Source organism: Pleurodeles waltl, chromosome 2_2, assembly GCF_031143425.1.
Source record: "Pleurodeles waltl isolate 20211129_DDA chromosome 2_2, aPleWal1.hap1.20221129, whole genome shotgun sequence".
In the NCBI taxonomy this organism is placed as follows: domain Eukaryota; kingdom Metazoa; phylum Chordata; class Amphibia; order Caudata; family Salamandridae; genus Pleurodeles; species Pleurodeles waltl.
Window position 1 is genome coordinate 62,211,292 of NC_090439.1, and position 144,179 is coordinate 62,355,470.

A 144,179-nucleotide genomic window follows, 5' to 3' on the forward strand; every position below is an offset into this window, starting at 1 on the left:
TGGCAAGTTAACCCTCTTACCAAGCCTGAACCTTCCCTTATAATATATATATGTCACCCTAAGGTAGACCCTGGACAGCCCCAAGGGCAGGGTGCAGTGCATTTAAAAGTTTTCACATGTACTTTTAAGTTTTACATGTCCAGGTAGTCAAAAATCTTACATTCATTTGTCTCTACTGAAATGCCTATCACTCCCATAGATTAACATTTGGATTGCATTATTACCATTTGGTTGGACCCCCATGGTTGATGTCTCTGGAAACACAATTTAAAATCACAAGTTATGGTGAAGTCAGATTTTAAATTGTAATTCTGAAAATGCCACTTTTAGAAAGTTGGCATTTTCTTACTTTAAATCATTGTAGTATATCTCGTCAAAAGATGAACGGCAGATTGGAGGAGTAGAGGAATGTAGTTTCTTTATTCATGAAAGAAGATCCCATCCAACACCTTCTGGTTATAGCCTCTTCTCTCTCCTTCTGCCTTCTCCTCCTTCATTCTAACTTACCTAACTACATTTGCATTCTATATTACCTGACTATATTCTATCTAATACTGGAAGTGTTCATGCAGCTGGGACTGTACCTGCAGCTAGCAAAAGAAAACAAAGGTAAAATATGTAACAAGTGTAGTTAATTCTTCAAAATAACAATAAATACAAGAACCAAAATTGTAATGTGATATATTTATAAGAATTCCTTTGTTACTTCACAAATTATTTTAGGTAACTAGGCATCCAAATATTTCTGTTGGATTTTCTGGAAGTAACCCTGTTCTCTTCTTCTGGTAATTGCACTTTATGTTTAGATTTCCTTTTCACACCAACCCTCGCAGCTCATCCATTGAGATACTATATTTGTCACTATTAGTATTCAGATACCCCTTGTAAAGTACAACTCTACTGAGGTTCCATTTACAATGATTATGTGTTTTAATTGCATTACCAAAAATGTTCATAACTTGATAAGGTTTGGAGAATTTTCTACAATATTTTTTTCTTACTGGATTTTTGATCATGACACAGTCACCTACTGAAACCTCTATTTTCTTTACAACCATTCTCTTGTCAAAGTATTCTTTCCTTGTCCCTATTTTTTCGTCTCTCAAATACCAGTCCTCCACATCAATTTATTTCTTTACATTGACCCACACAGACTCCATTGCAGTGTTAGGATACCTCCCTCTAAATAACTCTGTAAAGTTCTATTCTCTTCATTTCATATTTCCAATTTAAAGATTTTGATTTAGCTAGTTTTATATTTTCTTTGAGAACTCTATTAAGTCTCTCTACCATTTCATTAGTTTATGGATGATAGAGAGCACACTTCTTGTGTTTCCCTCTTTTTCCAAGAAACTCTTCCATCTCCTTAGAAATCAACTGAACACCATTGTCAGTCAATACATTTTCAGGAAACCGTACTCATCCCATGAGTTCCCCCAAAGATTTTGTGACCTGTTTAGTTTCTATGTCTATTGTGAAATGTATTTCTGGCCACCTGAAAAACATGTCACAACAATTACATATGTTTCCTGCCCATCTTCATGAATTGGCCCCAAAATATCCAAATCTATTTCCTCCATGGACCACCTGGAAGCTCTCAAATAGTTGTGGGTTGCACACTTGGATTTCTGGATTTTTCACCAAGGGCACACAGCAAACAATCCTGTACAACCCTCTCCACCTGCAAATCCATGCAAGGCCATACGAAGTGCGTAATCTTTATTTGTTTTTTTCATATTCCTTGGTGATACTCATGGGCCAAAGCCATTAACTCTTCCCTGAGTTTGGTTGGGGACTAAGTCGTGTTCTTCTAAATAGAAGATCATCACGTTGAGAGTTCATCTGTCACACTCCAATACATCTTACAACCATCAGAGCTCAAGTTGTTGTTATTCTATCCAGTACATATCAATTGTCTTATCTCAGGTGGTATAAGAGCAGATTTTAATTTCTAACATCACTGTCCTTTAGGAATTATCATGCAGTCAGCTTTGCAAACAGTGTTTCTGCTATTTTATTTTCTACCCCAGGGATATACTTGACTTCAAAATCATATTCTTGTAAGGCACTAACTCATTTAGTTATTCTTCCTGAAACTGAATCAGTTCCTTTTTTTCATAAATATTTCATAAAGTGGTTTGTGATCAGTTCTAACTTCAAAGTTACCACCCCACACATTTTTTCTTAGCTTTCTTATGTATGCTTATTGCCCACTACAAAGTGAGGGCTTCCCGTTCAATCACAGAATACCTGGATTCTGGATCCTTTAATCCTCGGGAGATGAAAATAATGGTATCCATTCCATCATGCCCACGTTCCTGTAAGGCAGGGCTAGACCTTTTAGACTGGCATCTGTTATTATAGATTTTTTCATTGGGTTAAAATTCTTTAGTATGGGTACTTGGTTGAGTTTTATCTTTAATCCCTGAATATCTCTTTCACAAGACTCACCCCACATAAATTTGACACCCTTTTTTAACAAATGCCTCATGTTACCACTCACATCTGAGAAGTTCTACACAAATAGTCATCCTTAAAATATCATCAACTCTTCTCTTGAAGTCAGTGAAGTCATACATTGAATGGTGCCAACAAGATCAGATTTAGGGGCAACCCCATCTCCAGTAATGGCGTGACCCAAATAATTTATAGCATCTTCAGCAAATTTGCATGTCTCCAATTTTATCGGGAGATTACATTCACTCAACCTCTTACGAACCTCTCTAACATTTCTATTATGTTCTATTGTGTCTTTACCAAAAGCAAGAATATTGTTCTGGTAAATACACACTTTTCACATCTTTAAGAGCTCTCTTAATAACTTGTTGAAAAACAGATGCCACTGACACCAATCCAAAGGGTAATCGGACATACCTAAATTTCCCAAAGGGTGTAACAAAGGCAGTCAAATCCTAAGACTCCTCCTCCAGTTCTATTTGATGGTAGGCTGAAGTGAGGGCTATATCATTGAGATCTCTAACCCCATCTAACATCATTAGTAACTCTGGAATATTCGGCAGAGGATATTTGTCTACTACGACATTCTTCTTGAATTGCCTCAAATCTTCACACAGTTGCAGTCTCCCATTGGATTGCCTTGCAGCCACCACCAGTGAGAGCCATTCCGTGCCCTCAACTTCTTCAAATTCCCCTAGTTCTCAACTTTTCAATTTCTACTTTCATTTCTTCTCTGATGGCTATGGGAATATTTCTGACCTTGCAACATTCTCGCTGTGCATCTTGGGTCAACCTTATTTTGTGCTTGCAACCCTTCAAGCATCCTAAAGCCTCCCTGAAGAAATCAGGAAAAACTTTCTTTATCTGCTCTAAAAATTCCTTGCCAAGATATTTCATTCAATTCTACTTTATCTTTCAAAACAAAAGGGAGGGTCATTATTGAGATCCCAATCACTCCCAAATCCCCTTGATTAAGCCAACTAATAATGCTGTTTCCCTTCTTTGACACATTAACCTTCACTGCCACCAACCATAGATTATACTCAATAAGGCCACAGAAATAACCATATAACTCATTGGAGTTCACCTCCATAAGCACATGGTTTAATATCAGGTCCAGGCAGGGTAACTTTGTCTTCTAGTTTATCTCAATAGAATTTATTGGAGATAATCATGTTATTGGCACCTGAATCAAACAGTACCTTAGTGCTTTCCTCTTCCATCAAAATTGTTTCTACTGAACTTGATTTGATCTTTTTCCCCCGTGGAAGACAATTTGTCCACATTCAAAATCTGTGCAGTTACCATCCTGTTCACCACTTACAGCCACTTCTCTTTTTTCCCATTGACTTCTTTGTCCTGCATACTACTGCAAAACAACATTTCTACTTACATACCATATAAGTAGCTTTCAAGGCAGGACACATTTTGTCATTGGCAAAATGACCAAGACCATCACATCTATAACACCTTTGTTGCTATGTAACTTTTCTGATCATCTTTGTAACTGGTTTTCAGTAATTTGACATTCACCACATGCCCACTACCATTTTCCTGTCTAATCACCTCCACACATTTTATTGAATGCTCGATTGTTTTTAGCTACTATTAAAACGTACTCAAGGGTGGGATCATCCCTCATCCACAATTCTTCCTTCACTCTTTCAATATTACAACCTAGCATAAATTGATTACAAATTATCTCATCCAATAAATCAGCAGACTTACTTGAAGAAGCAAATGTCCTCACTCTCCTTCCTTCTGGATCATTCTTCCAAAGTGATACCTTTCTAGGAAGATGTTACCTTTGGCAGGTAGTGATCATCTCACTTCTTAATACATACCTAATATTCATTGAGACCCTTAGCGTCAGAAATGTTAGGAAAGATGGTCAAAAACTTCTTGACCTTCTGTTTCTAGACAATGAAAAAGGAGTGCTGTTTCTCTCTCTCTGCACTAAGTGAGGTCCAAAATACTTTTGTGTAACGTTCAAAAACCTTCTTTCACTTTTGCCATTTAATGGGTGGTGAACCTGGTTAGCTCAGAAAGAAGGGAGAAGCAGTAACGTTCTGTAGTTCTAAAGTGGCAATAGAGTAACCATATACCTAAATCTGAACCTAAAAACCCTTAGTCGATGAAATTTACTGGTTACTGAACATTTTCTTATAGAATAAAATGTCACTAAAATACCTTGGATTCAAGAACCTGTTGAAAATGTATCTCAAAGTCTTGCATAACTTCCCACATAACTAGTAGAAATGTACTTTACAGTCCATGTGTTCCACTTACTACCACTGTGTGAAACAAGATTGTAGACAGCTTTAAAGGGTGATCCAGGCTTGGCAGTGACCAATCCTTCTTGTCATGACACACAATTCAGTATTTTAAAACAAGTGTGCATGTCACTGAGGTAGATATTCTTGCCACAAACACAATGTGAAAAGGGTGCGCGTGTCACTGCCTGCGTGCATGAAGAAACTCCAATGATAAACAGCATTTAATAAAGTGTGCGCATCACTAACACGCTTAAGCAATAATATCTAGTGTGTGCATTAAAATGTAGTGTGCGCATCACTGAAATGCACTCCTCAATATGGCAGCACGTCCGAAGCAGGCAAATGGGTAGTTAGCGCGCCATTGAAATGCGCAAAATGATGAAGAGGGAACTCTCCTCCTAAAAATGGTGGCACCTCAACATTCAATATCTGATGTTAGTAAGGAGGTAGTGTGCAAGGCAATGAGCAAAGTACTCTTCCCCCAAGATAGAGGCACGACAACGTCTCCCGTGCAAGGCATCAGTGCTAAGGTCAAGACACTGCATGAAGCATCATGCCAAAGAAGAGAGGCTCGCGCATGGCAGCTTGTGCCTTCAAACTGCTGGTCATTTTGAACTCCCTTGCTAGTTTAAAGTACAACAGACTCCTAAAGATTAATAAAGCTGTTACTCCTGAAGTGTTCTTGGCACATCAAACGGAAGCATGCAGAGTACATAAAAAACAGGACAACAAAAGTCAGAAAAACTTCACTAGTCACACAGGGAAAAGCACAAAAACATATGGTTTTTCTCAATCACACCCAAGAAGCATGGTCTAGATGAAGCTTCCAGTACACTCAACCAGAGGCACACCAGAGGCAAAGTGTTCTAGGGGTGAAGAAAACCCGAATTACATCCTCAAATGTCCAGTCATTGGAGTTCTTCATCTGACACACCAATACAAATCATTCAAGCCTCACAGAGTGTGTTGAGATCATCTTTAGTCGTCATGCCAACTACACCAGTGTAGTACATCTTTTCAAAAGATGCACAGTAGATTGGATGAGTAGAGGAATGTAGATTCTTTATTCATAAAAGAAAATCCCATCCAGCACCTTCTGGCTACATGCTTTTCTCTCTCCTGCCTTCTCCTCTATTCTAACTTACCTCACTACATTTATATTCCATATTATCTCACTACATTCTATCTGATACTGGAAGTGTGCATGCAGCTGGGAGTTTACATGCAGCTACCACAATCATCTTGTATCTTCTGTCTGTCTCTGAATACACATCTGGGTAGATGATAGCTGGGCTCTTGTGCATTCCCTCCAGACAGTCACACACAACCTTTGCTTAGATGTGACCGAGTGGCCATCTGCATGTTGATGGCCCATCCTGGGCAGCATGGGAGGGAGGAGCTGACACTTACACCTGAATGGATGGGTCCTGAGCCCTCAAAAAGGGCTGCATACCCCCAGTAGTGTGTCTGGAGCTAGGGCAGGAAGGACAGGGACTTTGTGCACTTCAAAGGTCACTTTTTGAAGTCTTCTCCACTACAAAGGTACAACTGGTATACGTACTGGACCTCAAACACCACCACTTCAGTACACATTTGACCCTGAGGACATTGTGCCAGCTTGATGTGCCTGCCCTGCTGCCTGTTGTCCTCCTTTCCAGTGAGTGTGAAGAACTGGACCTGCATCTCTACATCTCCAGAACAAAAGTGACTCCAAGGGCTTGCTGGCTTGCCTCCTGTTTTAAAGTCTCAGGGGCAACAAAATACTCAACTCTGCTACAGCTTCTGGACTCTGCCAGCTGTAAGTCCTGCCATGCCAAGTGGTGCCAATCCATTCCTGGGCCTTGGAAGTGGAGTCTGCATGCATTCAAAATCCATGCATCGTCATCACTGTGCCGCTCGTTGCTGCTCCATCTCCCCTCGACACCAAAGCATCGCAGCTGCTGATTTGGACAAAGACATCACTGTACCAATTGCGCAGCTCAGAACCTGTGCATTGTCCTCAGTCCTAACGCATTGCCTTTGCATCACCAGCCACACAGCTGGACAACACATGGCCTTCCCCTAAATGGTTTGACTCCACACCACTGCGCAAGGACATTGATGACTGCACAGCTCAATTACGATGCATCCCTGACTGTGCGGATCAGAACTGATGCTTACCTTTGCATCGTCCACCCACTCCTTGCATCGGATCTTAGATGTCAACTCAACCCTCCAAACAAGGTACTGTTATGGCTGGACAAGGTTGGACCCTGTAGCCAGGCCACGCACCTTTGTGGTTGGCCTGGACTTTGGGATTTACCCCAGTCTAGTGCAACCAGACAGCTCTGGTTGGCACTTTAAGTTTCTAAGCACTGTATTTGAAGATATTCTTTAAAACATCATATCTCAACTTCTATAGAGTGGATTATTTTATTTTGGTCTTGTTTTAATCATCAAACAAAGACCTATTTTTCTAACTTGGTCTGGATTATTTTCATGTGGTGTTTTCACTATTTTCCTGTTTTAAAGAGAGCACAAATACATTACACATTGCCTCCTATGTTAAGCCTGACTGCTCTGTGCAAACAGATGGTGCGCACAAGCTAATTTATTGTTTGCACTGACTTACCAAGACTAGGCTGTGGTTCCTGCTTATACAGGCTGCATATTTCTGCCAACCAGAAATGTAATTTCTAACACCAGGTAAAGTCTGGTTGTCCTGAACTGGAAAACAAATAAACTACACCACGTGATGAGAGAAAATTCTTAGCCATGTCAGGGACATTTGTTTCTTGTTTTTCCGCAACAAACTTCTGATTTAGAAGCTTGTTTTAAAAAAACAATAAACTTTGATTTGCAGGCACATCGAACATGATGCCCAAAACAGCACAGATTCCATGGAACCACGGAGGCTCATTTCAAGGCACACAAATGTCTGCCTGCCTAGCAGACATGTATTCTGGCAGGTCAGCATAGAACATCCCTCTGCTGACCATATGGAATTGAGACCTACCCTCCAAACCCTAAATAATCTCTTTTATGTTTATCACAATTTGACATGTTTTGCTGTTCTGACATTTTCTCTGCCTCCACAGTAGGCCATAGACTAAACAAATTGTATGGGAAAAGACAATTTCAAGTATTTCCTTCTATTGTGTGTCTGTGAGCATTTCTGCTTAGGACACAAATGTCTTGTGCAGTAAATATTTGTAAGTGAGCATACAAATGAGATATTTTCCCTGTTGTCTTCAAGCAGTGCACTGCCTGGCTCAAATCATTTCTGTAAAGACAAGATTTATTTTCCACCAGGGCCAAACTACTGAAGTAGCAAATGCAGTTAAAAGAATAGTCTGGTGAAGCACAAATTCATTGTTGAATAATGGTGCTGGCAGCTCAACTAATTGAGAAGCAATCATTTCTATTCATTCTCCAAAGCCTGTGCTAAATATAACACCTCATAGACATTCTTTTACATAAATCTACTTCAAAGCATATATTAAAACCAAGCTTAAAAGATAACAATATCATCAATCTAGAATAACTGCAGTTTACTGAAGATTATACAATATTAGAAGGATGACCTTTGTTAGAAATGGGATCTCTAGTTGGCAGAGGTATACACCCTGGTCCAAGTAGGGACCACAATCCTAGTCAAGGTAAGTCACACACAATCCAAATTATTCTGTGCCCACTCTCTGGTGGCCTGGCACTGAGCATTCAGGCTTAACTTAAAAGGCAATGTGTAAAGTACTTGTGCAATAAATCATACAATAACACAGTAAAAAAAAAAAAAAAAATACACCACACAGGCTTAGAAAAATATGTGATATTTATCTAGTAAAATTAAGGTAAAAAACGATAATGATTCAATAAGCACAAGTTGAAATTTCACTTTTGTAAGATTAAAAAGAGTCTTAGATCTTAAAAATCAACAGTTGCCTCTTGTGTGCACAAATTACCTGGTTTGCATCAAAATTACATGCACAGAGACTGCAGAGGAGGAGACAAGTGGAAAAGAAAGTGTACGTTGGATTCTCTGATGCGGCAAAGACGATGCGTTGTTTCTCTCCACACTACAAGCAGCTTTGCGTCGATTTCTGGTGCACAGTTTTGTGTACTCACTGCAATGCGGGGTTCTTATGATGCCCAGGGATGATGCGTGGAAATCCTTGGTGTGCGGGACGAAGTCACAGGCATTGAGTAGATCCGGTAGGCGTTGCATCAAATCTTCTGTCGCATGGCAGGTGCTGGGTCGATTCTTTACTCAGGAAGTCTGCCAGCGTCATTCTGGATCAGCTATGCGGGAATTCAGTAGGGCTGTGCGTCGATCCAGTAGGGCTGATCATCAAATTTCCAGTCGCAACGCAGGCGCTGCGTCGATCTTCACACGGGAAGGCGTGCTGCATTGTTCGGCTGTTCGGCATTTCCAACAGGCTGTGCATCTAGTTTCGGCACACAAGGAGTTTCCTTGAAGAGGTGAAGTCTTTTTGGCCCTGAGACTTCAGAAAACAGGAGGCAAGCTCAATCCAAGCCCTTAGAGAGCACTTCTCAGCAAAGTCAGAGACCAGCAAGGCAGCAGGGCAACAACAAGGCAGCAATCTTTCACAGCAAAGCAGTCCATGTGAGTCCTTTGGACAGCCAGGCAGTCCATCTTGACAGGTTGCAGATCCAGGTCCAGAAGTGTCTGAGTTGTTGGGGTCAGAGACCCAGTTTATAAACTCAAAAATACCTTTGAAGTGGGGGGAGACTTCCAAGAGTGGTTTTGAAGTGCAGAAGGTCCCCTTTCAGTACAGGTCTGTCTGTCAGGGTCCCAGTAGGAGGTCTGGCAGTCCATTGTGTGAGGGCAGGCCACTAGCCGTTGAAATTTAAGTGTCAGGCCCTCCACCCTTCCAGGAAGATCCATTCAGTATGCAGATGAGTGCAGGTGTGACTGAGTAGCCTGTGTTTGTTGTTGTCTAGGTGAAATGCACAAGGAAGCTGTCAACTAGCCCAGCCTAGACGTTGATTGGAGACAGGCTGTAAGGCACAGATGGATTTTAGGTGCAGAGAAATGCTCTCTTTCTAAAAGTGACATTTCTAAAATAGTAATATAAAATCCAACCTCTCCAATAAGCAGGATTTTCTATTTTCTATTTTCTTTTACCATTGTGGCCATGCTAAATATGACCTGGTTATCCCTTTCTGAACAGAATCTACCACTCAAACAGTATATGAGGGTAGCTCTAATGCTATCCCATGAAAGTAGCAGGCCTCACAGTAGTGAAAAACAAATTTAGGAGTTTATCACTACCAGGACATATAAAATACACCTGTATATGTCCTGCCTTTTACGTACATAGCACCCTGCTGTATGGGTTACCTAGGGACTACCTTCGGGGTGACATATGTAGGAAAAAGGGAGTTTAGGGCTTGGCAAGTACTTTTAAATGCCAAGTCGAAGTGGCAGTGAAACTGCACACACATGCCTTGCAATGGCATGCCTGAGACATGGTTAAGGGGCTACTTATGTGGATGACACATCCAGTGCCACAGACACTCTAGAATCATTTAATTTATGGGCCCTGGGCACATGTAGTGAACTTTACTATGGACTTGCAAGTAAATCAAATATGCCATTTGGGTATGAGCCAATGTTACCATGTTTTTAGGGAGGGAGCACATGCACGTTAGAACTGGTTAGCAGTGGTAAAGTGACCAGAGTTGTAAAGACAGCAAAAATGAGGTCAGAAAAAGAGGAAGAGGAAGGCAAAATGTTTGGGGGTGACCCTGTAGAGGGGGCATTTCCAACAACCATTTTACTGGATTTACAACGACCTAGTTTCAAACCACCAGGTTTTCAACCCTTTAATATTTCATTGACAATAATAAACAGATCCCAAAGAGCGATCACAATGTATTCTGTGGACACCCAAACCATTCTCTTTCTCGAAAATATTGATTAGACTTAATTTTGTTTGCATTGCAGTGTCTCACAGTGTGAGTGCTGTCTTTGTGTTTGGGATCATGTCTCAGCTATGAAAGGTGTGAGATCCATCTGCTTATTGTGTTGCTCATAATTGTAACTCTCTTAAATTCCTGCCTGAAAACACCCAGGTCCTCACATAGAAGTGGGAGGTAAAGGAAAAACCTCAAGGGCCTCACATAGAAGTGGGTGGTAAAGGAAAAACCCCAGATTTCAAGAGAGGGTGTTAAATATTGGGGAGAATTTACTGATGAAATGGCCTCCATCAAATATTTATTCTGGCAAAGCAATTCTGACAGGGTATTTCCCTCTGGATTTAGTAGTTCCTCCAGAAATAGGGAGATTTTACATTACCACCCAGCTCTGAACCCTCTCCCATATCCCTTATATAAGAGATATTGCTCTGACTACACATTGAATTAGGGTAACTGCTGTATTTTGAGTTCTGAATATTTCTGTTCACAAGGTGTTTGTGTCATTAAATACCCCACACTAAATCCACCTACATGTTGAATTTGTTTCCTCACTACTATTTGAGATTAACATTCGTTTTCTTGAAACTGAAGATAAACTCATAAATCTGTGCCTGTGGTACATTTGTACAGCACCAATATAGGCAAAAATCAAATGCTAGAATATTCCAGAAAGAAAGTCTACCCAAGCATGTGCACAGGTGCTAATCTAGTGAGGGACATGTTGCTAATTTTCATATGTATATAATGACATTCCAACAGTAGTTTAAGGTTTGAAGTCTTGAGGCTGGTTAACAATAAAGGTTCTTTTCTGAAGGTGTTCCCAGAATGGTCAAAGAGGACTTGGTTCTCTGGCATTCAGTTGTAAGGTGTTCTGCACAACTGGTAAAAGCCTCTATATTCCATCCTTTCTGTGACACACTAGTTTGTCATCATTTATGTCTGGGCTTCTATGTTTTGGTTTTCAGGTTTTCCTGTGACACATTCTTCTAGTTGACTGACAGCTTTCCGAAGCAGAATTGGTCCAAATATGTCTTGGGACCAGATACGAAAACCATCTCAGTTCATAAAAAAAGTTGTAAGAGGCCAATGATTTATGAAATGGTAAATATTTCTTTCACAGACTTGTAGCAAACAGATCAGGATTCTTTTTAGCACAGAAGGCTGAAAAGTCTTTCTATGTTTTCTTCTTGCAGGCAGATGATAACTTGGTTACCACTAGAAGTCAATCTAAATCCAATCTCATAATTTTTGTACACTCTAAAATTCCCACATTCACTACACTGTAATATAACTCTTGTTATGCAGTACGTCCAGTGCTATTAAAAAAACTCCTAGCAGCCATTGCTTATATCAAATCAACTTTTCTGAAGACATCTGTGTGAAAATTGCCCCCTCGCCATCCAACATGACTAATATTTTAGTCAGTGCTGCATTGTCACCTTCAAGAGGAAAATTAAAGATCATTCTTCTGTCATTTTTCAAGGGTACCCCATTAGACCGTGAAATCAGAGATGGTAAGCTATACTTTCTATTTAAAGAAGTAAAGATGTTAGGTGGGTGGTCAAATAGTATGTGGAAAACATATAGTTAGACAAAAATATTGTTGCAGTAATATTGTGATCTAAACAAATGGCTATTAATATAAAAGGTAAGTATATTATTTTTAGTATTTTTTTTATATTGTTGTAAAATATATCATTACCTAAAATCTCATTGTATATTATGTCATTTTTACGATATTTTAGTTGAAAAAAGTTATGTTAGTTTTGAAAGTTATTTTATGTGTTTCAAATTATAATAGTTTGATGTTATGTATATTTATTTTAAAAACGAAATTATAATATTTATTGTATTTAAATTTCAAAAGTATGTATTGTAAAATTAAAAAAATCAATATATGCTTGATAGCATTTTTAGTGGTGGACTATCTTTTCAAGTGTGCTTGTCTAAATATATTTTTTATTTAATTTTCTTGATTAGCAATGTTTTTTGTTATTTAAAATTGTAAATATCTATATGTAAAGGTTACAATTGTTTTGTTGCTTTTGATAATGTTTACATTTTTAATTGTATTTAACCCTTTCGCTATCAGACCTTTTTTCCCCTCACGTGCCAAGCTTTTTTTGGCTATTTGTAGTGGTTTGGGCATAGGCCCTCATAATTTTTTCCCACATAAGCTACCCACGCCAAATTTGCATCCTTTATTTCCAACATCCTAGGGGCTCTTGAGGTACCCAGAGTTTGTTAGTTCCCATGGAGGAGACCAAGAAATTTGTCAAAATACGTCTAAAACCTTTTTTTTTTTTTAAAGTGTTGCAGAAGAAAACATGTGGGTTTTTCCCTGAAAATGGCATTAACAAAAGGTTTGTGGTGCTAAAATTACCATCTTCCCAGCTTTCAGGAACAGGCAGAATTGAATCAGAAAACCACATTTTACAACACAATTTTGGCATCTTACTGGGACATACCCCATTTTTACTACTTTTTGTGCTTTCAGCCTCCTTCCAGTTAGTGACTGAAATGGGTGTGAAACCAATGCTGGATCCCAGACAGCTAAATATGTCTGAAAGGTAGACAAAATTCAGAATTCAACAAGGGGTCATTTCTGTAGATCCTTCCAAGTTTTCTTACAAAAAGTAACAGCTAAAACAAAAAGAATATTAAAATTGCGGTGAAAAAAAGAGCCATTTCTGTCCACGTTTTCTTCTATAACTTTTTCCAGCTATGGGAAATTTTGGAAAGCAATATACCATTATGTCTGCTGGACAGTTCTGGTTGTGAGGATATATAGGGCTTGTAGGTTCATCAAGAACCCTAGGTACCAGAGCCAATAAATGTACTGCACCTTGCAATGGGTTTTTATTGTATACCGAGTAGAAATATAAAGAGTGAAAAATAGGTATCAAGGAAACCTCTGTATTTCCAAAATGGGCACAAGATATGGTGTTGAGAAGCAGTGGTTGTTTGCACCCCTCTGAATTCCGTGGTCCCATAATAGCAGGTAAATTACAGGGTATGTCTCAAATAGACCTCTTTTTCACACACTGTCTTACATTTGGAAGGAAACAAATGTAGAGAAATACAAGGGCCAATAACAGTTGTTCTTCTATTCTATGCTCCCCCAAGTCTCCTGAAAAAAATGGTACCTCACTTGTTTGGGTAGGCCTAGTGCCCACGACAGGAAACGCAACTAGGACATGTCACATTTCGACATTGAAATCTGACGTGTTTTTTGGAAAGTGCCTAGCTGTGGATTTTGACCTCTAGCTCACCCAGCACCTACAGAAATCTACCAAACCTGTACATTTTTTTAAACTAGACACCTAGGTGAGTCCAGGATGGCTGTGACATGTGGGGCTAGTACTAGGTTCTGTTACCAAGCATCCTTTACATACCTCAAACTTTGGCAAAAAAAACACTTTTCCCTCATATTTCGGTGCTGCAAAGTTCTGGAATCTGAGAGGAGCCAAATACTTCCTTCCACCCAGTATTCCCCCAAGTCTCCTGATACAAATGGTAGCTCGCATGTGTTGGTAGGCCTAGTCCCGGTGACAGGAAATGCCTCAAAACACAACATGGACACATCAAATGTTTCTTATGAAAACTGACCTGTTTTTTGCAAAGTGCCTAGTTGTGGATTTTGGCCTCCAGCTTATCCGGCACCTCAGAAAACCTAGAAAACCTGGACATTTCTGAAAACTAGACACCTAGGGGAACCCAGGATGGGGGTAACTTGTGTCACTCTCACCAGATTCTGGTACGCATAATCCTTAGCAATCCTCAAAATTTGGTAAAAAAACCCTTTTTCCTCATATTTCGGTGCTGCAAACTTCTGGAATCTGAGGGGAGCCATAAACTTCCTTTTACCCAGCATTCCCCCATATCTCCCTATAAAAATGGTACCTCACTTGTATGGGTAGGCCTAGTGCCCCAACAGGAAATACCCCAAAACACTACCTGGACACATCATAATTATCAATTACAAAACTACCTGTTTCTGCAGGGAGGGGCACTGCGTTTTTGGTTCTGGGCTCAGCAGCCATCTAGGGAAACCTACCAAACCCAGTCATTTCTGAAAACTAGACAACCAAGGGAGTCCAGGAAAGTGTGACTTGCATTGATCACCCAGTGTTGTCTTACCCAGAATCCTCAGCAAAACTCAAATTTGGCTAAAAACACACATTTTCCCCACATTTCTGTGTGGGATCACTGCACCAGCACAAATTTCCTACCACCCAACGTGATAAAAATGATACCTCATTTGTGTAGGTGGGCCAAATGTGAAAAACATGTCAAAATTGAAGGGGAACAAAAGGGCAGTTTGAAAAAAAACGTTTTAGGCTGACAAGTGGGGCAGAATTTTTAACGGTATAGATGTGACAATGCTGGGTGGCAGGAATTTTGTGGATTTCTGCACATTCCAGAAGGTTCCATCACAAATGTGGGGAAAAATGTGTGATTTCACGCAAATTAGGAGGTTTGCAGGGCATTGTGGGTAAGAAAATGGTACGGGTGCATGTGAAGCACACCACCCTGTACTCACCCAGATGTTAGTTTTCAGATGTGTCTAGGTCTCATAGATTTTTCTAAATGGCAGAATCCCAAAGTCCAAAAAGTGCAGCCTTCACCATTCCAAGAGGGATGCTTTTGAGAGTTAGCCAAGCTCTCATGGTCCACATGTAAAACCAAAACCCAAAATAATTAAATGTCCTCTTACTTGCTATTGGGATAAGATCTTGTAGTGTGCAGGGGGAGAGCTGAAAGACCCTCAGTTTGGGTGAAGGCATAAACTTGCCCATACTGGTTTGTAGCCACCACCCCACTATTTATTTATTTTTTTGCCCAAGGGGCTGCCCCTCCAAGCAAAGCACACACACAGACACAAACCAATCCCTGGTGCCTAAGTGGTTTCTGCCCCGCTTGGGGGCAGATGGGCCTAATTAAAATGTCTAGGAATAAAATGCCCCCCTTGTAGACCTCCCCTTGCTCAAGGTGCCGCTAACCTTATTTGTTTAAAAAAGTAAACAAAATACCCTTGTGTCTAGTGGGCATTCCTGCACCCTGATTGCTCTGCAATCAGAAATGCTCAGAAAGACCTTTGATGCCTCTCTGATCTCCCCCACCCCACAATCGGAAGAGAAGTGCAAGCATTTCTCTTCCGATCGTGCTGGAAGATGAGCTTCCAGCATAATGGGGGCAACCTCTGATGAGGTCAGTGCCTGCTGACATCATCAGACATCACTGATGGGGGTCAGGGAGCGGCCAGGGGTGGAAGGGGAAGCGATTCCCCTCCCATCCCTGCCAAGGGAAGGGGGGTGGGAGGCCCACGGGGGAAGCGCTAACGATCTCCCATGGGCTGGGTGCAGGACGAGCTGGTCTCGTGCTTGGTATACGGCAACCGTGGCAGAGGGTGAGACCGGCTCGTCCAAGGCACCCAAGGTCTTAAGCTATAAATATATGTTTTTCATTTTGTCATTTCTACAAATTTTTTAACTGTAGTTAATTTATATTCAGTTTTATGTCTATGTTACATTTTTATGTATATTTTGAGTTTCTGATAAATAAAATGTAAACATTTAAAGCATTTATGTATGTATTATTGTAGTATTTCCTTGATTGATTGTAGAATATAAATACATTTGATAAGTTTCTAAAAAAAATTGAATTAGATTTTCAATAAAACATTTGTATTTATTATATATTTGTGTTAAAATGTTTTATTTGTGTTAAAGTTTTCTTATGAAACAATAATAATAACAATATTTGTATTAGTGGGATGTAGCCTTTATATGGGAATAAGGATGAGGGATTTGTGAAGTATTTTTATATATTACTTACTGTTTTACCTTATAAGTATTTAATTTGTCTTTTCTAAATGTCTACATTTTGAAATATAAGAATTAATATTGATTTTCTTTTCATTTTCAAATTTTAATTATAAATGTAAATATGTGTTAAATAATATTTAATATTTAAATGGATTTTAATGCTTTGTGTACATATGTAGTTATTCTGTGTGGCTATTGTGTTAAATCTATGATAATGTGTTTTTCATTATTCATATCTATATTGTAAATGTCACTTGGTTTGATGTATCAAAAACATAAAGTACAATTGTTAAATTAGTAGTTTGTAATTTGTATAATATTTATATTGTTAGTAAAGGAGTTTCAGAAAATTAAAATGCTGTAGTTTACAAATATTTCACTTCTATTATTATTTATATTTGAGTTATTTAATTTAAATATGTTTTAAATGTTTTTATTTCTTTGTAAATGCTGTTCATGTTTATAGTTCTGTTTCTGCATATATTGTTTCATATGTTGAGTATTTCTGTAAAATGTAAATATGTATTGTAAATTACATTTACTTCCTATTTATTTCTATTTATGAATTATATTATAGAATTACTAAATGTTATCCCTTTAGTGTCCAACAACTTCCCCAAAAAGATTGTTGATTTGAGTGGGAGTTGAAACTCTAACCCCTTTAGAGTCTAACACTTCCTTCAAAATGGTTTAGATTTGTGTGGGAATAGTACATCTAACCCCTTTAGTGTACAACACCTTCCCCAAAATGAAAATGGTTTAGATTCCAGTGGGAATTGTAAATTTAAACCCTTTAGTGTTCAACACCTTCTAAGAAAATAGTTTACATTGGAGTTGGAATAGTAAATCTAATCCCTTTGTTGTCCAATACCTCCAACAAAGTGGTTTAGATTGAAAGAAGAACAGTAAATCTGACCACTCGAGTGAGCAACACCTTCCCCGAAAAGGTTTCGATTTGAACAGGAATAGTACATTTGGGACCTCATTACGAGTTTGGTGGTCGGACAGCCAGACCACCATAATGGTGGCTGCCAAAAGACAACCATGTTGGCGGTCATACAAACCACCCTATTGCAAGTTGCACACCCAGGACCGACAAAAGCCAGCCAAAAATCAACACCGCCAGCACTTCAGACTGTGAAAATTGACAGCCCACCAACCAGCAACGATAGTCCGACAACCAACCACCAAACCCATTAAAAGTACCAAATTGCTTTGGCGGTCACGCTGTGGCAGTCCTTCAATGGCGGTCTGAACCAGAGCTTAGAAGCCACCACAGTAATACACAGTACCACATTGGATGATTTAAAAAAGAACACAGCTGACACACATTCACCTACCCAACACACCTATAAACCACACTATAAACACACCCCTTTACACACCACAATCCTTTGCAACTTAAATGCACAAAAAAACACCATCCAGAGCGGCCGCAAAAAGAAAACTTCCAAAGTAATTGGCATCCATTCATCTCTCACTAAGCAAATATCCAAAATCCCACACCCTCAACACACCCACATCAGACCCATTTTCACCCCTCCACTCCATTTACCACCCATCACCTTCTCATTTCCCAGCACCTAGCCCATCATTGATTTTATTTCAATTTACCAGCATGTCACCCCAGACAAATCCCTGTTTCACCAAAGATGAGTTAAGAGTCATGGTGGATGAAATCATTAGAACAGAGTCACCTCTATTTGGAGACCAAGTCCAGCACACTACTATAGCAAGGAAAATGTAAAAGTGACAAAGGATAGTCGACAGAGTAAATTCTGTAGCCCCACCCAGCGCAAAGGGGACGACATCAGGAACAGGTGAAAGGATCTCAGAGGCAAGGTTGGTTCCATGGCATTAAGGCACCACCTGCATGTCCAGAAGACTGGCGGTTGGCTCCCACCTCCTCCCTTACAACTCACATCATGGGAAGAGAAGGTCTTGGCCATCCTGCATCTGGAGGGCTTAACAGGAATACCTGGGAAGTAAGTCACAACACTACAAATGTCCCAAAATGTATGCATGCTCACTGCTCTCCTTTTGCCACCACTCAACATTCCAGTGTCCACCTGTCCACAGACCCCTGTCTGGCCACCGACATGTGAATTAGACCCACCTGGGGGACCTACATATCTGTACAGTGGGAGAAGTACAGAGATTTTGAGTACTACAAATTCCAGCAGGCACTGTCCCAGCATTACTAAAACCAGAACAGCATAGCATACTCAGAAGTGACATGTATTACAAACTCCACATTGGAGTATACTTACCTGACAGGATGGCATCTGCATAGTCTTTGGCTAAGACAGGCACTGAGAGCAATGCTAAGGCCACAATGCCCCGCTACGCTCACTCCACTCAACCACCTCACTGTCCTCTGTCAGTATGACCCTTCTCCCTCTACCCAACCAGTAAACTGTACTCACCTGAGGGGATGGCATCTGTACAGTCTGTGGGTAGGACAGGCACTGACAGCAATGCTAAAGGCAGGAGGTACTCCTACTCTCACTCTGCTCAACCATCACACTGTCCTCTCCCACTAGTACCCGTCTACCTCCACTCAACCAGTAAACTGAACTCACAGTGAGGAGATGATCCATGTATATTGTGTGCTTAAAGTAACTTGACTGTATATCCAAGAATAACCTGTCCCTGTAACTCCAAGAACCAGGCCAGTCCATATCATAATGGGTATTTGCCTGTGAACTCCCAGATGAAGTTTATCCACCTGGGAGGGACCAAGATACAGATCATGGTATACTCTATGATGTGGTTAACTACCTAGATCCATCTTGAGCCGTTATGTCTAGATGCCAAACATGTGGAAAGGCAGGACAGCTCACACTGTATGAGAAAAACATCAAAGTCAGATCAAAGACATAAAAATGCATCATATGAATAGTATTGGCAGCAGACATATTCCCAAAGCACTGACCACATGATGACAACTATCACATATATAACAAGGTTCTGGAACTGCCTGCACAACAGTCAACTTTGTCTTAAAGTGACCTAAAACAAAACTTGCCTAGCCACTGTTTTCACTGTACTGCTGGCAAGGTAGAAGTCTATGGCCATCCCTCTAAATGCCAATAAACTCAGTCTTCCTAAATCTAGTTGACTGAAATGGAATTGGTTTGTTACCCAAATGTGAGGTTGACACAGTTGACAGCATGTGTGCCTGTCACATAAGTCAAAATGGCAAATCAAATGCATAAATGGCCTTAGTCAGACATCACTTTTCACAATTGGAGGTAAATGTCACAATACAACCTGTAACATAATTTTTCTCACATCAACAGGTCTACCTGCCACTTGGAACACAGAGACCACTCAAGAGACTGCCACTACCCCCATGGATAACGCCCTCTGTGAGGACCTCACTCCTGAATGTGTAGACATTGAGGACGGCTCTGGCCCATCTGGGCAATCTGGTCAGATGGCACCAGTGAGCCTCACCGTGACCACATCGACTCCTCCCAGCCCAGTTGTGTCAACATCTCAGGCAACTAGTCGCCCCCAAACCTTTGTCCCAAGGACAGTGACAGCAATCTTGTGCCCCCCAGTAGAGGATCCTGAGTCATAGCAAGACACCTCTGACAATGATGGTCCTGGAACCAGTAGCAGGGGGCAAGCTCTGCCAAGAGCGCAGGCACATGGGGGTAGGGTGCATGGGAGGGATGGTGTGTGCCAGCGGCATGTGGCTGCTGGGTATGGTTCTGGCCAGGACACCATCACAAAAGTCTTAGGCGCATGCCAACAATCAAAAGGTGTGATGGGCCAGGTACCTGCCAAACTGAGGGAGATCAAGGAGCTACATAGGGAATTCCATCAGGAAATCTGTGAAAAGTGGGAGGTCCACAATACCAACGTGGCCTCCCTAACAGGGGTGCTGATAGACATAAACACCACCCTGTGCAGGGATCATCAACAACACCAGACCCCTTCCATTGGCCGGTCATTTTCAGCCGCTACTATGTCTGTGGCAGCCACTGGAAGAGAGGCCCTGCCAGGGGAAGGACCTGCCTCAGACACACTGGCCTCTGTAGCTAAAGAACCCTCTCCCCCCCCACAAGTGGGTATGTCCACCCAAGCATCCAGGAGGTATGGATGACAAGATGCAAACCGCTGCTAGAAAGTGAGCCCTTCCTGATGAAACTCCTTTCTGTGCCACTGTCTCAATCTGTTGATTGTTCTCCAACCACTTCCCATTTTCCATGCTAGTAGGACACTGGACTTTGGACTCCAAATGTTGTGGTATCTGCACTAATGATTACATCCACCATGAATGATTCCTTCACTGTCAATTTCTTTTTGGAGTATAACCTTATTTTCCTGCGCACATGTAAATAAATACACCTAACACTAAAACAAAGCCTACTAGTATGTTTTCTTCATTTGAGATGTTGAATGTGAAATCCATGTGATGCAAAGAAAGAAAGCATAAGATGGAAATGGATGGAAGGAAATGGCACAGGTAGTGGCACACAAATGACTACTCACAACAATGATTTTATTGCACTGTACAGTACATAGGCTGCCAAAATATCAGGACTGTCCTAGACAAGAATGGCAGAACTATGCCGAGTCAGGCTAGATATCTCAAGGTACCATCCCCAGACCACAGATGAAAGGGCAATGTCAAACCTCATCCAGTAGAATAGGCTAACAAATTTGTGGATGTTGTCACCAGTTTGAGCCTCATCACATACCAAAACCAGGTCTATCAACTTGACATGTGCATGACACAGACAGTGGCAGTACAACAGTCCTTAATCATAGGTCCATCCCATCACAATGAGCAAGCATATGGTGGTATGATACCAACCTATGTCAGTGTTGTAGCATATGCACTGTGGCCTGCAATGAGCAAACACTTTGACAGCTACATACAGGTCATGTAGAATCATTGTCAACATAATGTGAGGGGAGAATGCATGGCTTGAACTGGATGAGAAAATGTATCAAGACCATATGATCATACACATGAGACATTTGGATCAACACACCACATCAAACAAGTATATTGTGTACTTCAGAATTCCTCCCACCCGCTATCCTAGTATCTTTTGGCAAAGGACTCATATACCCCAAATCTGTGAACAACATTACCTGGATCAATCCATGCCCATTTCATCATCATCATTTAACTTTAATTCGGTAGGTAAAAACATACCATAAAAGTACAATGCACATCAAATTTTAAAAGAAAGAAAACACTAAAAATAAAAACAGAATGGAAGAGTTAAGAAAATTGAGGAAAGTTAAGATCCAAACAAAATAAACATGAAATATATGTCTCCAGTAATAAAAAGTTCCACTCAACAAAAGACCAATTCCCAAAGTCCATAAATAATCAATAATATGGTGAGACAATATCTATAATACTACAAATTGACAGCTAAAATCATGCATCGGAATTCAATAAATATACATAAATAAATCTAAAAATTAGCTACCCAGTCTTGTTCTTTAAAATTGCTAATCTAAGGCGCCAAATTGATTCAAGGCATTTTGCCACTGGTAAAACTATCTGGACAGATGAATCAGATTTTAAAATTCTCTCAGCATGTGAGCAGGACCTGACACCTATGTGTTTGCAAAGGGGGGTGATCCAAAGAGCTCTTTGTTTGTGGTATGCATGACAATGAAAAAAAACATGTGAAACATCGGGCAGAACTTAGATCTATTGGTGGAGCTGGACCATTTATATGTTAAGGAGCACAAATGGAGAGACCCTATTCTAAATCTGATAAAAAGGGCGCGTGCGAATGGAGATAGTGCTACATCCATAAAGGGCTCAAATTTGTAATGGCATTTGACTGATAAGTAATTATCAGACATAGACAACGGGACAATCTTAGCAAATTGAACAATCTGGAGATTGTGCCAAAAAGCGTCCTTCAGCGACTGCGCAGCATTTTTTGGAATGGAGGAAGGATCCTGCCAATAGGACCCTAGACCGAGGTGAGTTAAGGACCGTTCAACATGGGCGCACCATTTCATATGTCAGAACAGAAACAGCTACATGCCAGTATCACAAGTCTGAAATGCCCACATATGGATCACATGGTGAAGAGCCCTTTATAAAATACAGTGCATGGAGTTCGGGCAGAAAAAAACCATACATCTGACCATAACCTTACATCAAAGTTCAATAGATCCATACACATTTCCATGAGCCTGACAGAAACAAGGAAAATAATGAGGGTATTAGCTTTTTTCAGTCAGAATTAGCTATTACTCCTTAGCTTTACTCTGCATGGCGTGATATCCCCTAAGTGACTTACCAACCAGCCAGGCCAGGCCTCTCTGAGCACAGTTATGACATCAGCTGTGGAATTGCACTGTTCCGCATGTGTTTTGCTTTCACTAATGACTGAGCTGAAAACAATCTCTGGAATGCACTTCTTAGTTTAAAGAAGACATTTATTGGTACTTCACCACAAGGTTATTGAGAGAGGAGATTAGTAGGTTGGAGACACACGTTTAAAAATAGTCACAGCAATGAAAGGAAAATATATCAAAGTGATTCTCAGTTGCAATGTACACAGCAAATATATGTGATTATATTATAGCATAACTTCAAAGTAAAGAATAAAAGTCAAAATTCATCACCGTAGGTCCTATCACTGCTTGTCATCTTTCTCATGCCTGCAAGTTGATGACTCCTGTTTAACTGCGAGAAAGAGATTTTCCACCCGTATGGGACAGGTCAGGCAGCTGACATCCACTCCTGACTGAAGTCTCAGAAAATTCCCCTCGCTGCTGCCCAGGGACACCTTTTATAGATTGAAAGGCCCTTCCCTCTAATAGTCAAAACATGCTGGCTACTGAAGGTCAGAGTTGGAAGAAAACAAGCCTTGAAAGTTGGCCAAGTTTCCAAGGCTGTCTTTCCCAAGGCCGCACTACAGAAAAACACAAAATATGCGCTTCCTTATCATGCTAGTGTTTGGTGAGAGAATCTACGAAAAACACAGCTTGGTTTACCATGTGGAAAAAAAACAGCTCATCTGGAATGTCTCAACTGCAATGTCTAACGCCACGATGAAGCCAATAGGCAGCTAAACTGAATACAAAATGTGTAAAGCTACGTTAAAGCCAAAAGGCAGCTAAACTGAATACAGAATGTAATGTCTTATGCCACGTTAAAGTCAATAGGCAGCTAAATGAATACAAAATGTAATGTACTACTGGTGAACATTGAACAACTAATATGCACAGTGGTGAAACACAAAGTCAGTGGTCAAACATACTTAATGTCATTACAGCATGATGAAGGCATCTTGGACTGAACCCAGATAATGGGCAGAGACCTGTGAAATGTATAGGTCAGCCAAATAGCCAACTTGGACATTGATGGAATGGAAGTTCTTCCTGTTCTGATAGACTTGTTCATTGCCATGCGGTGGAACCAAGGCAACATGTTTACCATCAATGGCTCCTACAACATGTGGGCCAAACCATAGAAGTCAGCCTTCATATGGGATAAATCCTCATGTTGAGGAAACCGGATGTAGCTGTCCAGGTGTTTCAACATTGCTGAGAGTACATCGTTCAACACAAGACTGAACATAGGCTGGGACATCCCAGCAGATAGGGCTACTGTATTTTGGAAGGGCCCTGTAGCCAGGAAGTGCAACACTGCCATAACTTGTACAATGGATGGTACGCTATTTGGATGAGAAATGTCAGGCAGTAGATCTGGCCCCAAATGATGACAGAGATCCACAATTGTTTGCTTAGTCATACGGTACATCTGGATGATGTGTCTGTCTTCCATGGCCTGAAAGTCTGGTAGTGGGCGGTAGACAGGAGGATGTCTGCTCCTTCCGCTCCCTGGGTTCCTACGTAGGACAAGAAGTGAGTATAGTCATCATCCAATTCATTTCTTGCAACATACATAATGCATGTTATTGACACACTATGACACATCCTACTCGGTATGTAACATAATTTCTCTAATTCAAAATAAAAGGGGGGCCGTCTGTGGCCAAATAAACTTGCCATATGTACCTGGCAATGTAAAAAATGCTGTCAAAGAGAGAAAATAAACATGCAGGACAAGACCAGCACTCGTCAGTTGTTCAGACCATTTTGCAAACTTGTGACACATTTTTTATTTCCAAAATACAACAGAAAATGCTCTTAAAATGGCGGGTGCCTGACCTACCACCCCTGGGCACCAGGAACTCCCCATGTCCGCCGGCAGAAGTCATCATGGTGGTAGGCGGTTGCTACTGCAGTGGACAAGACCATACATTTTTGACAGTGGTGTTCTTGGGACAATGGCTATGTCTGCCAGTGGTGATGGCCGCCGACTTGGCAGACATGACCGGCATGTGCTGAATAATCCCTCACTTGACTTCTGACACTGCTGCCAGCAAAACCTCTATGACCTGAGCTGCTGTGTACCGCCTCTGGGAGCAATCATACTACGTCCAGCCCAGCAGGTGATAAGGCCACTGCCTTCTCCCCAGAGGAGCTGGAGAAGCTGGTGGAGGAGGTCCTACCCCTGTATGAACAGATCTATGGTGTCTTTTTTCCCAGTACTTCACCATTTCCCCTCCTCACAAGCTAGATTGTACCCATGTGTGCCACAATGTATAGTAAAGGGCAAGGAGCTGCAGTCGTTCTGGCTTAGGAAGCCACAGAGTTGTGTTGTGCCCCATACTTTTTGAATTCTCTGTCAGGATGCCAAGGCATAACCCACAAGATGGCAGTTGACCAACCTAGTTAGTGGAGAGCCTGAGAAAGGTGGTGGTTTGGTCTGCAGATTGGGAAATGTTTGTAGTCTTTTCCATGTACTCAGTGACTGGTATGTGCCCCACTTGGCCATTTTGGGCTAAACAGGTGGTTCATTGGAAGGTGTACTGGCATGTATGTGACTAAGCCATTTTATATGAGGTTTTGGGACATAGGCCCTCATTTCAACCTTGAAACCGCCGGGCGGCCGCCAATGCAGCCGCACTCCCTCTGGGCCTATTTGGAGATCACCGCTGGGTTGGCAGGCGGAAACCTGGTTTCCGCCCGCCGGCCCAGCGGGGATCTTGGCTGCAACACAGGAGCCGGCTCCAAATGGAGCCGGTGGTGTTGTGGCTGTGCGACGGGTGCAGTCAGTGAAAAGCTGCATGGGGCCGTGGCAGGGGGCCCCTGCACTGCATATGCCAGAGGCATGGGCAGTGTAGGGGCCCCCAGGGGCCCTGCAACTCCCCTTTCCGCCAGCCTTTTCATGGCAGTTGAAACCGCCATGAAAAGGCTGGCTGGAGGGGGACTCGTAATCCCCTGGGCAGCTGGGGTATTTAAACCGCCGGGACAAAAGTGGAGGGAAACCGCCAGTCCCAGCGGTGCGACCGCGGTGCTTCCGCCTCAGTCGTAATTCCCAAGGAAGCACCGCTGGCGGTGCTTCCGACAAAACAGCCCCCCGTAATTTCCTTTCTTGTGCTTGTGCAACCATGCAGGTCAACACCCATCAAAAGGGATTTGGAGAGCCATCACCAGGAATGTGTGGACCCTGGCGGTCCACTGCCAGAGGAGCACCCACTGTCTTAAGAGGTAGGAGGACCTGAGACATTGGGCCCAGAAGGTGACGGAGGCTCAGCTGAGGCTGTCCTCCCAACATGGGCGGGGTACCTATCTGACCATGACCACCCTAATGACCTGCATTCTTAGGGTGGCCTACCCAGAGCTGGATGGGCATTTGAAGGCAGCACAGCAGGCACAAGGGGGAGAATACTCAGAGTATTCCTGCTTGTCCCATTGCCAGGTGATTGTGTTGGTTACTGACTGGATCTCTGACAATTATGGATGAGCCATGTCTCACTCAGTACTTGGGAGATTGTTTTTATTGACATGTCTTGTGTATAATCTGTGTACCTTGCCTTCTGAACCTGGGACCTAGTTCAAACCTTAGGGGATTTCACAAGCCACTTTCTCTGCAGGTTCCTAAAATGGCTGTGTCCACACATCAGTCATGTACTATTTGTTGTTGTAGTGAGTGTTATTTGTGAGCCAATAATCACTTCCCCTGACTGTCATAGACAAAATTTAATTGTATTATGGATCATTTTCCTGTGCCCTGTGTCTGGGCATATGTACATGTAGACATCTGATGTCCAATAGCAAGTTTTCTTCAGTATATCATTGGTACTGGTACCTCACTGCAGTCCGTGCTGTGTTGGTGCCCATTATATAGGTGACATGGTTTACCTGAATAAATGTTTGCAGATGTAGCAAACCACTTTCCCTTTGTAAGTGGGGAATGCCTATTGACATGAATCATGTCCCATGACTGTTGCAACCCTTCACTGGGCCTACGTGTCAGCATGTGTCCATTTCCCTTTGTGAAACTTTCTTTATCTGAACTTTCATGCATGTCCTAGCCATGTTGATGGTATGATTTCTGTACACCCTCATATAGATGTGCTAGGCAAACTGTTAGTGGAATGGTACTTTTATAATGGTGGTACATTCCATGTTGTGTCACAGAAAGGAGTGTGTTGGCAATTTGTATTGTCTGACAGATACAATCATTAGTCATGGTATGTCATTTGGCATGTAGAACTGCTGTAGCAAGGAGGGATTTCACAGGTGGTCCAAGACTGTGGGACCAATCAGTGTTTATCTACTCACTTGATGTGCCTTCATGTGGAAGAGTTTACTGCACATGTGTATTGATTGAGGAATGTGCCCTTATTATTGTCATGCATCATGGAATGTCTCATTTTGATGTTGGCATCACATGTGTTGGGGTTCATGCATTCATCTATAAATGGCTACCATGCTTCGCGTGTCCAAGATGTGGGTAGCATGATGCTGCTTCTCATTGGACAACAGGTTGTAGTCCTATGTGTGACTGTGAAGTATGTGTCTTTACATCATTCAAGGGAAGGATGTGTTCTACTGACACACTAAGATTTTTTCATTGTCATGGTGGTCAGACATTAGTGGTGACTATCCTGGGGCTTACTGAGTCTTTGTTGCATGTATCCTTAAGACATTAATCTCTGACATACAGGACCTAAGGTCGATGGTGTTCCTTTCATTGACACATGCAAGGCCTCTCTGTGTGACACTGATAGTACCTTCTTGACTCTGTTGTGACAGGTTCACTTGTAGATCTGAACACTGTTCACATGTTTCCATGATGACATTGGTATTTCCATTTCAAATACTCAAGGATATTGCACTTTTGCATCAGAGTCATCTGTTTGTCATTGGTTCATCCCAAAATCTTTGTACATCATGTAGGTGCAAAATTGATCTGTGCACAGACTTGTGTGTGAACAATGAGTGTGTACTTTGCAATAGGATACTTTTGTTGGCTACAAGGTAACTGGAGTCTGCTGCATGTGGCTCAGCATTTGGAATGGAGAGGTCACTTTGTTGTAGTATGGTTGTGGGGTTGGCTAGACTTCATCCATACAATTGTAGTAGTCTGACATCCAGAACTTCTTGTGGGCAACCTTTGGAAATCCAGAAAGTATGCAAGCATATGTTATGGCACATGTATGTGCCACTTAGGTGTATGTTTTTGCTGAGATCTACTTGCCCTGATGGTATTCTTTGTCACTCACTGTAGGATGCTGGCCTGGCTTGTAGTGGGTACCAGAGGTACTTACACCTTGTGCCAGGTACAGTTATCCCTTATTAGTGTAGAAGAGGTGTTTCTAGCAGCTTAGGCTGATAGAAGGTAGCTATAGCAGAGCAGCTTAGGCTGAACTAGGAGACATGCAAAGCTCCTACTATACCACTGGTGTCACATGCATAATATCATAAGAAAACACAATACACAGATATACTAAAAATAAAGGTACTTTATTTTTATGACAATATGCCAAAAGTATCTCAGTGAGTACCCTCAGTATGAGGATGACAAATGTACACAAGATATATGTACACAACACCAAAATTATGCAGTAATAGCAAAAGGAAGTAATGCAAGCAGTGTAAAGTTACAATAGATTGCAATAGGAGCACATAGGTATGGGGCAACACAAACCATATACTCCAAAAGTGGAATGCGAACCACAAATGGACCCCAAACCTATGTGAGCTTGTAGAGGGTCGCTGGGACTGTAAGAAAACAGAGAGGGTTAGAAAAATAGCCTACCCCAAGACCCTGTAAGGTAGGTGTAAAGTGCACCTACAACCCCCAAAAAGCACAGAAGTCGTGATAGGGGGATTCTGCAAGGAAAACCAACACCAGCAATGCAACAACAGTGGATTTCCGGACCTGAGTACCTGTAAGACAAGGGAACCAAGTCCAAGAGTTGCGACAGTGTCGAGAGTGGGCAGGAGCCCAGGAAATGCCAGCTGAGGGTGCAAGGAAGCTACCACCAGATGGAAGAAGCTTGGTGTTTTGCAAGAACGAAGAGGACTAGGAACTTCCCCTTTGGAGGATGGATGTCCCACGTCGCGAAGAAGCTTGCAGAGGTAATCCCACGCATAAAGACCGCAAACAAGCCTTTATAGCTGCAAGGGTCGTGGTTAGGGTTTTTGGATGCTGCTGTGGCCCAGGAGGGACCAGGATGTCGTCACTTGGATGAGGAGACAGAGGGGGCGCCCAGCAAGTCAGGGAGCCCTCACAGAAGCAGGCAATACCCGCAGAAGTACCGGAACAGGCACTTAGAAGAGGAGTGAACCAGAGTCCACCCAAAGTCAGAAAAGGGAGTTCCACTACGCCGGAGGAAAACTCAGAAGGTTGTGCACTGCAGTTTAGAGTGTCAGGGACCCAGGCTTGGCTATGCACGAAGGAAATCCTGAAAGAGTGCACAGGAGCCGGAGCAGCTGCAAATCACATGGTACCCAGCAATGCAGTCTAGCGTGGGGAGGCAAGGACTTACCTCCACCAAACTTGGACTGAAGAGTCACTAGACTGTGGGAGTCACTTGGACAGAGTTGCTGAGTTCCAGGGATCATGCTCGTCGTGCTGAGAGGGGACCCAGAGGACCAGTGATGCAGTCTTTTGTTGCCTGCGGTTGCAGGGAGAAGATTCCGTTGACCCACAGGAGATTTCTTCAGAGCTCCTGGTGCAAGAAGGAGGCAGGCTACCCCCAGAGCATGCACCACCAGGAAACAGTCGAGAAAGCCGTCAGGATGAAGCGATACAAGGTTGCAGTAGTCGTCTTTGCTACTTTGTTGCGGTTTTGCAGGCGTCCTGAGCAGTCAGCGGTCGATCCTTTGGCAGAAGGTGAAGAGGGAGATGCAGACGAACTCTGGTGAGCTCTTGCATTCGGTATCTGAAGAATTCCCCAAAGCAGAGACCCTAAATAGCCAGAAAAGGAGGTTTGGCTACCTAGGAAGGAGGATAGGCTAGTAAGAAAGGTAAGAGCCTATCAGAAGGAGTCTCTGGCGTCACCTGCTGGCACTGGCCACTCAGAGCAGTCCAGTGTGCCAACAACACCTCTGTTTCCAAGATGGCAGAGGTCTGGGCACACTGGAGGAGCTCTGGGCACCTCCCCTGGGAGGTGCAGGTCAGGGGAGTGGTCACTCCCCTTTCCTTTGTCCAGTTTCGCGCCGGAGCAGGGCCGGGGGATCCCTAAACCGGTGTAGACTGGCTTATGCAGAGATGGGCAGCATCTGTGCCCATCAAAGCATTTCCAGAGGCTGGGGGAGGCTACTCCTCCCCAGCCTTCACACCTATTTCCAACGGGAGAGGATGTTACACCCTCTCTCAGAGGAAATCCTTTGTTCTGCCTTCCTGGGCCAGGGCTGCCTGGACCCCAGGAGGGCAGAAACGTGTCTGAGGGGTTGGCAGCAGCAGCAGCTGCAGTGGAGACCCCGGAAAGGCAGTTTGGCAGTACCCGGGTTCTGTGCTAGAGACCCGGGGGATCATGGAATTGTCTCCCCAATGCCAGAATGGCAGTGGGTTGACAATTCCATGATCTTAGACATGTTACATGGCCATGTTCGGAGTTATCATTGTGACGTTATACATAGGTAGTGACCTATGTACAGGGAGTGCAGAATTATTAGGCAAATGAGTATTTTGACCACATCATCCTCTTTATGCATGTTGTCTTACTCCAAGCTGTATAGGCTCGAAAGCCTACTACCAATTAAGCATATTAGGTGATATGCATCTCTGTAATGAGAAGGGGTGTGGTCTAATGACATCAACACCCTATATCAGGTGTGCATAATTATTAGGCAACTTCCTTTCCTTTGGCAAAATGGGTCAAAAGAAGGACTTGACAGGCTCAGAAAAGTCAAAAATAGTGAGATATCTTGCAGAGGGATGCAGCACTCTTAAAATTGCAAAGCTTCTGAAGCGTGATCATCGAACAATCAAGCGTTTCATTCAAAATGGTCAACAGGGTCGCAAGAAGCGTGTGGAAAAACCAAGGCGCAAAATAAATGCCCATGAACTGAGAAAAGTCAAGCGTGCAGCTGCCACGATGCCACTTGCCACCAGTTTGGCCATATTTCAGAGCTGCAACATCACTGGAGTGCCCAAAAGCACAAGGTGTGCAATACTCAGAGACATGGCCAAGGTAAGAAAGGCTGAAAGACGACCACCACTGAACAAGACACACAAGCTGAAACGTCAAGACTGGGCCAAGAAATATCTCAAGACTGATTTTTCTAAGGTTTTATGGACTGATGAAATGAGAGTGAGTCTTGATGGGCCAGATGGATGGGCCCGTGGCTGGATTGGTAAAGGGCAGAGAGCTCCAGTCCGACTCAGACGCCAGCAAGGTGGAGGTGGAGTACTGGTTTGGGCTGGTATCATCAAAGATGAGCTTGTGGGGCCTTTTCGGGTTGAGGATGGAGTCAAGCTCAACTCCCAGTCCTACTGCCAGTTCCTGGAAGACACCTTCTTCAAGCAGTGGTACAGGAAGAAGTCTGCATCCTTCAAGAAAAACATGATTTTCATGCAGGACAATGCTCCATCACACGCGTCCAAGTACTCCACAGCGTGGCTGGCAAGAAAGGGTATAAAAGAAGGAAATCTAATGACATGGCCTCCTTGTTCACCTGATCTGAACCCCATTGAGAACCTGTGGTCCATCATCAAATGTGAGATTTACAAGGAGGGAAAACAGTACACCTCTCTGAACAGTGTCTGGGAGGCTGTGGTTGCTGCTGCACGCAATGTTGATGGTGAACAGATCAAAACACTGACAGAATCCATGGATGGCAGGCTTTTGAGTGTCCTTGCAAAGAAAGGTGGCTATATTGGTCACTGATTTGTTTTTGTTTTGTTTTTGAATGTCAGAAATGTATATTTGTGAATGTTGAGATGTTATATTGGTTTCACTGGTAATGATAAATAATTGAAATGGGTATATATTTTTTTTTGTTAAGTTGCCTAATAATTATGCACAGTGATAGTCACCTGCACACACAGATATCCCCCTAACATAGCTAAAACTAAAAACAAACTAAAAACTACTTCCAAAAATATTCAGTTTTGATATTAATGAGTTTTTTGGGTTCATTGAGAACATGGTTGTTGTTCAATAATAAAATTAATCCTCAAAAATACAACTTGCCTAATAATTCTGCACTCCCTGTATAGTGCACGCGTGTAAAGGTGTCCCTGTAGGAGGCTGGCCTGGTTTGTAGTGGTACCAAGGGGTACTTACACTCTGCACCAGGTCCAGTTATCCCTTATTAGTGTAGAAGAGGTGTCTAGCAGCTTATGCTGATAGAAAAGGTTAGCTTAGCAGAGCAGCTTAGGCTGAACTAGGAGACATGCAAAGCTCCCACTATACCACTGGTGTCATATGCACAATATCATAAGAAAAGACAATACACAGATATACTAAAGATAAAGGTACTTTATTTTTATGACAATATGCCAAAAGTATCTCAGTGAGTACCCTCAGTATGAGGATAGCAAATATACACAAGATATATGTACACAAGACCAAAATTATGCAGTAATAGCAATAGAAAGCAATGCAAGCAATGTACAGTCACAATAGATTGCAATGAGAGCACATAGGTATAGGGGCAACACAAACCATATACTCTAGAAGTGGAATGAGAAGCGCGAATGGACCCCAAACCTATGTGAGCTTGTAGAGGGTCGTTGGGACTGTAAGAAAACAGTGAGGGTTAGAAAAATAGCCCACCCCAAGACCCTGAAAAGTAGGTGTAAAGGGCACCTAAATTCCCCAGAGAGCACAGAAGTCGTGATAGGGGAATTCTGCAAGGAAGACCAACACCAGCAATGCAACAACAATGGATTTCTGGACGAGAGTACCTGTGGAACAAGGGGACCAAGTCCAAGAGTCAAAATCAAGTCAGGAGTGGGCAGATGCCCAGGAAATGCCAGCTGAGGTTGCAAAGAAGCTGCCACCGGGTGGTAGAAGCTATGGATTCTGCAAGAACGAAGAGGACTAGGAACTTCCCCTTTGGAGGATGGATGTCCCACGTCGTGAAGAAGCTTGCAGAGGTGTTCGCACGCAGGAAGACCGCAAACAAGCCTTGCTAGCTGCAAGGGTTGCGGTTAGGCTTTTTGGATGCTGCTGTGGCCCAGGAGGGACCAGGATGTTGCCAATTGCGTGTGGAGACAGAGGGGGCACCCAGCAAGACAAGGAGACCACTCAGAAGCAAGCAGCACCCGCAAAAGTGCCGGAACAGGCACTACGAAGAAGAGTGAACTGGAGCTCACCCGAAGTCACAAAAGAAGGTCCCACGACGCCGGAGGACAACTCAGGAGGTTGTGCATGGCAGGTTAGAGTGTCAGGGACCCAGGCTTGGCTATGCATAAAGGAAATCCTGGAAGAGTGCACAGGAGCCGGAGCAGCTGCAAATCACGCGGTACCCAGCAATGCAGTCTAGCGTGGTGAGGCAAGGACTTACCTCCACCAAACTTTGACTGAAGAGTGACTGGACTGTAGGAGTCACTTGTACAGAGTTGCTGAGTTCCAGGGACCATGCTCGTTGTGCTGAGAGGGGACCCAGAGGACTGGTGATGCAGTCTTTTGGTGCCTGCGGTTGCAGGGGGAAGATTCCGTCGACCCACGGGAGATTTCTTCGGAGCTTCTAGTGCAGAGAGGAGGCAGACTACCCCCACAGCATGCACCACCAGGAAAACAGTCGAGAAGGCGGCCGGATCAGCAATACAAGGTTGCAGTAGTCGTCTTTGCTACTTTGTTGCGGTTTTGCAGGTGTCCAGAGCAGTCAGCGGTCGATTCCTTGGCAGAAGGTGAAGAGAGAGATGCAGAGGAAATCTGATGAGCTTTTGCATTCGTTATCTAAAGAATTCCCCAAAGCAGAGACCCTAAATAGCCAGAAAAGAAGGTTTGGCTACTTAGGAAGGAGGATAGGCTAGCAACACAGGTAAGAGCCTATCAGAAGGAATCTCTGATGTCACCTGCTGGCACTGGCCACTCAGAGCAGTCCAGAGTGCCAGCAGCACCTCTGTTTCCAAGATGGCAGAGGTCTGGAGCACACTGAAGGAGCCCTGGGTACCTCCCAGGGGAGGTGCAGGTTAGGGGAGTGGTCACTCCCCTTTCCTTTGTCCAGTTTCGTGACAGAGCAGGGCTGGGGGATCCCTGAACCGGTGCAGACTGGCTTATGCAGAGATGGGCACCATCTGTGCCCATCAAAGCATTTCCAGAGGCTGGGGGAGGCTACTCCTCCCCAGCCCTGACACCTTTTTCCAAAGGGAGAGGGTGTAACACCCTCTCTCAGAGGAAGTCCTTTGTTCTGCCTTCCTGGGCCAAGCCTGGCGGACCCCATGAGGGCAGAAACCTGTCTGAGGGGTTGGCAGCAGCAGCAGCTGCAGTGAAACCCCGGGAAAGGTAGTTTGGCAGTACCCGGGTCTGTGCTAGAGACTCGGGGGATCATGGAATTGTCTCCCCAATGCCAGTCTTGGAATTGTCTCCCCAATGCCATAATGGCATTGGGGTGACAATTCCATGATCTTAGACATGTTACATGGCCATGTTCGGAGTTACCATTGTGACGCTGTACATAGGTAGTGACCTATGTCCAGTGCACGTGTGTAATGGTGTCCCCGCACTCACAAAGTCCGGGGAATTTGCCCTGAACGATGTGGGGGCACCTTGGCTAGTGCCAGGGTGCCCACACACTAAGTAACCTAGCACCCAACGTTTACCAGGTGAAGGTTAGACATATAGGTGACTTATAAGTTACTTAAGTGCAGTGGTAAATGGCTGTGAAATAACGTGGACGTTATTTCACTCAGGCTGCATTGGCAGGCCTGTGTAAGAATTGTCAGAGCTCCCTATGGGTGGCAAAAGAAATGCTGCAGCCCATAGGGATCTCCTGGAACCCCAATACTCTGGGTACCTCAGTACCATATACTAGGGAATTATAAGGGTGTTCCAGTATGCCAATGTGAATTGGTGAAATTGGTCACTAGCCTGTTAGTGACAATTTGGAAAGCAAAGAGAGAGCATAACCACTGAGGTTCTGGTTAGCAGAGCCTCAGTGAGACAGTTAGTCATCACACAGGGAACACATACAGGGCACACTTATGAGCACTGGGGCCCTGTCTGGCAGGGTCCCAGTGACACATAGACTAAAACAACATAGATACAGTGAAATATGGGGGTAACATGCCAGGCAAGATGGTACTTTCCTACACTCACTGTGGTTGAAATATTATTATGTACATGTTGTGACCCTATTTCTCTTTCTTTTTGCAGCATCAGCACCGGCAAGCAAAGGAGATGGGACACAGTCGAGTGGGGAAGCATCTGGCCACGGGACCTTGGGTCAAGAAACCACTGACACAGCGTGACACAGTGGTCTGGAGGGTGAGGGGAGTGCCACGGGTAAGACCGAACATTCGTCATCATCTTCGAATTTCTCCTCCAGTGGCCACTCCTAGTGGTGGAGAACCCATTGGGGATCCCCCGGAACCATCCTTGCCTGCAACCCCAGTTCTATCATCACCCTTCTTATTGCTTCCCATCCAGTTGTCCATGTCTGCTCACACAAAAGGGTGGGCATCTCTTTTGCCACAGACACCTCCACCCAAGCCCCTGTTAGCCCTTCTGCCCTCAGTGAGGAGGCTATTGACCACCTGAGAAGTATCTCTGTGGGTCAGTCCACCATTGTGAATGCTATCCAGGGATTGGCAGGTCAACTCCAACAGACCAAAGCATTCCTGAAAGGCATTCATGGCGCATAATTTGCCGTAATTAGATATTTTCATGCTGTGGCTTCTACACTAACAGCAGCCAGTCATCCCTTATCTTCCGTCCCCCCTCCACTTCACTCTTCCCAGTCTAAATCCCCTCTTCCCCCACCTACCCAAAGCACACAAACAGATCCTCGGGCATCCACCTCAACAGACAAAAGTAGCGCACAGAAACATAAGTACCACTAGACAAACCACCGGCATGCACACAAACAACATCCACTCGCAGACACAGCAACAGCCACTACCCTCCGTGACACCTCCACCACCCCCAGCATCACACACACATCATGCCTACCCACAGACACAACCACAACAGTTGCAGACACAGCCACTACACCCATCCTAACCACAGACACCACCCCAGCAAACATCTACCCCAAACACCACACCCACAGACACCACAGCTACTGACACACCTATATCCAGCACATCCACCAGACCTGCAGTCAACACTTCAACAGACAACTACCAACCCACAATGGCATCCCTCAGCACCTCCATCCTCCTAACCCCAAGACACATAAACACCCTCACTCACCCATCCAAAAGACACCCACCACACACAAGGATACCTCCCATGAGCACACCCCCAGACATCCACACCTATACAGCAGACAACCACACCCTCAACTTCCAAATCCCGACCTTCTTCTGATAACTGTCCATGTGTGTCCAAAAATCGTTTCCTTTGTGAACTAGACCTTACCCCTGTTCTCCCCTCATACCACACCCAAAAGGTCTGCATCCATCCCCAAGGCCGTCCCATCTACCTCCTTGGCCTTCCCTGCCCCCCTACAGACCCATACTCCCCCCCCCAAAAAAACTCCCTAAAAGGAGCCCCTGTTCCCAAGCTGAAACTCCCAATTCCAAATCTAATCCCCCCTCACACCCGGTAATTCCTGAGGTGCATGCCTGCCCCCTTGATGCCCCTTACTGTGGAGGTTACATGGCAGTAACATGTAACATGGCACAACACTGTCCCATGATGTATTCTATTATTGGACTAGACAATGGCTTTTGTACATAGTTCATGCCATACTTGCATTAAAGCCAAGGAGTTGACTTTGTTGGCTATACCTTTGTCCTTCAATTCCTTTCCTAGTTTAATGTTGTTCCTGAGTGACTTTGGTTGTGAGTGTCCAGTTGTGTATGTTTCTGCCTGCCTGCTGCTGCATGTGCTGTTGTCTGCAATATGTGGTTGTGTGTGATGCTGTTGTCCCCCATGGGTCTGTGTGTGTATGTATGCAATGTTGTTTTCATGGCAGTGTACACTGTTTGGTATGGTAGGTATTTATTTTTGTGATGTGCAATATGGGCATGTATGGTGTTGGACTTGTCCCCCTATGTCTATTGTATACATGTGATGAGGTGTTCTTGAGTTTTGTTAGTGCGGACATGGAGTGTGTCAAGTTGAGCTAGGTTGCTTAGCATTTGGGAATGCCTGTGTCTATTTAGGTGTGTATCCCTTGCAGTTAGTTCGTGTAGAGGTATTTCCCATGGTATTGGAGTTGTATGTACTTTGTTGACTTGTCCTTCCCCATTGTGTGGCCTCGTATTACATTAGGTTTTGGTATTGTTTGTCCCTGGGCCATTTCCTGTGCGTATGTTGTTTGAGGGGCCTGTGCAAAGTTCATGTGTCCCAGTGCAGCCTCCTTCCATGTATGTTCCTGATGGGCACAAACCAACTGTAGAGGCATTGTTGCTATGGTGCACTTTGTCTATTTTATCTATTTGTCTCTCTATCTATTATGTATGCCATTGTGCTTCCATTGTGCTGTGGTGTGTGTGTCCATTGCAGGGTTGCTTCATGGTGGTGTTGTTTGTGTTGCATTCCACATCGATAGGTATGTGTGTTGTATGTGTGAACAGTCCCTGGCCAGTGTCGGACCGCTACTGCCAACATGGCGGTCACAAGACCCCAAAACGCATAATTTGGCCCTTAATCTCTTTTGTGCCTAATACCTTTTCCAAAATGGTTTTTATTGAAGTGAGAATAGTAAATCCTACCCCTTTAATGTCCAACACCATCCCAAAAGTTCTTTGAAATTCTTTGTATTGGAGTGAGAATAGTAAGACTTATCCTTTTAGTCTCAAACACCTTCCCCAAATTGGTTTGTAGTTTGTATTTTTGTATAGTGTGTAGTTTTTTTTTCGAACAATAACAAAGAAATGTTAAGGTTTTCCATGAATGTATTTTTTTTACAATATCAAATTGTATTTGTACATTTTATAATAGATTTTTAGTGTATATATAAATATTAATTAGTACCATTTACTACAGTTATATATTTTGTAGTACTATTTAATTTATACTTTACATATATACTTGTATTTGTTTATTGTATTGGTTAACGTTTTTAAACATGTTTATACATTTTTCCATACACTTTTAACACTTTTTAATAAGTTTTTGTAACATTTCTATGAAAAATTAATCCTTTTTTAATTTGTTATTTAGTTGCCATTTTTTTACCCCTAGTTGTATTTTAAACTCTATTAGTGTCATTTTGTGATGGATTCCTTTTGTGGTTCCCTGTTGCTGTTTGCTTGTAAAGGTTACAGCTTTTTTAGGTATTTATTTAGGGTTTTATGGGTAGGGGATGTGAGTAGTTCTAGGTTGCGTGAGTTATGGTGTTTTATTTGGTGTGCTTTGTGGTAGTTTGTGTTGCATTGCTATGTTTTGTAATAAGGTATCCTTAACTATACTTTAGTAGTATTAGTATGTTATTGTACTTTTAGGGGCTCATTATGAACTCATGGGGATGAGGTGGCCATCAGCCTAGTTGCCTCACCCCCTGCCATTTTGCGATGCTCCAAACAGGCTGACTGGCAAGAACATCGTATTACGATGTTCCCACGGTCAGACCAGAGGGAACATAAGGGAGCCGAGGCCAATATTGTAGCACACCAGCACCCTCAAAATTCACAGTCTGCAAAGCAGGCACTGCACATTCCAAGGGTGCTGGGCAGGGGCCCCACTAGGAACCATGGCCCTAATTTATACTTTTTGACGCAAAACTGCGCTAATGCAATTTTGCGTCAAAAAAATTAGCGTTGACCAGTGCCATTCTTTAACACCACTCAGGTGTCAGATTTATATTTTGACACTGGATGGCGCTAAAAAAAATGTTTAGAGTAATTTTTTTCCACATGAACCATTGCGCCTTGTAGTAAGGCAAAATTACGTTAAAGGAGGAATAATTACTCTAATCCAGTTTACAACATGGAAACACATTGCAAAGCGGAAATGCACCATTTTTGCCCTCAATAGCATCAAAAGGAGACCCAAATGGACTAAACAGTGCAAAGGAGACCCAATATGGTTAGGAGAGACCTCAGGGAGACCCCATTCAACCAGGAACCAGCCAGGAGGACCCAGACAAGGCCCAGGGAAGGGAGAAGAAAAAGAGGGAGTGTCATTTCATCCCATCTCTTTTGACATGTGTCATTGCAGATGAGGTGTGACACTTAGGGCCTATGAAATTTGTTAGTGTGAATGCACAACATGTCTCCTAAATTGGCTGCTTTGTCCTGCAACATTTCAACAATGCAAGGATGCCTCATGTGTGACATGTTACTTGGCAACATTTTCTTGTCCCCTGCGCCAGTTGCACATGTGTAGCTGTGCACCAATGCTACCTACCCTACACCAGGGTACTTGGCTATGTGCCATGTGGAGGTGGATGTATCTGTGCTGTAAGGTACACCACCCTGGACATATGCTATTTGATGGCCAATTGGCTCTTTCTGTGTTTGTAGCCGTGTGCAGCATGTATGTGTGCCACATTCATCTGAGTTCATAGCACCATCTACCATCTATTTGCAAACTTCATACTGCACACCTGCGGTGGTATTTTTTCATTGGCACTTCCTCAGGTCTTAGGGGACAGCAACATGTGAGTCTGGACCTTCATGCTATGTATCTTGTAGTTACAGACATGCAGCGAGAAACATTGCACACCCCTTCCACGCTACATGCAGCATTGGAGAGTGGCCAATTTAGAATTTAGAATGTAGCTTAAAGTAATGTAGAGGTGGTCATCTGCCAAGATGTACATACAGTGCAGGCCATGACTATGGAACTGTGGGCTATTAATTTGTTCCCTTGGTGTTCCAGAGTGGCAGCTAATGTTTGTGTCAGCCAGGAGGTGTCCAAGGGTGTGTATTCCATTGTCACTGGATGATCAACATAACTAGCAGTGTCTCTCCTATCTAACAATACTGTGCATTTCTACTGCCGACACATGCACAGTGCAGGCTATGTGATGTTGCTCAGCTAATTAGCAAATTTGACCCTTGGCACGGAGCATGTGAGGTCAGTGATATCCTGTTGTCTCTTACTGGGTCCCAATATGACATCCAGGATCTGCACTGTCTGACTGCGTCTCTGCCCCAGGTAAGGCCATTTCTTGTATCTGGTACAGACATGATGGTGTTGTGAGTCAGTGGGTTTGCATGTGAAGTTGCACTACAGTGACTGTGGTTCCACTTCTAACACATCTGGCACATGGTATGTGTTGGTGATTGATCTTGTATTCCTATGTGTGTGACAAACTGCATCAGACAGAGGTCTCTGCACACTACAGGTAAGTTAGGTATGTGTTGATGAGATGCAGTAGGTATTGGCGTAAGTTGTGTGGTGTTTGATATTTGTTCTGGCAGTGATTAGCACAACATGACTTGAGACATCTGTGCCTATTTGGAAGTTACATGACATGTGCATGGTGTATGCCCTTTATGTATCTGTGCTATTGTTTGTTTGGTGTAGTGTGTGTGATGTGTACCTAGTGAGCAACCTGAGGCCACTTGTAGTGGTCGGTGTAGTTCTGCTGTTTTCAAAGGGTACATGTCTGCACCTGTCCCTCCTGTGGTGTGCCTGTCAAGTTGTGGGTATGTTACGTACATGTGGGTGTGTGTATTGGTGTTGTGCACTGATTGTGCTGTACTGCAGCATGTTGCATATGTGTTACCCTGGCCATACACTACTGTAGTGTTGTCCGTCTTGTGTGCCCAACAGGGTTGTGGTATTGTGTGTACATTACTAGATTTGTAGGCTTACCCACAAGTAGGCCATTTCCAAACTGTCCATCCTGGAAATGTTCATTGATTGTACTATGCTGGGATGTGTAGGCATCATGGACACTCCCAGGATACTTGCCCAAAATGTTTATGAATAATCTGCAGTGGTCCACTATGCCCTGTACACTAATGGAATGCATGTGCTTGCGATTCCGGTATAAGTGCTTTGTTACTGCAGGTGGTACGAGCCGGACATGGGTGCAGTCCATTGCACGGAGCATATGCGGGAAGTTGTGAATTTGATAGAACCCCTGTTTGTTCTCCTGCTGCTTTTGCTGGGTGTTCAGGAATCTGATGTAGCAGGATGTCAGGGTGATGATGGCATCTAAGACCTTTGGCAGGAATGCAAAGAATGACGGCTTTGAGACACCAGCAACTAGTGCACCCATATTTTGGAATGAGCCACTTGCCAGCATGTGCAGGGCAGCAAGCAGCTTTGTTATAGGTTGTGTGGGGTCTGCAGGCTGGCTGCAGTTTGTGGCTCAATGTGATGCAGCAGGTGTAGTATGGCTTGCCGGTTCAGTCTATTACTCCTAATGATGTCCAGGTCCCTGAGGCCAAGGAGGGTTATCCTGGTTCTGAAGAGCCTCTCCTGCCTTTTGCGTTGCCCTTGTAGGCCATGTTGTGGTGGTGGTGATTGCTAGAGTTGTTGCTGTCCTCTGTGCCATCTAGCAAGCTGTATCAGTATCACCTCCATCTTCTCCTGTGGGTTGTAATGTTGCTTCTGTGTGTTTTCCTTAAGTAGTGGTGTGTTTGCCCCATTTTAACGCCTGCCCTGACCCAGGTGTTAAATTTTGACGCAAATCGGACTTTGAGTCATTTTATAGGTCCTCCACCCACCCATGCGTCTTTTTTGCCCGGGTGGATAAACATGGCGCTAGGGTGTTTGAGTCATTTTTTGGATGGGAACGCCTACCCTGCATCTCATTGACGCCAGGAGGTTTCACACATCCGACAAATGATGTTGACACCATTATTTTGATGCTAGATGGGTCTAGAGTCAAAATATACATATGGAGTTAAGTTTGCGCTGGATTTGTGTAAAAAAAATGATGCATATCCGGTGCAAACAGAGTACAAATATGCCCCCATGTTCCTGGTGGGCAGGACGGTCTCCTGGCGGTCCAGCCGCCAGTGTCATAATGTCGTGGTCAGACCACCTGGAGTCCCTGGACCGGAGGCTCGTAATGAGGTCCATAGTCATGTGTTGTACTGTGTTTGTAGCATTGTAATTTTAAATTTGTGTTGTATTTGGAATGTGTGTTTAGTGAGTGTGTGTATGTTATGTTCCTTTACATTATAGAAATTCAGAATAACATTTTTATTCACTTTAAATGATTTTTTTTTTAAATGGGAATTATTTAGTTTAATTTGAACCAACATTCTTTTTTCAATTTCCTTTGTTTTTTTCGTTTTTTTCTGGAGCAATTTTTACATTAAATTTTTCAGGGTTTCTTTATGGGTTCAAACGTCTGTGGATTACTTCAGTAGATTTGATATGATATGCTATGATAATCTTTATAGCTGGATTAATAAACACCATTGCAATACATTTCATGACAAAACACCCATAATGGAACTGCATAGTTCATGAGAAAATGACTTTAAAATGCATGTAGACGATGGGAGCAAAAGTTAGGTCAAGAAAAATGTAAAACCAAAGTACAATATAGCTGATAATACCCATATAAATGAATTGCAAGAGCAAAAACTCCTTCATATTCTGACATGGTGCAAAACAGTCACTTACACTACCATGAATAATTTTAAAAGTCTGATTTTATAAAAGGATGCAAGCTGTTGGTTTTGGTAATGTCTTGGCCAAACAAGCTTTTAGGAGAGCTAGGGTAGTACGGCGGAGATTTGGACTGGGCAAATTGGGGCCTGAATGTGAATACACGTAGCATGAAAAGTAGAGGCCCCAGAAAATAGAAACCGTTGAATGCTTAAAATCCTTTGCTGCCTCAAATATGGCAAATGTTGCAGCCTGTTAATCTCAAAATACAAAAAGTAAGGACTGAAATAGGTATCCAGCCAAGACCCTCTACTTCCTGGTTACTTCTCCTCAGACAATTGCCGAGAGTGAGCTCAAGCCAACTTCTTGTGAAACAGCTGTAAATATTTCACTCCCCTGCAGCAGTATGGAATTGACTTACCATTTAGTCAACTAATTACTGCCTATCTACAGGAACAAACATTTTGAAAGAGAAAATGCTGTTTTAACAGTTTTCTTTTTTCTTGGCCCAGGGCCAGGCAGGTACAGGGGGGTGTGCAGTAGGGTTTCTAAGTTGTGGCCACATAATATGCAACTTTGATCAAGAAACTGGTTTTTCCACGGGGGCATGCGTCTTTGGTGTCAAACAACTCCATTCGATATAGCAATAACTGATGTTTTGCATGAGCAAAAAAGTGTTCTGATACATATCTGTAATTATATTTGTGTTTTGACCACTGACTCCATATTGCACCACGTTTCACTTAGCTTAGCTGCCCACCGTCATATTAGCGGTCACCAGCTACAGACTCCATTTTGTATTCAGCTTAGCCTTAGCTTCACCGCCTCGTTAAAAGCTGCCAGTATTTTTCCATGCACAATATGTTTTGCAACATGTTTTTACTCTATGTGTCTGCGTGTTCTTTCGTAAGGCATAACAGGGGATATTTAGGCTGATAAGAATGTGCTAGGATGCTGTTTATGGTACGGCAGTGAACAGTTTGGTTTTGGAAAGCGCACCTTGGGAACCGGGCCAGTTCCAATGTGTTCCTTTCAAAACTGACCTGAAGTAGCCAGCATTTTGTGGACAACAACTTGCAGAGCATGACGGGTTTTCTAGAAATCTCCTCTCTGGCTTGTTTAAGGTATATAAGAGACCACAGATTGAAGGTGAAGTGATTCAGAGACCTCTGGAAGGGTTGGGACGCCGATGCCCGTCATCCTTTCCGTGAGGGTAGATCTCTTTCTCTTCACAGTCAATTTGGTGTCAACCACTTTGTGTTTGCGGGAGGAAGATGAAGCAACTGTGCCCCATAAGTGATGAACTTTTAATTCCTATTATCTGCTTTGCATTGTGTATGTTTTATCTTGGTCAGTAGTGAAGCAAAACAATATCCTTGGGGGGACAGTGTTGAATAAGAACTTCCCAGGCATGCAATCTTTTAGCCAAAAAGTCCTTATCTGTTATGAGCTATAACGTGCGGACAGAGATGTTTACATATTTATTGAAAGAAACCTTCTCCATATTGCCCTTCCAGGCTTCTTCCATGCCCACGACTTGGATGACTGATTTAAGTAGTTTCCCCAGGTTCCTTTTCTGTTGCTAATTTGTTGAGCCTTCACTTCCTGCTAGCAGGAGTTGTTAATGGAGGTATTCTCTGTGGCCCATAGCCTCCAAGATGCTTTAAGGAAGTTCCGTAGCGTAGAAAGACTTAGGACCCCATTATGACATTGGTGGTATTTGCTGCCTACCGTCACGGTGACAGCCGCCAACATACATTCGCTTTGGCTACCAGCCGCCAACCGCATTATGAACGTAGATGGAATTCCGCCAGAAGGCTGGTGGAATTCCGTCAACGGTCATTGCGGCAGACGGTGGTAAGGTGGCGCTTCTGCCAGCAGCAGTGCCACGCCAGCAAAACACCGCCTACTGTATCATGTTCCATGATACAGGCTGGCGGTGTTTTGCTGGCAGATGCAGTTGCCAGCAGCAGCGCCACATCCCATCTTCTGCCGGAGGACACCCTGCAAGCAAGTAAGTTGGGTTCTCCGACAGGAGAGGGGGTGGGGGTGTTTTGTGCATGTGTGGGGGTGTTGTGTGTGTAGGGGGTGTGTCTGTTCTTGTATGCATGCATGCAGGTGTGAGTCGCGTGGAATGCATGCGTGAATGACTGAATGTGAGTGTACGTGTATGTTCTGTGTTGTGTATCTGTGTGTGTGACAATGTATGTTAGTTTGTGTTGCGGTGTGTGGGTATGTATGTGTGCATGCATGGGTGGATATGGGTATGCGTGTGTGTATGAGTATGTATGTGTGCGTGTGTGGGTATGTAAATGTGCGAGGGGGTCGGGAGATGGGGGTGGGTGAGGGGGGATTCTGGGAAGGGGGCAGGGGGGTGGATGAGACCCCTATCAGTGCCACGGAAGGAATTCCCTGACATTGATAGTGCCTACCGCCATTGTTTTCATGGCAGTTAGATTGCCACGAAAACCATGGCGGTTGGTGAGGTCATAATACCGAGGTAGGGATTGTGACGGCCGCCTGGCTGGAGACCGAAGTCTCCAGCCCAGCGGCCATTACCACCCTGGCAGACGGAGTAGTACATTGGTGGTTTGGCTTGAGCCAAACCGACACTGTCATAATTTGGGAAAAGGTACCACCAGCCCGTTGGCAGTACCTTTTCCCAAATTACCACCGTCTGCTAGGGTTTTAATGAAGCCCTTAGTTTTTTAGACCAAACTCCAGGCTAACCTGGGCCAGGGATGCACTTTTAGGAATATTGAAAACGGCCCTGTATACTTTAATTTGGCTTATATTTAATGAAAGGATCTCCCGACCCGCAAGACTTCAGCGCTGTGAGAGATGACAGGGAGCAACCGAGCTGACATGACATTAAGAAGGTGGGACAAATTGGGACAATCCAGTTTCTTCTTGAGCAGTTTAAAGTTATACTTTAATTAATAGACTTTTGCATGGATTGCAAGCAACTGGAGCTTCCGGGGTTTAAGATGGACTCCTAGATATTTGTATGACTGCACCACCTCCACTTTTCCCCCCCAAAACCCAAGCAAAGGATTTGCAATTTGCTCCAATCAGCCGCAGCTGTTTTGTTTTAGCCAGATTTATTTCTAGGCCTTGCTGATCCAGAAAGTTTTTTAGCGCTGTCATTCTCTGTTGCAGGCCTAATAGTATATGACTCAATAACAAGATGTCATCGGCATATTGTTGCCACCCAACTATCTCTGGACCTAGAGCCGGAGGATGGCTATTCATTTGTGCTAGCTCACCAGCTAGATCTGCCAAATATAAATTGAACAGGCTTGGAGCCAAGACACAGCCTTGCTTTAAAATGGTCTTTGTGGGTATTTTTGTTAATCTAGTGCCATCTATTTGTACCTGAACCCAGGTATAAGTGTAAAGATCTATGATTGCCCTTTGAAACATTTTTGGGAGTCCCCATTTGGCCAGTTTACACCAAAGGCTTTCCCTGGGGACCCAATTGAAGGCGGACTTGAGGTCTTTAAAGCAAGCATAGAGGCTTGTTTTCCCGTGGATGGCCTTTCCTACGATGAGGGGGAGAGGGCTATTAGGTTTGTTGATGTTCCAATGCCTGCCCTAAACAATGTTTAAAATATCAGGATTAGATTGTTTTCGTCCGCCCAAGATTGGAGATGCTGTAACAGACAGGATGCGTGCAATTTTGCCTCCACATCGATTAACGCAATTAGCATGTAATTTGACAGCAGATGTGGTAAATTGTGTGCACTATACTGCCTCTCCATGATTCTGAGATATATTTGGCACCAGTGATAGCAATAAAGAGTGGTGTGAAGTAATGTGCCCAATATTCTGGATCTTCTTTAAAGATGGCATTTGGGAGGCTGTTTGGACCAGCAGCCCCTTCAGACTTCATTTTCCTAATCAGTCCGGCTATTTGTTCTCATTGTCTGCTCTTTCTGAGGTGGCCGTAAGCTTCCCCTCCACTTGATGCCTTGGGGAAGTCTCGATTCCTGGGGGCGGCTGGACCATAAACAACTGGGCTGTTGATTGAGCTAGCATTTTTCACCTTCTGCTGGTCCATACAAATTGCAAATATGGCTCTATCAGGAGCTTGAATCGATTCCAATGTATGGCATCCGCCTTTGCCAAACGCCAGCTCATTTACCAGTTCCCAGAAGGTCTTGCTGTTTGGCTTTTTACTTGCTGAGAGTAACTTGAACCATAAGTTTTCTTGAAATCTTTTTTTTTTCACTCCAACAATCATTACAATACGTTTTTTCATGGTCCGTAGGGTAAGTTTATCTGAGGCCGGCCCCCAGATGGCCGCTTTTACCAGTTTCCTGGACTGTCAAACTATTTGTATTTTCTGAATGCGCAGGGCCTTGTTGAACCAGGTCTGTCTTCCTCGACCCCTCTTTTTATTGAAAACATCAGGCTGAATTGTTGACTTTGTAATAACCAGGAATTTTGCTAACAGAAATACAATTAACTCAGCCCATTCATCATTCCAGTCACTTTTGAGAGCAGGCTCCTTTTCTGCTTGGCCACTAGGCTTGTTCGCACCTCTAGGGATCCTACCCTGTGATACACTTCATCCATCACAGCTGCTATCCCTTGCTGACACCATTTTATTCTTTTTAGATTAAAAATAGATAGAGGTGTGATTAAGCCACTCAAAATGTGCCACTTTTTAAACCTGTATGCTAATTCGATTGTTTGAGGAAAGTGGTCACTCTCGGCTTTACATTTGATTCATAAGTTACGCACCAGGGGCATCGTGGAATTGTCTATCAGCTCGTAATCGATGATTGAACAAATTTTGCCACTCGCAAATGTTATAAAAGCCGGATTATCCTTCTTGCTGTTACCATTTAGCATTGTTGGGCCTAAATTTTCCAGGTTTTTCCTGTATTTACTTGCATCTCCGTTCTTTGCGTTTCTCCCTCTCATATTCACTAGGTTAAGATTGAAATAACCAGAGACGATAAATATGGTCTAGTTATGCTGTCATTGTAGGACCTTAATTCATTTTCCCAACATTTCCACTTTGCCCCCTTTATATGCTTTTTTAGGTGGATATATACATTTATGAGATTTAAGTCTTTTTGATGCTGTTGTTCCCACCCAGTATGACCTTAGTTGCCTGGATCCAATTAAACCTTGTGTAGACTGTGTCTTTGTTCTCTTTGAGTGCTGTGGATACCATGGTTACCAGGCCCCCTTTTAAGTGTCCTTCCCCCCTGTGTGGCCACACTGGGCTTACCGGATCGCATGTTTCTTGTCAGCTGGTTTGATAAGTGGGAGGTTCACAAGGAAGTTGACGCCTGGGAAGCTGATATGTCCTACTACTTTTTGCTTCCTACTTCCTGGACTTGCTGCTTGCTGCAAGTGGTATTTAGTGGTATTTAGTACTGTACTCAGTGATGTCTGAGGCTGCCTGGTGTTGGCTGATGCAGCCTCATGCCAGGAGCCAAGTGCTTGCTCGCAGTTGCAGGCTGCAGATGAAAAGATGATAGATGCCAGGCTGCATGATGAATTCTGCCGATGGTGATGGATTAGAAGATGCTATTAGTGATGGCAGAACAACAAAGGAGGGATGTTCTGAGGGCCCAGGGTGGATTGTGACCGGATATAGGTGGGAGTTCCACAAGCTGCACCCAGACTTAGCTGGGCTGCTTCCGTGAATACCCCAGGGCTCACACTCTGCAGCAGCTGACTACATCGGCTGCACTCGTCAAGCCCACGTGGTACTCCTCCAAGCTCCTCCGAGCTCTGCTCCCTGGCTATAGACTGGCATTGGCCATGCTGTCCGGCTGCTGGCTCTGCTCTGGGGGCACCAGCTGTCCCTGAGGGCCCTCTTCCTACAGCATGGTGCTGCTACTGTATCTCTTGGTACTCCTTTGCCTGGGGGTGGCAGATGTGAATTAGGGAGCCCCCTGAAACTCTGCAGTTCATATGCCACTCCTGTCCCTTCCAGGCTACCCTACGGAACCTATGCCCCTCCTCTACAATCCCCGCCCACCAGTAGTGCTAACTCTCAGGTCGCGGAGTATAGATCGTGCTTCCAAGTGCTCCAGGTGCTAATACTGCTGACAGGGGGGAGAAAGCAGGAGGAGGAGGCAGGAGGAGGTGAGGGGGGTGTGCGAGCAGGGGGTGCGGGGATATATGGCTCGTACTGATCTGTGTGTGTTGGGATGATATCTGGGGTATGGTGGATGTGGTGCCTGGGTTCCTGTGTGTTGGGGTGGAGTCCGAGGTATGGTGGGAGTGTTGGTTATGTCTGTGTCTATTGGGGTGGTGTCGGAGGGCATGGGGTGAGTGGTGGCTGGGTCTGTGGGTGTTGGGGTAGTATCTGGGGATATGGTGGGAGTGGTGGCTGTAGCAGTTTGTGGTGGGGTGGTGTCTTGGGGATTAGATGATGTAGTGGTGGTTGTGAGTGGGGTGAGTGGCTTTTGAGTGCATGTGTATTTTGTGGTGTTTGTGTTCATGTGTGCTGCTCATGGCTCTTGAGGTGTCGGCATGTGTATGTGTAAGTGTGCTTTGGACATGTATGAGAATATGAAAATTGGATGGGGAAGAAGAAGGTGGTGGTGGTGGTGATTGTTGGGGGAGGAAGGCTGCTGTGAGGGAAGAGACCAGAGCCTGAAAAGATCTCTGTAGGCCAGACATAGCACTATGAATGCCTCCAGATACTGTTGCTTCTCAGGAGGTCAATAGCCTCCTCATTCAGGGCAGCAGGGGTACCAGGGTCAGGGGGTGAGGTGCCTGATGCAAAGGAGACAGCTACCATTTTGGGGGAGCGGACTCATCCAACTCGGTGGAAAGCAACAGGTAGGATGGAGTTGGAACAGGATTGAACAGGAACAGGTCTTGAGTGTTCCACTACCACTAGGGAGTGTCCACTGGAGGTCCATTCTGAAGATGATGATGTGGAGCCGGTATCCTCTATGGCACTCCCCTCATCTTCTGGCCCACTGGGTCCCTCCGTGTCTGTTGTCTTATCTGGTGTTCCAGTGGACAGGTGCTCCCACACTGATGTCGGCCCTGTTTCCTCTGCTTGTCTGGGATGATGCTGAGATCGCAAATACAAATGGGTCATTCTATGTACCTCAACACACTTGAACAACAACTTTGATTATAAAACATTGCCAAATTGTACAGTAGCCCTCAGCCACAAGTTCCTCCAACGTGCCTCCAATATTTGGTACACCACATGTATGCATACTACATGAACTGTAAACATTTGCACACAGGAAAATCAGATTCATGTATAACTTCAATCGCATGAGTGAAGTTGGCCAATCACAGCACCCATGGATCAAGTAGGATACCTTGTCACCTTGAATGCTTTGGCACTTGTAGCACCCCTCACTAACCTGTTTGCACCAACTAATGTAGCAATGCTTACTTCATTCTCACAGATTTAACACACGTTCCTGCAATCAGCATATGTATAGATACACAATACCATATTATGAAGAATTGTTGGGCAAATAATCAAGCCATGTTGCAGTAGGAAGTACAGTAGCAGGAAGAAGGTGACATTGACACACCTACGTCACACTTTAAAAACTCACCAATGGTTACTTCACAATATGTACATGCCTGAATAGTCTCATGGAATGGGTACTAATGTTGCTTTCCTATATGACACTTCTTGCACTAACATGTACAATGGAGACAATCTGATCAAAATGTCTGGGAGATTTGTCCAGAAATATCCACAGCATAGTGAATCAGCTGGTTCTAGGAAAATCACCTGTCTTGCTTGGTACTGCTGAGAACACCATTCTAACATTGCATAGCTAAATGCCAATAGTCCATCGAATGTTGTTGTGGCTCAGGGAATCTCCATCATCTGAAGAGTGCCTTTAGCATGATTCTCAAAAGGAAGGCACATCACTCTACCTTTTTGTCATACAAACATAAATTCCATTGGATTATTGAGTGTACACACTCACATATGATTCCGATATTTCTGCATGTGTCTCCCTGATGAATGTGAACAGTTAGGTAATGAACCTACAGCAATTGGCATATGCCAGGCATGTATGCCAATTGCTGTTCAATGGAATGGAAATGCACATTGTGAGACAGTACTATAGGTCTGCTGTCATGTCCATCATTGCACCTGCAATTGTTCATGAGAAATTAAATGGCGTAACCGCTTGTGGTATATGTGACCCAACCAACAATGTTAACACACTCCTGTCTGGGGTACCACATGAACTATATACCCATAATACACAAATATTTTCCAAGAGATTTTGGCATGCACACGTATGTGATGGAATCAGACATCATCCCATGAAGACAGGTAGAACATGTATGAAACAGTAGTGGAAAAGATACTACAAAAGTGCAAGGTACACATGCTAACATGTCAGCAAAAATACTGTTGCAACAGTGATGTCACCCAAATCATGTCATTGTACATTCACGACTTACCAAGGGAAAGTATTGCTCACTGACTGCACACAAAGAACAATGTCTGCGATGTCACATATATGATGGCCACCATCACATGAGAGACAGTAGTGAGGCACCAACACTCTTGGCACACTGAAAACTAGTGACCTGTTGGGTACAGATGCCAATATGCTCCCTTTAGCAGACACATGGCTAAGTACAATGATCTCTTACCTCATGTTGTTTTTTGTTGGGGCTGGCACACTGAAGACAAGGGGACTGTTGGGTACAATTGACGCCCACAACATGAAACAACATGAGATTATTGAGCACTGTACTTAGCCATGTGCCTGCCCAAGAGACTATACTAATAGTAGACTGTACTCTGTTGTGTACCTGGTCACTAGGACAATAGGCAAGGCACATCAGCATGAACCAACCGCCATACCTACATAAACAACAACTCATCTTGTGTATCACACATGGGCCATCTCCAATACTCATGGGGGGATGGGTGCCTCTAACACATCAACCTGGCAATGTAACAGGCAGGAATCTGCCCAGGACTCACCCCCTTGTAGCTGCTGTGCTTTCCTCAAATGCCCATCAAGCTCAGGGCAGGCCACTGCCAATATGCAGGCCATCAGGGGGTCTAGCCTGCACCACACCCACATTGGGAGGGCAGCTCCAGCTGGACCTCAATGATCTTCCGGCCCCAGCATCACAGGTCCTCCCACCTTTTCAGGTAGTGGACCCTCTGCTGGTAATGGAACCCCAGGGTCCGCATCTTCTAGGTGATGGCTCTATAAATACCTTGCTTCTGATGGGCACTGACCTGAATGGATGCAATAGACAAATTAAGAGGTCACTATTTAATTGTTTTAATGGGTGACTGGTTTTAACACACACCTTGGAAACACCTAGCACAAGCATTTTGTAATTGACAACACACTAAGGCACTCCACCCGCCAAACTCATCCCACCATCTGCCCGCCAAGGGCGGGCAGAAGTCCACTGGCCCTATCACAAGTTCACCACTGGGCCGGTGTGCGGAAACATAATTTTCACCTGCCAGCCCTGTGGTGAACAGAGCCTTCACATTGTAGTAGGCTCATAATTGAGCCAGCAGCAATGCGGCGGTGCGGCGAGTGCAGCAGGACCCATCACACATTCCAGTGCCCGTAAGTCGGGCAGAGGAATGCACAAAGGGTCAGTGAATGGGGGCCCCAGCACTGCCAAGTGCATGGGCAGTGCAGGGGCCCCCAAGTGCACCCTGCTGGTCTCATTCTGCCAGCCTTTCTGGCGGTATGGGGACTCGTAATCCCCAGGGCAGTGCTGCTTGCAGCGCTGCCCTTGTGGATTATAACCTCCGTGACCACCAGGCTGCCGGCTGGCAGCCGCCAGTGGTGTCAGCGGTCCAACCATGGTGGCTCCGCCATGGTCTTAATATGGTGGTCCTCAGCGCCAGCCCATTGGCGGTAGGACACCCACCGTAAGTCTGGCGGTCAGTAGACTGCCAGACTTGTAAGGGGGGATAAATGTGTAAAGCATACATGGTGATATGTACAGGGACACACTTTTGGAGTCATCTGCTGACTATCCACAACCCTGGCCATGGTCTACACCGACTAAGCAAGCCCACTGACATCATGTAGCCCAGGTCCAAGCAACCTGCACTTTGATGCGAGTCACAGTAACACATAGCACAATAACATGACCTTCTTTCTGATGGGTAAACTAATTGTGCATGATTGTATGGACACCTTAATATCCACGCACAATGACTTGCTACATATGGTTTATACAGGCAACTACCTTGTAACTGATAACACCCTAAGACTTAGGTGACAATGAAAGGGCTGGCATGGATGTCACTGAAAGCTTCTTCTCTGTGGATGTGTCGACATTTTGTCTACCAAATGGAATCTCATGTCACTTCAGAGTGTCTTTGTGTGATATCTATGGTATCACAGAAGACATATGTTAGAAATGTGGTCTTTAGTTGGCAAAGGTATACACCCTTGTACAAATAGGGACTACACTCCTAGTCAGGGCAAGTCACACACAATCCAAATAATCCTGTCTCCACCCTCTGGTAGCTTGGTACTGAGCAGTCAGGCTTAACTTAGAAGGGAATGTTGAAAGTATTTGTGCAATTAATCATGCAATAACACAATGAGAGCACTACAAAATGACACCACACAGATTTAGAAAATTGTAAGATATTTATATGATTAAATTAAGGGCAAAACAATCAAGATTTGATAATCACAAGTTGAAATATCACTTTTGTAATGATAAGAAGACTTTTTAGTTCTTAAAAGCAACAACTGTCTGTTGCAAGCACAAAGTACCTGGTTTGCATTAAAATTACATGCACAAGGACTGCAGAGGAGGCGATTCATGAAAAAAGGTAGGTGTGCGTCAGATTTCCTGCTGCACACATTTCTGCGTCAATTCTTTTCCATGCGCCAAGGGCTTTGCGTCGAATTCTACCATGCAGGATTGAATCCTCTTTGCAATGTGGGGTTCTTTTGACACCCAGGGATGATGCGTGGAAATCCTAGGCGTGCGGGATGAAGGCAGAGCTGTTGCGTCAATCCGGTGGGTAATGCAGTGGGATTTCTGCCACACGCCTGGCGCTGCGTAGATTCCTCTCGCAGGAAGTTGGGCTGCAGTGATTTTCTCACTGCTGGAAAGGCTGTGCAACAATTCCAGCAGGCTGTGTGTCGATTTTCGTCGCACAAGGAGTTTTTTTTGCAGACATGTAGTCTTTTTGGCCGTGAGACTTCAGAAACAGGAAGCAACGTCAATCCAAGCCCTTAGAGAGCACTTCTCAACAGAGTTAGAGGCCATCAAGCAGACGTCCTCCACAGCAAAGCAGTCCAAGTGAGTCCTTTAGGCAGCCAGGCAGCTTCTCTTGGCAGGTTGCAGATTCTGGAGCAGAGTGTCTGTCCCAAGAAGTGTCTGAGTTGGTAGGGTCAGGGACCCAGTTTAGATTCCCAAAAGTGCCTTTAAAGTGGGGGAGACTTCAAAGAGTGGTTTTGAAGTGCACAACGCCCCCTTTCAGTACGTCCCTGTCTTCCAGGATCACAGTAGGGGGTTTGGCAGTCCATTGTGTGAGGGCAGTCCACTGTCCTTTGAAATGTAAGTGTGAGGCCCTCCACCCTTCCAGCCCAGGTAGACCCATTCAGTATGCAGAAGAGTGCAGGTGTGACTGAGTATCCCGTGTTTGTGGTTGTCTCACTGAAATGCACAAGGGAGCTGTCAACCAGCCCAGCCCAGACATGGATTGGAGACAGGCTGTAAGGCACAGAAGGATATGAGTGCATGCAATTGCTCACTTTAGTATAGTAGCATTTCTAAAATAGTAATGTAAAATCCAACCTCACCAGTCAGCAGGATTTTGTATTACCATTGTGGCCATACTAAATATGACTTGTTTACCCCTTTCTAATCAGAATCTACCACTCAAACAGTTTATGAAGGTAGCCTTAATGTTAGCCTATGAAAGGAGCAGGCCTCACAGCAGTGGAAAACAAATTAAGGAGTTTTCCACTACCAGAACATATAAAACACAGAGATATATGTCCTGCCTTTTACACACACATCACTCTGCCCTCTGGGTTACCTACGGCTTACCTTAGGGGTGTATTATATGTAGAAGAAGGGGAGTTAAGGATTGGCAAGTATTGTTAAAAGCCAAGTCTAAGTGGCAGTGAAACTGCACACAAGTCTTGCAATGGCAGGGCTGAGACATGGCTAAGGGGCTACTTATGTGGGTGACACAACCAATGCTGCAGGCCACTAGTAGCATTCGATCTACAGGCCCTGGGTACATGTGTTGCACTTTACTAGGTAGTTGCAAGTAGATCAAATTAGCCAATTGGGGATGAACCAATGTTACCATGTTTTAAGGAAAAGAGCTTATGCACTTTAGCACTGGTTAGTGCCAAGAGTCCTAAAACCAGCAAAGACAGTGTCAAAAAGTGGAGGGAGACAGGCAAATAGGTGGGGGTGACCACACTAAGGAGGTCAGGCCTAACAGCCTGCACTTTACAACTATAACTTATGGAAAGGTGACAACAGACCTGTCATAAGTCATTATCACACATCGACAATGAGGTTCAATGAAAATGTGTACCAGGTCAGTTAGTTACCTCAATACCCACTTCTAAAATAGTCAATGTAAAATCATTCAGGCCAAATCTTGCACATAAAGACACACTTTGGCCACATCCAAAAAATCTGAAAGTCTACAGGGAGTGGGCTGGTGCTTTAGTTGCATAGCCACAGTTACTGTGCACCAGCCTGGGCTATGTCCCATACTGTGAAACGACTTTGAAAGGCCTTGTCCTCTGCAAGCTGAGCATATGGAACCTACATGACCATCACATTTGCATCACTTCCTTGCATCACAATACATCCTGTGTCCATCCTATAGGTGAGTTCACTCTGAAGGGCTTCATAAGATGTACTTTGTTGTCATACCACTGTCTGCCAAGGCCAAAGTGGCTAAGTGATCAGTGGGAATTTACACATTGCTACCAACATCCAAAACTGACTCAAACAGTATACATACACAGCTCACGCTGTAATGCCAATGCGTTTATTGTGTCATTAACCATCATCGTCACATATATCATTGTTTTCTGTTATGTTCACTGGCATAGACATATGAAAGCAAAACAAGGAGGATCTAGGACTTATTACACATCACACAGCACAATAGTCATTTGAAATACATAGAATACATGGATCTACACTCCACAACCGGTACATCCTATGTATGGGCCACAGATTGTGACAACAGGGACCCAAATAACTCACTGGGACTCAGGGCACATTGTAAACTGTGAGGAAGGAAAGGCTGGTGTTGAACAGAGTCAAATATGCCAATGAGGTAGTTACCTGCTCCTCTGGTGAGCCATAGAACGGGCCATACAGGGGAAGAACCTCTTCCTCTAGCCTCTCCTGCTCCTCAGGAGAGAAGGCAGGGGAGCTTTCACCTGCTTAGCCTGGTATGAATGCTCCCAGAGGAGGCACACAGCAGCTGACATGGTGGAGGTGTTGATGGCAGCAGTGTCAGGGAGCAAGTGAGTAATTTTCCAAAGCGTGGCGTACAGTTATGCCACATATGTGGTCATCACCATTGAAGCCCACAGCCATTGGCCCGTGACTGTCACAGTCAACAATGTTAGCCTATGGCTGTGACCGCTGTGGTTAAAACTGCCCACCGCACGGTTGACTTCTGCCCACAGAGGGAGGCTCCTAAAGTTCAATAAACAAGGTCAAACATCTATCAGTTTGGCCATTGAAACTACAATTTTGCAGACTGTAAAATGTGTCACAACTTAAATAAATATGCAATTACATCTCAATATATGTCAACATCCTTTGATATGTATATTCTCCCACACAATCATCAGTGTAGTGCATTGCTGGTCACAGATGCCATGTTGCTGTGGAGCACTGTAACCCACCAGTGACTGTATTTGTGGCGGTCAGAACATACTTTACAATATCAACGGTATTATGTGCACATATATGTTGTAGACACATGTCTAGAAAATCATGGGGATTATAGCTGGACCTTGAGTAGCAGACTATTTTGATGTGTAATAGGTGTCATGTATTTTCTGTCAGTAATATTTTGTCACCTTACTTTGTTGTCACTTATCAGATATTTTGGTCTGGGCTCAGGGACTAATGATCCAAATCATTTGATTCCACAATTAGGTACCTTAGGAGAGGAAGGATGTGACAACCTCCAGTCTACCGTCCATTCCCAGACTTCTAGATCATGGAAGAATATGACATAATAAACCGTTCTGTCTGAATAGGCAAACAATCCAAGAGCTATGCAGCCAGATCTCATGCCTCAAAACACTAATCCAACATGTATACCACCCATTGTGAGACTCATGGTAGTATTACACTTGCTGGCCACAGGATCATTTCAATATACAGTGGCTATATCTGGTTTTACGTCACAACCTGTGTTCAGTGGTGTTTTAAAAGACGTACTATCAGCTATGATGAAACACATTGACAGCTATATCAGGTTCCCCAGATATGAGGAATTAGCCAATGTGAAGGTTGACTTCTATGGATTTGGTCGCCTCCCACAAATAGTGGGACCCATTGATGGCATCCATATTGCATTGGTTCTACTGCATGCCAGTGAATAAGTCTATCACAACATGAAGCTCTTCCATTTGATTAACGTGCAAGTGGTCTGCTTGTCAGATCTGTACATTTCAAATGTCTGTGACCAGTTCCCAGATTCAGCCCATGATTCCTTGGTTATGCGGAACAGCACCATACCCCAGCTGATGTCACAAATACAATTGGAGAGGGCCTGGCTTGTTGGTAAGCTACATCTGTTGTGATCTTGTGCATGCATTGCCAGGTATTACAATCAGGAAGTGTGTAACTCATTGTGGCACTTATGTCTCATTAAAAACAGGAGACTCAGCATATCCCAACCATTCTTGGCTGTAAACACAGCAGAGGAATCCAACTACACCAGGGGAAGTCTGCTCCAACAAGGCTCATGGAAGAACATGGCGGATAGTTGAGCGGGCTTGTGGAATCCTAAATGCCAGATTTCTCTGTCTGGACAAGACTGGGGGAGCCCTCCTTTACTCACCCAGGAAGGTGTGTCAGATCACTGTGGCATACTGCTTGCTCCATAACATCGCCTTCCAAAGGAACACACCTTACATCCCAGAGGAGGGGGAGCCAGCGATGCCACCAGGTGAGAACCTAGAAATGCCAAGTGAAGATGATAGTGGTGAGGAGGAAGGAGCTGACTTATGACAAGATCTCATCAACATCTTCTTCTCATGAGCGTAAGTATGCCATGTGATGTCATGACTTTGACTGTACTATGATCTCTTGTTGTGATGAAGTGAGGAGTATATTTGTTGGAAAACTTTTTGAAGCTGTAACTTGCAAAGTGCACCTGACGAGGATGTTTTTGGACACAAACACATTTTGAAGATGTTGCTTTGTTTGTGTGAGATATATGACATGGACTGTGTTCTCCAGATGTGTGTTCTGTGAACTGTGTCATATGTATGGTTTCATAACTCTACTTCTTGTTTTTGCGTTTGTTTAGGTACCTTCACTGTGACATCTTCATTGGGATAGGACTGTGCCAAGTTACAGACTTTGTGTATACAAGACCTTGTCAATGAAGCTGCACAGTGATAGGTGGAAGTTCAGAAGACTCCATTGGACTCGTTGTTTGTCGTCTGGTGGTGTCGTCTGGTGGCCCTGATGCATCATGTGTTTCATCAAATGGTCAGAAATGATGTGGTCCTAGGCTGAATTTATGCTATTCTCCCTTCACATTCGCTAAACATTCTTTTTGTATGAATTATATGTAGCTGTTGATGTGTTTCATCATTATAGCCCAAGTGCCTATGGCACATCACTGACATTTATTTGTGTCATACTACCAGGTGCCGAAGGAATGGATTGTAATGACCCGGTGATCAGAAATTGTTGAACTGCCATCTGTCTGAGTCTTGTATTGTATGATTTTAAATTCCTTTTGTGAGGTAGGCGATATGGCTACAGCTGATTACATCAAACAATTTAATGTTTGCTTATTCTACAGGACAATGTCTTATATGTCCCTTCCTTCCATGGTCTGGAGGGCTGTACCTGTAAATTTGATAATTTATCCAGCATGATTTCATCATGTATGATTTGCTCTGTTTCAGACATATTGGCAGCCTATGAGCTGAACAATGTAATACAATGTAATACAATTAGGGCCTCATTATGACCCTGGCGGGCGGCGGAGGCCGCCCGCCAGGATCCCGCCCTCCAAATTACCGCGCCGCGGTCAAAAGACCGCGGCGGGTATTACGAGTTTTCCCCTGGGCTGGCGGGCGGTTCCAGTTAAACCGCCCGCCAGCCCAGGGGAAAACGACCTTCCCACGAGGATGCCGGCTCGTAATCGAGCCGGCGGAGTGGGAAGGTGCGACGGGTGCTACTGCACCCGTCGCGTATTTCACTGTCTGCAAGGCAGACAGTGAAATACATTTTGGGGCCCTCTTACGGGGGCCCTGCTGTGCCCATGCCATTGGCATGGGCACGGCAGGGGCCCCCAGGGGCCCCGCGACCCCCCCTACCGCCATCCTGTTCATGGCGGCTTTCCCGCCATGAACTGGATGGCGGTAGGGGGGGGGTCAGAATCCTCATGGCTGCGGAGCGCGCTCCGCAGCCATGGAGGATTCCAATGAGCAGCGGAAAGTCAGCGGGAGACCGCTGACTTTCCGCTTCTGACCGCGGCTGAACCGCCGCGGTCAGAATGCTCATTGGAGCACCGCCAGCCTGTTGGCGGTGCTCCCGTGGTCGGTGGCCCTGGGGGCCACCGGCCGCCAGGGTCAGAATGACCCTCTTAGTTATTTGGTAAGACACTTGTGTGTTTGTGTGGAATGGTTGTATCTTGAGATGGACACTGTAAATGCAACATATCCTTGCTTTCACAAGTAGTTCTTCTTTTCATTGTATGGTTCACATGTTCTTACATATCTACATTGCTAAATGTGAAATTTAAGACTGCAGATAATGAGTTTGTGACTGGTGAATTTATTACAGTGCTAGGGGTGAAAACAAATTTGTGATAAAAAAGTAGCATAAATGAAAAGTGAAGGGGTCAGTCATGGTGAATGAAATCACAGGAGTAGATGCCACATTATTGGAAGTCCAAAGTCCAGCATGTTCCTCCGATCAGAAATAGAATGGGCATCAGGATCAGTCCACAGAATGTGTGTGTGACACACAAAGGAGGACATTAAGGATGAGGTTTCTTGCTGGCAGTGGAGGGTGTCTTGTGATACGCACCTCCTGTATTCTTACATGGATGTCATCGCTTGTGAGGGGGTGGGGTTCAGCTGCTGCAGAGGTAGGGGTGTCTGAGGTTGGTTGGTCCTCTGTCAGGGCTGCCCTTCCTATGTCTGCCACAGATGTACTTGGGCTTGATGTAGTTGTCCAACAGTAAAAGGTAGATGTTGGGGAAACGCCTTGCTTAGGGTTGGATGGTTGTCCCTCAGCACCCCTGTTAGGGTGCCCATGGTGGTGTTATGGGCCTCCATATGTTGGTTCATGTCCCTCTGAAGATATTTGATTTCCCGGCGTTCAGTTAACATCTGACCTATCACACTTTGGGACTCATGATAGACGCCCCAAGACTTGGCTGATGGTATCCTGGTCATGAGTGGCCCCAGTGGCCTCACTCTGCCGGCCCACAGAATTCCTCCCATGGACCCTACCCCACAAGCCTGTACCTGGTGCCCTCTCCAACTGGGTCCCAGACCCTCAATTTCAGGAATTTTGGTTTGCACCTCAGGATCCAGGACTGGTGGGCACAATATGGTAGCCACTATGCTAGGTACACAGATTGTGGGGTACGTTGTCTATGATGTTGAAGCAACTGGGGTGGGAGGTGTTGTTGTAGACACAGTGAGACTTGCTTCTGCTGTCTGACCAGGGTGCCCAGATGGGCCAGGACTATCATGCACATCCAGATGTCCAAGAGTGTATTCATCCAGAGGTGTGTTGGGGGTCTGGTCAGTGGGCCATGTCTGGCCAGGTGCAGTGCCAGCTCGACCTGTTGAGAAATAGAGTACATTGTTTTTGTTTGAAGTGTGGAATCTACATCCAAAGGTTTTGTGTGACTGTAGGTAGAGACCGTGGATATTGTTAAGTGGTAGGTTTGCTGATTGTGCGATGTTACTGTGGTATTGAAATTGTTGACAGGACATGTATGAAGCTTGCTATTGGACTCAAACAGCTGATTAGATGTTGTGATCAGTTGCACTTTAGTGGAGGGAATAAACATGACATCTAAGTAACAATTAAGGCAGCACAGTGAAGAGGAGACATGTATTTGACCATTCTAAGGCCTGGCTGTGTGAGATACAGGTGAGCACACAACTTTGTTGGGTATGTAGCTGTAGCAATCATATTAGCAGTGATGAGTCAATGTGTTAACTGCCACTGCCAATCTGATGTAGCAGCTTAATGCCTTAGGAACACTTGATATGCAAACTTGTTAAGGTGTCATTCCTGTCCTCAATTGTCTCATTTAGTGATACCAGGACAAGAGTCAGCTAGAAAGACAGACATGTCTCTGAGTTGAGCATAATATGTAGATTGCTCACTCCCAAGGGAGGGTACATCATTTGAGCCGCACTCTAGTAACATTTACCGTATAATTGTATTATCTGTATTTCTTCTGATCGAAAGGAATACCCTCTCCTTAGGTTATATAACATGGCTTCATTTGACGACAACTGGGACACCTTAGCTGCAGAGCTATTCTCCAGGAAACCCCTAGCTCCACGCACCACAGATCCCACACCTTCCAAGGAAGGACTGAGACAGAAATTCATTAAGCTAGAGAGGCTAAGGAAACAAGAACTAGCCCGCTGGTGGGACATCACCACTCTCAAACGCTATTTGGAACTTAAACAAGTCCCTAGAGGACTGCGAGTGATTATATTCCCATCATTTGAAGACCTTGACCCTGACTTACTTGGGGAATGGGAACACCTTATCTCCTCCACCTCCTTTAGTATGATTAGCATACTGATAGAAAACGCACCAAACTACTTCAGGACATTACATCCCTGGAGGAGGAGATCAAAAATCTCAACCTCCCAGAAGCTACTGACAAAAACTACACTATTATGAGGGAGATACTCACTGGTTATCAATTATACATAAAGGACAAGAAAATGCGAAAACTTGTCAGAGATGACAATGATTACAATAATGGTAGGATTTACACTTTTGCACGAAGGTTTGATCAGGTTAACAAAGACTCTAGCAACAGACCCAGTAACTCCAACACGCCTGCTGGGTCTATCGCGGGTAGTTTATCTGACATCTCTAATGTATCCAGTGATTGCTTAGACTCGTCTATGGAAGGGTCCTCTGTCAGTACACTTCCTCAAAACACAACCCAACAGTCGAATTCTTTTTTAGAGGAACTTGGCCGATACAGGAAGGGACTACGACAGAACTACAACAGGTCAGGCACAAACACAAACCCACCCGCAGGGGGGGCAGGAAACACCACAACAAACACCAGGGAGGGCATGAAAACTCGTTCCACCACAAAAACCCAAAGGTCCTGAGTGATCTCTCCTTACAACAAACCCCCATCACTTCGGAGGAAACAGTACAGGTTATGAATCTTTCCAATTTGAAATTGTCTGTGCATGAAATAAATGTCTTGAAAAAGGGTCTGAGCTTCTGTCCTACTTCTAAACCTGACTACACCACCATACACATAGATCTCTTCAAGTTCATACGCAATCTCAAACTGAAAAAGTTTTTCCATAACAAACCAGATACTAACAAGACTGCTCGTGTGACACTACCGACTTGCAATCAAACCATTAGGGACCTGAAGGATATTCATACGGTTCTCTCCCTTGATAATACATCTTCACCACCACCCAGCATTGATGAACTATTGACTGAACTCAACATTATACCCAGCCTAGAAGTCAACAGTGGGCTCAAACCCAATTCCATGTTTGTCCCCACTTTGCCTCCAGAGAATCACATCAACGTCTTCTACAAAGCCGTTAGTACAGAACTTTACAACTTAGAGGACAAAACTAGCACCTGTACCCATAGACCTACCAATAATCTCAACTCCAATGAACTCCGAGCGTTGCATAAACTCTCTACATGTCCAGACATAGGGGGTCATTCCAACCCTGGCGGTCGGTGTTAAAGCGGCGGCCAACCCGCCAACAGGCAGGCGGTGCAAAAAATGGAATTCTGACCCTGGCGGGAACCGCCAACACAAAACGCCACTTTAACACTCCGACTGCCACGGCGGGACAAACAAACAGCACGGCGGTCACCACCAACAGACAGGCGGCAGACAATGCACCGCCCACCCTATCACAACTCACCAATCCGCCACCTTTTCCGGGGCGGGAGCCCCGCCGAGAAAAAACACGGTGGAAACAGACTACGAACGGGAAAACGCTCACCCTACACACTCCACGAGGAATCTGGACAGCATGGAACCAGAACTACACATCTTACCAGCAATTGTCTACCTGCTCCTCTACCAGGAGCACGAACGCCGGCGCAGAAGACAACGGTGAGTACTGCACCTACGACACAGGGGAGGGGGGAGGAGAAAAGAATACGGGCACACACATACGCGACACCCCCCGCCCAACTACCTACACACCAAGGCAGAGCAACAACTCAGAGTGACACCCCCCAAACCCCCCGGAAGAATGCAAAGACAAAATAATATGTTATTGGAATTCAAATATATTGTAAGGCTAAGTAAATAAGTAAGTCGAACATCCCATAACTATATACACATATGTACATTGTCCCGTCAAAATTGGCTTTCTGTCATTGTACGTGGGCCAATGGTCCTCAACACATGGGCAAAGCCCAAGCATGAGACCCGAATCCATTGGAGAGAACACTGCAGGGGCATCAGATAGGAAAACTACAGGCACCTCAGGGGGAAGGGAAGGGGGGGCACCTCAGCCACATGAGTCCACGACGCCAGATCCACGAGGGGCCTCCATGGCCACTGTTCAATCCTGGGGAGTGCAAAGCCACAGTCTCTCAAGTCCCTACAGTGGGTGGCTTGCCCACTGTGCCATCCTGGGGAGTGCAAAGCCACAGTCTCTCAAGTCCCTACAGTGGGTGGCTTGCCCACTGTGCCATCCTGGGGAGTGCAAAGCCACAGTCTCCCAAGTCCCTACAGTGGGTGGCTTGCCCACTGTGCCATCCTGGGGAGTGCAAAGCCACAGTCTCTCAAGTTCCTACAGTGGGTGGTTTGCCCACTGTGCCATCCTGGGGAGTGCAAAGCCACAGTCTCACAAGTCTTTTCAGTGGGTGGCTTGCCCACTGTGCCATCCTGGGGAGTGCAAAGCCACAGTCTCACAAGTTCCTACAGTGGGTGGCTTGCCCACTGTGCCGTCCTGGTGAGTGCAAAGCCACAGTCTCACAAGTCCCTACAGTGGGTGGTTTGCCCACTGTGCCATCCTGGGGAGTGCAAAGCCACAGTCTCACAAGTCTTTTTAGTGGGTGGCTTGCCCACTGTGCCATCCTGGGGAGTGCAAAGCCACAGTCTCACAAGTGGATGACAGACTCCAGCGGTACTGGAGGAGTCTTGGTGCCCAGAGTGTATCGTGCAGCCCTGTCGGACACGGATCCGGGCCTGCCCTTCTGCCAATGTGTCAACGGTGCTTGAGTTGAAGGGCCCAGCGGAGCGGTGCTTGAGAGGAAGGGCCCAGCGGAGCGGTGCTTGAGAGGAAGGGCCCAGCGGAGCAGTGCTTGAGTTGAAGGGCCCAGCGGAGCGGTGCTTGAGAGGAAGGGCCCAGCGGAGCGGTGCTTGAGAGGAAGGGCCCAGCGGAGCGGTGCTTGAGAGGAAGGACCCAGCGGAGCGGTGCTTGAGTTGAAGGGCCCAGCGGAGCGGTGCTTGAGAGGAAGGGCCCAGCGGAGCGGTGCTTGAGAGGAAAGGCCCAGTGGAGCGGTGCTTGAGTTGAAGGGCCCAGCGGAGCGGTGCTTGAGCGGAAGGGCCCAGCGGAGCGGTGCTTGAGAGGAAGGGCCCAGCGGAGCGGTGCTTGCATTGAAGGGCCCAGCGGAGCGGTGCTTGAGACGGCGGTGCCCATCGGAGCGGTGCTTGAGAGGAAGGGCCCAGCGGAGCGGTGCTTGATTTGAAGGGCCCAGCGGAGCGGTGCTTGAGAGGAAGGGCCCAGCGGAGCGGTGCTTGAGAGGAAGGGCCCAGCGGAGCGGTGCTTGAGTTGAAGGGCCCAGCGGAGCGGTGTAGAGACGGCGGTGCCCAGCGGAGCGGTGCTTGAGAGGAAGGGCCCAGCGGAGCGGTGCAGAGACGGCGGGGCCCAGCGGAGCGGTGCTTGAGTTGAAGGGCCCAGCGGAGCGGTGCTTGAGTTGAAGGGCCCAGCGGAGCGGTGCTTGAGAGGAAGGGCCCAGCGCAGCGGTGCAGAGACGGCGGTGCCCTGTTCAGCGGTGCTTGTCTTGAAGGGCCCTGTTCAGCGGTTCTTGAGACGGCGGTGCCCTGTTCAGCAGTACTTGTCTTGAAGGGCCCTGTTCAGCGGTTCTTGAGACGGCGGTGCCCTGTTCAGCGGTGCTTGTCTTGAAGGGCCCGGTTCAGCAGTGCTTGAGACGGCGGGGACCTGTTCAGCGGTGCTTGTCTTGAAGGGCCCTGTTCAGCGGTGCTTGTCTTGAAGGGCCCTGTTCAGCGGTTCTTGAGACGGCGGTGCCCTGTTCAGCGTTGCTTGTCTTGAAGGGCCCTGTTCAGAGGTTCTTGAGACGGCGGTGCCCTGTTCAGCGGTGCTTGTCTTGAAGGGCCCTGTTCAGCGGTGCTTGAGACGGCGGGGCCCTATTCAGCGGTGCTTGTCTTGAAGGGCCCTGTTCAGCGGTGCTTGAGACGGCGGGGCCCTGTTCAACGGTTCTTCACATGTGTCTCCAGGGCACCAGATCTGGCCAATATATGGTGTTCACTCGCCATCCGACTTCTCGCTTGCGGGGCCCTCCTGTGCTGTTGTCCCGTGCCCGTGGGTGTCCTCCTTCACCCCCGGAATGGGTCTGGTGGGGCCCTCCTGGGCAGCTCGCCTGCTGCCGGACTTGTCGGCCGTGCTGCCCTTGCCATCCTTGCCTGATCCTCTGTGTCCCTTGCCTCCCTTTGGAGATGTGCCACGTGGCACCCCACTTCCTGACGGTGCCAGGGTGGTGCCTGTGGAGGCTGCCGTCTCTGTCCTCTCGCGCCGGCCCTTGCCTTTTTTGGATTTCTTCCCAGGGAGTGGGCTGGCTGTCCCTTTGCTGCTGGCCGATGTAGCTGCCCTTGAAGGTGGTGGACTCCAATATCCCTGGACTATGGTCCTTGTAGGTCCAGGGCTTGTGCTGACTGAGGTGCTGATTGGACTTTTACGAGATGGAGGGGTGGGTCAGGTGATGGAAAGAGGTTAAGTTTGGAGAGGAAAAACTTTTTAGGAGCAATAGGAAGGGTAGGTGCAGTGGGTATGGGAGTGAGGAAGAGGATGTGGTTGTAGGAGAGTCAAGTGTGCTGTCGTTGGGTGCAGGTGCTTGTGACGGAGGCTGTCGTGAGGTGGATGGCTGTTGTGTGGGTGGCTGCCTGCGTTTGTGTGGTTTGGAAGAGGGGGTGACAGACACACTGGGAGAGGACACAGGGGACATGTAAATGGCAGTGGGGGTGGTGACTTCACGTGTGCGGAGTGTTCTGGTGGGTGTGCTGGTGATAGACGTAGTGGCTGATGAAGTGGTGCATGCAAGTGTGAGTGGAGACGTCACAGGGAGGGAGGAGGGAGATGAGGAGGAGGGGGACACAGAGGAGGCAGTGGCTGTTGGTATGTCTGCATGTGGATGTTGCTTGTGTGAATGCTTGTGGGATGTGTGGTGCTTATGTTTGGATGAGGTGACCTTGGGTGTTGAGGTGTGTGCAGGCTGGTCTGTAGGTGTGTCTGGGATAGGCAGAGGGACAGGGGAGTGGGACTGGGTGGACGGAGTTGGAGGAGGGAGGCAGGAGACAGGGACAATGGCTGCCATCAGTGCTGAGGCCAGAGCGTTGAACGATTGCTGATGGGCAGCCTGACCCGAATGAATGCCCTCCAGGTATGCATTGCTCCGATGCACCTCCCTTTCCACCCCCTGGATGGCATTCAAAAGGGTAGACTGCCCAACAATGAGCGTCCAGAGGAGGTCAATGACCTCCTCACTGAGGGCAGCAGGGGTAACTGGGGCAGGGCCTGAGGTGCCTGGGGCGAAGGAGATGCCCGCTTTGGTGTGCGAGCGGGCATGGGGCGAACGCTGAGGGGCTGCTTGGAGGGCGGAGCTGGTGCGCTGGGTGGCGGCTGTACCTGTAGTTGTGGTGGGCACGGATGTTGCCGCCACCACAAGGGAGCTCCCTTCCGAGGACGTGTCGGTGTCGCTGATGTCTCCACGTGTCCCCGTTGTGGAGCCCCCCTCGCCCTCCGTCTCACTGGTGAAATCAGAGTTTGTTGCATGGCCCTCCGGGGCCATGTGAGATGCAGCTCCCTCGTGCTCCAATGCCACTTCTCCTCCGCCAGATGATGCTAATGCACACATGAACAGGAAGAGCAGACAAAAAAAGGGGGGGGGGAAATAAAGACATGTTGAGTGCATGCATTGGCAACACAGTTGGTGGAGAGGACAGACACAGAAGCCCTCTGCACTGCGCCGCGCAGTTGGGGTACACTACTCAATCAGTGAGACTTGGCCTACAAGCCAATGAACGACATCTGCACACATAGGTGACACAAGGCCATGGATAGCTGTACTTGGCACCCTACAGAGCTGGAGGGCGGGGGCACAGGGCCATGCCTTACGGAGGGGACTAGCCTACATAAATCGCCCTGGCCTAGGGATACCCACATCCCTCCTCCCCCACCCAGACACCTCCACTGCGCGCTAAGATAGCAGAATGTGCTTGTACTCACCCCCTTGTGTCTGCTGTGATGTCCTCACGCGCCCATCCAAATCTGTGTAGGCCACCGCCAGGATCCGAGACATCAGGGGGGTCAATAGACGAGTGGCACCCCTCCTACGTTGGTAGGCCATCCCCAGCAGAGCCTCCGCGGTCTTTCTGCTCCCGCGGCGGATGTCCTCCCACCTCTTGCGGCAGTGGGTGCCCCGTCTGTTGTGGACCCCCAGGGTCCGGACGTCCTTGGCGATGGCACGCCAAATGTCGACTTTCTGATGGGCGCTGACCTATGTGACACGTACAGGGAGAGAAAACAAAATATCAACATTTTCTGCATGCTCAATGTGAGTGTCCCCCCATCCCCACCCTTGCCATGTGGCACATGCTCTCATCTGTCGTTTGATGCATGCCTCATACGCTCCCCTCCGCACCTTCGTTCATTCACCCCACTCAACCCAGGCATTGCCCACAAAGCATGGTCCCAGTGTACTAACCTGTTGGTCTGGAGGACCGTAGAGTAGCGCATACTGGGGGAGGACCCTATCCACGAGTTTCTCCAATTCTTCATAAGTGAAGGCAGGGGCCCTTTCCCCAGTCGCAGCAGCCATTGTCTCTTCCAGACCGAGGTCACAACAGCACTTGCAGTATAGGTCCTCTCCTGTGAATGATCAGGTCTCGAGTGATTAAGCTGAGAGAAAATGGCGGTCACACCCGTAGCGGTGCGTACTGCGGCGGTGCGTACCGCTACCGCCGGCGCACTTCGTCATTGGCTCCTGAAACCCATAAGGTTCTATGTTATCCAACGCGGCTTTGCGCCGCGGTCCTCGACCGCCTACCGCCATGGTGTGCCACGCCAACGCATTGACCTCACATCCCATTGTCACACTTCACAGGTCAGACAGCCGCCATTTCAAGGGCCCACATGGCTTAATTTCTACTGGGTCACACAGGCCTAGGCCTTGCATTGCCACACATACAAGCCATTCAATGCATAGCGATTCGTGTACTGTGCAAGCTGTGGGAAAGTACCTGTGGTTTGCTTGACTCTGTGCTCCATGTTGTCCTTCCTAGGCACCGTCCGCTGGGACTTGCGAGGAGATGGAGGAATGTTCCCGTGTACAGACCGCTGGTGGACCTGTCGACAATGGAAGAAAGACATGTCATACTGACATACAGATTTGACCGAGCCACTATACAGGAACTGTGTGCCCAGCTGGAGCCAGACCTGATGTCACCCATTCGCCAACCCACAGGGATTCCCCCTCTGGTGCAGGTTCTGTCAGTACTCCATTTTTTGGCAAGTGGATCATTCCAAACAACAGTGGCCATTTCCTCAGGGATGTCTCAGCCTATGTTTTCTAAGGTTTTGTCCAGAGTGTTGTCTGCCCTGATGAAATACATGCGGAGCTACATCATTTTCCCTGAGGTGGGCGATTTGGCTACAGTGAAGGGTGATTTCAATGCACTTGGACATATTCCCAACATCATTGGTGCCATTGATGGGACCCATGTGGCTTTGGTTCCCCCCAGTGAAAGTGAACAGGTGTACAGGAACAGAAAAAGTTATCATTCTATGAATGTCCAGGTGGTCTGTTTGGCTGACCAGTACATCTCCCATGTAAATGCCAAGTTCCCTGGGTCAGTGCATGATGCGTACATCATGCGAAATAGCAGCATCCCTTATGTGATGGAACAGCTACAGACACACCGTGTGTGGCTAATTGGTGACTCTGGTTACCCCAACCTGTCGTGGCTACTGACCCCAGTGAGGAATCCCCGGACCAGGGCAGAGGAACGGTACAATGAGGCCCATGGGCGGACTAGGAGGGTGATCGAGCAAACCTTCGGCCTCCTGAAGGCCAGGTTTAGGTGCATGCATATGACAGGTGGATCCCTAATGTACTCACCGAAGAAGGTGTGCCAGATCATCGTGGCCTGCTGTATGCTTCACAACCTGGCTTTGCGACGCCAGGTGCCTTTCCTGCAGGAGGTTGGTCCAGAGGTTGGTGTTGTGGCAGCTGTGGAGCCTGTGGAGAGTGAAGAGGAGGAAGATGACGGGGACGACACAGACAACAGGGACACAGTGATACAACAGTATTTTCAATAACACATAGGTACGAATCAACACCGCCATTTTACATGTACTTACAGTCTCCTGCCTCTCTACTGTCTGTGTTTCCCCCCAGTTTATGTTAACTGAGTTGTGACTTTCCCTTCCGTTTTCAAAGATGTGGGCCCCACTGCGTGACCTCTGCTTTGTTTGCCCATGGACTACAGCTGTGTGACTGTGGTATGTTGTCATCACAATATAACTGATCATTTTGGCACCGTTATGTCTTTGTTCAAAATACAAGCAGACTCCAGATAATTTTAGTGCAATAAGTGATTTTATTTAAGTGCTAAATTTAGGGACATGGTTGAAAATCGGTGATGGGTGATGGTGGAGTAATGTCCATGGCAGAGTCCAGCTTTTCAGTCTCACAGGTGCATTGTCCATATGCCTGTGGAAGGATGGAGCAGGGGCAGTTCAAGGTTGGACAGGGTGACAATGTGGGACAGTGGGATGACATCAGGGGGTATCCTTTGCTGGCGGGGGTCTTGGCATCCTACTTTGTCTTCTTCCTAGATCTCAGGTACCGCTTGCGGGGTGGTTCTTCTTCTGCAGGAGGTGGGGTTCTGGTGGCATGTTGTTATGTGGGGGCCTCCTGTCCACTAGCGCCGGCGGAGGTGGTAGGCTGTTCCTGGTCCATGCTAGTGACAGGGGCCCTTTGTGGTGCCACATGGTCCCGCAATGTGGTGACAATCTGGGTAAGAGCCACGACAATGGTCCCCATTGCGGAACTAATGGCTCGGAGTTCTTCCCTGAACCCCATGTACTGTTCCTCCTGCAGTTACTGGATCTCCTGGAACCTGGCCAGTACTGTAGCCATCGTCTCCTGGGAGCAGTGGTATGCTCCCATGATGGAGGAGAGGGCCTCGTGGAGAGTGGGTTCCCTGGGCCTGTCCCCCCCCTGTCACACAGCAGCCCTCCCAGTTCCCCTGTTTCCCTGGGCCTCTGTCCCCTGGACCGTGTGCCCACTACCACTGCCCCCAGGTCCCTGCTGTTGTTGGGGTAGTGGGTCAACCTGGGTGCCCTGTAGTGGTGGACACACCGCTGATTGACGTGTCCTGGAGACAGAGGCATGGGCCCGCTGGGTGGGAGCTGTGCTGGTGTTCCCAGAGGGGGGTAGGTCTGCTGTGGCCTGTGGCTGTGTGAGGGGAACCGACTGTCCCGAGGTCCCAGATGGGCCGGGCTGGTCATCTGGGTCCAGGGAGACAGAGCTGCTGTCATCACTGGGGGCCTCTTCTGGGGATGGGATGGACATTTCTGGACCCTCCTGGGCGGTGTGGTGGAGTTGGGGTCCTGCAGGGGTATAAGAGTATGGTTATTGCTTCTGTGTGTGCCATAGTGTGCAATGGGTGGGTGGCCGTGGACCCCAGTGCTGGCATTCCCTTGTGGGGGCTGTTGTGACGGTGGCTTGTGGGGGAGATGGGTATGTGCAGTGGGCATGCTTTGGTGATAGGTGTCCATGCTTTGTGGACGCATGCAGGGCTGGGTGTTGGGATGGGTGGGTTGTGATGGTGAGCCATTTGCAAGGAGTTGGTGTGATGGGGGTGGGGGTGACGGTGGGGGTATGATTTGGCATGCAGGTGGGGTGGGGGGAATGAAGTAGTGAAGATTTGACTTACCAGAGTCCATTCCTCCAGCTACTCCTGCGAGGCCCTCAGGATGCAGGATGTGCAAGACTTGCTCCTCCCCTGCTGTAAATTCTGGGGGAGTAGGTGGGGGTCTGCCGCCAGTCTTCTGCACCGCAATGTTGTGCCTTGATACCATGGAACGCACGTCCCCCGTAGGTCATTCCACCGCTTCCTGATGTCGTCCCGATTTCATGGATGCTGTCCCACAGCGTTGACCCTGTCCACTATTCTTTGCCATAGCTCTATCTTCCTGGCAATGGTGGTGTGCTGCACCTGTGTCCCGAAGAGCTGGGGCTCTACCCGAACTATTTCCTCCACCATGACCCTGAGTTCTGCGTCCGAAAACCTGGGGTGTCTTTGGGGTGCCATGGGGTGGTGTGGATGAGGTAAGGGGTGGTGTATGTGTTGTAGAGTGTGGTGAGTGTGGTGGTGTATGGTGTTTTGTGCGTGGATATTGTGTGGGCGATGTTGTGATTTGCCTCTGTGTGATGGTGTACTCTATTCTGTGCTGTCTCTCTCTGGCCTTCAGTCGCAATTGTGGTCGTAAGGGTTTGTGGGTGATGTGGGTGTGTGTTTTATATTGTAATGGGTGTGTGGGAGTGGTGTGTGTATGTGTCTCAGGTGTGTGTATTTTGAATTGTCCAATGTGGCTGTGTTTTGTAAAGGTGCGTGCATTTTGAGCGCGGTGGTGTGTACCGCCAATGGAATACCGCGGTTGAAAGACCGCTGCGGGGATTTGTGGGTCGGAATAGCATGGGCGTATTTCTGTTGGCGTGATGGTGGAGGTTTGGTCATCTGCAGTTTTTCGCTGGCCGTTGGTGGGGCGGACTTTTGTTGTCGTCGGGTTTTTGGCGGTTTGCCAGTTGCGGGTCAGAATGACCGTGGCGGTTTACCGCGACCGCGGCGGTGTTATGGCTGTCTTCTGACCGGCGGTAAGCGCCTTTTACCGCCGAGGTCAGAATGAACCTCATAGTTATTAGGGAGGCTGACAAAGGGGGCAATGTTGTCATCATGAACAAGATTGACTACATCACAGAAATAGACAGACAACTCAATGACACCCAGGCTTACTCTGTACTACCGAATAATCCTCTTTCTAACATCAACAGTTTGATTAGAAAGAAATTGACGTTTTGGAAAAATCATTGTCTCCTGACTGAGTTAGAATACAGATTTCTGTACATTGAGGCGCCCCGGGCTCCCTGCATATACATTCTACCCAAAGTCCATAAACCAGGGGGTTTTCCTCCTGGCAGACCCATTATCTCAGGGATTGGTTCTCCTACGGAACATATTTCTGAGTACATTGACTCCTTTCTCCAACCCTTGGTACACAACCTGCCGTCATACATACAGGACACCCGTGATTTGTTGTGTCAACTTGAAGACATCGAGTGGACGGAAGACTGTGTGTTTGTCTGTCTCGACGTTAGCTCTCTCTACACGTCCATTCCCCTGGAAAGGGGTCTGGAAATGCTCCAACTCACGCTTAGTGCCCGAGATGCCACACTGTATGAACACATACGTATGCTTCTTGACCTCACACGATTAGTACTAGAGAACAATGTATTCCTACATGATGGCAGGTGGTTTTGACAGTGTCAGGGTGTAGCCATGGGAGCTAAGTTCTCTCCTTCATATGCCAATCTTTACATGGGCCAATTTGAGAAAATACACTTATGGTCCAACTGTCCGACACATGTCACCGAACACATCCTGTATTGGGGGAGATATATTGATGATATTCTTGCTATTTGGACTGGCAACATCTCGGACCTTAGTATACTTATTGAACACCTCAACACAAATGAGTTCAACTTAGTTTTCACTCATAAAGTGGACACTACCCGAATTGAGTTCCTTGATTTACTTTTGTACATCACCAATGACAGGATCATGTCGAGGCTTTACAGGAAACCCACTGCCTGCAATTCTGTTCTGCATGCACATAGCGCTCACCCCCTTTCACAGATCAGGGCCATCCCATACGGAGAAATGGTCAGGATTCGACGCAACTGTACTGATACTCATGTTTTCAAGCAGGAGCTTAAGAACCTGACTCATCGCTTCCGAGCTAGGGGTTATACCAACAAACTCATCTCGGTAGCCAGCAAACGCATCTTGAGCAAGGACCAACACGATTTACTGATCAAAAGCCCCAAAGAACCTGTTGCCAAGGGGTCCCCCAATAGAAGGAGACCGGTCTCTTTCATTACCCAACTCAGCCCTGCGAGCAAGGCTGTGCTGCGCATTCTCAAAAAACACTGGCATTTGTTAATGTTGGACACATGTCTCAAAGACTCAATAGGCGGGTCACCCACCATCGTACACAGCAGAGGTCGGACCCTTAGGAACATTCTGTGCCCTAGCTTTCTCTGTCCCTCCTCTCAGACATGCCCTCCAGGGTGGATTCCAGAGAAACCGAATGGTTTTTACAAATGTGGCTGCTGCATATCCTGCCAATTAGCCCTTAACAAAACCATTTCCTTTTCCTACAATACCGTGACCACGCACCACATCAAGACTTTCATGAATTGCAACACAAAGTACACTGTCTACTGCCTGATTTGTGTATGTGGTCTGATCTACGTTGGAAGTTCCATACACCCACTGAAGGAACATATTCAGGAACATGTCAGAGCCATCAGAAATGTCAACATTAACTATCCTGTTGCTGTTCATTTCAACACTCTACACGGGGAACAAGATCTCTTGAACATCAGGTTCCATGGCATCACTCAGGTCTCCAACTCACTGAGATGGGGAGACAGAACCAGAGACCTGCGTAGATGCGAGTCTAAATGGATTATAAAACTCCGCGCAGTTGAACTAGGCCTGAACACGGATCGTGAACTACACTTTTTTCTTACATGATTGTTTTATTCCTCTGTCAGCAACAATTTACACAACATTATTTCCTGATTCTCACAGTGTTGTGGTTTACTGTGTCTTCCACTAATGTACTTATGCATTTATATAATGTTCTGACTGTTGCACTTAATTATTGTATTTCATGGTCTCGGCTCTTACATGTTTCATTTATTGTCGCAACAGTACAGTATACATTTATATAACGATCTGACTGTTGCACCTAATCACTGTATTTCGTGGTAACGGCTCTTACATGTTTCATTTATTGTCTACTGGTGTCCTTGCCCAGCGGTGTATCATCACATTCTCTCAATAACTTATACAATTGCTGTTCTCTAGCAGAGTATTCACTGTACCTAACGCTCACTTTACTTCACACTTATCCTTGCCAACCAATACCTTGGCTCACTGTACCGTTTTTTCAGATTGCATCACACCACTGGACACCATTTCACTGTCACGCTCTCTAGCCTATAGCCAGCTAGGGCATAGTTTTGTTTCACACTCTCCACTGTCAAATAACTGGAATTGGTCTCTTTGTGTGTGCTTTGTTACCTTTTTCTCCTCATTTCCTTTTTTCCTCTTCTTTCTTTTCCCCACTTACGGCTCGATTATATCTTCTTTACCTTTGCTCTAGGCATTCACACTGTGCCCAGCATCAATACAATTATTGCCGCTTCCTTACCAGCACTTTGACAGCTTTTGTTCTTATCTGTTTCTTTGTTATAACGCTGTCTCCCATGTACACCTAAGATGGCCGCCGCTTTAGCCACTGCACCATTTCTCCAAGTCCCTCGTTTATTTCTGCCGCACTCCCACTTTCTACTTCATTAAGCGAGCGCAGGTCCTCGCAGACCATTACACGATCTCGAGACTACGGGAAGCTCATCACTACTCTTCTTTCCTGGTAAGTGACCAACTCGCCTTTACAATGTATTCTGTAGCGTTTACTTCGCCGTTCATGCTACCTCACAAATCCAGCCATTACCACTTGCTGACTCTTTGCCTATGCTCTTGCGGTGATTGTTTTTAACCACGCTTCACGCTATTTTTAGAGCTATGTACATAATACGATTTTGCCGTGCGCTTCGACTTTTTCTCTTTAGACATGCTTCGGATTAACTGCTGTTGCATCACCTCATAGCCATTCCTTATTACCCGACCACCACCGCACGGGTTGTTTTTACCTGCACTCCGACCGCGCTAGTTTCTGACTGTCCATAATATCTCCCTATGAATTTCATTTTCGGCAGCGCGTTGTTTTAATTCCACCATTCTTACCACAATAATCACCTTGTTTCGCCTCCCCTTACTTGCCTTGCTCCCTGTCTTAGCATTTATTGGCTATCTCTCACCATGCCAGGATCACTACACTGCCTATACAGGACAAGACTCACCACTAGCCTTTAATCATATCATTTTATTCACACAACCCTCGACTTGGGTCTTGCCCTATTATAATTACATTGCTTATTGTTCCCCTCATCCAGGTTAAACCCAATTTTTTGTCTGATACTTTCATAGGTTATGATTACAGGCGTATCAGGGCCTCCTATGCCTGCTTTATCACACAAGTTCTTTACCTTACGCACCTGCAGCTGCTTGGGCAGCCATACTACTTACAGGTTTACTACTATATAAAAGGTATGTTCTCATTGACTCACTTCTCTCTCTCCAGTCTATTTATTCTTATAACTTCTCCTCCAGACCGCCCTCTCTTTTATGTTCCTACGATGACTTTCTAATCCTCCTTTTTCACACAAGTAGCTACTCACAGCCAAACATATCCCCTCCCCCGTTCTCTCCTTTTTCTCTTCTTAGATCATCCCTTTTACTTTCTCCAGCCCACTTTACTGATCACTGAACATCTTCGCTACTCAGCATCACCACCTACCTACATTTTCCAGCTGGCCCAGGTATGAGTTACTTACGTGTGGCCCCCCAGGGCCCCCCACCCTCGCCGCCTCTCTGCTATTCCACCATGTGCATAACTTTATCTCCCCCTTCTTTGTCTTTCTACTCACCTTCTTTTCCTGGTCTCTCTCAGTCCTGTACTACTCTCCCACCTATCACACTTTACTTCACTTTCTCTGCATACCAATTGCTAGACAACGCTGTTTCTATCTACATAGTACTCTAGGTATAAGCTTTCAGATATTTTGGTTTTCAATATAATCCACATGACCACAGTGATTTACTTTGTATTTTCATGCTTTACAGTTTGGGTCCCAATTACTATTCACCTATCTTGCTTGCCATGTTCACTCAATGCTCACTCACACAAGTTCTTACCACTGGTCACTGGTTTCTGGATTTGGAATCTTCCCCATATGGTCACTGGTTAGCCCACACTAGATTCCAAACACACATATATATCCAATTTTTGCTTTCATTACTGTTTTGCAGCCTTGATGAAGTCACCTGTGTGACGAAACACGTGTTGGCTGTATCTCCATGATGACATAATGATTTCTAAAACCTACAATTAAAGACACCATCTTCAAACAAGACTTGAGACTCGTTTCAACTTCATACTTCTTCCAACCTGCAATACGACATCAGGAATATCTATTCTTGCTATACTGTTGGACATTACATTCTGTGTGCTGTGGCCATCTTGTCCCATCATTTGAGAGACGATAGACAGGTGTATTTGGACAAGTGCAGGGAGGCCTGTTGATTTGTGTTACAGAAAGAGGGCCTCCCGTTAGTTGTAGTCATGTCACTTGCTGGCTCCCATACTACACAAATGCTAAGCTCCTAGGGAAGGTTACATCATTTGAGAGATGGCACACAGGTATATTTGGACAAGTGCAGGAAGGCCTGTTGGTTTCTGTTACATAAAGAGGGCCTCCTGGTAGTTGTAATCCTATCACTCCATGGACTTCCCAACACTTGACAAATGTTTAGTTTTACATATCTATTGCCCCACTGCAGTTAGGCTGGACCATGCATTTACAAGCAGACACATGCCATAAGTCCTGGAAGCTCTTTTGAGATTGAAACATAGATAGACCCCATTCCAACATATGGCATTTGATGGGGATTGATACATATGATGTTCTGTGCAACAATGCACATTGACAAGCTTACATCTCTGCAACTATGGGTATTGCATGTTGAGTAAGTAGATGAAAAATACAGTGGCAAAGGGTGAGATGTGAGCATGCAGACCATTGAAGATTTGTGACAGTTAAGGTTTTGTAACTTACCAAACTCCACTCCCCAGCTATTCCTGTCAAGCCCTCAGGATGCATTTTGGCCAAGACCTTCTCCTTTCAGGAAAGAGTTGTAACGGGGTACTGAGAGGACCACCACCGGTCTTCAGGAACTTCATGTGTTGACTGGAACACACCTTCTCCCTTCGGTTATTCCACCTTTTCCCAATGTCCTCCTTTGTGAGCAGAGTAGTACCTACAGCATTCACTCTGTCGACTATCCTTTGCTGCATTTCCATTTTCCTACTAAGAGGAGTATGCTGGAAGTGTGCTCCAAAGAATTCTGGCTCTAATCTTATGATTTCATCCACCATGACTATCAACTTATCTTCAGAAAAACAGGGACTTTTGGGATGTGACATGGTTGTAAAATAAAGTGGGTGAAATGGAATTACTTTAAAAAGTGTTAGGGAATAAATTGACAGAAGTGGACGAAAGGTGTATGGTGAAAAAATGGATGCCTTATCGTTCACTGATGAGTAAAACAGTGGACTCTGGTCTCTTTCTTTCATTGGAGAGGCAAGAGATCATGGTCTGGGAAGGGGTGTGTTTTGTAGTGTGATTTGCAGGTGTGTCCACTGAGCTAATGTATGCCAGCCGTATGTTTTTTTTAATCCATCCAATATGCACTTGTCTGTTGCTTTCCTGAATGCATACCGCGGTGGCCGACCGACATCAGGTGACCGCAGCAAGGAGACCACCACATAGACTGTCTTATTATAATGGGCTCAACAGTTCCATGCGACCATGACGGCCACGGAGTACGTACTGCCAAGATTGCAGGCTGCTGCGCAGCTGGCGGGCAGCCATTTGGTTTGTGGGACAGCGGTTCAGCCTGCATGCATCGTAATATGGCGTTCTGGAGACCCCCGGTGCAGCAGCCTTTTTGTGACTGCCGCCTTGATGACCTGGTGGTCTGACCGCCAAACACAGAGGCCCATATTTACACTTTTTTAGCGCTGCATTTGCGTCATTTTTTTACGCAAAAGCGGCACAAAATTACTAAATTTTATTTTGTAATTTTGCACCGCTTTTATGTCAAAAAATGACGCAAATGTGGCGCTAAAAAGGTGTAAATATGGGCCATAATCGGGCCCTAGGGTCATAGTGAATCTTTATGCCTTGGTATCGTCTAGAGGCAGCAAAGGGGTTGAATTGTGAACTTTCTAGTGCATGGTGCTAGTGGTTTTAAAGTGGGAATTCCTAGTAGCTATAACCTGTAATATACTCAGGGTGTTTAGGGAGTATATCATTTATAATTTTAGTGGTGGGAACTTGTGTTTGCCTCCTTTTAATTTAAAAGTACTTATCGTACTTCTACCTCTCTTACATCTGGGTGGTGGTTGTGTTCTCTAAAGCTAATTACAATATTGTTTTTTAATGCAGCACTCCTTTAACAAGCATTTGCACAACATTTAGTGCATTTCCAATTCAAGTTCTTGGTGCTTGTGCTTTCCTGACTCTTTTAGTATCCCATTTGCGAAAACAGTTGTTTATTTTTCTGTGATGTGAAATATGTATCTCTTTCTGCCAATCTGCCTGAAAGTAGCATCATTTGAAAATTAATTATTTTGTTAAAAAATTTTGGCCCTCATAATGAACATTGGCGGCTGAGCCTGCCATGTTGGTGGCGGTGGTAATGACCGCCACCGGCATGGCGGGCTCAGCCGCCAAATAATTAAGGCTGTGGGGATGGCCACAGGTGGCCTTCCACCACCGCCAGGCTGCCGCCAACAGGCAGCCTGAGGATGGCGGAAATCAATTGCAAGCAGCGCTGCCCTCCGGATAATGATCCCTTTTCCTCTAGCCTTTCCCTGGCGGGTTCCCCTGCAAGGAAAAGCCTGCCAGAAGGGGTAATCCGTAACCCCCCTGGGGCCTCTGCACTGCCCCTGCACTTGGCATGGGCAGTGCAGGGGCCCCCGTGCAGTGCCCCGTCATGCAGGTCACTGCCTGATTTACATGCAGTGATCTATGCAACCGGTGCCGCTGCCCCCTTAACACCAACATTGGCGGCGGCTCCATTTAGAGCCGCTGTCAATCTCAAGGCCCTTTTCCCTGCTGGGCCAGTGAGCGGAAACACTGTTTACGCCCGCTTGCCCAGTGGGGAAAACATTATGCAGCCAGCGGGGGCGTCGCGCTGGCGGTCTCATGTTGACCGCCAGCGCTGATCTCAGCGGTCTTTACCGCCGAGATCATAATGAGGGCCTTTGTTTGCTATTATAATTAAAACATGTTTTCAAATGCTTTACATTTTATACTTACACATGTGTTGTTACTTTAGGTTGCACTTGTTTTTTTTCTGTTTCTCTTTGATGTGGTCAAGATTTGAATCAGGTGGGCCTTTGTTTTCTATTGAGGAGGACATTTTTGTTTTAGTTACATGTGAAAAATACAGGTTTGGTTCATTTTGGGGGGTGGATGGGTTTTAGCTTTAAGTTTAACATATTGGAATTGTTTTATTTTTTACAGTTGTTTTTATTTGGCTTAATTTGAAAGTGCCTTTGTCCAGGTTTACAGGTTGGGAGATTGATTTTAGGTGTGCTATGCTGTGTGCTGTGCGGTGTGCTGTGCTTGTTTTTTGCTGAAGCATTTCATTAGTATCCAAAGATTAATGTACATAGTAAAAGAGAGTGTTTAGTAAGTTATTTATCCAAAGGCAGTTTAAAATATAGGTTACATTGTAGATCACTTAATTTTCAAGAATACTTGCGAAGGTGCTTTGTTTGTTATTGCAGTCTTCTTTCTGGCTTTTCTGAATGCAATCCAACAGAGTGTCAATTTCTTACACTTGTTAAGTTTGTTTGGTGAAAAATAGTGAGGTTGTGTGCTGTTTTATAGGGTTCATCGCATTATATTTATATTTGTTTTGTTATTTTATAGTATTGTAAATTTTATTGACTGCTTTGTCTGTATTTTGACCTTTTTTCGAGTATTACCTTTTTTGCTGGACACCAATTAGTGTTTCTGTTTTAATGTGAAATATTTGCATTTGTTGGATTGTTATATTGTTAATATATTTTAAATGTTATATTTATTATATCATATTTATATTTTTTTAATAATGTTTCTTAAAGTGATCATTGTTAATAATAAATGTATTGTGAATAGATATTGTTATAAATGTAAACAGTTGAATGTTTGTTATATTCCTTATTTTATGCAATATTATTGTAGTAGATATTGTGTGTTGCAATATTTTTTATATTTTCTATATGTTGAAATCATGGACAACACTATGGTCCTCATTGCGACTTTGGTGGTCTTTTTAGAAGCCCTCCGCGGTGGCGGGCACCACAAGACTGCGAAGTTGGCGGTAATCCGACCACCGCATTATGACTCACACAGTGAAAACCACCAAAAAACAACCACAAATCCATTATCGCCAGGACATCAGCGGGCAGGAAAGAGGCGGTTCAACCATCAGCACTGCCAAGCAGACACAATTCCACCCACCAGATTACGACCCACAAGCGGTTCTTTCATGGTAAGAAACCATTGGCAGTGTGAGTTGTCGCTCTCAGATCCCCACTGTCAGAACACAACACCACATTGGATAGTTTTAATATCCCACACTTGACACACATATACACACCGGACACACCTACTCACAGCACTATATAACACACCCCAAAATAACTCATAATCCTTTGCCACAAAATCAATGGAGACATACACAGAGAGCAGGCAAATACACACATCTAGCACCGTTACAGCATAGGCACAGATACACATCCCAGCCAGCACACACAACTCAACTGCACTACCAACATAAAACACACATAACAACCAAACACCAATACCGTCCATCACCCAATATGCACCACGCACACCCCATCAATCACCACACACTGTACCCTTACACACACAGCACCACCTCCTACCCACAACACAACCACCACCATGACCCCACAAAGCACCCACGGTTCACAGATGATGAGTTGAGGGTAATGGTGGATGAAATTGTCACGGTAGAGCCACAACTATTTGGAGCATAGGTCCAGCAAACCTCGATTGCCAAGAAAATGTAGTTGTGGCAGGGTCAACTCAGAAGGCAGCCATCCACACACACACACACAAAGACATCAGGAAGAGGTGAAATGACCTATGGGGGAAGGTGCGTACCATGGCATCACAACATCAGTTTGTCATGCACAAGACTGGCAGAGGGCCCCCACCTCCTGCCCCACAATTCACATCTTGAAAGGAGCAGGTCTTAAACATCCTGCATCCCAAGGGCCTGACTGGAATACCTGGCCGACTGAACTCTGGTAAGTGCACACAACCTCCATGTCACACAACTGTCTTGTACTGCATGCTTCCTCACCACCCAAATACTCCCCAATGTACTGCATGCCTCACTACACATCCCACCTATCCACCTAATGCCCCTCTCCTGCACTCAAATGCCCACACAGCCCTTGGCAAAGGCATGCCCAGCATGGGCTAAATCTAACACTATGACTCCCACAATGCAAAAGCCCATCTACCTGAATACCTGGAATGTGCACATCAAATCACATCCCTTGTATGAATGCCTATTGACTAGCCATACCAACTAGATGCTATTACAACAGGGCATGGCAATGACAGCAATGCAATGGAACAATAGAATGCCAAACAAGACTAAACACAGCTGCAGCACTGTGACTAATCCAATTGGCCACTAATCAGAATCTACATCCCAGAAAGTCAGCCAGTCAGCCACCTTGGTATGGTATGTCAGATGGCAGACTCCATATACATGCACGGCATGCACAGAGCACTGATTTAACCTAGCATACTTCCATACCCTCCACCCACTAGGACACCATGCTGCTATGTCCAGCCTTCTACCACTCACAACTACCAGGGCTGAATAAGCACTAGCTAACAGTGCAGAACATGCATGTGAACTATCAGACTGTGCCAGTACCCATCCACACAGCCAGATGTACTAAACCTGAATGACACCTACCTAAATGGAGTATGGAACACATCACACACCACTACCTAACACCAATGGTATGCTGCGCAGCATCTGTCATTGTCATTGCTGGGAATCATGTCACGCCACTGTGCATATGATAAAGAGTGAACCAAGCACATCTTCAATATGTATCTCCATCTCTCACTCGATCCACATGTACCCCTGCCAGTGCCACCATGGAGAGGATACCAGAGACTGCTAGCCCACCACAGGATGAAGGCCCGAGTGAAGACAATACACCTGGATGCCTGGACACTGATAATCTACCTGGCCCAGCTGGGACACCTGGTCAGTCTACCACACCCTGCCTCACCCTACCCACAACAATCCCCCAAACTCTGTGGCGTCAACATCACAGTCTACCCTTAGTCACCAATCCTGTTTCCCAAACACAGATCAAACTGTTGTGTGCCCCGCAGTACAGGGACCAGAGTCGACCCCTCACATCCCAGAGAATGAATGTCCAGCGAACACTGGGAGTAGGCACACCATGCCAGGGGCACAGGCACAGGGTGGCGTGGGGCATTGGAGGGATGATGTGGGCCAGGGAATGGGGCCCCAAAGGGACTCGACTGACCAGGCTACCATCTCTCAAGTCCTGGAAGCATACCAACAATCCCAGGACAGAATTGGCCAGATCATAACCATGTTGAGGGAAAACCAAAGGCTGCAGAGGGAATACCACCAAGAGATCATGCAGCCGTGGCAGGCTCACAATGACACCATGACCTCCATTGCAGGGTTGTTGAGGAATATCAACACCACCCTGCATGCCTCCGCCACCCACCAGCAGGCCCCATCCACTACTAACAGACCCACCAACATCAGCAGTAGCCAGCAGAATGGAGGCCCTGGCATGGGAAACACAGGCCTCAGACACCCCACCCTCTGTAGCTTATGAACCCTCCCGCAAACGTGGATGTCCAATCAGACAAACGCCTGGAGCAAATGGCAAGACCACACCCACTGCCAGGAAGTGACCCTCACCTAATTTGTCTCCCTTGTTTGCCACTGAGACACCCTGTTGACTCTCCAATGCCATTACTGTATCTCCCCACAGGCAATTGGACACTGTACATGTGCAAACAACAGCTGTACCACCTACTCTGAAGATTCTATCTACCATGACCCCACTCATCACCTTTTGGACAATGTTTGCACCATATATGTTTGTTACCATTTCATTATGCACAATAAACACCAATGGAACACAGCTACTGTATCTGTGTCTTCATTACAGCATTAACAAAAGTCATGATTGCCATAGGTGAGGTGGCTATGCACACCTACATCCAACAGGCAGTGTAATGGACAAGGGAGGGAGGCATCCTCAGCAGAAGACACATTACATAAGAAGTATTCCAGGACACTTCATCCATTCCACAATCCTGAGCTACACAAAAGTATAGTCAGCATGCAAACCTGAAAAAAGACAATTACAGATAGCACCATCAGGATGGAAGGCATGGAGCTACCCAAAGCACATATGCAACATTTAGAGGCTGTCCGCAGTGTAGATTACCACCTCACCAGGGTCCCCTGGAGATTACCTATACAACACCAGTCACAGAATATTCATCATGCGGCACTGTAGCTTTCATCTGTCATTTACAACCCTGAATTCTCTAATCATTCAGCAATTGCTAGTGACAATAAAGGTCCAAGCCATAGATAGCAGAGGCACATGTATTCTTAACACAGTCAGTAGGTGAAATGACATGATCACAGGAGAATACAGCACACATTGTACATTATTGGTGTGTACATTGGAGATTGAAATGAAGGACACTTCAATGGTTACATTTCTTAGATAAGGAAAATTGTTACTGTGCACATGACATACAAACAGTCTGCTCCCCCAACACACACATAGGGATAGGACCACATCACACCACCACTGATGAGTTCACTCTGGAGAACTATTGTCAGCATTTCATGTGGACATACAGCACTTGGCAAACCAATATCACCATACCTGTACGTCACTGGAAGTACTGATTGATGAGCTCAGTCACAGAGTCAGCTGCACCTTCCTCCTCTGCCTCCTCATCACTTGCCATGTCAGCATTACCTACCACTGGTCCAGCTGCCTCACCGTCATCAGCTAGCAATGATATCTGGCGTCTGAGGGCTAGATTGTGGAGCATGCAACAGGCTACTACTATCTGGCATACATTTTGGGGTGAGTAGAAGAGGGTACCTCCAGATAGGTCTAGACATCTGAATCTGGCTTTCAGGAGGCCAAATTTCCTTTCCTTACATGCCTCGTCCTTTCATGGGCCTCATTGAAACGGGCTTCCCCATCTGTGGCGGGGTACCTCACTGTTGTCAGCAGCCAGGGAAAGCTAGGATAGCTAGAGTCGCCTGTGTGAAAAAATGTAGGACCAGTGAAATAACAGGTACAGCAACAGGGAAGAATATGTTGACAGATGCAACTACAGTGAACCACATTCAAATGGATACATCTCAAGGATCCAGGCCCTCTCTGTGTATAGTCATGCCATCATGTGTGGGACATTGCTTTTCCTCAAAATGAAGGAGTCATGTACAGATCCAGGAAACTTGGCTCTGACCTGTGAGATGTACTGGTCTTCCAGGCACACCAGCTGAACATTAAGGGAGTGGTAGTTCTTCCTGTTCCTACAAACCTGTTCATTGGCACTGGGAGGAACGGGAGCTAAATGGGTGCCATCAAAGGCCCATATCACATGAGGGATGCGTCCCATTTGAGAAAAGTCTGCCTTCACATAGGCCAAATCCACATGTTGGGGAAACATAATGTAGCTGTCCGGGTGTTTTAATAATGCACAGAGTACATCCTTCAACACTAGACTGAACATTGGCTGTGACATCCCTGCTGTCAAACCCACTGCATTCTGAAAGGAACCTGTGGCAAGAAAGTGTAGCACTGACAGACTTGTGCTGTGGGAGGGATGGAAGAGGGATTGTGTGTGGCTAGTAACTGATCAGGCTCTAACTGTGTATATAGATCCACGATGGTCTGCCGACTTTTGTATGATATGCCTGTCCTCCAGGGTTGCAAGGTCAACTAGTGGACTTTACATTGGTGGTTGTCTCAATCTCCTTATGGCATCAAATCTAGGCAGAGAGGAGAGAGTGTACATTGAAAAATTGAATTTACACATGTAACCTGAACATTTCAGCACACACCTAACACTGTCAGACTTGCGCAACACTACAGATATATACAAAACTGGGTATGCAGATGCGCTTTGGACACCAGCCTTGCAGCACAATGCTGAATGTGTAGGTCATTTAAGACACGTCACATGTCTGACTACCATGACGGCACAACATGATGTTACTCCCCAATTTGTCCTAATATGTATATGGTGCATATAAATTGACACATCAATGCATGTGATGTGCACAAAATTGCAGCCACCTATCCTGCTGCACTGGACAGATGGAAGTGTCCTAAGTCTGCTGGCATATGTCCTCATGGCTGTAGATGTTAACTACCACTGTGCAACTTGCCATTGGTTAACATTGCTGCCTATGGGGGTTTGGGGCTAATGGCGATGACAGCCAGCGGTGACGGTCCTGTACATGGCGGCCGTGATCGCCATTTTCTGCAGCCTTGCTCACTTGACTCCTGATACTGGTGCCACACAAGACCTCCATGACATGTGGTGCTGTGTACTCTATCTGGGAGCCATCATACCACATCCTGCAGGTGATAGGGCCCCAGCCTTCACACCAGTAGAGCTGGAGAAGCTTGTGGATGGGGTCCTACCACTGTATGGACAGCTATATGAGGCACCAGAGGAACAAGTTGATGCCAATAGCATAGTCATGTGCGATAGGGATGCGTGTGGCAGTGAATGTTGTAAGTGTACCGGTGAGGAAGTATAGATGCCTGCAGAGGGCATGAAGTGAAGGCTTGTAGGCATTGAGGATGGGTATGTGTGGGCACTTGGTGAGTTTGAAGTGTATAGGCCTCTCCTGTTAGTATGGTACCAGTGTACATGACTTTCTCCTTTTGTTTCTTTCATCCATGCAGCTGAACACCCATCGGACGAAAGGGATCTGGTATGTCAGCACAAAGGAAGTACAAACCCTGGGGATCCATAGGCGGCAGAGCACCCATTGTCACAATCGGTGGGAGACTCTGGGCCCCGAAGACCACAGAGGCTGAGCTGGGGATGTCCACCCAATGAGGGAGGAGTGCCCATCAGACCTTGACCCCCCCTTAGTGGCCTGCATATTGGCAGTGGTCTAGCCTGAGGTGGATGGTCATTTGAGGGTAGCACAGCAGCCACAAGGGGGTAAGTACTGCCTGTATCCTGGGACTTCCATAGAGTATATGGGATTAGCTGCCTCACTGTAGCTCTAGTGAAAAATGAGCCAATGCTACATGAAAATAGATTTAGGGGTAATGGGTCATAATCACCTGGGCTGAGCATTAGTTGTAGATGTGTCTTGATGGTTTGCTATCAGTGGATGTACTTCACCGATATCCAGTATTCTCCATGCCTGCATTGTGGAGATGGTCTAATGAGATTGGCAAATGTGTGACTCCATCCTGCCTTTACTAAGGATCTGACCTTATGTACCACCACAGCCATAGAGTATTACCTGCTCTCTCCCTCAGCATTTGGGCATTTGTAGCTCTAAGGTGTCAGTTCACTCCCATCTGTATGGCACACCTATATGTGCAACAGTGTGATTCTGCTTTTATCATAGGTACAAAAGTAATCAGGTACTGGTAATGGCGTTGACTCCATGTGATTCAGCCATTACATTTCCACCACAGATATGGCTTGTGTAGGACTGGACTAATGGGTTGACAGTTGTATCACCATGTATTGGTTATCTGCTATCTATTGGATATGTGAGGGTTAGTCAAGTAAGCTCATTCATAATGTAGCTTTTAAATGATCTGATTGCTAACATCATGCATTTCTAAGAGCTAGACTTGTGGGCATGAAACCTTAAATGTAATGGGATAGTACTAGAGGTGGTAAGTGCCTAAACAGACCCCTTCATTCACAATGTGTAATGTATATACAATGTATGTCAATGCCCTAGCAGTTACAGTGCTACATAGCTTACTATCTGCCTAAATCATTTCCCATTTGTTATTTGGGGGCACATCGGATGAAGTGTGAACATGTCAGCTACCCCTGGCCTAGCTGAAGTGGGTGATTAGGACAGGATTGGGTATTGTATGAATAATGATATGTTGATGTGATATGTGTGTAGCATTTCCTCTACTGAGACAGCCCTATGTAGTAGTGTGATATGTTGGCAGTGCCAAGGCAGTGCTTTTGGGCCATGTTTGCATATTGCAGCCATGTATTCAGCGTCAGAGATGTGTGTTATCAGGACTTTGGTACAGGTATTCTCTAATCAGGAAAGTTGTGATTGAGGGTGGTGTTATGATGTTGTGAAGTCCTAATGGTGAAAATGCATGTGTGGTGGTTTTGTATGCAGACCTTGATGTTATATGTGTGTTACTGATGTTCATCAGTTGTAACACTGCACTCAGTGAATGGATATAGATGAGATGAGTTATATGTACAATATGAGCCATTTTAGATGCACCTAGATGTATAATTAGTCTTGATAAATATGTAATTGGTAATTGGTGATATTCCTCTGTGATTGGTTCAGACCAATCACATGCCTGTACCCATTACTTGTAATGTACACATCACATCACATGTCACCTGTATGGCTGTTTCACTTGTAGTGACTTAATCAGTCATTAGTGTGAAATTACCATTATTGTATAGAGTGTTATGTCAGTCACGTAATATGACAGATAATGTGTTGTGTGTAAGTGTAGTAGTATTCACTGTCATGGATATCTCACAAAGGATATGGACTGATCAGTTGTTGTAACTGTACAGGAGTGATGTGTTAATTTCATTCAGCTGCACTTCCAATAGGTAATAGGAGTATGGAGAGGTCTTATGTGAATTTAGGTAGACATTTGTACATCACCCAGGGCATGATGTGCATGCAGACATGGCAATGGTGGTGATCATGGTGGTAACATACTTGTCTTGCCTTTCTTTCCACATGTCTGTATTGTGTTTGACACCTTTGGTTTGTTTGTGTGTGACATATGTGTGTCTGTGGGTTGTGCTAGCTGTAGTGTCTGGCCCGCATGGGTGTGTGGCCCTTGATTTTGTGTCGCTGTGATGGCTGTGTATCGTGTGTAGAATATGTTTGCTTTTGGTACATGCGCGTGTGTAGATAAATTGTGTATTGTTTGTGTTGAGATGTGTAATGGTAGTGTTGTGTGCCCTTGTGTGTTTGTTGTGTGTGCGTGCCTGTGTGTGGTGATGACTATGTCAGATGCGTTGTGTGTTGTGTTAGCGCGGCATGATGTATGTTTCGTTGTATGGCTGTGTGATTGTGTATATTGTATGTCAGGTGTTGGTGCGTGTTGTAGTATGTATGTAGTGTCATGTGCAGGTGTGTACTGAAATCGCTTTGTGTAGTCATGGTTGTGGTGTCGTAGTGTGAATTGGTGCTGCTGTACATTGTTGTGCTCGACTGTGCCGGTGCTGTGTATCTGCAAGTTGCTGTGTGTCTTGCATGCGTATGTTAGCCTTGGTGTGTGCATTATGGGTGTGCGTGTGTGTATGTAGGTGTGTGTGTGTATGTGCGTATGGGTGTGTGGTTATGTGTAAGTGTCGCCGTTGCCTGCCTCCCCAGAAGTGTATGTTGTGTGTATGTTGTGGATGCATGTGTACTTTGGGTTTTCCCTACAGTGTCAGGTAGGTATGTATACTCACGGCTGTTATCTTCATTGCCGTCGCTGGTTCCGGAGTTGCTGTGCGAACAGAAGCAGTGGGAGGACTTCTAGTTCGGGTTCCATGGCAGCTTGAAGGTTAGTGTCTCCTATTATACAGCTGGTTTCTGCCAGGGCTTTCATGGTAGTTCGACTACAGCGGAAACCTTGGTGGTGCACAGCCTCATAATGTGTCCAGAGGGAACATGGTCCCCGCTGGCCTAAAGGTGTCTTTTGTCATCTGTGGCAGCATGACCACACTGGCTGTATTGGCAGTAGCTTGGCTGTGTTCTTTTGGGAAGACTGCCATGCTCATAATTTGACGGTCTTCTCGGCCAGCCCATTGGCACTAAGACCGCCGCCACCGAACTTGTAGTCATGGAATCACCAAACTTGTAATGACTCCTATGTGTTTCGATATTTGCGTGTGTTTGAAATTGTTATGCTAAAAAACTTCAGTGAACCTTTAGCATACTTAGCTCATTCTTGGTATCTCATGTTTTGTACTAATACATGAATGGGGGGCAAAGTGAAACTAGGCAAAACAGTTTGCATATGCTAACAGCGTCTGTGCTGTTTGGGGTATTTGCATTTGGTATGCATAAAGCATATTTAACTTATTCTTAGTATTTCAAGTTTCATGCAGATCTTTCCTATCAAGTGGCAAAGCTAAAGAGGGACAAAGAGATTTACATATTTTAATAACATTGAAGCTATTTGATAAATATGCATGACATTTGGCAGTGGTTAAAATCTTCAGTTTCATACAGATTTCTTCAGGGATCAAAATTAAAGGTGGTTTAAAAAATCATTCATTTGCAAATAATTGTGGACCGATTTGATGAATTTTCATAAAATATGACACTACAGACTTGGTCTTAGCATGCTAAAGTACGTAAAATGTTGTGCACCTTCCACAAATGGCACCTTGCCACCAGACCCGACAAACGTCAGAACAGCTAATTAAACACAGGCCTGAGTCCAGAGTCAGCAATACACAGTCAAAGGCTGTGCTCAATGGGATCCATGGTCCCAGCTTTCTGTGCATGCATCAGTGAACCTGTCACACTTGCATAAAGGCAGATGCAGGTCCTTTGCCCAGAGCCTGTGGAGTACTGTCAAAGACTATGTGCACTTGGTCCAATGGTATGGACCTTGGCACACGACCTACTGAAGGCCAGGCCTAGCTCTCAGAAATCACTGTATGCAGCCAAACCTATGTCCATTGGTGAGGGAAGTGGCAAAGGCCCTGAATCCAGTGTCTGTTTAGCAAGATGAGACAAGGAGTAATAGGGGCCCTGTCTGCAGCCTGATCCTGCTCAAAGAGTCTACCACATACAGCAAGAATGCCGTACACATTAGAACCAGTGGCACAAGTTGACACAGGATCTGGCCAGATTCCAGGCACTGAAAGTGCTTATTGTACCATAGAGCGGGGGCTGATGCTGGCTTGGTGTCAGGAATGTTATTGCAGGAACAAGGACTCACCTGTACAAAGGTCCAGTACACAAGAGGCTGACAAGAGCCCAATGATATCCCCATTGGAGGCACGGAATGCCATCTGTAAAAGTTCTGTTGACCGCCATTCTTCACGTGTTCCTAACACGCTGCAAATTCGGAAATTACAAGATGGCGGACGCCTCATGAAAGTAAGCAGTCTAGTATTCTGAGCATGAGCTGGATTCAGCTCATGATCTGGGCACTCGCCTTGGAAGGCAGCGCACTTCAACTGATCATTTGGAGACACTGGTTCTGTCTTTTCATTGCATGTGTGTTTCCTCACTGAATGAAAACATCCATCAATCGAAGCACCTCTGGGCGTGTCCTGGCTTGTAGTTCAAGACTTCAGAAGCAGGGTCTCAGAGCTTGGTATCGCAAGTATTGTCTGTATCTCCATGCTCACAGTTCGTGGAGAGTTCACGTCTCCGTCAGTAAATTAGGTGAAGCCATAATTTCCTTTTTTTGCAAAAGACATTCAAATGAAGATAACAATTACCAGCATCATTGATATTACTAGCAGAAAATGCTTTGCAAAATGGTAATCGTGGCCAATATTTGATTACTCAAAAAACATAAAATATTATTCAACACTGTATTTTTTTTTTGATCCTCATATATCTTCCAAATTTCCCTCACATGACCAATGTGGGAGAGACAGGGGGAGGAGGGGCAGCAAAGGTTCTCACCCCACTGCACTCCTCCGAACCCTAACCTCGCCACCCCTGTCCGGGACAAACCTTCTATCCAAAACTCTAGTGCGGAAAGTAGAGAGAAGGATATAATCATAGGATCACCCCCTATTTATACCTCACCACTTCCCAACCATTGCTTCAGCGGATTCCAAAATCTGATCCTCTTACAAACTTTATAACAGTCAAACTTATAATAGTAAATTAAAGAATTTTTCCATTCAATAAAAGTAGGGGGGCAGGGCTGATCCATTTCCTACAAATCTCCCTTCTCGCCACAAGCATCATACAAAACAACAGTTTAGCTCCGTCTCTACCCATCTTCTGTATCCCATATGAGCAGCCAAACATCACAATCAAAGGTCTTACCTTTGGGCTTGAGGGAAGAATGTCATTAACTGCATCCCCCGCCTCTTGCCAAAACGTACGAAGTAAAGGGCAGTCAATCAACATATGTAAATCATCAGCTAATGCAGAACCACACTTCTTACACCTCACCACGTTATCTTGTCTCAGCCTGGACAATTTTTTGGGAGTCCAGATGGCTCTGTGGTTAGAGAATAGATGATTTCTCCTTAACGTAGCAGGTTTAACAGTGTTATACAAAAGTGTAGTAGATACTTGCCAAAGGTCTTTAAGCTGCGGCTCCGGCAAGCACTCCCTCCAGATTTCTTCCGGGAGGTTAAATTCCCCATCCACAATATCCAACATCAGCCAAGACCATTTCGCCACTTCCTTCTTCATCGAGGTATCCAGCTGCATCTGGTCCACCAGTTTATTAGTACTTCCCACTTCCTCTGCTACATTCCCAGCCCAGGACTTCATCTGAAGGTATTTTAACTTAGACAGCCCTCTTCCTACCTCAATGTTAAGATTATCAAAGTCTCTAAGTTCACCATTATAACAAAGATGTTTCCATTGCAACAAATCTGCCTCTTTCAGGGGAATAGCCTTTAGTCCACTCCGGGGATCCAGGAGAGTCCCAAATCGGCACATATTCATTATAATATGACAACTTCGTAATCTTCCTCACCTCATACCACAACGCTGCCCATCATATAGGGGGTCATTACAACATTGGCGGTATAAGGCGCTTACCGCCGTGCAGAAGACCGGCAATACACCGCCGCGGCCGCGGTAGACCGCCACAGCTATTATGACACACATCACGGAATCCGCCGAAATTCAGACACCCACACAACACCGCCACACCAAAGGTCAGCGATAAACTGGTGGAAACACATCCTCCACCTCCACGCCAACAGAAACACGCCCATGCCATTACGACCCACGAATCCACGCGGCGGTCTTTCAACCGCAGTATTCCATTGGCGGTACACACCGCCGCGCTCAAAATACACACACATCTCCAAAACACCGCCACATTGGACAATTCCAAATACACACACCTGATACACATACACACACCACTCCCACACACCCAATACTATATAAAACACACACCCACATCACCCACAAACCCCTACGACCACAATTCACGAACGTAGGCCAGAGAGATAGCACAGAACAGACAACCCCATCACACAGAGGCACACAACACCATCACCCACGCAACATCCAAGCACAAAACACCACATACCACTACACTCACCACACTCATCAACACATACACCACCCCACACATCACACAAACCACCCCATGTCACGGCAAAGACACCCCCGCTTCTCCGAGGAGGAGCTCGGGGTCATGGTGGAGGAAATCATCAGGGTAGAGCCACAGCTATTTGGCTCACAGGTACAGCACACATCCATAGCCAGGAAGATGGAGCTATGGCAAAGAATAGTGGACAGGGTCAACGCTGTGGGACAGCACCCAAGAAATAGGGAGGACATCAGGAAGAGGTGGAACGACCTATGGGGGAAGGTGCGTTCCACGGTATCCAGGCACCACATCGCGGTACAGCGGACTGGCGGCGGACCCCCACCTCCTCCCCCTCAACTAACAACATCGGAGGAGCAAGTCTTGTCCATCTTGCACCCTGAGGGCCTCGGAGGAGTCGTTGGAGGAACGGACACTGGTAAGTCTAATCTTAACCATCATAACCCCCGCCCTACCTGCATGATATCACACACCCCCACCCTCACACCCTCCCCTATCACCCCAAATCCTCACCTATCTACCCATGACACCAACCACCCATCCCAACCCCAAGACCTGCATGACATAACTAAGCATGGACACCCATCACCAAAGCATGCCCACTGCACAGACCCACAACACCCCCCAACCATCAGCACACAAGCCCTCACACAGGAATGCCTGCACTGGGGTTCACGAACACCCAACCATTGCACACCATGAAACACACACATGCAATAATCATGCACTTATACCCCCGCAGGAACCCGAAGGAACGTCACCACACCAGAGGGTCCAGACAACACCACTCCACCCCCAGAAGAGGCCCACAGTGACGACAGCAGCTCTGCCCCACTGGATCTTGATGACCAGCCCGGACCATCGTGGGCCTCAGGACAGTCGGTTCCCCTTGCCCTGCCACAGCCCAACACCGAGCTTACACCCTCTGGTAACACCAGCACAGCACCCACCCAGCGGGCCCAAACCTCCCTACCCAGGACAGGTCAATAAGTGGTGTGTCCACCACTACAGGGAAGCCAGCCTAACCCTCCACCCCAACAACAACAGGGACCTGGGGGCAGTGGTAGTGGGCACACGGTCCAGGGGACGGAGGCACAGGAACACAGGGGAACTGGGAGGGCTGCTGTGCGACAGAGGGAGGACAGGCCAAGGGAACCAACTCTCAACGAGGCCCTCTCCTCCATCATGGGAGCATACCACCACTCCCAGGAGACGATGGCCACGGTCCTGGACAAGTTGCAGGAGACCCTGCGTCTGCAGGAGGAACAATATTTGGGGTTCAGGGAGGAGCTCAGGACCATCGGCTCCGCCCTGGGCACCATCGTAGGGGTGCTGACAGACATTCAAAAGACCTTGAGGGACACCGTGGCACTCCAAAGGGCCCCTGACACTAGCCACGACAATGAAATGCCCACCACCTCCGCTGGCGCTAGTGGACAGGACGCCCCGCCACAGGACCAACTCACCAGCACCCCATCCCCTGCAGACGGACAACCACCATGCAAGCGGGCCCTGAGATCCAGGAACAGGACAGAGCAAGATGGCAAGACCCCTGCCAGGAAATAAGACCACCCTGTTTGTCCCCCCACTGTCCCACTGTTACCCTGCCCAAATCGGAACTGACCTAGCTCCACTTCCAATGCCCAGATGTGCAATGTACCTGTGAGACTAATAGACTGGACTCTGCCATGGACATTCCTCCATCATCACCCATCACCATTTTACAACCCCCCTTCATTTTTTTACACTTAAATAAACACCCTTGAAACACTAAAAACAAATGGAGTCAGTCTATGATTTGTAAATCTGTATTATCAATTACAGTTTCATAATGGGTTACCCATTGGAAGGCTAACATACCTATGTCACACATCACAAGCCCTTCAAGGATGCAAACAGTTGACACGTAGGTTACCACATTTGTGAAACTGAAATGGAAGTGGACAACTCAGTTAACAAATAGTGAGTGAAATGTCGGTACAGGATAGAGGTAGATGTGTGAAAGTTAATGTAATGGTAAAAGTGAAAATGTTCTCACCTGTGTCTCACTGGAGATATTGCTGTATGACTGACTCCCTGTTGTCGTTTTCGTCTTCCTCAGCTTCATCCTCATCACTGTCCACAGGCTCCACAGCTGCCACAACACCGTCATCTGAATCATCCTCCTGCAGAAAAGGCACCTGGCGTCGCAATGCCAAGTTATGGAGCATGGAGCAGGCGATGATGATGTCGCACACCTTCTTCGGTGAGTAGAATAGGGATCCACCTGTCATATGGAGGCACCTGAACCTGGCCTTCAGGAGGCCGAAGGTGCGCTCGATAACCCTCCTAGTCCGCCCATGGGCCTCATTGTAGCGTTCCTCTGCCCTGGTCCTGGGATTCCTCACTGGGGTCAATAGCCAGGAAAGGTTGGGGTAACCAGAGTCCCCCAATAGCCATACACAGTGCCTCTGGAGTTGACCCATCATATCAGGGATGCTGCTATTCCGCAGGATGTAGGCGTCATGCACAAAGCCAGGGAACATAGCATTTACCTGCGAGATGTACTGGTCTGCCAAACAGACCATCTGGACATTCATTGAATGATAACTCTTCCTGTTCCTGTACACCTGTTCACTCCTGCGGAGGGACCAGAGCTACATGGGTCCCATCAATGGCACCTATGACGTTGGGGATATGTCCAAGGGCATAGAAGTCACCTTTCACTGTAGGCAAATCCTCCACCTCAGGGAAAATGATGTATCTCCTTACGTGTTTCAGCAGGGCAGACAACACTCTGGACAACACGTTGGAAAACATAGGCTGGGACATCCCTGATGCCATGGCCACTGTTGTTTGAAAAGACCCTCTTGCAAGGAAATGGAGCTCTGACAGCACCTGCACGTCAGGGGGGATTCCAGTCATATGGCGGATTGGTGACATCAGCTCTGGCTCCAACTGGGTACATAGTTCCTGGATTGTAGCACGGTCAAACCGGTAGGTCACGATTAAGGCAGTCATTCTGACCCTGGCGGTTGAAAACCGCCAGGGCAGAGTGCCGCGGAAGCACTGCCAACAGGCTGGCGGTGCTTCTGGGGCAATTCTGACCGCGGCGGTAAGGCCGCGGTCAGAAAAGGGAAACCGGCGGTTTCCCGCCGGTTTCCCGCTGTCCCAGGGAATCCTCCACGGCGGCGCTGCAAGCAGCGCCGCCATGGGGATTCCGACCCCCTTCCCGCCATCCTGTTTCTGGCGGTTTTCACCGCCAGAAACAGGATGGCGGGAACGGGTGTCGTGGGGCCCCTGGGGACCCCTGCAGTGCCCATGCCACTGGCATGGGCACTTCAGGGGCCCCCTAACAGGGCCCCATTGAGATTTTCAGTGTCTGCTTGGAAGACACTGAAAATCGCGACGGGTGCAACTGCACCCGTCGCACACCAGCAACTCCGCCGGCTACATTCGGAGCCGGCTTCCTCGTTGCTGGTGCTTTCCCGCTGGGCGGGCAGGCGGCCTTTTGGCGGTCGCCCGCCAGCCCAGCGGGAAAGTCAGAATGACCGCCGCGGTCTTTTGACCGCGGTACGGTCTTCTGGCGGTTCCCGCCAGGCCGGAGGCTTCCGCCGCCGGCCAGAATGAGCCCCTAAATGTCTCTCTTCCATTGTCAACAGGTCCACCAGCGGACTGTACACCGGAGGATTCCGCCATCTTCTCATATGTCCCAGCTGACGGTGCCTAAGGAGGACAACAGCGAAGAAACAGTCACTATTCCTCCAGGTATGTACCCACAGTTACACACAAGACTACACCAGACACAAAACCCTTCCTGTATGTGTGTTGAGTGTAGGCCTCAGTATGTGTGACGCAGTTGAAAATGAATCCATGTGGGCCCCTGAAATGGCGGCTGCCTGACCTCTAAACTGGGACAATGGGATTGTGGGGTAACAGCGCTGGCGTTGCACACCGTCGCAGTAGGCGGTCGTAGAGCGCGGCGCAATGCTGCATTGGTTAACATTGGACCCTATGGGTCGCAGGAGCCAATGAACAGGTGCGCCGGAGGTGATGATGCACCCCGCCGCGGACGTCACCGCCGCGGACGTCACCACCATTTTCTATCTGTGCAATCACTAGATACCTGACCTTCGACAGGAGAGAACCTACACTGCTAGTGCTGCTGTGACCTCGGTCTGGAAGCGACGATGGTTGCTGCGTCTGGGGAAAGGGCCCCTGCCTTCACTGCACAGGAGTTGGAGAAACTTGTGGATGGGGTCCTCCCCCAGTACATGCTACTCTACGGTCCTCCAGACCAACAGGTTAGTACACAGGGAGCACGTTGTAGGGGCTAGGCCTGGGTGGACAGGGCTGGGTGGAAGAGGGAAGGGGGCAGAAGTCATACTACAGTAAAGCATGGGAATAAATGGGCCACATGGTCAGAGTATGGAGGGGGCCACACACATTGATGGTGCAATTGGTAATGACTGTTCCTCTTCCCTTGTGCATGTCATGTAGGTCAGCGCCCACCAGAAGAGGGACATTTGGCATGCCATTGCCAAAGAGGTCCGGACCCTGGGGGCCCACCAGAGACGGGGCACCCACTGCCGGAAGAGATGGGAGGACATTCGCCGCTGCAGCAAGAAGACGGCGGAGGTTCAGCTGGGGATGGCCTCCCAACGTGGGAGGGGTGCCCGTCGTACCATGACCCCCCTGATGTTCCGGATCCTGGCGGTGGCCTACCCGGAGTTGGATGGGCGCTTAAGGACATCACAGCAGACACAAGGGGGTGAGTACAACCTCATTCTGCGGACTTTGCATGCAGTGGAGGTGTCTGTGTGGGGGAGGTGGGCTGTGGGTGTCCCTAGGCCAGGGCGAGTTAGGTAGGCAAGGCCCCTCCGTAATGTAGGCCATGTGGCACTCTACCCCACCTCAGTAAATTAGCAAGTTGAGGTATAGATGCCCCTGTGGCATCTATGTGCGCAGATTTCCACCATTGCCATGTAGGCCATATCCCAGAAATTGCATGTGCAGAGGGCAGGAGCGTGGCGTTGTGCATGGGGCTGCTGCGTCTGTCTTGTCCGCCAACGGTAGCGGTATGCCATGCACTAAAACTCTCATTGTTCTGTCTACCCCCCTTTTCCTGCTCTCCCTGTCCTTTTGTACATCAGCATCAACAGGCGGAGGTACCGGAGCACGGGGGAGCTGCATCCCACATGGCCATGGAGGGCCACACCACAGACTCTGAATACACCAGTGGGACAGAGGGCGAGGGGAGCTTCACGTCGGCCACCGGATCACCAACCAGCGACACAGACTCGTCCGCCGATGTGAGGTCCCCTGTGGTGGCGGCACCATCTGTGCGCCCCACTTCTACAGGAACAGCCGCCACCCCCCCTACCAGCACCGCCCTCCCAGCAGCCCCTCAGCGTTCGCCCCGTGCCCGCTCACCCAGGAGGGTGGGCATCACCTTCGCCCCAGGCACCTCAGGCCCTGCCCCAGTCACCCCTGCTGCCCTCAGTGAGGAGGCCATTGACCTCCTCAGGTCACTCACTGTTGGGTAGTCTACCATTGTGAATGCCATCCAGGGTGTAGAAAGGGCGTTGCAACACGGTAATGCATTCCTGGAGGGCATTCATTCTGGTCAGGCTGTCCTTCAGCGAACCCTGCAATCTCTGGCCTCAGCACTGATGGCAGCAATTGTCCCTGTGTCCAGCCTCCCCCCTCCAACTTCCTCCACCCAGACCCAATCCCCTGTACCCCAGCCCATCCCAAGCACACCTACAGACCAGCATGCACACAAGTCAACACACAAAAGTAGCTCAGGCAAACATAGGCACCACACATCCCACAGGCACTCACACAAGCATCACACCCATACAGACACAGCAACATCCACTGTCTCCACTGTGTCCCCCTCCTCCTCTTCTCCCTCCTCCCTCCCAGTCTCGTCTACACACACACCTTCATGCACCACATCTACAGGCACTAGGACGCGCACCAGGACACCCAGCACCACACGCCGCTCACCAGCACTCACCACCTCCACTGCCATTTACACGTCCCCTGTGTCCTCTCCCAGTGTGTCTGTGACGCCCCCTCCCAAAGTACCCAAACACCGGCAATCACTCACCCAACATCCATCCACCTCACGACAGCCTCCAGTACCTGCACCTGCACCCAAAACAGCTAAAGTGACACCTCCTACAACCACCTCCTCTTCCTCCACTCCCAGACCCCTCCAGCTACCCATCCCAGTGTTCGTCAGAAACTGTCCCTCTGTCAAATTGACCTTTTTGCCCCCACCCCCCCTCCAATTCATCAGTCCCATCGTAGCGCCTCAGCCAAAAAGCCTCCAGTACCAGTGGTGCGTGTTCCAGGTTTTTGGAGTGCACCGTCCACCAGGGCAGGCAGTAGGACCCGGAGCCAAGGCACTGGCAGCCCACCCCCTGTAAAGGCTCCGAAATTGGAGAGTAGACGACAGGACCGTGTCAAGACTCCTGGTGGGACAACAAGTGAAATGGGATCGAAGGCGATTGGTGAGTCAGCTGTAACTCCAAAAAAGGTGGGGAAGGTCCAGAGGAAGTCTGCCCAGCCTGTTGTGAGTGTCACGGCGGAGAAGTGCGCCATCATTTCCGGCGGTCCAGACACAACCGCCAGCACCATCGTCACTGGTCCAGAGACCACCGCCAGAGTCAGTGCCCAGGAGGGCCCAAGTATCGTAACTGGTCCAGAGACCACCGCCAGAGTCAGTGCCCAGGAGGGCCCAAGTATCATCACTGGTCCAGAGACCACCGCCAGAGTCAGTGCCCAGGAGGGCCCAAGTATCGTCACTGGTTCTGAGACCACCGCACAAGACACAGCCCAGGAGGGCCCAAGTATCGTCACTGGTCCAGAGACCACTGCCGCAGTCACAGCCCAGGCGGGGCCAGGATGCCACAGCCCCGCTGGGCAATGATGGAATGTCATGCCACACACCAATGTCCAGTATGGAGATCGTCATGCCACACACCAATGTCCAATGTGGAAATCGTCATGCCACACACCAATGTCCAGTGTGGAAATCGTCATGCCACACACCAGTGTCCAGTGTGGAAATCGTCATGCCACACACCAATGTCCAGTGTGGAAATCGTCATGCCACACACCAATGTCCATATCAGAACCGCCATGTCAAAGCACTGCTGAACATGGCAAAGACCGCCATGGCAAAGCACCGCTGAACAGTCCAGAACCGCCATGTCAAAGCACCGCTGAACAGTCCAGAATCGCCATGTCAAAGAACCGCTGAACAGGGTAAAGACCGCCATGGCAAAGCACCGCTGAACAGTCCTGAACCCCCATGTCAAAGCACTGCTGAACAGTCCAGAACCGCCATGTCAAAGCACCGCTGAACAGGGCAAAGACCGCCATGTCAAAGCACCGCTGAACAGGGCAAAGACCGCCATGGCAAAGCACCGCTGAACAGTCCTGAACCGCCATGCCAAAGCACCGCTGAACAGGACAAAGACCGACATGGCAAAGCACCGCTGAACAGTCCAGAACCGCCATGTCAAAGCACCGTTGAACAGGGCAAAGACCGCCATGGCAAAGCACCGCTGAACAGGGCAAAGACCGACATGGCAAAGCACCGCTGAACAGGGCAAAGACCGACATGGCAAAGCACAGCTGAAAAGTCCAGAACCGCCATGTCAAAGCACCGCTGAACAGGGCAAAGACCGCCATGGCAAAGCACCGCTGAACAGGGCAAAGACCGCCATGGCAAAGCACCGCTGACCAGGTCAATGCATCGGGTAGGAATGAATGGCCTACCACATCAGGAATCCTTATCCCATGTGCAGCTGGGACAGTGACAGGACACTACCTTTCACGGGGAGACTCATCCAGTCTGGGCACCAGTCACCCCCCCAGTACCAGTATGGACCTGCATCAACTTGAGAGACTGTGGCTTTGCACTCCCCAGGATGGCACAGTGGGCAACCCACCCACTGTAGAGACTTGAGAGACAGTGGCTTTGCACTCCCCAGGATGGCACAGTGGGCAACCCACCCACTGTAGAGACTTGAAAGACTGAGGCTTTGCACTCCCCAGGATACATCAATGGGCATGGAGCCCCGTCGTGGATCTGGCTTTGCATTCATCTGGCTGAGGTGCCCCCCCCTTCCCTTCCCCCTGAGGTGCCTGTAGTGTTTCTATCTGATTCCCCGGCAGTGTTCTCTCCGATTTTGGTCAGGTATCTATTGTGGGCCTCACCCATGCATTTTTGGACTGTTTGTGCACGGACATTGTTGTGTACATATCTGCAATACTTCTCGGATTGTATATGTAAATATGAGTGATTTTGGAATACATATATTTGTATATTTTTGTATGACATGTATAGTGGCACATTACAAAGTTTGCCTGAAATTCGTATTGTCTTTGCATTCTTCCGGGGGGATTGTGGGTTGTTACTGTTATGTTTGTGACTGCATTGGTGTGTATATTGTAATATGCGAGGGTGGGGGTGGTGGTGTTTGGTGGGTGTCCCCCTAACTTTTGCCTCCCCCCCCCGTGTCGTAGGTGCAGTACTCTCCGGTATCTTCTGCGCCAACGTCGCTGTTGGTCGTGAAGGAGCAGAAAGACAAGGGCAGGTAGTATTTGCAGTTCCGGGTCCATGGAGTCGTCGTTCCTCGTGGGATGTGTAGAAGGTGAGCATTTTCCCATAGCAAAAGCTGTTTCCGTCGTGTTTTTATCCACGGTGAATCCGCCCCAGAAAAGTTGGCGGATTGGCCTGTTGTGATACTGTGGGCGGTACATTGTCTTCCGCCTGTCTGTTGGCGGTGACCGCCGCGCTGCTTGTCTGTACCGCCGTGGCGGGCGGTGTGTTAAAGTGGCTGTCTTTGTTGGCGGTTTCCGCCAGAGTCATAATTCCCTTTTTGTGTCCGTCTGACTGTCTGCGGTATTACCGCATCTTTAACACCGTACGCAAGGGTTGTAATGACCCCCATAATATCTTAAATGGATTTTTTTAAGAACTTCGAATACCCAAACTTATACAAAAAACTTCTCTGAACCTCCTGGCCTTCCATCATAAAAGTTAACACCTGCCCCAGATCAGAACGATGACATGCAACAAAACTCGGTCTTACATTTTTTAACAAATATGCCCATGCATAGTACTGTATATCTGGAGCTGCCAGACCACCTTTTTCTTTCTTTCTCCTGAGCTTTTTCCATGATATACGAACACCTTTTGATGCCCAAATAAAACTACTAATTGTCCCCTGCAACTTCTTTAAAGCAACCTTGTTAAACATTAATGGCAATGCATTAAAACTAAAAGTTAATTTAGGGACTATCACCATTTTTACCACATTAATCCGACCTATTATAGTTAGTGGAAGATTTAGCCATTTCCTCAGTAAAAGGTCCACCACTGTATTGCAATGCAGGAAAGAAAGAAAGATCTAATTTACAAGTAAATCCTCATATCAGACATACCACTCACTCAATAATACAATATATAATATAATTCTGTCACAGGGTTGTTACCCTCTTCATGTAAACTATGATATTTAATTTATTAAGTGACAGAACTCTACATGAAAGAGAGGAGTGCTAGCCTTGCTAAATGGGGGTATGAGTTATTGAAGTATACCAAATAGGAAAATGTTTTTCCTTGACGTTCGCATATCTGTTAAAATGTAAATGTTCTGTTTGTGTTTGACTTCCTTTACTGGTAGCTGTTACATTTAGCACCAGAGAAGCAAGCAGCTAAGAATTCCCGCATAAGGCAGTCTCTCTTGTTTATCCACTTCCCCTTTCCCCCTCGTTGATGTCTCACACTGACTGTATTATAAGTCGTTGTGGATATATGTAACGGGGCGTTGGGTTCAGCTTCTGCTCCTGAGGAACTCAGCTGTTCGGTCCTGACACTTGGCCCGGTGGCCAGGACACAGTGAGTTTGGGCAAAAGCAATGCAGAGCAAGACTGGTGGCTTGTGAGCTGCACTGGGCTAGCTTCAGGCTAGGCTCTGGGTCCAGAGATTGCCAGTCATAGCTGAAGTCTGTGTGCAGTACATTATTTCAATATGGATGCTGGATGCAGGATAGTTAACCTCTTAGCTGCTGCGCCATTCCCCCACCCTCAGTGTTGAGGCCTTTTTTTGCTATTTGGTGTTTTTTGCTCTTAAGGCTCTATGACTTTTTTCCACATAAGGTATCTATGTCAAATATGTATCTTTTTTTCCAACATCCTGTGGATTCTAAAGGTACCCTGGGCTTGTAGATTCCCCTGCATGGGACCAAGAAAATAGGCATTAATATAGCAAAATATTGAGTTTTTTAGAAAAATAGGGAAAAAGTGCTTGAGAGATTGGCATTCATGGTTGGTTTGCTGTACTAAAGTTACCATCTTCATAGTTCTCAGGAACATACAGATCTGAATCCAAGAACCTAATTTTGTACCACAGTTTTGGCACTTTTCAAAGAGGGAGCCTATTTTCCCGATTTGTGGTGCTCTCATTTTACTTCCAGTTTGTGGAAGAAACCAGTGTGAAACCCATGGGTGATCCAGAAAAGCTATAGACTTCTGAAAAATAGACAACTTTGCAGATTCAGAAATGGGTCATATGTGTAAATCCCTCAAGGTTTTGCCAAGAAAAAGAACTGTTCAAATAAAGAAATATTGAAAATGAGTAGGAAAAAACTGGCACTTGTACCAACATTTTCATTTGTAACTTGTTGTCACGTTGGCAGATTGACAAAAGCAATATACCATCACTTCTTCAAGGCCCTTCTGTTTATGAGGATATATAGGGTTTGTAGGCTCTCTATGAACCCAATAGTTTTTCGTTGACTACTGAATATAGATACATTCTTACAGGGAAATAATCAGAATGAAAAATGGGTGTGAAGGAAACTTATGTATTTCTGAACTTGGCACAAGATATAGAGTTTAGGAGCAGTGGTTATTTCTACATCTCTGAATGTATGGGTACCCGTACTAGCATATGATTTGCAGGGTATTTTTCAAACTGTTATCTTTCTTATACACTTACATTTGAAAGGCACAAATGCAGTGAAATCCAATAGGTAATAACAAATGTTCTAATATTATATGCTCTCCCAATAAAAATGGTGCTTCACTTTTATGAATTGGCCTATTGCCTGCGGAGGGAAATGACCCAAAGCACAACATGGATGCATCACATTTTTCTAACAGAATCTGGCCTTTTTTTCCAGTGTGGGCAGCTCGAAATTTTGGACCCTAGATCAGCCAGCACCTGGGGAAACCTAGCCAACCTGTACATTTTTTTTAAACTAGACACCTGAAGGTATCCAGGGTGGGCTGATTTGCATTAATCTCACCATGTTTTTTACCCAATATCCCTTGCAAACCTCAAACTTTCACTAAAAACACATTTTCCTCTAATTTATGCGATGGAAAGTTCTGGAATCTGTAGGGAGTCACAAACTTTCTTCCACACGGCATTCCCCCAGGTCTCCCAATAAGAATGGCTCCTCACTTGTGTGGGTAGGTCAAGTGCCTACGACAGGAAATATCCTAACATGCAACGTGAACGTAGCACATTTAAAAAAAAAAAACTGAACATTTTTTTCCAATATGAGGAGGTCAATATTTTGGACCATAGTTCAGTCGACACCCAAGGGAAAACTAGCCAACCCGTGCATTTTTGAAAACTAGACACCAAGGGGTGACGTATGTGGCTCTTACCAGGTATTTTTACCCAGAATCCCTTGCAAACCTCAAACTTTCACTAAAAAAACACAATTTCCTCATATTTCTGTGATGGAAAGTTCTGGAATCTGGTTGAAAACCACAAACTTCTTTCCACCTAGAATACCCCCAGATCTCTCGATAAAAATGGTACCTCACCTGTGTGGGTAGGCCAAGTGCCTGTGACAGGAAACGGCTGAAAACGTAATATGGTAGCAGCACATTTTTCCACTCAAAACTGACCTTTTTGTCCAATTTGGGTAGCTCCTAATTTTGTACCCTAGCTCAGCTGCCATATAGGAAAACCTAGCCAACCTGTGCATTTTGGAAAACTAGACATCTGGGGTATCTAAATTGGCCTGACTTGTGTGGCTCACACTACATTTATTTACCCAGAATCCCTCGCAAACCTCAAATTGGCACAGAAAATACACATTTTCCTCACAGTTCTGTAATGGAAAGTTCTGTAATCTGTGGAGAGCCACAGATGTACTTCCACCCAGCATTTCGCCAGGGCTCCCAATAAAAATGGTACCTCTCTTGTGTGGGTAAGCTTAGTTCCCGCAGCAGGAAACAGCCCAAAACGCAACATGAACGCAGCACATTTTTCCATCGAAAACAGGCCCTTTTTGCCAATGTGAGTAGCTCCGGCACCTAGGGAAACCTCACCATCTTGTAAATTTTTTTAAACTAGATACCTCGGGTATCCAAAGTGGGCTGACTTGTGTAACTCACACCACGTTTATTTACAGAGAATCTCTTGTAAACATCAAATTTTCCCTAAAAAAAAGCACATTATCCTCACGTTTCTGTGATGGAAAGTTCTGGAAACTAACGCAGACATGCTGGGGAATACTGACTAAGTTTATTGTATGGCTTAAGAACCTGGTCCTTCTTGTTGACTTTGTCCATGTACTTGTTATAATCAAGTTTACAGGTGGGCTTGTGAACTTGGGCCATTTGACCCCAAACCATGACAGGAGAAGTCCTCTCATCATGAATTGTAGTGAGCACGTACACATCATGCCTATCCAAGAGCTAGACTGCGAACAGTTTTTTGGAACGCAACTCAGTGCTCTAAGATTCCTGGACCTTCTTGAAAACAAGCATCTGTGGAAATCCTTTGCGGTGACACCGGACTGTACTGCAGGTCACAGTGTCAGTTTCATAGAGCTAACTGAGCAGCTCTACTCCCATATGGAAATCATCCACATAGAGTTCATAATCTTTGTGAAGGAGTGCCTCAACAAGCTCCCATACAATCTTTCCTGTGACCCTAGCATGGGAGGGCAACATACATGGTTTATAGTGGAGTCATTCCCGGTATACACTCTCAAGCTGTAAACCTAGCCAGTAAAGCTCTCACACAGCATGCACAGTTTGATGCCATAGCAAGCTCTTTTGCTCGCAATGTACAGTCTAAACAGCAGCCGACCTTTGCACAGGATCAAGGTCTCCTTGACAGCTACATTTTTTCCATGAGCATAAATGTCTGGAAACCTGGCTGTCAAATGTTCCACAACAGGCCGAATTGTGAATAACGTGTCATTGTCTACTTGGTCCCGGGGCAATGCAGAAGAATTGTCATTGAAATGCAGTATCTGCTGAAATAGCAAAAAGTGATCTCTGCTCATGTATGGTGCGAAGATAAGGGTTAGCCAAACCGTGAGTGTAGACCAGTAGGACTGCAGGGTTGGTTTCTGCACTAACCCCATTTTGAGTGTCAGGCCCAAAAATATCTTGCACTCCTCTAGCAAAGTGGGAGTCCTTTGCCGTGCCCTAGAGCGAGGCAATAGAGTGCCTTCAAGCTCCCTCAGAAATTGCACGTAAATTTGTTTGCTGCACAATTTGTTAAAGGAAGTTAACATCCAAACAGAGATTTACATAAACATTTGGCAAAAACCAGTGAAAGGTGCAATTTGGGGCTGAACTAAATTGGGGAACTGCCATGAGAGCACTCCGTCTGTGCTTGCGGCCTTATGCACCTGCTGTATGGGTTTGTCTAACCTGCTACTGTTGTGCCGCTGTATAGACTGTGCTTGCAAAGGGACAGCATGACTGGCATCATCGTCTCCCTCAGAATCACTGGAATAGGAGTCTTTGTATAGGACTCTGCCAACTGAAAAATCACTTCCAGATTCTGCTCCTGTGTCCTTTCCCTCAAATGCTGTTTCTGTATCTGCCATCTCAGTCTCTGACCCTGCCTCAGAGCTGTCCTCCATAACCCGAGTTAGGGATTGAGCAGCAGCCATTGAGCAAGTTGAGTCACCTATTGTCTTCCCCTTGAATATTAGATGTATGGGGCTATTTTTGAGAGCCCCTCTAGGAAGCCCACTGGTCCGGATGGGGTCCCGATGGATTCCTGCAAAGAAAACTTTGGCTTCTGGTTTCCAGTTATCACTCATGTAGTTACCTCAGCTGTAATTAGCAGCCTTCTGAATTCTTGGCACTCTGCTATCATAGTTCCAGTCTACAAAAAGGGCTGCCGACAAGAACTCCATTGTTATCGCCCCATATCTCTTTTAGATTCAATGGTCAAAATCATTGGGTGCCTTGTCCTCAAAAGAACTGAGAACTGGGCGGCTAGTAACAAAGTGTTTAACCCTGCAAAATATGGTTTTAGAGAGGGGCTGGGCACTATAGACCAAAGTCTCAACCTCTACCTTATCATGAACAAATGTACGACCGGCAAGAAGGGGGAGCTTCTTCTGTCCTTTATGGACCTTAGCAGCACCTTTGACTGACAGGGTCAACAGCAGTAAGATGTGGTGAATACTTTTAGAGCTGGGCCTTGATGAGGATCTGGTTCAATTTCTTTCGGGCTCTATATTGTGGGGTTAACACCTCCGTACAGTGCAGGGTGGCTGGAGAATATGAGAATACCTACCATGTAATGTCCAACAAGGCTGTGTCCTTGCTCCCATTCTGTTTCTTATATATACAAATGGATTGCACACAATTACTTATTGCTGGAAAGGATCTCACTAAGATTAATTCTACCCCAGTCCCGACTCTACTTTATGTAGGTGATGCTGTCCTGATATTATACATCCCCAATGGTCTGTGAGCGCTAATTAATAGTTTTGTCACTTTTATGAATAATTTCGATTTAGATTTGAATATCTGCAAAACTAAATACATGGGGCATATTTAAAAGCCCTATGTCCTGCCGGTGCGTCACCGTTAGAAATGGGGCCTTTGGTTGGCAGTCAGGTTACCCCCTGTCCAAGCAAGGACCCTCACTCTAGTCAGGGTAAAGGAGAATCACCCTCGGTTAAGTCCCGCTCACCCCCTTAGTAGCTTGGCACAAGCAGGCAGGCTTAACTTCAGAAGCAATATGTAAAGTATGTGTACCAACACACACAGTAACCCAGTGAACACACTACAAAATGACACAACACAGGTTTAGAAACATAGGGAATATTTATCTAAACAAACCAAGATCAAAATGACAAAAATCCAACATACACAAGTCAAGTTATTAATATTCAAAGAATAAGAGTCTTAATCCTTAGAAAATGGTGAGAATGATGTTATTTAACAAAAGTACCTGGGTAGTGTAAAAAAAAAGCCGCACACGCGAGTGTGCATCAAAAAAGGCCAGCGATGTGTCAATTTCTCACTCGCAAGTGAGATCATGCATCGTTCCTCCTCCGGTCAGGTCGGTGTCTGTCATTTCTTCTCTTCCACATGAAAGTGATGCATTTATCCAGAAAGGCACCTCGGGTCCTGGCAGGCTTTGAGTTGATTTTCTGCGTCCAGACATGTTGCGTTGAAAATCCGGTCGCACGGTACCACAAAACCGCTCTGCATGGGGGTTGTGTCGTTATCGGCCTCTGTTAGCAGGTGTTGCGTGTTGTCTCTCCAGCAGCATTGCGTTGATCTTCCAGCTGTGATGCAGGTGGAGCGGTGATTTCAGCCGTGAAGCCGGTGGACCGTCGTTTATCAGCTGCGTCATGTAAGGTGTGTCAAAAGTTTCCCTGCACGGTGTTCTGTGCGTGGATTTTCACTTGTCTGCCAACTTCACCTTTCAAGGGCTCAGGAACTGGATGGGGCACCACTTGGCGGGGCACAAGTCTCTGTAGAGGGTCCAGGTACTGGCAGGGGATGTCTTTGACCTCAACAACAGAAGGCAAGCTCAGTTCAAGCCCTTGGAGATTCCTTTCAAGCAGGATTGCATAACAAAGTCCAGTCTTTGTCCCCTTTCACAGGCAGAAGCAGCAACTGCAGGATAGCCCAACACAGCAAAGTCACAGGCAGGGGAGCATTTCTCCTCAGCTCTTCAGTTCTTCTCCTTGGCAGAGGTTCCTCTTGGTTCCAGAAGTGATCTAATTTTCAAAGGTTTTGGGACTCTTCATATACCCCTTTCTGCCTTTGAAGTAGGCCTACTTTAAAGAGAAGTCTCTGTTGTTTTTAAGATCCTACCTTGCCCAGGCCGGGCCCCAGATTCACACCAGGGAGTCAGAGACAGCTTTGTGTGAGGGCAGGCACAACCCTTTCAGGTGTGAGTGACCACTCCTCCCCTCCCTCCTAGCACAGATGGCTCATCATGATATGCCATGGACCTCCCTGAACAAGAAACAAGCATCCTGAGACTGGTTGTTAGGGTATCACCCTTCATCAGGCAGGCTAACTTAAATCTGGTGGCATAGCAAGCACAGGACCCACGTCTGGGCATACCCTTCCCACTTGGGGCAAAAAATGCTAAAACAACAGATAATGGATGGACTGCACAGCAAATCAAATATTCACCCCCAGTCGCAGATCTGGGTTTAATCCAATCAGTTTTTTTGCTTGCCATGCCATTCCAGTTTGGACCTAGCCATATGCAAATCATTCTTGACCCTGTTCCCCGTGGGAACAGTCTAGCCCGACCTGCCAGGCCAGGTCGTCCCTGGACCAGAAACAAACATCCTGGAGCAGGTTTTAGGGTATCACCCTTCATCAGCCAGGCTAGCTTGAATCTGGTGGCATAGCAAGCATGGGACCCATGTCTGGGCATACCCTTCCCACTTGGGGTGACAAATGCAAAAATAATAGATGATATACGGAATGCAGAGCAAATCAAACATTCACCCTAGCTGATAATGGGTGATACCCTGAAACCGTTCCTAGGATGCTTGTTTCCGGTCCAGGGAGGACCTGGCTTGGCAGTTCAGGCTAGACTGTTGGTGAATGTTTGCATTGTTCAGCATTCTGTGGAGGTCCCCGTCATCCCACCACCCACCCCCCTTGACATTTGTGGAAGCCACCGCTGCTGAAACTCTGGTTGAACCACAAGTCAAAACTATTAATTAATAGAATTCTCTGAAACTTTTTGACAGAGCTGCTTTGTTATATTAATGCCAAAGTAAACTAGCTTGATTTCTCTTTATCGTTGCCCCACATCTAGACTGCCTTTTTGTTAGAGAACCAAATAAATTAGTACAATTATAGACTAATTTGTAAACTGTCTTCGAGTCATCCTAATTATTTCCACACAGAGGATGGTATCTACTTCACCTATGAAGGTCACAAAGTGAATGGTCTCTAATTCACCTGAATTGGTTCTATTTATCAAAGTAGTGAAAATACACCTCAAAAGCAGACTACAACAGAGTTTGAAAAATTAGAGATTTTAATAAAGAAAACAAAACAACAAAAATCCAATTAGTAGAACCGAAGATACTGAGGCCCAGATTTATACTTTTTTTAGTTTAACGCCAATCCAAGATGCCGGCCGGGTTTCAAATTTATGGAATAACGGTAGCCGTCAGTAAGGCCCGGCTAGCGTCATGAAAAAAGACGCTAGCCGGGTGGGGGAGGTATAGGGGTATTTCAAAGTGTTGAGGAATGCTTTGATATATCCTTGTTTGTAGTTACTAAGATGTGGGTGCTATCACAAGGCACATACACAAGCAATAATGCCATGGGAGTTTACTTATGTTTAAACAGTTGTACCTACCTGCATATTGATTGATTGAAATTACGGATGTATTGCCAATACTGTGTGGCCACCCATTGTTGGCATGGTATATCATTATTTGTCCAGGAAGGGATAAGAACATGCGCAACGACATATGCCTCAACACAGACACACTTGCTCTGTGATCCAAGGATGCAGGTGTTGGTGCAGGTGTCTGAGTAAGGTGCCAGTGATAGAGCATATGCAGGGCAGCCCCATACTGGCAGTACGATGCGGCAGGCCTGTGGTACTCATTCAGCAGAAGTGTGTGTGGTAAAAGACAGAGTTTGGGGTGTATGTGATACACGTTGTACAGGAAGAGGAAAGCGCTAGTAGTCTGGACCCAGTGCATGGTCAAGCTCCCTTACATGGCTTTGGCCAATGACACAAAGGGGTAAATTAAACAAAAGTGGTGCAACACCAAGTGCATCACAAAAGTCCGTGTGGCCCTTGGTTAATCCCTTACCCTCACCTCATTACCTAATGAGTATTAAGGCACACCATGATGCAGGTAGGGTCCAACTGCATCTATTTATATTGATGAAAATTATGTACTCAGCAGGAGTTGCAACAAAACAGATCGTCACGAATTCTGAATTCACATTTTCCTCTGCGGTACTTGATGTCAGCCTTCCCCTCACATGTACAGAGGACTATGTACTTGCACGTGTTAGACAGGCCTCACCATTTGATGTCCTTAGTAATTTCCATGGGCAGCTTGGTTAGGGGTTGTATCTCTGTTGTGAATTTCTATTTTGGGAACATGCCAGGGGACAGATGGTGTTATCTGTCACTCCCTCCTGTCATGTTGGCATGCAATGGGCAACTACCAGGTTATGGTAGTGGCAAACATGACTGGGTTATGTATTGACCTAGCCAACCTCTCTGTGCATATGTTGGATGTTCACATGTGGACATTGATATGTTGCACAGTCAGTATTGGTATATGTGTGTTCCTTCTCCATGTTTTACCACATTATTTTTAAGGTATATATTCTCTCTACATTGCTCCCAATCTTTAGGCTGCTTGCACTTTGTACACATCTTCTACAGCAACATTGTCTGGTCATACATGGAATGGATGCAACATGTGACTTGTGTAAATTGTAGATGTACACATACTGGCTACATGATAGTTACCGCCCCATTGCTCTTATATTTGCGTCTAAGACCTGGCATCCTGAGCGTGGTCTCCCCTAATTTTTTGCCTGTACTTCCCGGGTTGTTGCTGTGTGCTGGACTCTGTTTTTGCTGTCATTTGTTACTCTGGGTACTTAACCACTGCTGACAGTGCTAAAGTGCAAGTGCTCCCTTTGTAAAATTCCATGTGTAATTGGCTTTTCCATGATTGGCATTTTGATGGACTAGTAAGTCCCTAGGAAAGTGCACTAGAGGTGCCTACGGCCTGTACATCAAATGCTACTAGTGGGCCTGCAGCAACCTGGCTCAGACCCGCAACTGCAGTCTCTGTGTGTGCAGCTTCAACACTGCAAATTCAACCTGGCAAGTGTACCCACTTGCCAGGTCTTAACCTTCCCTTTTTATACATGTAAGGCACCCCCAAGGTAGGCCCTAGGTAGCCCCGTAGGCAGGGTGCAGTTTATGTAAAAGGTGGGACATGTACTGATGTGTTTTACATGTCCTAACAATGAGATACTGACAAATTCAGTTTTCACTGTTGCAAGGCCTATCTCTCTCATAGGTTAACATGGGGGCTGCCTTTAAATATCCTTAAAGTGCAGTTCCACCTTGAGAGCCCTTAGAAATGTGTAGCTTGGGGTCTCCGAACTCACAATTTAAAAATACATCTTTTAGTGAAGTTGGTTTTTAGATTGTTAGTTTGAAAATGCCACTTTTAGAAAGTAGGCATTTTCTTGCTTGAACCATTCTGTGACTCTGCCTGTTTGTGAATCTCCTCTAGACAGTGACACAAAGGAGCTGGCGTGTAGCCTGCATATACTAATGAGCCATCTAGGCTGGAGTGGAGGTAGGAGGGGTCACTCACACCTAAATGGGCTGTGCCTGCCCTCACACAATGTAGTCTTCAAACCCCAGGTATGTGTCTGGGGCCTGGCCTGGGCAAGGCAGGATCCTGTAAACAACAGAGACTTTCCTTTGAAGTTTTCCCACATCAAACGCAGAAAGGGGTATAAGTATTGAACCCCAAACCACATATCTTTGGATCACTTCTGGATTCAAGAGGAACCTCTGACAAGGAGAAGATCTGAAGTGCTGAGGAGAAGTGCTGCCCCTGACTGTGACTGTACTTTGCTGGGCTATCCTGCAGTTCCTGTTTCTGCCCGTGAAAGGGGAAAAAGGCTGGACTTTGTGGTATATTCCTGTTTGTGAAGAATCTCCAAGGGCTTAAACTGAGCTTGACTCCTGTTTTGAAGTCTAAGGGCCATCAAAGACTTCCTCTGCCAGCACCTGGAATCTGCTGGGACTCCTGCCCTGCCAAGTGGTGTGCTCCATTGAACATGGGTATGCATTTATTCCTGCATGCCCCAACCTTGGTAACTCTTACCATGACTGAATGATGTTGATGTGTGTAATCATCTCAGTATCATTCATTAGCCAAATTCAACATATGTGGCTACTTCTACTCTCTTTCATTTTTTGATGGGTCTCTGGCATTTTTGGACATTGCTGGACATAGTTTAGTTGTACACCCCACACCTGATTGCCATGTTGGAGCCCAAAACATGTATGGGATAATTTGTAATTGTTGCTACCTTACTCTTGTTCCGGCATGTGAGTGACAATGAGTGGTGCATCTTGCTATGTGCTGTGTGATGTTGTTATTCAGAGCATACTAGGTTCCACATGTCAACCATTGTTGGTACTAGCAAACCTTTGTTAGCTAGGACATGCACCCGTCCATCAGTCTTCACATGTTTATCAGGAATTGCTGTAGGCATGTTTTGTGACAAGTGTGCATCTTTGCATCTTATGTATACAGGGAGTGTAACACACCCTGCCTACATTCCACTCAGACAATTATTTGGTGGTTCATTGCCCCATTTAATTCTTAGATCCTGGTAATGGGTCATGTGTTTCGATAGTGATTCAGCACCCATAGCTGCTTCATTTGTCTGGAAACCCATAGTGGTCTCCACAGCCAACGTGTTTGTGTACCATAAGTAAGGTACAGCCCACCATGTGTCAGGGTTGTGCCCAATGGCAGTGCCAGGATGTAATCCCCTGGATACACAGTGCAGGCTCTAAGTCTAACATTGGTTATAATCCATGTACAATTACTAAAGGTCCATAGTTACCAAGGATGCCCCCCCCTTGTCACACATGCACTGTGCAGGCAAAGCAGCAAGCACCCTAAGATGTGACAGTGTCCAGTTTCTACATTACTTAAACACCATTTGATCATCGCCCCTACCTTATGTATGCCCCCCTTGAATACATCCTGGTAGGTAGGCGTGGTGATGATGTGGGGAAAGGGCTAGGTATTAGTACCTTGCTGCCTTGAAGGCATGATATATGTTGTGGTGCATGGATCTAGGACTTCAGGAGTCACATGCCCGTGAATTGTCTGTCCCTGATATTTGAAATGGAGGCAGTAGACCCTCTTACATCACAAACGATGTTGCTACCATACTTGTAACTATTGTGTTTCTTACCTGCTCCCTGAGGTTTGAGTTACATTCCGTTGGTATATGTAGTGGAGAATGAGTAGACTAAGGAGATTCAGGTGGAAAATATTTTATTTGTGCTATTTACAATGTGATGATGATAGTCCAGTCACTATGTATAAAAGTTATGTACTATGTGGAGTCTCCTGCGAACTCCTGCACCAGTGCTCTGTTGTTGCCCCTCCAAATAGCTGCACCATTATCATACTCCTCCTGGTTAGGGACGTCAACCTGTTCATCCCAGGGAACATTTATTCTTCTACATATATTATGAAGATTGCACATGTCAGTATGATTTTACATACCAGTGGTGGAGCATACAAGAGGCTTCCTTCAGTCAGGGCCAGGCACCTGAACCTTGACTTCAGAAGCCCAAATGTCATCTCCCCCATATTGCTTCTGTGCGCGTTGTTATATGCACGCTCATCCACCATTGTGGGATTGGCAAAATTGAGTCTTTACCCATGGCTATATGCTGTAACCTTGATCGGCTGCAAAGGAATGAGATAAGATATGTTGGTAAAGCTTGATAGTGGTTTGGAATATACCATGACAGTTGTAGGTGGAGTGGTGACACAGACTTGCTTGTGGTATAGTGTATGCTCCTGTTTTTCTGAAATGGTTTCATAGGTCTGTGTTGATAGACATGTCAATCTTGGGTTGTGGCTCAGGGACTTGGGAATTGTCATGTTAATTTCAAGCTGGTGGTTAAACCATTGCAAAGATGTGTTGTGTAGTCCATATTTGAGTCATTGTCCTATTGTTGGATGGAACCTACCACCTCCTTGCACCACAGTGGTGTCATATGTAGAGACACTGTGGTAGTCCTACAAAGCCAAGCTGTGCCCTCCATGTTACCATGTGGCACTATCATGCAGTGCAACACTTAGGCCCTCGTTATAAACTTGGCGGGGAAAAACCGCCAACAGAGGAGCGGTCCGGACCACCAAATAATGAACCAACTGAAACACAGGCATCCTGAAAACCACCCACCGCCAGTAGAGGAGTGCCGACGACGTGGCAGAGTCCGCTCACAGGCCGACAGAAAGGCCCAACCCGCCCATCAAATAATGAACCACTAGACCGCCGTCAGTTCCGGGGCGGGAACCACTGCCACGTAAAGCCAGGCGTCAACAAACCTAATATAAGGAAACACTCACCGGAGGCCCACACAACGCACCAAAGCAGACATGGATAGAGAGCTGCAGATCATGCCAGCCCTGCTCCTTGCCATATACCTCCATGACCGAGACCGCCGACAAAGACGACGACGGTAAGTACTGCAAACTACGACACAAGGGAGGAAAGGGCACAGTTACATACCCACCCACTACACCCACCCTGCAACCCTACCACAACCCTTCACAGCAGCACAACCCACACACCCCACAGCAAGAGGTACTTACCCAACACAAGGCAAATCCAACCTGAACAAAGTACATACAAATGTCCTACACCCACAAACAATGAAACGAGAGACCAGGGTCCAAGAGTGTGCCGCCAAAACACAGGCCACACATAAATATTTATTGCAGCTCACAAAGCTAACTATTCATAACAAGGCCAATGGTCAGTCCATAGTCCCAGTTGCGTTTGGGCTACAATGGCCCCAACCTGACTCCCAAAAGTGCACGGTACTCCACCTAATGGGGCAACAATGAGGCATCCAGGCACCTCAGGGAACAGGGGCAGGGGCTGGTGGAGGTGGGGATTTGCAATGGGGGTGGGGCTTGGACTTGCGTTTGGAAGGTGGAGGGGGTTTGGGTTTGGCCTTGGAAGGTGGGTGTGTGTGCTTCGACCGGGTGGACAAAGATGGGCTTGGCTCTGCACATGGCTTCTTCTTCTCTGAGGAAGGTGCACAGAAATGTGAAGGGTGGACAGAGGCGGGCTGTGAAGTGGAAGGAGTGGAAAGGGCAAGGAGGTCAAACGTTTAGGGACAAGATAGGATGGGCAAGTGGGTTGGAAAAGTTCAGCACGGGAGAAGAAAAGTTTTTTGGGAGCAATTGGGTTGGGCCTGGAGGAGTGTGTGGGAGTGGAGGCAGAGGGTGTGGACGGAAGTGGTGTAGGGGTGCGTGATGTGGGTGCATGTGACTGGACAGTATGCTGAGGTGTGGTGGATGTGTGATGGATGGGTGTCTTGGTGTGTTTGTATGTTTTTGGAGGAGGGGGGTGGACACAATGGGAGAAGACAGGCTGCCAGTGTGAATGTATGTTGTGTGGGTATCTGCAAGTCTGGTGAGTGTGCTGCATGTGTCAACTACCGTAGTTGTGGTGAGTGCAGGTGTGGTGTGTGGGGTGCTTGTATGGATGTCTGCTATTGTGGTGAGTGCAGGAAGGGAGTGGGGTGTTGGAAGGGGTAGAGGAGGTTGGAGGGGGGACGGAATGACCAGGGAAAATGGCTGCCGTCAAAGAGGAGGTCAGAGCCTGAAAATATCTCTGTAGGCCAGACACTGCACTGTGAATGCCATCCAGATAGGCATTGGTTTGCTGCATCTCTGATGCTGGCCCCTGGATGACATTGACAATGGTTGTCTGCCATACAGAGATGGTTCTCAGGAGGTCAAGAGCCTCCTCTGTGAGGGCAGCAGGGCTGACTGGGGCAGGGGAGGTGGTGCCTGGGGCAAAGGAGACACCCACCCTTCTGGGTGAGAGTGAGCACAGGCAACTTGGTGGGGAGCAAATGGGAAGACAGTGATGACATGGGGGGTGCTGGAAGGTGATACTGTACCTCCAGTGGTAGTTGCCTCCCCAGTGGTACTCCCCTCGCCCTCCAACCCACTGGTCCCCTTGGTGTCGGATGACTCTGCCTCTGAGGATCCGTGAGCAGATGCATCCCCACTCACCGGTGCCTCAGCTCCCTCGCCAGATGATGCTGATGTACACAAACAACACAAGAGAACAGGGATGGGGAGACAGAACAGGAGAGACACTTGTAAATATCTGAAAGGAGTGAATATAGTGGCCAGACATTCACCCACCCAGAAGAACCCCTCGAAAGCCAGCACCTTCCACTATGCCCATGGCCATGCCCCTGACTAGTGACAAGAACCCTGCTCTACACCCATCCACTGAACTACCTAAGGACCCGATGTGTAGGAGACCTGACCCAAACACCCCTATACCCTATGTGGGTCATCATGTAGATGGACTTCAGTCAGAGTCCCTGCAACTAAGCAGCATAAACTCTAATGCACACACAGACATCCATCAAGGGTTAAGATTGTGATATGTGTAATCACCCCCTTGCGGCTGCTGTGCAGCCTTCAAGCGCCCATTCAGGTCTGGGTACGCCACCGCCAAGATGCGTAGCATGAGGGGGGTCAGTGCCCAACGGGCACCCCTTCCACGTTGGGAGGACTTCCCCAGCTGGGCCTCACAGATTTTTCACGCCCAGTGCCACAGTTCCTCCCACCGCTTCCTGCAGTGGGTGCTCTGCCGGTTGTAGACCCCCAGGGTCCGCACCTCCTTGGTGATGGCTTGCCAAAGTGCCCTCTTCTGGTGAGCGCTGACCTAAAAGGGAGACACAGAAATGTAACACAGAGGTCAGGCACTTGAATTTTTTTTACAGCTGGCTATACGTCCACTATGGGATGGACAGTACTAAGGGGGTCATTCTGACCTCGGCGGTAAAAGGCCCTTACCGCCGGTCAGAAGACCGCCATAACACCTCCGCGGCCGCGGTTAACCGCCACGGTCATTCTGACCCACAATGGCCAAACCTCCAAAATTCCGTCCTCCACTGCAGGCCGCCACATCAGCGGGCAGCGATAAACTGGAGATGACCAAACCTCCACCGTCACGCCAACAGAAATACGCCCATGCCATTACGACCCACGAATCCACACGGCGGTCATTCAAACGCGGTATTCCATTGGTGCTACACACCGCCGCGGTCAGAATACACACACATCACCAAAACACAGCCACATTGGACAATTTCAAATACACACACCTGATACACATACACACACCACTCCCACACAATCAACCAACTATAAAACACACACCCACATCACCCACAAACCCCTGCGACCAGAATTACTGAGAGAAGGAGAGAGAGACACAGCAGACAATCCAAAGCAAGACACACTGAGGCACACTACACCATCACACACACCACATAGTAGCACAAAGCACCACTCACCAACATACTTATCATCACATACACCACCCCACACCACACCCACACCACCCCATGGCACCCCAAAGGCACCCACGCTTTTCGGACCAAGAACTCCGGGTCATGGTGGAGGAAATCCTAAGAGTGGAACCCCAGCTCTTCGGCTCGCAGGTGCAGCACACCAGTATAGCTAGGAAGGCGGAGCTATGGCAGCGGATCGTGGACAGGGTCAACGCGGTGGGACAGCATCCCAGGAATAGGGAGGACATACGCAAAAGATGGAACGACCTACGGGGGAAGGTCCGATCGATGGTCTCCAGGCACAACATCGCGGTCCAGAAGACTGGCGGCGGACCCCCACCCACCCCTCCCGAATTCACATCGTGGGAGCAAGACGTCTTGAACATCCTGCATCCTCAGGGCCTCGCAGGAGTAGCCGGAGGAATGGACTCTGGTAAGTCCAATCTCAACTACTATATCCCCCCCACCCCACCAGCATGCCAACCCACACCCCCACCCTCACCCCCAACCCCCCAGCACACATCCTCCCTGACAATGTCTCACCAGCACAACCCACCCATCCCAACACCAACTCCTGCATGCCAACACAAATCATGGGCACCCATCACCTAAGCATGACCACTGCACTAACCCCCCCCCCTTAACTACCCTCACAACACCTCCCTCAAGGGAATGCCTGCACTGGGGGACAAGGGCACCCATAACACGCACGCTATTGCACACACAGAAACAATAACCAAACTCTCTTACCCCATGCAGGACCCGAACGACAACACACCAGCCAGAAGGGTCCAGAAGTGTCCATCCCACCCCCGGAACAGGCCCACACTGAGGATAGCAGCTCTGTCGACAGTGAACCTGATGACCAGCCCGGACCATCGGGGACCTCTGGGCAGTCGGTTCCCCTCAGGCAGCCACAGGCCACACCAGACCTGACCCCCTCTGCCAACACCAGCACAGCTCCCACCCAGCGGGCCCATGCCTCTGTCTCTAGGACAGCTCAATCAGCGGTGTGTCCGCCACTACAGGGCACCCAGGCTAACCCAACACCCCAACAACAACAGGGACCTGGGGGCAGTGGTAGCGGGCACACCGTCCAGGGGACAGAGGCCGGGGGAAACCGGGCAGCTCGGAGGGCTGCTGTGCGACAGGGGGGGGAGGAGAGGCCCAGGGAACCCACTCTCCAAGAGGCCCTCACCACCATCATGGGGGCATACCACCACTCCCAAGAAACGATGGCGACGGTACTGGCCAGGTTCACTGAGATCCAGGCACAGCAGGAAGAACGCTAAATGGGGTTCAGGGAGGAGCTGAGAATCATCGGGACCGCAATGGGGACCATCGTCCTGGCCCTCCACAGGATAGAGGACGCGTTGCGGGACCATGGTGCACCACACAGGGCCCCTGTCACTAGGCCGGACCAGGAACAGCCTACCACTTCCGCCGGCGCTAGTGGACAGGAGGTCCCAACACCTCGACAGCCCCCCAGAACCCCACCTCCTGCTGAAGAACAACCACCCCGTAAGAGGCGCCTGAGACCAAAAAAAAAGACAGAGTAGGATGTCAAGACCCCCGCCAGCAGGACATACCCCCTCAAGTCTTCCCACTGTCCCACATTGCCACCCTGTCCAACCATGAACTGCCTATGCTCCATCCTTCCACAGGCAAAAGAACAATGCACCTGTGAGACTGAGAACTGGACTCTGCCATGGATATTCCTCCACCCCCACCCATCACCCTTAGAATCACATGTACCGATATCTAGCACTGTAAATAAATCACATTTTGCACACAAATCTGTTTTGAGTCATGCTGTATTATTAACAAATGTATTACATATTACTGTTCAATTTCTGTTCTGTCAATTAGTCATGACAACATACCAATGTCAATACGCTGTATTTCATGTGCGAACCAAGCAGAAGTCAGGTACTGAGTCAGACAGCACTCAGAAGGGAAGGGAAAGGCAATAATTAATGAAAAACATCTGTGGGGAACTACAGAAAGTACAGATGCAGGAGGCTATAAGTAATTGTGAAATGGCGTGGGTGATTCTTACCTGGGTGTTACTGGAAATACTGTTGTATCACTCTGTCCCTATTGTCTGTGTCATCCTCAGAGTCTTCCTCCTCTTCACTCTCCACAGGCTCCACGGCTTCTACAACACCACCATCTGGACCATCCTCCTGCAGGAAAGGCACCTGGCGTCGCAAAGCCAGGTTGTGGAGCATACAGCACGCCACGATGATATGGCACACCTTCTTTGGTGAGTACATTAGGGATCCACCTGTCATATGCAGGCACCTAAATCTGGCCTTCAGGAGCCCAAAGGTTCGCTCAATCACCCTCCTAGTACGCCCATGGGCCTCATTGTACCGTTCCTCTGCCCTGGTCCTGGGATTCCTCACTGGGGTCAATAGCCACGGCAGGTTGGGGTAACCAGAGTCACCTATTAGCCACACACGCTGTCTCTGTAGCTGGTCCATCACATAGGGAATGCTGCTATTTCGCATAACATACGCGTCATGCACTGACCCTGGGAACTTGGCATTTACATGGGAGATGTACTGGTCAGCCAAACAGACCACCTGGATATTCATTGAATGGTAATTCTTCCTGTTCCTGTACACCTGTTCATCGTCATTTGGGGGGACTAAAGCCACATGGGTTCCATCAATTGCACCAATGATGTTGGGGAGGTGTCCAAGGGCATAGAAATCAGCTTTCACTGTAGGCAAATCACCCTCCTCTGGGAAAATGATGTAGCTCCGCATGAGTTTCATCAGGGCAGACAACACTCTGGATAAGATCTTGGAAAACATAGGCTGAGACATCCCAGATGACATGGCCACTGTTGTCTGGAATGAGCCAGTTGCAAAGAAATGGAGGACTGACAGAACCTGCACCAGAGGGGGAATTCCTGTGGGTTGGCGGATGGGGGACATCAGGGCTGGCTCCAGCTGGGCACACAGTTCATGGATGGAGGCACGGTCAAGTCGGTATCGTAGTATTATATGGCGTTCTTCCATTGTCGACAGGTCCACCAGCGGCCGGTACACGCGAGGATTCCTCCTTCTCATCGCTAGTCCCAGCGGACGGTGCCTAGGAAGGAGAATATGGAGTACACAGTCAATCCACTCACAGGTACGTACAACACAGCTTGCACAGTACAGGTAAATTTATGGTTTGATATGTTTGTATGTGTGCCATTGCAAGGCCTAGGCCTGTGTGACGCATTAGAAATTAAGCCATGTGGGCCCTTGAAATGGCCGATGCCTGACCTGTGAAGTGGGACAATGGGATGTGAGGTCACTGCGCTGGCGGGGCACACCGTGGCGGTAGGCGGTCGAAGACCGCTGTGCGAAGACGCATTGGTTAACATTGAAGCCTATGGGTTTCAGGAGCCAATGACGATGTGCGCCGGCGGTCGCGGGACGCACCGCCGCGGTACGCACCGCCGCGGGCGTGACCGCCATTTTCTATCAGCTCAATCATTCGAGACCTGATCATCCACAGGAGAGGACCTATACTGCAAGTGCTGCTGTGAACTCGGTCTGGAAGTGACAATGGCTGCTGCTACTGGTGAAAGGGCCCCCGCCTTCAGTTCAGAAGAGTTGGAGAAGCTCGTGGACGGGGTCCTCCCCCAGTATGCGCAACTCTACAGTCCTCCAGACCAACAGGTGAGTACACTCAGTGCACATTGAATGGGTTATGCCTGTGTGGAGGGGGGGGGATGTAAGTTGGTGGGGTGTGGAGGGAATGGGGAGTGCAACGCACGACAGATGAGAGAATGGGAACCATGACAAGGTTGGGGAGGGGGGGGCATGTACTCCAAACATGCAGATATGTGACGGTTTCTCTTTCCCACCCTGTACATGTCAAACAGGTGAGCGCCCACCAGAAAATCGATATTTGGCGTGCCATCGCCGAGGAAGTCCGGAACTTGGGGGTCCACAACAGACGGGGCACCCACTGCCGCAAGAGGTGGGAGGACATCCGCCGCAGAACGAGGAAGACCGCAGAAACACTGCTGGAGATGGCCTCCCGACCTAGGAGGGGTGCCAGTCGCACCATGACCCCCCTGATGTCCCGGATCCTGGCGGTGGCCTACCCTAATTTGGATGGGCGCTTGAGGACAGCACAGCAGTCACAAGGGGGTGAGTATCCGCACATTCTCCCATCTGTATGCGCATTGGAGGCGTCTGGGGGGGGAGGGCTGTGGGTGACATTAGGCCCGGGCGCTCTCTGTAGTGTAGTCCGCTCCCTTAGGCATGGCCCTGTGCCCCCGCCCCCCCACCTCTGTAGGGTGCCAAGTGCAGCTACCCATGCTCCAGCATCACCCATGTGCGCGTGTGTTGTCCCTAGACCTGTTTGCCTAGTCAGAAGTACTGAGTAGTGTACCCCAAGTTCGCGAGTTAGTGCACGAGGCACCTGTGTCTGTCCTCTCCGCAAAGGGTATTGCTAAGGCATGCACTCAACTTTGTTTAATTTCTCCCCCCACCCTAAATCTTTGTCTTCTTGTGTTTTAGCATCATCAGGCGGAGGAGATTTGGCGTCGGAGCAGGAGGGAGCTGCAGGTCACCAGGCCCCGGTGGGCACTGACACACACACCGAGGGCACCAGTGATCCGGAGGGCGAGGGGAGCACCACAACGGGGGCCGGTGGAGACACCAGCGACACGGACACGTCCTCGTTTGGGAGCTCCCTAGCGGGGGCGGCACCATCTGTGCCCCCCGCAACAACAGGTACAGCCGCCACCCAGCGCACCAGCACCGCCCTCCCAGCAGCCCCTCAGTCTTCGCTCCGTGGCCGCTCGGCCAGGAAGGCGCGCGTCTCCTTCGCCCCAGGCACCTCAGCCCCTGCCTCTGTTACCCCTGCTGCCCTCAGTGCGGAGCTCATTGACCTGGTGAGGACGCTCATTGTTGGGCAGACTACCCTTCTGAATGCCATCCAGGGGGTGGAAAGGGAGGTGCATCGGAGCAATGCCTACCTGGAGGGCATTCATTCGGGTCAGGCTGCCCATCAACGAGCGTTCACTGCTCTGGCCTCAGCACTGACGGCAGCCATTGTCCCTGTCTCCAGTCTCCCTCTTCTATCTGCCTCCACCCTTTCTCTGTCTCCTGTACCTCAACCTATCCCATCCACACCATCAGACCAGCCTGCACACACCTCAACACCCAAGGCCAGCTCATCCAAACATAAGCACCACAGAAAACACAAGCATTCACCCAAGCAACACACAGATGCAGACATATCAACAGTCACTACCACCTCTGTGTCCCCGTCCTCCTCGTCTCCCTCCTCCCTCCCTGTGACGTCTACACTCACACCTGCATGCACCCCAACATCAGCCAGTTCTTCCACCTCCAGCAAACCCTCCACTACAGTCCGCACACCTGCAGTCACCACCCCCACTGGCATTTACACGTCCCCTGTGTCCTCTCCCACTGTGTCTGTCACCCCCTCTTCCAAGACACATAAACGCAGGCAGACACCCAAACAACAGCCAACCACCTCACCACAGCCTACGTCCCAGTCACCTGCACCCAAGGACAGCACACCTGGCTCTCATACAACCACATCCTCTTCCTCCACTTCTCTCACCACTACTCCTACCCCTTACCTTGGTCCCAAGAAAAATTACCTCTCCAGTTTTGACCTCTTTCCCTCCCCCGACCCACCCCCTCCAACTGGGAAAAGTCCCAAGGGCACCTCAGTCACCACCAGCCCAACTACTACAGTGCAAGTGGTACATGGCATGTGGAGTCCACCCTTTGGCGGCAGTAACACTTCGGTGAGCAGCAAGGGGACAGCCAGCCCCCCCCCCAGGCAAGAGGACCCGGAAATTGAAGGGCCGCCGTGAGCGGACAGAGACGGCTGCCCCCAAGGAGGTGACTCCGGCCACTTCACCGGCCACAGCAGCCAGGGGAGGCAAGGGCCCGAGAGCCCCATCTAAGGAGCGGAAGGACAGCAGGGCGGAGAGGACAACCACCAGGAGAGCGGAGCAGGAGGGCCCCACAAGCCCCATCCCGGCTGCAAGGGACGACACCAAAGGGCCCAGAACTCACTCCCCGAAGGGGCCTGACACAGCACGGTCGGAGGGCGACTGAGCAGGGTGTCCAGGCCAGGTATGACTCCCTTGACATACTGCAAGAGCACCGCTGAACAGGGCCCCGCCGTGAAGACAGGTACCGCTGAACAGGGCCCCGCCGTGCAGAAGAGCACCGCTGAAGAGGGCCCCGCCGTGAAGAGAGGTACCGCTGAACAGGGCCCCGCCGTGAAGACAGGTACCGCTGAACAGGGCCCCGCTGTGAAGACAGGTACCGCTGAAGAGGGCCCCGCCGTGAAGACAGGTACCGCTGAAGAGGGCCCCGCCGTGAAGACAGGTACCGCTGAAGAGGGCCCCGCCGTGCAGAAGAGCACCGCTGAAGAGGGCCCCGCCGTGAAGACCGGTACCGCTGAAGAGGGCCCCGCCGTGAAGACAGGTACCGCTGAAGAGGGCCCCGCCGTGAAGACAGGTACCGCTGAAGAGGGCCCCGCCGTGAAGACAGGTACCGCTGAAGAGGGCCCCGCCGTGAAGACAGGTACCGCTGAACAGGTCCCCGCCGTGGAGACAGGTACCGCTGAACAGGGCCCCGCCGTCTCAAGCACCGCTCCACTGGGCCCTTCCTGTCAAGCACCGCTCCGCTGGGCCCCGCCGTCTCAAGCACCGCTCCGCTAGGCCCCGCCGTCTCAAGCACCGCTCCGCTGGGCCCCGCCGTCTCAAGCACCGCTCCGCTGGGCCCTTCCTGTCAAGCACCGCTCCGCTGGGCCCTTCCTGTCAAGCACCGCTCCGCTGGGCCCCGCCGTCTCAAGCACCGCTCCGCTGGGCCCCGCCGTCTCAAGCACCGCTCCGCTGGGCCCTTCCTGTCAAGCACCGCTCCGCTGGGCCCCGCCGTCTCAAGCACCGCTCCGCTGGGCCCCGCCGTCTCAAGCACGGCTCCGCTGGGGCCCGCCGTCTCAAGCACAGCTCCGCTGGGCCCTTCCTGTCAAGCACCGCTCCGCTGGGCCCCGCCGTCTCAAGCACCGCTCCGCTGGGCCCCGCCGTCTCAAGCACCGCTCCGCTGGGCCCTTCCTGTCAAGCACCGCTCCGCTGGGCCCCGCCGTCTCAAGCACCGCTCCGCTGGGCCCTTCCTGTCAAGCACCGCTCAGCTGGGCCCTTCATCTCAAGCACCGCTCCGCTGGGCCCTTCATCTCAAGCACCGCTCCGCTGGGCCCTGCCGTCTCAAGCACCGCTCCGCTGGGCCCTTCCTGTCAAGCACCGCTCCGCTGGGCCCCGCCGTCTCAAGCACCGCTCCGCTGGGCCCCGCCGTCTCAAGCACCGCTCCGCTGGGCCCTTCCTGTCAAGCACCGCTCCGCTGGACATCGCCATGTCATGCACCGCTGCGCTGGGTCCCGCCGTCTCAGGCGCTGTTTATGGTTCACTGTGCCCACCATGCCTCCTCCTTGACCAGTGGACTCTGTAATCCACCTGAGAGACTGTGGCTTTGCACTCCCCAGGATGGTACAGTGGGCAACCCACCCACTGCAGAGACTTGAGAGACTGTGGCTTTGCACTCCCCAGGATGGTACAGTGGGCAACCCACCCACTGCAGAGACTTGAGAGACTGTGGCTTTGCACTCCCCAGGATGGTACAGTGGGCAACCCACCCACTGCAGAGACTTGAGAGACTGTGGCTTTGCACTCCCCAGGATGGTCCAGTGGGCAACCCACCCACTGTAGAGACTTGAGAGACTGTGGCTTTGCACTCCCCAGGATGGTACAGTGGGCAACCCACCCACTGTAGAGACATTGAGAGACTGTGGCTTTGCACTCCCCAGGATGGTCCAGTGCTCAACCCACCCACTGTAGAGACTTGAGAGACTGTGGCTTTGCACTCCCCAGGATGGTCCAGTGGGCAACCCACCCACTGTAGAGACTTGAGAGACTGTGGCTTTGCACTCCCCAGGATGGTACAGTGGGCAACCCACCCACTGTAGAGACATTGAGAGACTGTGGCTTTGCACTCCCCAGGATGGTCCAGTGGGCAACCCACCCACTGTAGAGACTTGAGAGACTGTGGCTTTGCACTCCCCAGGATGGTACAGTGGGCAACCCACCCACTGCAGAGACTTGAGAGACTGTGGCTTTGCACTCCCCAGGATGGTACAGTGGGCATGGTGGCTCCTCGTGGATCTGGCGTTGTGGACTCATGTGGCTGTGGTGGACCCCCTTCCCTTCCCCCTGAGGTGCCTGTAGTTTTGACATCGGATGCCCCTGCAGTGTTCTCTCCAAAGGACTCAGGTCTCGTGTGTGGGCTTTGCCCTTGTTTCGCAGAACCTTGGCCCATGGACATGTTAGATTCGTACGATGTGCAGGACTTGTTACTTCAGTGATACACTGATGTGTATATCTTTTTGGTTTTTGTAAATATTTTTCACGGTTGCTCAATTATTTCCAGGTGCTTTTTTTGAACATGAAAATTTATTCCAAATTTGGTTGTGTCATTGTATTTTTAAAGGGTGTTTGTGTGGTGTCACTGTGACTTCCTGCTCTGCATTGGTGTGTACATATTGGGGGGGTGAGGGGGTCGCATATGTGTATGCCCGTAACCTTTCTTCCTCCCCCCTCCCGTGTGTCGTAGGTGCAGTACTCACCGTTGACGTCTGCGCCGGAGTTCGTACTCGTGGTAGATGAGCAGGTAGACGAGAGCAGGTATGATGTTCAATTTGGGTTCCATGCTGTCCGGATTCCGCGTGGAGTGTCTCGAGGTGAGCGTTTTCCATTGGAAATGTCTGTTTCCGCCGTGTTTTTATCGGCGGTGCTCCCGCCCCGGAAAAGGTGGCGGATTGGTGGGTCGTGATAGGGTGGGCGGTACATTGTCTGCCGCCTGGCTGTTGGCGGTGACCGCCGCGCTGTTTGTTTGTTCCGCCGTGGCGGTCGGAGTGTTAATGCGGCGGGCTGTGTTGGCGGTTCCCGCCAGGGTCAGAATTGCATTTTTTTGACCGCCGGCCTGTTGGCGGGTTGGCCGCCGCTTTATCACCGACCGCCAGGGTCCGAATGACCCCCTAACAGAGTTACAAGACACATGCATGCAGCATGGCATTAACCATGCCCCATGCAGGGTCAGAGGTGCACACATATGTACTTCCAACACCATCCATTACACACAACCATTGGCCCCAAACCCCCGACTCACCTGTACCTCTAGCCGTCCGTAGAGCTTGGCATACAGGGGCAGGACCCTGTCCACTAGCCTCTCCAATGCCTCCTGAGTGAAGGCTGGGGCCCTTTCCCCTGCAACATGAGCCACTTCCATGACCAGAGGCAGGACACAGCAGTACACTCAGTTGAGTACCTGCTCGCACGAGATCAGGGAATCAAGTGAAGTAGTGGTGACGAATTTGCGTATGTAGTGCGGCGGTGTGCACCGTCACCATCGGCGGCGATCATGATACGCCAGGATTCCCCATTGGCATCCATGTTAACCAATTACTGTGTGAACGGCGGTAAACACTGCCTTACGCTGTTATGTCAACGGCAAGCGGTATGCGGTCACTTCCACAACGACAGTTCTGGATTACAGGTGGCAGAAATTTTTGTCTTAACTACGCATTAATAAAAATGATATCTGCATAATGCAGGCCCTATTGTTCACCTAACACACCTATGCATGTAAACATTAGCAATACCACACATAACAAACCCTGTTCACTCATTATGGTCTAGATGAAATTCTGTCAAACAGATTTTACTTTTGAGTCCCTACAATCAAGTCAGCAGTGCATAATGAATGACAATGTGTGCCTATGTATGTGTGTTCCTCACAAGTGTTTCAAATCCCTCCTAGGTACCAACCCTTGTGGTGAGTAAGGGCCCCATCGGTGTACAGACCGCTTGTTGATTTACGGACCATGGTGGAGTTTCACATCATAATCAATTACAGACTCACTATTCTCGAACTTTGTGCATTACTGGATCCTGCACTGACTCCGGCAAATTGTAATCAGCATGCCATCCCTACTGAAGTGCAGGTGCTCTCTGCTCTCCATTTCCTGGCCACAGGCTCCTTTCAAGTGACAGTGGGCATGGGTGCAGGATTTTCACAGCCAATGTTAAGCATGATACTGACAAGATTTCTAAATGCATTTGTACTACACCTGCAGTCCTAGGTGAGGGTTCCCCAAAGTACTGACCTCCCTGTCATCAATTCTGACTTCTGTGCCTTTACATGGGAATGGGGAATTTAATGTGTTTGGGGATGAAGGCTGGTAGCATGCAGGATACTGTTGCCTGCTGTCTCTTGTTTACGTAGTGATGGTACTAGGCTATTGCTTACTAAATGAATTGCATACGCACTATACTCATTGCTCATTTTGCAAATGAATGTCAAGATAGGATCATTGTACCCTAAAATGGCAATACATTATTTTGCTTTTGAGGTATTTCTGTCCCGGATTAGTGATAAAACATTGATGTTTCTGATCCATATTAGTATATTTTCGGTGTATTGTTTGTTAGCCTCAGTCCAGTCCAACCCTTCCCCCCTCCAGCCCATGCAAAGCTGGGGAAGAAACAGGCCCACCAGTGTCCCTGAGAGCTGGTGGTACAGTGTATCCTCAAAGAGAAAAATATTCTGCTCCAGGCAGTAAGTCATCATATCCTGTAACATTTGAGTATGCTAAAGAAATAGGCCTACCACGAACTATATAGGGAGCACACATCATAGTTATCTTTGTGTGTTTCTTCCCACTGAATATCATGGATCCTTAACAAACTAGTGCTCTCTCAGTAGTATGAACGGAGACTTTTCACAAAGGGAAACAAAAACAAATCTAGCAAGATAGCTGTATTCTCTGGGAGGCCTCCATTCAATGACATGATGCCATTGCCACAACATGCCACAATACCACAGGATAGAACTTCTATATGAATCTCCATTATCCCCCTCATAATGTGCCATGTCATTGAACTGTCTAAATACTTCACCTCTGTGGTAACCAATCTCCATTATGACTATATTCCCATCCTCGTCAGAGGGTTTCATAACTACTAGTTTGGGATTGCTTATCAGGCTCTGGACAGCGAGTCTTTGGTTAAATAGTCCTTAATGTATGGTTTCTTAGTGTTATGTAACTTCACCAATTCATACATTACAACACTGGGGAATGATTCAATGTTATCATAGACACATTAGGATTACATATGGACTTCGGCTTAAACATGTACAGTGGCATCCATCACAAAACCAGCCTCTTTTAATGACACGCTTACTCCATTGGAGATCACCTAACCCTTTCGATCTAGTTTGCAAAGGGTCATGATAGAATTAACATCATCCAATTGAAAAGTACGAGTCAAAGTTATTGTATACCATTGATCTGTTTCTCTTGTTCTTTGTTAGTTGATAATAACATCTTATGTAATGTTATCAGTTTCAATTTTCTCTCAAAAAGAAAAAAGGAAATTCTTGTACTTGTATAGTCCATGTCCACTATGGGGCAAAATGATATACCCCAATTTCAATACCGATTCCTCCTCTTTAGGCAGCTCGTGTGATGAGAAATTAACAGCAGACTTATCCTCATCTCCCACAGTCAAATAGCCTATGGTTTAAAAAGTACTTCCCTGTTTTTGTTCTTCCGACCAGTGGCAGCTCCCCGCTTTGAGCATCGCCCCCCTGCCAGCAGCAGAAGCTGCAAAGCTTTTACAACAAAGGGATAATAAACTATGGGATATATTTATAATCCCCTAGCGCCACCTTGTGCCACATTAATGTCATTATTTTTTTACGTTAATGTGGCCCAATGAGGCAGAAATTCCCACTCCGTATTTACATCATTTATATCAGTAGTGTCACATTGACTGACGCTATTGTCCCCTACCCTGTGCCATGTTGCACTATATTTTAATTACAGTGCACACATAGTGGCAGTAGGGGGCGCTAAAGGGAGCTGGGAAAGTGGCACTTTCCATAAATGTGCCCCTACGGTTATTATCCCTTCTTTGTGAAAGTGGCGGGCCATGGGGTGACAAGCACTGCGCAGAGCGCTTGTATCTTTGGCCAGCCATCTAGGGCTGGCCAAACACACATGCACAGTGTGCTCTCTCCAGCCCTGCACCGTGTTGTCGGGCTGGAGAGAGCCTGCACAGGCTCCCAGTCTGCCTGGGAGCACCCAGCCACGGTGCTCCCACCCAATCCTGACACTGCTCTATGCAGCGTCAGGATTGGCCGCAGGGCAGGCTGGAAGCTTGTGCCTGCACTGCAAGACTGAGGAGCGGTGGCACGGGAGAAGCAGAGCGGAGGTAAAGTTTCTTTTAAAGTGTATTAAAATTCCCCCCACGCCACTCCAGTGACTGCCACCCTGCCCCCTGTAACCCTGGCCAGCCGCGACTGATTCCGACTACCCTTTCTAGTAAAAACAACAAGTGATGGACGGAATGCTGAACATTGTCAAACACTCACCCCCAGTCATAGATCTGGGTTTAATCCATCGTTCTTTTGCTCACCATGCCACCCCAGTTTGGAACCAGCCATATGCAAATCAGTCTTGACCCTGTTCCTCATGGGAACAGTCCAGACCGAACTGCCAAGCCAGGTCCTCACTGGACCAGAAACAAGCATCCTGGGACCGGTTTCGGGGTTTCACCCCTCATCAGCCAGGCTAGCTTGAATCCAGTGGCATGGGAAGCACGGGACCCACGTCTGGGCATACCCTTCCCACTTGGGGCGACAAAGCAAAAACAACAAGTGATGGACGGAATGCTGAACATTGTCAAACACTCACCCCCAGTCATAGATCTGGGTTTAATCCATCGTTCTTTTGCTCACCATGCCACCCCAGTTTGGAACCAGCCATATGCAAATCAGTCTTGACCCTGTTCCTCATGGGAACAGTCCAGACCGAACTGCCAAGCCAGGTCCTCACTGGACCGGAAACAAGCATCCTGGGACCGGTTTCGGGGTTTCACCCCTCATCAGCCAGGCTAGCTTGAATCCAGTGGCATGGGAAGCACGGGACCCACGTCTGGGCATACCCTTCCCACTTGGGGCGACAAAGCAAAAACAACAAGTGATGGACGGAATGCTGAACATTGTCAAACACTCACCCCCAGTCATAGATCTGGGTTTAATCCATCGTTCTTTTGCTCACCATGCCACCCCAGTTTGGAACCAGCCATATGCAAATCAGTCTTGACCCTGTTCCTCATGGGAACAGTCCAGACCGAACTGGCAAGCCAGGTCCTCACTGGACCGGAAACAAGCATCCTGGGACCGGTTTCGGGGTTTCACCCCTCATCAGCCAGGCTAGCTTGAATCCAGTGGCATGGGAAGCACGGGACCCACGTCTGGGCATACCCTTCCCACTTGGGGCGACAAAGCAAAAACAACAAGTGATGGACGGAATGCTGAACATTGTCAAACACTCACCCCCAGTCATAGATCTGGGTTTAATCCATCGTTCTTTTGCTCACCATGCCACCCCAGTTTGGAACCAGCCATATGCAAATCAGTCTTGACCCTGTTCCTCATGGGAACAGTCCAGACCGAACTGCCAAGCCAGGTCCTCACTGGACCGGAAACAAGCATCCTGGGACCAGTTTCGGGGTTTCACCCCTCATCAGCCAGGCTAGCTTGAATCCAGTGGCATGGGAAGCACGGGACCCACGTCTGGGCATACCCTTCCCACTTGGGGCGACAAAGCAAAAACAACAAGTGATGGACGGAATGCTGAACATTGTCAAACACTCACCCCCAGTCATAGATCTGGGTTTAATCCATCGTTCTTTTGCTCACCATGCCACCCCAGTTTGGAACCAGCCATATGCAAATCAGTCTTGACCCTGTTCCTCATGGGAACAGTCCAGACCGACCTGCCAAGCCAGGTCCTCACTGGACCGGAAACAAGCATCCTGGGACCGGTTTCGGGGTTTCACCCCTCATCAGCCAGGCTAGCTTGAATCCAGTGGCATGGGAAGCACGGGACCCACGTCTGGGCATACCCTTCCCACTTGGGGGCGACAATGCAAAAACAACAAGTGATGGACAGAATGCTGAACATTGTCAAACACTCACCCCCAGTCATAGATCTGGGTTTAATCCATTGTTCTTTTGCTCACCATGCCACCCCAGTTTGGAACCAGCCATATGCAAATCAGTCTTGACCCTGTTCCTCATGGGAACAGTCCAGACCGAACTGCCAAGCCAGGTCCTCACTGGACCGGAAACAAGCATCCTGGGACCAGTTTCGGGGTTTCACCCCTCATCAGCCAGGCTAGCTTGAATCCAGTGGCATGGGAAGCACGGGACCCACGTCTGGGCATACCCTTCCCACTTGGGGAGACAAAGCAAAAACAACAAGTGATGGACGGAATGCTGAACATTGTCAAACACTCACCCCCAGTCATAGATCTGGGTTTAATCCATCGTTCTTTTGCTCACCATGCCACCCCAGTTTGGAACCAGCCATATGCAAATCAGTCTTGACCCTGTTCCTCATGGGAACAGTCCAGACCGAACTGCCAAGCCAGGTCCTCACTGGACCGGAAACAAGCATCCTGGGACCGGTTTCGGGGTTTCACCCCTCATCAGCCAGGCTAGCTTGAATCCAGTGGCATGGGAAGCACGGGACCCACGTCTGGGCATACCCTTCCCACTTGGGGGCGACAAAGCAAAAACAACAAGTGATGGACAGAATGCTGAACATAGTCAAACACTCACCCCCAGTCATAGATCTGGGTTTAATCCATCGTTCTTTTGCTCACCATGCCACCCCAGTTTGGAACCAGCCATATGCAAATCAGTCTTGACCCTGTTCCTCATGGGAACAGTCCAGACCGAACTGCCAAGCCAGGTCCTCACTGGACCGGAAACAAGCATCCTGGGACCGGTTTCGGGGTTTCACCCCTCATCAGCCAGGCTAGCTTGAATCCAGTGGCATGGGAAGCACGGGACCCACGTCTGGGCATACCCTTCCCACTTGGGGCGACAAAGCAAAAACAACAAGTGATGGACGGAATGCTGAACATTGTCAAACACTCACCCCCAGTCATAGATCTGGGTTTAATCCATCGTTCTTTTGCTCACCATGCCACCCCAGTTTGGAACCAGCCATATGCAAATCAGTCTTGACCCTGTTCCTCATGGGAACAGTCCAGACCGAACTGCCAAGCCAGGTCCTCACTGGACCGGAAACAAGCATCCTGGGACCGGTTTCGCGGTTTCACCCCTCATCAGCCAGGCTAGCTTGAATCCAGTGGCATGGGAAGCACGGGACCCACGTCTGGGCATACCCTTCCCACTTGGGGCGACAAAGCAAAAATAACAAGTGATGGACGGAATGCTGAACAGGCCTAGCAGTTTGGGCTGGACTGTTCCCATGGGGAACAGGGTCAAGACTGATTTGCGTATGGGTGGGTCCAAACTGGAATGGCATGGGCAGCAAAAAAACGATGGATTAAACCCAGATCTGTGACTGGGGGTGAATGTTTGACAATGTTCAGCATTCCGTCCATCACTTGTTGTTTTTGCATTTTTTGCCCTAAGTGGGAAGGGTATGCCCAGACGTGGGTCCCGTGCTTCCCATGCCACTAGATTCAAGCTAGCCTGGCTGATGAGGGGTGAAACCCCGAAACCGGTCCCAGGATGCTTGTTTCCAGTCCAGGGAAGACCTGGCCTAGCAGTTCGGGCTGGACTGTTCCCATGGGGAACAGGGTCAAGACTGATTTGCATATGGCTGGGTCCAAACTGGAATGGCATGGGCAGCAAAAAAACGATGGATTAAACCCAGATCTGTGACTGGGGGTGAATGTTTGACAATGTTCAGCATTCCGTCCATCACTTGTTGTTTTTACCCTTTCTAGTAGCCATTTCCCTCAGCTTCCACCTTTTCCCTTTGCTTTCTTCCACTGTCAGTGCTCCTGTTTCTGTAGCTGGAATTCCTGTATAAAAGTCAGAAGATGATTGCCTAAAGGGAGTACAGTGGCTTGTTCATCTATATCTCAGCTGACATCTGACCATGAATCAGTAGATAGGAGTTCCTGTTTCCACTGTTGGAATGAAACTCTGAGGTCTCTTTGGGCAGACTCAAAATGCTTTGTAAATGTAAATATTCTTCCTTCGGATTAATCTTTTTTGTCCGTAGGAATTTTCATTCTTTCTTCTCTTTTATTTCGTCATTGTATTTATTCAACCTCACTTCCAAAGCTGTTAAAAAATCCCCAGCTATAACCTTAGAACCTCTACTTTGTGTTTACGCATTTCTGTAATTCCTTTCTCGTTGTTTCAAGGTCTGTTTTAGCCCAATAGACCAGCATCTCCTTCACCCCCTTGCAGGTCTTGGCCACAAAGGCTGCCCATTCTCGAAAAAGCTCTGTATGTGGGTTTTCATTGGTGGGAACAATAAAAGTACTTAGAACACTTGGTATTAGCTATCCTCAAGCTAGTTAGTTAAAAAGGTAGTTTCCCAGCACTTTTTTGATTTGCATCTGGATAGTTTTTTCAACAATTGTAGAGTGTGTTTCAATGATAATTCAGGTTGGTTGTCCCTAGTGTTACTATCCTAATGCTATCCAGATCACAGTGCTCCTTGAATAAAGATAATGCTGCTTCTTGTCTTTTCTTCTCCCAGTCATTCATGTCTGTAGGTCTGAGACACAAAGGCCCGTATTTATACTTTTTGACGCTAAACTGCGCTAACGCAGTTTAGCGTCAAAAAATGTTGCGCCGGCTAACGCCATTCTGAAGCACCATGCGGGCGCCGTATTTATTGAATGGCGTTAGCCGGCGCAAGCAGACCGGCGCTGCCTGGTGTGCGTGGAAAAAAACCACGTACACCAGGCAGCGCCGGCGTAGGGAAAAATGGCGTTAGGGCGTCTTAAAAATGGCGCAAGTCAGGTTGACGCTAAAAAATCGTCTTAACCTGATTTGCGCCATTTTAAACGACGCCCAGACGCCATTTACATGACTCCTGTCTTAGTAAAGACAGGAGTCATGCCCCCTTGCCCAATGGCCATGCCCAGGGGACTTCTGTCCCCTGGGCATGGTCATTGGGCATAGTGGCATGTAGGGGGGCACAAATAAGGCCCCCCTATGCCACCCAAAAAAAAAATTAATTTTTTTTTATACTTACCTGAACTTACCTGATTGTCCCTGGGATGGGTCCCTCCATCCTTGGGTGTCCTCCTGGGGTGGGCAAGGGTGGCAGGGGGGGTCCCTGGGGGCAGGGGAGGGCACCTGTGGGCTCATTTTGAGCCCACAGGCCCCTTAACGCCTACCCTGACCCAGGCGTTAAAAAGTGGCGCAAATGCGGGGTTTTTTTACCCGACCACTCCCGGGCGTGATTTTTGCCCGGGAGTATAAATACAACGCATTTGCGTCGCCGTAATTTTTTTAGACGGGAACGCCTTCCTTGCATCTCATTAACGCAAGGAAGGCGTTCACGCAAAAAAATGACGCTATTTGCCCATACTTTGGCGCTAGACGTGTCTAACGCCAAAGTATAAATATGGCGTTAGTTTTGCGCCGAAAAAAACGACGCTAATTCGGCGCAAACGGAGTATAAATATGCCCCAAAGAATCACTCGCAATCAGAAGCTAAAATAACGTAGTGACTCTAGTCAGAAGCATGCCTGCTCTGTTGAAAAATCAGTCGTGGCTGGCCTGGGTTACAGTGGGTGGGGCAGCGTTCTCCCCCTTCGTGGGGCAAGCGGGAAGAATTTTAATACACTTAAAAAATAAAAAAAATAACCTTACCTCTGCTCTGCTCCGCTTCTCCTGTGCCACTGCTCCTCAGTCTTGCAGTACAGGTACAGGCTCCCAGTCTGCCCTGTGGTCAATCCTGACACTGCTCAGCGTCAGGATTGGCTGGGTGCTCCCAGGCAGACTGGGAGCCTGTGCAGGCTCTCTCCAGCCTGGCAACACAGTGCCTGGCTAGAGAAAACACAGTGTGCATGTGTGTATGGCCGGCCGGAGAGGGCCTGCCAAACACACAGGCGCTCTGAGGGGAGTGCACATTCCACTCCCCTCGGTGTTCATCACCCCATGGCCCCACCCCTTTCACAATGAAGGGATAATAAACATAGTTTATTATCCCTTCATTGTTAAAGCTTTCTAGCTTATGCTGCTGGTGGGGGGCGACGCTCCTCTGCCATTGCAGAGGACCGCCACTGGAAAAAATACTGAACGGCTACTGTACAGGGCGGGTGTTATGGGAAACTTTCCTATCGCTGAAGCCCTCTGACCCTCCACACACGTAATACTGCAACAACTTGCAGTAAAGTACCATCTTGCCTGGCATGTTACCCCCATTTTTACTTGTGTGTATGTTCATAAGTTGTGCCCTGTATGTGTTCCCTGTGTGGTGCTTAACTGTATCACTGAGACTCTGCTAACCAGAATCTCAGTGTTTATGCTCTCTCTGCTTTTTAAATTGCCACTGCAGGCTAGTGACCATTTACACCCATTCTGATTGGCACACTGGAACACCCTTATAATTCCCTAGTATATGGTACCTAGGTACCCAGGGTATTAGGGTTCCAGGAGATCCCTATGGGCTGCAGCCTTTCTTTTGCCACCCATAGGGAGCTCAGACAAATCTTACACAGGACTGCCAATGCAGCCTGAGTGAAATAACGTCCACGTTATTTCACAGCCATTTTTCACTGCACTTAAGTAACTAATAAGTCACCTATATATCTAACCCTCACTTAGTGAATGTTAGGTGCAAAGTTACTAAGTGTGAGGGCACCCTGGCACTAGCCAAGGTGCCCCCACATTGTTCAGGGCAATTTCCCCGGACTTTGTGAGTGTGGGGACACCAATACACGCGTGAACTACATATAGGTCAATACCTATGTGTAGCTTCACAATGGTAACTGCGAACATGGCCATGTAACATGTCTAAGATCATGGAATTGTCCCCCCAAGCCAAATCTGGTATTGGGGTGCCAATCCCATGCATCCCCTGGGCTCCAGCATGGACCCCAGGTACTGCCAAACTAACTCTCTGTGGTTTTCTCTTCAGCTACCGCTGCTGCCAACCCTCAGACAGGTTTCTGCCCCCCTGGGGCCTGGGTAGCCCAGTCCCAGGAAGGTAGAACAAAGGATTTCCTCTGAGAGACGGTGTTACACCCTCTCCCTTTGGAAATAGGTGTTAAGGGCCTGAGAGGAGTAGCCTCTCCTGGCCTCTGGGAATGCTTTGAAGGGCACAGATGGTGCCCTCTTTGCATAAACCAGTCAACACCGGTTCAGGGAGCCCCTAGCCCCTGCTCTGGCGCAAATCTGGACAAAGGAAAGGGGAGTGACCACTCCCCTGTCCATCACCACCCCAGGGGTGGTGCCCAGAGCTCCTCCAGTGTGCCCCAGATCTCTGCCATTTTGAATGCAGAGGTGTGAGGGCACAATGGAGACCTCTGAGTGGCCAGTGCCAGCAGGCGATGTCAGAGACCCATTGTGATAGGCTCTTGCCTGGTTACATAGCCAATCCTCCTCTGAGGGCTATTTAGGGTCTCTCCTGTGGGTTCCTCTTCAGATAACGAATGCAAGAGCTCACCAGACTTCCTCTGCACTTCTCTCTTCGACTTCTGCCAAGGATCGACCGCTGACTGCTCCAGGACGCCTGCAAAACCACAACAAAGTAGCAAGACGACTACTAGCAACATTGTAGCGCCTAATCCTGCCGGCTTTCTCGACTGTTTCCTAGTGGTGCATGCTCTGAGGGCTGTCTGCCTTCACCCTGCACTGGAAGCCAAGAAGAAATCTCCCGTGGGTCGACGGAATCTTCCCCCTGCTACGCAGGTACCAAACGTCTGCATCACCTGTCCTCTGGGTACCCTCCCATCTTGACGAACGTGGTCCCTGGAACACAGGAGCTGGATCCAAGTGATCCAGACAGTCCAGTGGTCCTTCTGACAAATTTGGTGGAGGTAAGTCCTTCCCTTCCCATGCCAGACAGTAATCCTGTGTACTGTGTGAACTGCAGTTGCTCGGGCTTCTGTGCACTTTTGCAAGGATTTCTTTGTGCACAGCCTAGCCCAGGTCCCCAGCACTCCGTCCTGCATTGCTCAACTCGCTGAGTTGACCTCCGACTTCGTGGGACCCTCTTTCGTTGTGCTGAGACAACCGCCATGCTCAGATTTCCTGAACGCCTGTTCAGGTACTTCTGCGGGTGCTGCCTGCTTCTGCATGGGCTTTCTCTGTTGCTGAGCGCCCCCTCTCTCTCCTCCTCCAAAGGTCAACCTCCTGGTCCTTCCTGGGCTCTGGCAGCACCCAAAACCTTGAACTGTGACTCTTGCAGCTAGCAAGGCTTGTTTGTGGTCTTTCTGCATGAAAACAACTCTGCATCCTCCAGCACGCCGTGTGACACAGTCTGACCAAAGGAGAAGTTCCTGGCACCTTCCGTTGTTGCAGAATCTTTGGTTTCTTCCACCTGGCGGCAGCCCTTTTGCACCTTCATCCGGGGTTTAGTGGGCTCCTCCCCCCCCAGACACTTGCGTGACTCTTGGACTTGGTCCCCTCCTTTGCAGGTCCTCAGGTCCAAGAATCTGTCTTCAGTGCTTTGCAGTCAAGTGTTGTCTTTGCAGAATCCCCTATCTCGACTTTACTGTCTTTCTGGGGTAGTAGGGTAATTTTAATCCTACTTTTCAGGGTCTTGGGGTGGGGTATCTTGGACACCCTTAGGCCCATATTTATAGTTTTTTAGCGCCGCATTTGCGGCTTTTTCTGACGCAACAGCAGCGCAAACTTGCAAAATACAATTGTATTTTGCAAGTTTGCGCCGTTTTTGCGTCAAAAAAGGACGCAAATGCGGCGCAAAAATAGTATAAATATGGGCTTTAGTGTTTTCTTACACTCCCAGCAACCCTCTACACTAGGCCTGGGGTCCATTCATGGTTCGCATTCCACTTTTAGAGTACATGGTTTGTGTTGCCCCTAGGCCTATTGTCTCCTATTGCATTCTATTGTGTTCTACAGTGTTTGCACTACTTTTCTAAGTGTTTTTCTTACCTGATTCTGGTTTGTGTGTATATTGTGTATATTTTACTTACCTCCTAAGGGAGTATATCCTCTGAGATATTTTTGGCACATTGTCACTAAAATAAAGTACCTTTATTTTTAGTAACTCTGAGTATTGTGTTTCTTATGATATGATATAAGTGGTATAGTAGGAGCTTTGCATGTCTCCTAGTTCAGCCTAAGCTGCTCTGCTATAGCTACCTCTATCAGCCTAACCTGCTAGAACACTACTAATCTACTAACAAGGGATAACTGGACCTGGCACAAGGTGTAAGTACCATCAGGTACCCACTATAAGCCAGGCCAGCCTCCTACACAACTCCATGACACAACTCTAAAACAGTGACTTTTCCTTTGCTCAGAGCGGCAGATATCAAATTATCACCAGTGCTTAATTTGAGCTGTAGGTTTCCGGTGCAGAGCACCAGCACATATTTTTGAGGGCCGGTACTTATTTTTCTGCCTCAAGCATTCACTGTGAGCAAAAGACATATATGAGTAAGACAGGGAAAGAGAAAAACGAAAAAGTGACAGAAAGGCAGAAAGCAGAAAGTTGCAAGAGTGAACTGAAGGGGCAGGGACTGGCTGCAAATCGTTTAAAGAGGCCAGAGGTGGCTTCAGGATTAGACTGCCTCAGTATTCCATATTCTGGGCTCGCACATTTAAGAGCAGCAGCTGCATGTTTCAGAGGAAAGCTTTGGTCAGCGGCACCATTTTATTTGCAAATTAAGCACTGCTTAACACTGTCTTTCAAGTCCCATCACCACATGAGAGGCCAATATCAACACCGAACAGTTTTGATGCCAGTGATGGGATATGGCTCTGTTGTGTCGGAGGGGGGCCACATGCAGATGACCACCGGAAATAAAGGACAAAACATGCACCCACACCATTAGTTGAAACATTGGTCGGTCAGGCTGGTTCCCCTAGTGCTGAATCTCTCCTACACCATGTCAACCGACATCCTTTATTCCCACATGATTCACGACCACATAACGATACCATGATAGGAAGGGGGTCTAAAAATGCAACCCCTCACTCTTAGCAAACAACATGGTAGTGTCTGCGACCAGTTACGTCACTGGCGCAACACTACAGGCCCTGTCATACATTCAAACTGCAACAGCCCCAAGATCCAGGAAAGAGGCAGCACACCATCTGCGGCAATGTGGTTCAATGTGCAGACCAAAATGACCACGCGTTTTGGCTTTTTCCTCTTTCCATGTTAGCTACATTTTGAGCGCACATTGAAAGAGGAAAGCACCACCAAGCAGTGTTTTGTGCATTAAGGTGTCCCTTCCTGCATAAAAACTATCCTGCCTGTATCATAGACCTCCTTGCACTATGGTGCAAGGTTGCCGGAGTTGGCGTGAGGCAGCAAACAGTGAGTCAGCTATATGTGGCAGCAGAAACGCACCATATCTTAGCTGATATGGCCCATTTCTGCTGTCTCCCTGTCACGCAACACCTTGAAGTAACTGCGTTGCTTGAAAAATTTGTAAATCAGCACCATGGTGCTTAAAAACATTGGCGGGACTTGTGCTGAAAGGTGAGACAGCTGCGCAATACAAAGTGTGGAAAGTCCAGTCACCCACATGCCGGGCAAAACTCAGAAGGTTTCACTTGGACCTCTACTTTATATTATGTAAATGCCTTTTGGTGTGTAACTATTTTGTTAAATATTAGGCCATGTTCTGGACAATATGAGGCTACTTTTACATTAAAAGACAAACATTGAGCAGATTGGATGCAGGACAAAGTGTAATGGTGGTTTAGGTGGGTCTTGTATGGTGGCGTTTCACTTAAAGAAGTCAAAAACAGTGAAAAATATCCATTGTTCCCAAGTAATCATTTGAAAAAGGAGACAAATAGTAGTTACTCCCCTTTGGCCCTCAGCTGAACACCACATCGGTGTTGGATTTTATCAGGTATAATAACTACTGGGTCTGACATGGGTGCGACGCTAATACAGGACAAAGAAAGGAAAACAAGTGTCTGTCAGTAAGAAATTCACACCTACAATATACCTTTCAAAATGTATGCAGACATAGGTAAGGGATGTATGTGTATGCCCAAAACACAAGCAAATTATGACCGTGCTTAGATCGAAACTTTGCATGCTTTAATCTTTCCCTTCCCTTTGTGACTAGGTTCGCCAATGTAAATGACACTACATCCTTCTACAATTTGTGTATGTGTAGAAATAGTGGTCATTAAAACCGATAACATCCCTGCTGAGAACTGCCTTTGATCTCTCTCGTACATAACTACCTGCTGTCCAATCCTAATAGTACATGCCTGTTCAATAATGTTTTGCAATTGTTCAGGAACTTTTCAGTTTGTTCGGTCCAGCCTTATTCACGCAGGTTTTTGATAAGAAAAATAAATGTCCGTTACCAGCAAAAGGTAATAAACTGATGTTTGTTGACTACTTCCTTCACATATCTTAGGTATATTCAAATACTGTTATCATCAGAAAATGTGCTGAGCAAAACTGTGTTGTTTTATCATTTGATATCCGGGAAAATCTAATAGCTACATAAGGATGACATTTTAATGGTCAATTTATTCTCGACTTTAAGTCACTTAAATCAGTGAACCTGCTTCAAAATGAAATTGCATTTTACGCTAATGAACACCTTGAAAGAGAAAAAAAAGAAGTCAATTACCTTATACGAACTGAAAATATACCACCTGTAAATAATTACTGGATATGATTTAAACTACTCTTATCTGGTATATTTTATTGAGGGAAAGATGCTTTAGCCTTTGATTTAAATAGTGTTAGCACGTCGGACCTTAATAAGTGAACTTACAAGGGGACTCCAATAGGTCGATTAACCTTTTGACTGGCATTGAAGATGCTCCCACCATAGATTCAGTATATGCAGATCAATAATCTGTAATCAATCATTAACATTAATAATCAATGATGATCAATAGCATTAGTAATCAATCAGATTAATTAATTATCACACACCATGACCTTTCAGTCATGAATAACCACACCTTTCGGTAAAAGTTAGAATATTAATTTCCCTATATTAACAATGCTAAAGACATGTAAAAAAAATCTCAAAATCAAATGATAAACACACAGAAACACCACTGGCCGCCCAAAGCAGCAAAATATAGTAATCTAATAAAAGCTTGAACAATTACAAATTCTAAGGTTATGGTACAAATTAATAACAAGAACAATTGAGCAAACAATATTACATACATTTATATACAGCAAAGGAAAGACATCAACTGTTACCTCCTATAGCAGACTTTCATTAGTGAGGATCCTTATCTAACACCAGATTAGCATTAGCATGTTGGGCTTCATGCAAAAACATTTTAGTCAACGCAATTTTAGAAAACATCTAACTATGGCTGTATCAAAATAGTGTGGTTGGTGTAGGAAAGTACCATCTTGCCTGGCATGTTACCCCCATATTTCACTGTATATATGTTGTTTTAGTCTATGTGTCACTGGGACCCTGCCAGGCAGGGCCCCAGTGCTCATAAGTACAGGGAGTGCAGAATTATTAGGCAAGTTGTATTTTTGAGGATTAACTTTATTATTGAACAACAACCATGTTCTCAATGAACCCAAAAAACTCATTAATATCAAAGCTGAATATTTTTGGAAGTAGTTTTTAGTTTGTTTTTAGTTTTAGCTATGTTAGGGGGATATCTGTGTGTGCAGGTGACTATTACTGTGCATAATTATTAGGCAACTTAACAAAAAACAAATATATACCCATTTCAATTATTTATTATTACCAGTGAAACCAATATAACATCTCAACATTCACAAATATACATTTCTGACATTCAAAAACAAAACAAAAACAAATCAGTGACCAATATAGCCACCTTTCTTTGCAAGGACACTCAAAAGCCTGCCATCCATGGATTCTGTCAGTGTTTTGATCTGTTCACCATCAACATTGCGTGCAGCAGCAACCACAGCCTCCCAGACACTGTTCAGAGAGGTGTACTGTTTTCCCTCCTTGTAAATCTCACATTTGATGATGGACCACAGGTTCTCAATGGGGTTCAGATCAGGTGAACAAGGAGGCCATGTCATTAGATTTCCTTCTTTTATACCCTTTCTTGCCAGCCACGCTGTGGAGTACTTGGACGCGTGTGATGGAGCATTGTCCTGCATGAAAATCATGTTTTTCTTGAAGGATGCAGACTTCTTCCTGTACCACTGCTTGAAGAAGGTGTCTTCCAGGAACTGGCAGTAGGACTGGGAGTTGAGCTTGACTCCATCCTCAACCCGAAAAGGCCCCACAAGCTCATCTTTGATGATACCAGCCCAAACCAGTACTCCACCTCCACCTTGCTGGCGTCTGAGTCGGACTGGAGCTCTCTGCCCTTTACCAATCCAGCCACGGGCCCATCCATCTGGCCCATCAAGACTCACTCTCATTTCATCAGTCCATAAACCTTAGAAAAATCAGTCTTGAGATATTTCTTGGCCCAGTCTTGACGTTTCAGCTTGTGTGTCTTGTTCAGTGGTGGTCGTCTTTCAGCCTTTCTTACCTTGGCCATGTCTCTGAGTATTGCACACCTTGTGCTTTTGGGCACTCCAGTGATGTTGAAGCTCTGAAATATGGCCAAACTGGTGGCAAGTGGCATCGTGGCAGCTGCACGCTTGACTTTTCTCAGTTCATGGGCAGTTATTTTGCGCCTTGGTTTTTCCACACGCTTCTTGCGACCCTGTTGACTATTTTGAATGAAACGCTTGATTGTTCGATGATCACGCTTCAGAAGCTTTGCAATTTTAAGAGTGCTGCATCCCTCTGCAAGATATCTCACTATTTTTGACTTTTCTGAGCCTGTCAAGTCCTTCTTTTGACCCATTTTGCCAAAGGAAAGGAAGTTGCCTAATAATTATGCACACCTGATATAGGGTGTTGATGTCATTAGACCACACCCCTTCTCATTACAGAGATGCACATCACCTAATATGCTTAATTGGTAGTAGGCTTTCGAGCCTATACAGCTTGGAGTAAGACAACATGCATAAAGAGGATGATGTGGTCAAAATACTCATTTGCCTAA